We start from the raw sequence: 144,179 nt of genomic DNA, 5'->3' as shown, positions 1-144,179 counted from the left end.
ACCTACATCGGATGCCTGAGAACGGTACCTGTTGCGGTGGAGGGGGCTGCATGTAGCCTTGTGGGGGCGGTGGAGCCTGCATTACAGACTGCGATGGGGGGGGTGGTGGAGGTGGAGGATGAGGGTGTCCAGTTGCAGGCTGGTACCCAGACGGAGGCTGCATTGGCTGGCCTGTGGTTGCCATGATGTAGCCGGTCTGTGGAGGGGGGTGCTGGGACAGCACCGTGGGAGCAGCCTGATACATAGTTTGAGGCTCAGGGTTCTCACTGGACCCCTGCCGACTCAGCGTCATCTGGGTGAACTGGGGCGCCAGCTCTTCTCCCTGGGAGGAATGGGAACTATGTCATTAGTGGTCATTTCCAGTTGGTGGCTCTATATAAGTAACTCTAAGGTGTAACTGAGGGCTGAATGATCAAGAGTGATTACTTGCATAGAACATTAACAACAGAGACATGAGATGGGTTTTTTTTTCTTTACATTCGACCGTGGGCACAGAAAGGTAGAACATTCCCCAACATATTTGAGAGTTCCTGTAAAGTTTGGTTCTATACTAACACCGCTGATGTCAGAAAATGGTTGTTTGGCTGATTAGGATAAAAATCCATTATTTTATGGATTAGTGTAAGAATTTCACAATTTAGCGATAGACTGCGACACTTAATGTGCAATTTTAAGTCTTCTCTGCCACAGAATGTGCTCTCATGCTGGTGGGGATTGATTGCCAAGAGCTTTAGCCATCAATGTGCTTAAAAGAAAAGAGGTTTTAATACGCCCTCTAATCTGTGATACTTCAGGGCAGACTGGACACTACAATGACTCACTATCGGAAAGTGACAAGACGGGCTGGCCACTGGTTAGCATCACAAATTCAGTAGAACAAAAGAAGTTATACAAGTTTTTTTTATGGAATAAGATACATGCAAATATTGACAATCATTATGGTCCTGAATATGAACAAAAGGCTTTCTTGCTCTGACTTTAGTCTCTTAGCCTGCAGGCAGACAGGAAGTAATACTGGATTGGTTGGAATGCAAAGAGCCAGGTGAGACGAGTGCAAGGGTCTTTAGCAGAATACAGCATTAGTTAAGTGTGACAGTGTCAGTAATGCAGAGTTTAACTGAATTAATACAAAGAGATGAAGCTACAAGGTGTCAGTACCATTGTGTACTGCTGGGGAGGAGAAACTGGCAGGAGAACCTGGGGGCAGGAAGGGCTGGAGTAGGAGACGGGCTGAGAGGGCTGCAGAGATGCCACCGCCTGTGCATGCCACCAGGAAGAGGAAGGGAATTAAAAAGGTATAAAGAGAAATGAGCAAGCCAGCAAGAAGGAGTAGAAGGAAAGAAGGGAATAAAGAGAAATGTAGACGGTGGAAAGGAAGGAAAGGTGTGGGTTAGAACACAGAGGAAAAGTTGTTAATGAACAGATGGACAGTAATGGAAATAAAATGTAGAGTCTGACTATTAAATAAAAGCAGTAAAATAATGAATATAAAATCTAGAATACTCCGCTTTCGGCAATAATTTAAGTCTTAATTTAACAACTATTAAAGGATGAATGTGGTCAGAGGACCAAGAAGTCTGTTGAACTGACACCACGTAAGTCAACACATCATCTACATTTTAACATATTTTAACCCTAACCCTAATATCACTGGGCTAAAAACAGCTAGTGGAGGTAATTACCTGAGCGATCATGTGGTTTCCCATGGGGTGTTGCTGTGGGGTGGGCAGCAGGGCAGTCTGAGGCTGGACCTGGGGCTGTGGCTGTTGTGATGGGCAGGGAAGCAGGCTACGACTGGACTGGGAGGCTGCGGGTGGGGGACACACATCAGGACTGACTAGGGACAGGCCTAGTGATGCAAGAAAAAATATGATGGATACAGAATATAATTGTGGCATTAATGTCTGCGCTGGGCAAAATGATGAACCTAAAACCCCTCCCCATAAAAACTATTTTAATAATTTATGTGCATGCAAGTATCCCTGTATTCTCGATCTTATGTATAACAGACCACTAGAGGGCAAACTCAAACTAAAATCCCAGCAGACGAAAAGTCTGTCTCTTGTTTAAATGTGTTGGGCCACATGTTAATAATAGATACCAATGATCCTGATTGTTATAACTTGCAGGAAATGTTAAATAAGTTAAATATAACATTTTTCCATTTCTATGTGAAATATGAAAAAGTTGGGGTTGCATAATATTTGAGGTTGTATTAAACCTCAATGTATTTTGCTGCCAGAGTGGAAATAAATTACTAATGAGTGACAAAGACAAAAGTGACTCTGAATATCTCTTCAGCAGAAAATACAAGAACTCTCTCATCATGTCATGCACCCAAGAGTTACCAGTTTCACAGCATTCCATTAAGACGGAAAGAAATCGAACAGCTTGAGAAAATAATTCTGGGCACTTCTGAGAGCCTGGCAGAGGAAAGTGTGAGTATTTGACTGACAATAAAGCTCGTCAAATGTTCTATTTAGATTCTTCTTTTCTTGGAGGGTATGAATGGTAAAAATGTTTGTCTCAGTAACAAGTTACCTGACACTCAATCTATGTGATTATTGGCTCTGCTCTAAAGACGAAATAGCCTTTGGGTGTAGACAGCGATATCTAGGCCAAGGCTCTGTCCTCCGTTTGGTCGTACACCGTTTACATTCCGACCAGTTTCTTTTATCACACAAGTTAAATCTTTATCCACACAAAACCCAAACAACAATACTTTTTGCCAGTGTTCTAGGTCCATCTGGCATTGACTACTAACAGCAATCTGCAGATGAATGCAGACAGATTTAAAGGAAATAGCTGATGCACTTCGGTTAAGGTGATTATTTTCCTCTCCAAGCAGATCTTTTATTTCCGGTGGTCGAACAAATCCTGCTCGAACCTGATTAGTCAAACTAGAAACAGATTCTGCATATTAACATGAAGAATCTGTTCAGAGGGTAAAAGCTAACACTAGGCTCAATGACATTCATTACAGAGATTTAGACATTTCCCCTTCTTCCTCAACTCGTCTCGACAGTCCTCACCAGATCGTGAGCCTTTGCAGCTTCCCTGTGAGCCTTTGTTGCTGCCGAGGCTATCCCCTCTGGTGAGGATGGATATGCCGGAGAAGCTGCTGGCCTTAGTGACGGGTGGCCGGAGGGTGCGGTTGGAGCTGTCTGAGTCAGTGCTGCTCCAGGGCCGTGGCTCCAGGCATTTCATGTCACTGTCTGTGCTGCTTTGACGACTGCTAGATGCCCGGCTGGAGCTCTCACGATTCCCTCTGAGAGAAGACAGAGGAGGGAGAGAGACAAATAGATGAAATGATGGGGGGTAAAATGGGTAGATGCAGGAAAAGGGAAGAAAAAGAAAAAGAAAGGTGAGATAATTGGAGTGTTGAAGTGAAGAGAGTTAGGAGATAGGTGAGAGATGTGCGAGAATTACAGAGAGAAGAGTTGAAAAATAAGAAGTCAGAGGTGGAGAAAAAGAAAAATGTGTAAAGGTAGGAAGAGAAATATATCAGTAGCAGGGAGGATGTGCACACAGAAGGAGAAAGGAATGTAGGTTGGGGCGGAACCAAAAAAGACAGTTAGACAGAGAGGGATAAAGGGGGGGAAGAAGCAGAAGAGCGAAAGAGGGTCATCAACAAGTAAAGGAAACACAAAGTTCCACGGGCTGTAGGGTGGGGCATTCAACACAGATGCATATTGTCTAGTTTCATGAAACCACGTTACAAAAGTCAGGCAACAAACCACCATACAATATTGTGTTCAAATCTTTAACATACAACCACACACGCATTCACACACACACAAACAAACAAACCCATCCACAAAGAAAAACACACATGCAGGGAGGAAAGATGCCACACTGAGGTGTAAGAGGGTCTTACAGTGACACCAGATGAGACAAACTTCCATGAGTTCAACGCACAGAGGACTGAAGACAACAATCACGTGAAGGGAGATCCAGAATGAGCACTTGCATACAAACGAGTACATGTTGAATACAGATAAACAGTAACACATGCACATATTGTATTTAAGACAAGGAATGATGTACAAGACACACACACACACACCTGTAAATTAATATCAGATGTACACAAACACCCAGACATTAAGAAGAGATGTACATCAACACTCAGACTCACACACACTATCTACAAAATAACCACTTGCTACCACTGGTTCACCACCATGAGTCTTTAAACTATATTGCTGTATACACACTCTTTGTTGTGATGCTGTCACCCTGGATAAGGGTAGCTGCCAAGAAAACCAATGATCACACTGTAAGCGTAACCACCACTGTGGGGGAAACCCCTCCATCACAAGTGGATGGTTGGGTCTGCCATTGAAATGTCAGCATTTAGAATATTATGAATCCACTTGAAGGTGTCTTAGAGTGCATGTGCTTGAATATAACAAATTCAAATAAAGATGGAAATCAATACAAATAGGTCAGCTGTGCTAATTAAAGTATTTCAGGTATTCAATTTGATCTAGACAGACCCACAACTCTGCCCTAGAGACAGCAGAGGGGAAAAACACCAAGGCAGCTGTAAGTACTTCATTTTTTCATCCACTCAGGACTAGAAGAGGGACATGAACAGAGTCTGTCTGTGTAGAGAGAACAAGGGTAAAATGAATTCAAAACACGTACGGCTGACTGTGGGAATCTCCATGACAAGAACAGGGATGTGGTAAGGGTTGTAAAACCCTAGCGATAGTGAGTGGCTGTGGCTGATAAATATTTCAAAGAGACTGTAATTAATGGAGGATCTATTTTGAGTCATCTCTCAGCACAGCCTATTTTAAGGAAGGCTGGGTTCTCTGCCATTCTCTGTACAGGCAGAAACCCACTTGTTCGCTTCGCTCTGCAGACAAAGATGAGAGCGGGATGGAGGGTAGAAGGAAGAGGAGGGATTCAACTGTTCATCACATGATGTTTCATCTCCCCTCTCTCCTCATGACTGCATTGCCAATCACATGCACAAACAGGAGAAACAGGGAAGCTAGGCTGTTGTTAACATGTGGTTCCATCAAAGTCAGGCTTTTAATAGATGCTGAATCAACCCTTGTTTCACTTGAGAGCTTCTTGTTTTGGTTAATTTCAGAGAATTGTGTGATTTTACAGTGTTCATTGTTTAGCAGCATGTATGCTGTAAAAGGTGAACACCTGATATACCTATGAATGTAATGCTGGGCTTGGGTTATTAAGGTAAGTTTTAGTTTAAATGCAAATAGACTAAAATAAGCATAAACAAATATACATACATCATTAATGCCAATTTAGATTAAAAGTCAACCTCTGATAAAAAAAATCTGCAAGCAGCAAACATTTAAATGATAATGTAGCAGGGAACAAATTCGATATATTGTTGTACTCCAGTACAGTCTGATCAAACAACTGATTAATATTAGTAATTCAATATTAAATTAATTTAGAGAAGAGGGGAAAAAAACAATAGTGGTATCATCTAAAAATGTTTATCATTGGCCATTTTTCTTTGTTATTTACGAAAAAAAAATCACAAAGTCTATGAGATTTTATTTAAAAAAAGGAAAGAATAAACGAGAGTTGCCATTCTGGATGGATTGGGATGGGCTTTTCATTTTTTCTAATATGTTTACAGTCTAAATGATTGATCACTTAATTGATAAAATTATAAGAAGATTCATAAAAATGCAACTAACTTTTGTAAACATGACGACCACAGTCATTAATGTCTCTTTTCTACTTCAAGGTTCTTCTGCCGACAAATATTTCTGTGGTACTATGCAACAGGTGACATGTTAACAAAAACTACAAGACTAAGTCAACCACAAAACAAACAGGTTACTGTGAAAGCAATGCAGTTACTTTATATAAATAATGTAGTTGACAGTAGATGGGTAAGTAGGTCAATCAGTCCCCGGTGAAACCACAAAGCAGCCATGCATGGACTATGGGAAGCCCCAGGGTGCAGAGCTGGAATAGCCATCAATCAGCCGACTACGCCAAGCAAAGATATAAAAACCACCACAAGTCACCACTATCATCACCAAATCACTCTCAGAAATGGGCATGGCAACACACAAGTCAAAGTCAACAGCACCCCAATACCTAAAGATCTGCCTCCTCTTTTGAGAGCTAGAGCAGTAGCCCTCAGTGGAAAGTCTGTTGGGGTTAACATTGGGAGAAAATGCTGGGGTTACAGGACTGGATTGGAGAACAGCAGAGGGTTTAAGGGAGGGTGAGTTAAGGAAGGGTGGGAGGTAGAGGTGGGCACAGTAGTGTAGAACTTTTACCCCTGAGAAAAAAAAAGAAATAGAAAAGGCACACTAGGCAGAAACTGTCTGTTGAAAAGCCCACGCTTCCTCTTTCTCTCTCAGCATATTGTGTACTAAACTTTCAACCTTAATGGCAAGGGTGCCGAGGGATGGAGGCTGGCTGTTACTGCTGTGCGAGGTAACTGGAAGAAAAAAATCCACCACCTGAAAATCTTTCTCAAAGACCATGTGTCCTTTATAGCCAGATTGAGCCTAAAGCAACCATTTCTTTAATGTAGATGTAAAAATCTGGCATAAGAGAGAACATTTGCATATGAATACTGATCATTTTCTTGAAAATAAGAATAAAAGCTTTCCGATAAATATGTTGCTTTTAGGAATTCAGCAAATTTTACACAAAGTGACTTTGCCACACATTTGTAAACTCAAGTAGCCAGAGTCAACATTTTATGTTTATGTGTCTGTAGCCTTCCACCTCTTCTATCTAAAACCTAACAAGGAAACTGTAGCTGTAAGGGGATAGGTGCAGAGGATGGAGTCTTGTGTAGTGGAAACACTAGAGTCTCTAATAGGATGCATCATCTTACCTGCTGTCGTTGATGTATCCATTTTGAGAAGACTGTAAAAAATAGGACACCTGCACATTATGAAATGCTTCATTCAACCAGGAGCACTTTAAACCAACATTTTTGGCAAGTGAACCTATCAGAAGTTTACAAGTTTGACATTGGGCATTTTAGGATTAGAGGTTTCCAATCGGGGGATGGGGGCAGAGAATCGCAAGATTAAAATATGACCGGAAGACTATTACTAACAAGGAAAATTTGTGGTTGAAAGATGTTTTACTTTTTGAAACTTTTCTGGAATGGTTGTTCTTGCCATTGCTACGTTTGATAAGGAATCAAAAGTAAAGACTACGTTAATTAACAAGGACAAAACAATGGGAACCAAGTACAATTACTACACCAGTCATTAAACAATTAGTTTGATTATTTTCTAATCAAGACAGACAGACCTCTCCATACACAAGAGAACACAGGCAATTATAGGCAATTGACTTATATTTACAGTTAATTTGTTCTTGCCAGTGTTTGTTACTCTGCCCAGGTTCAAAACTTACTTCTCGGGCAAAGATCCTGTCCCGTACTCGCTGATACTCCTCTTCTCGCTCTTCAATTGACTTGCTACGCCGCCCGTCCTGCAGCGGCACACGGATCTAACATTTGGGGAAACAGTTATATGAAAAAAAGGTTAAAATTGAATACAGTGAAAGTAAAAAGTAAACGTAGCGCTTTTGAATGCTGTCCATTTATGTATAAATTAGTCTTAACCATTGTCAGGGGTGGAAGTTACCAGGGTAAGAACGTGATTGGGAGACAGGTGGGTAAGATGATTGAGTCGGGGATGAAGGCCCTATGTTTGCACACTTTTAAACTTTTTCATGGACTGACGAAACTAGGGTTCATTTGTTTTGGAAGAACATATTGTGCTAGGTATCAAATAAAAAGGGAGGAAGGTGAAGTAGGTGAAAGGAAAAATCATGATTTTGAGCTGATTTGCTGGTGTCTGGGTCTGTTAGGTTAAACATTGTCAAGGGTAAAAATAATTTCATGAAGGTATCTTACTCCTTTCCATTGCCACAGCATGCATGGCTTGTTAAGACAGTGATTACTCTCTCATATCAAACTTGGCAGTTATCCCATGAACTAAAATGGCTAGTTGGTCAGTATTTGTCTGTTCTTTCATCATGGGCCACAGAGATGACACACTGATGGAAATTGGCCTTTTTCCACCACACCCAGCACATCTCAAAGACGTTGGTACACTGGCTCTCCATTTTCTTATGATAAAAACTATCTTTTGTCCATTTCTCGTGGGGAATGAGACATTCCCCATTTTCTTTTCTTGACAGTCACCACAATACTCATCAGCAATAATAAGTTGACCATGACCTGACAGGCATATAGTCAGAAGAGACTAACCCGAAGGACATGTCAATCTATAATCTAATGCAATTTTTATTTTATAAATGTTTTTCTTTCATTAGAGTTTTTGGACTTCTGACTTGTTTTTTGGGGTATTTATGAATCGTGGCTGGATTGCTTCATGGGTCCCCGAAGGCCGGAGGTTCCCCACCCCTGTCTCACAGGATAATGTCAAGGTAGCTATCCACCAGCCGAAGTTGGCTGATGCAATAGGACTATGACTTTGAACATCAAAGTAAATCTACTAAAGAATCACTTCAAACACGGAAATCCACCTTTTGAAGTGGCCCAATTTCAGCCCAGACTTTAATCCAGTAGAGATGCTGCTGAATGACCTCCAGGAAGTAATTCACACTCGACATTGGAAGAATAGGGGGAAGCTGAAGTAGTTCTGTGAGGAAGAATTGTCTAAAACCTGGTAGAGTTCTAATCTGTGACTACAGAAAATGCTTGTTTAAGGTTTTTGCTGCCAATAATGGTTTTACCCAGTTACGAAATCCCAGGATTCACTTTTTCTCCCACCAGCAGTGTGAATGTTTCAGGGTTGTATGCAATAAAGACAAAAAATACTCAAGCTCATTGGGTTTGACTTAACTTCTCATATTTTAGGTGATATAACCGGGGACACACACTTTTTTTTTCCACTTTAAGCAGCAGTAAATAAATATTAATTTCATCTCCAACAATGAAAAAGACACAAAATTGATAGAAAATATGATATAGTTAAAAAATAATACATGGTATCCAGTGCAGTCTACCTGATTATCATCCTTGTCCATGCTAGCATCATCTCTCTTCAGGATGAATTTCTTCTGAAAGTCCACATTACGCTCATCCTTGATGTGTTCAGAGAACCTTTGCTCAGGGCTGTAGAAATAAGAAATTAAGAACAAAAGCATGTTTTTTAATATAAAACCAAACTAGACAAAAATTACCCTTTGACTACATTAGATAAAAAAATAAGGTTAAAAAGCGTTACAGCTAAAATGGAGTTTAAAAGCAGTAGACATGGCTTCTGCTAAACCAGTAAATGCCTTAACAACGCAAGTACTCTCTGTCTTCTCTCAAAAAAATTACTTTTCAAATTTAAGCTGTAGGTTACTTCTACACACCCACTGTGTAAATGCCACTGACTGAGGTTAGCCTCTGCTGTTAAGTACACTGATGACTTTTAATATTTTACGCATTTGGAAACATGCATTTATTACGACTACTTTTCCACTGTAACTTATTCCCATCAAGGAAACATTGTTTGTATGCATGCATGCACACACACACCATTTACTGTTATACAGGCTGGTTGCTCTGTGAACAACAGCTTTTTATTTACTGATAATTATTTTACATTGATTTATGAACACATTGTATGGCTGCTGGATTATTCTGTTCGTCTGTTGCATGCTGAGTTTCTAGTGAAGTTAAATCTATGAGGGTTTGTTATTGTGTGTTGTTTATATTATTCACATAGCTGCCTTAATTGCATTTTCACATCAGTTATAATACACATTACTACCACTAGAATTGTAACATCTGGACTGGAGAAAACTATTTATACACAATACTGTGTATCTTCAATGTTTGAGTAATTACAGTACATTCTTTTCATGGAGGTTGTATATGAGGATTAGAAAGCATTAATCCACAGCAGTTTATCAAAGGTTTATGGCTGTAGCTGCTGAAGTGTGGACTTCATTTAGGAGCGTCACTCACATGCGTGTGTTGCCCGTCTTGTTGATGATGACAGCCTTGCCAGTCTGATCCACATTGTGGTCCATGCCGAAGTAGGCAGCCACACGGTGCAGCAGCATACGGTGATAAGAAGTCATCTGTGGAAACTTCTTATACTGGTTACTGCAGGGGAAACCGAAGACAAAGCTGTTAGTATCATATGCTAAACACTGCACTGTTATGAACGTCATGTGTTCATTTCTTCGAACCCTTTAAGTAATATAAGAGAGGATTGTGCGTCTTGTCTTTACACAAGGACCAGCATTTTAAGGGATTCTGTGAACAATTCATGGCTGTTTGAATAAAGAACCATTAACATACAAAACAGTTTTCTAGATATTTTCCAGAACAGTAAAAAGAGGCTAGTTTATTTTTTCAACCCCTAAAATATCTCCTGTTGTCTTGTTCCCCCACAATAATTATAAGAAAAGATATTTTTATTTTTTCAGAATTTTGAGGTGTATGACAAGCAGTTTGTCAAACTTAAGGAACTACTTACACATGTATTGTGCTGAGGATGATATACTGCTTTCAGACAAGTTTCTAATTATAACATTGAGTCTAGTAATACTATTCTGGTTACAAGGTAACACAGAGGCCGACTGTGAAATACTAACCTAAACTTGCCCCATAATATCAACTACATGTTGCCATACTTATCTCATTACCAAAGCATTCTATAAATATGAAGGGATGGATTTAGAGCAGCTAATTTTAAATACAAGCTACTGGTTATGAAGAACGTGGCTTACTTGTCGTCATTAATGAACTCCAGGATATCTTGTTCTAGTTTGAGCAGCATCATTCGATCCCTGCTTGGCCAGAGGGGGAAAGAGAGAGAGAGAGAGAGAGAGAGAGGGGGCGGATCAGTGACTTGAGTGTTGTGAGCATACCAACCAAAGATCAAAGGGTGGAATATAAAGCAATAAATGCTTCTTATAATGGTTGCATCACTTCTATTATGATGGAGGAAAGTTTCTATCCTTTTCACTCTGACTGTCTTTTTATCTGACCTTCTTACAATAACCTGTTTTCATGTGAACATGAGACACTACACAAATGATTTATCTTTTAATCCTATATATAATATTATTAGACCACAGAAAAATTCAAGGGTCCTCGCCTATTGACTGCTAATGGAATATACAATTATATATAACAGTTGGATAAACGTAATGTTGAAAATGACGCAGAGTTAATGTTTCCTCCTAAACACTGCACTATCTGGTGCTTTTTTTGATTAATTAGGTGTTTCCATAATAGGGCAGTTATGTCCTCGTCAGATGCGCGGCAATCAATAAAACTAAAAGGTTACCAGACTGCAGGCCAGTGAAAAAGATGTTGTAGATTTTGTAGACATTTCATTTATCTTTTAACGTTATAGGCAACTTAATCAAGGGACAACAAAATGTACTACTTAATTACATAACTTTGTGATAAACTGTTTAATGCATCTCAGCAGCAGCTAGAGCAAAAGTGATTTTGTGAAAGACATTAAACCACCAGTGTTTGTCACTTTCCTAATGTGCTATTGTTTTTACAGCTATGCATGTGGTATATCAGACCTGGGGTTGTTTTTCAGTGTGTTGACCAGAAACTCGTGAACATCAATGCCCGTGGAATCGGTGTATTCCTGACTGGAGTCTAACAAGAGAGAACAACAAAGTTAATAAGCAGGCAGGCAGGAAGAAAGGGTCAAGACACTGAGTGGGAAAAGAGAGCAGGTGACTCCTCTGTAAAGTGCAAGTGAGAAAGAAAGTGCAAAGTCAGATTGTTACTAAGCATAGCTTTGCCCCTCAACACTGCAGCAAAAAACATTCCAGGTTGCTTGGGAAGGATAAACATAAGAAGTGGATGAGATGCCAGCTAGCTGTTCTGTTCTTTTACACATACACACACAAGCACACACTTCAGGAGATCATTTTCCAGTATTTTCCACTACACTAGACAGTTGGGCTAGACATTGTATCTCTGTTGCTCTTAGAGTCTAATGATGCCTCTGCAGAGAGAGGGAGTGAGGCAGGTAATTAAAAAAAGAAGAGGGGGGTTCCAATTATCTTCCAGAGAAATTAGCTTGACATATTGGTCTGGTTCCTCTAGGTATTAACAATGGACATTATACACAACAGTCGTGCCACGACAAAACCTTTTGTAATTTTCTTGTGCAGGAGGTTTTAACTGAGACTGTTGTTCATTTATTGTATTTTTTAGGGAGGTTAACAAAAAAAAAAGGAATAAATACAAATTTTTTATCTGGTCTTGTGTAAGATTGCACCATAAGTGTGGTTAAAAACACAACAGCAGGCTACAACAAAAATTTAACTTGCCACGTGAGAGCATCTTTCGTGGAGTCTTGTCCTTCTTCTCCTTCTCATCATTTTCATATTCATCCTTTGATGACTTCTCCTCCTCCTTGTCTGATGGACAGCTGATGTGAAGCTGGATGATATCCTGGAAAACCACATTCAACTGCTATGACAAAGTACAGTACAATTTTGGATCTTAATTTTGTTATTTTTAGTCTATTGAGTGTTGTTAATCCTACACAAACTGCATTTACACACTACTTAGTTTTACTGCGGTGAATGAACTAAGGTTAGAAGTTAAGGGATGAAGTCAGAAACAGGAACAGTACCGATTCTGGAGTTCCATCATTGGAGAATGGACCAGACTCCTCACACACTGCCAGACTCCGTACCAGCTTCAGTTTGGCATTAGACTGAAACACAATCACAAGTTTATTATTTTAAAAGCGACTTGTTTTTCGTGTTTTGGCATCTTCACTGAGCATTTAGATATGACACCAAAGGCTCACATTGCAAGTTGCAAGTGAAAAGATATAAATCTGACTGCACTATGATTTTTAAATATTGATATTTATTTAATATTGGCCAGAAAAAAGTTTTTGCGGAACATTAAAATATCAGAATGGCCTTTGATTTCGATACGAAATGCCGAATTGAACATTTTCTAAAAATGCCCTCAAGCCATTACAGATAAATTACATTTACGAAAATAGATTACATGTATATGGACAGATGGATTGATGGACAGGGGGGGGTCCTAAAGTCTGAAACCACTTTACAGTCTTTTAGACTATACGTACATACAGATGGGCAAGGCTCAAGACAGACATTTGTATGTATTATTATGTTTTCAAATTATGTTATAACAGTCAAGTTGGCTTCAAATTTCAACTGCATTATTAAATGCAAAGTTGCTTTAAATGTGTTCAAAGCTGATGGCAACACTTTAATGCATATTTAAATTATTGCATATCCAAATTGTTGACTGACTAGGAATGTACTCAGACCAGTGCGCAGAAGATCTGGATTCAAAACAGGACAAGTGGAGCTCAGAGAATATAGTGTGTACAGTTTGTATTTGCTGATTTTCATACAGTCACTTGAGGAATTCTTCCATCTGCACAGTTGTCAGAAGACATCGGCTCTTCTCTTTAACAGCCTCAGTGAGATCACCATGACATGCCTACATTAAAGCATCTCATGGGAGTTAAGATTGTAAGCCAATGAGCAGAGGGGAGTCCACTTTAGTTGAGAGGATTAAAACGTTAATAATGAGAGGTCAAAAATAACCATACAAACCACCAGGGGGGTTATTTCGGGGAGCAGGATTATTGGAAGTTAGATGGGTTACTTGCACAAAGATGATTACCTTCAAAACGGAAACCCAAACAAACATGCAACTTATTTACCTTGGGCCTTTTCCTGCCATGGCTATGGTTAGAACCTCGTTTCTGCAAAAGATAGTGGTTCTTTCAGTAATATTAATTATAAGGTGCATATTAAATACAGATAATTCTCTACTTTTGTGTTTAGAGCCTGGCTGATATAAGCCCATCACAGATTTACAAATATTGGTTCATATGTTGTCCAATATGTGCCAATATTAATTATCTTAACAGAAAGTAATGGAACAACTTTGAAAATAAATAAACAGAGTAGTCTTTAAAAAGGTGAAAATAAGCTTTGTGCTAAAGTTTTTAAAGAATGCATTTTCATTAAACTGATTTCAGAAGGGGTGTTACGGTACATGTATACAAACCAAAAATTGTAATTACTAATTAGAGGTACAACATTAGCGAAGGACCGAATGTGCTGTAGGCTCGTGTTCATAGCTTCCGCAGACAAACAGGAGTGTGACCCTCAAGACCCTCCCTCATAATTTAAGTCTGTGTGGGAACACTTCAGCGTCTTCATCACTATAATGACGACAGACAAGACAAGTTGATCGTACAAAAGCCGACATTGCTCAACTGCTGCGGATTTGTAGCTGGTGGCAGATTGAACATGCTGACTCGTTTGAAAGGACATTACCAGAGTGATGCCCCACTAACATTGGGAAAGAAAAAAACGAGTTCAGGGCAATCCCAGCTCCTAGCGCCTTTAAAGCTGCCGCTTGCAAATAATTCAGGCCGTGTCAAAGCAATAACGAGCGTCATAGGGGTTTTTATAGCAGCGGACATGCGACCGTTCTGTTGTTGAGAACGCAGGGTTCAAACACGCGCTGAAAGTAATCGAGCCCGGTTACGAAGTTCCCTCTCATCCGCATTTCAGCCAGCGAGTCACACCTGCCCTTTATAAACCTGTTCTACACAGGGGAGACATTGTTAGTACCAGGAAAACCACCCTCTGTGCAAACAATGTGGTGGTAGTTAATTATATTGAAGGGAAAAAAAGAACACATATTTAACAATACATTACAATAACAGTACAATAGCAGTTTAAGGACAGTTAATTTACAACGTGCTGCACCATAATCGATATATATGTTGTAATTTTCCTTTTGCAAAAGTTACTTAGGTAAGAAAGAGGCAGCAATAGATAACCAGTTTTATGTTTTCTGTTCCTTGTTTCTACAGTACCGTATCAAAAACGTACCGAGCCGTGACCTCAAAACCTAGGAACGGACTGAACCGCGATTGTTGTGTACCGTTACACCCCGAGATTTTAGGTTGTGAAAGTATCAATAACACAGAAAATAATCATCTGGCAAAAAAAAAGAAATAAGTCTTAAAAGAGTTTCTAGCTAAGACGTTATGTAAATAAGAAAATAAGTATGTCCATAGCCACCTGTGCATCCTGTAAGGAGCTATCCTCGGGCTCCAGGCCCTCCCCTGTCCCCTCCTTAGTGCCCTGTGGTTGAGGGGAGGTCTTGCCTCGACTGCAGGGCTCGATGAGAAGCCCACTCTCTCCCTCCTGCTCGATGTCTGTTGTCGGGCTCACCGACATCTTCTTAGGGGAGGGGGGAGGGTGGGAGTAGGGGAGGGGGTTGGGTGGAGGACCCAGGAGTGGCTGACAGAAAAGAGGCAAGAAAAAAAGAATTACACACCAAACATCTGTGCCATTTTGAAAATGAGAAAGCAGAGAGAGCACATGCAGTATATGTGTGTGAGAGTGTGCTACTATACTATCTACCTGTAGGTGGTACCAGATCTGTGCTGGACTCTGTACAGTGAGTCTGGATGGGAACCACACACAGGAAGAAGAGGGGAACCCACTAAGGTAGGGCACTGGTCAGGGCTGCAGCAGGGGGCAAAGCAACGTCCATAGCAAGCCTGAGCCCTCGGGGTGGAGCTGTAAGAAACACACAGAAGAAAAAAAGACATGTTAAATCTCTTCATATAAAAATGACAAATTTACTTACAATATTGCTCATTACAGTGTGTTAAAATAATAAGTTGCCTGATTTGGTTGAAATTGTCAGAGAAAATCTCTCAGATAAATCTCTGGCGTAGTGGTTTCAGTGCATTCAATTTTACTAATGTGGACAGGAACTTGCTCCAAAACACAAATATTAGGGTTAACAGGATATTACAGGAAAACAACATGCACATGTGAAAAAAAGGATTAATATTTACACCAATAGGGTGAACTGAAAAGACAGCCGTCAGATAAGGAGGAGGGGCACAAAAACTGGCCAGCCACCACGTCAGCGGTCCTCTAAGGGCTCTCTCTTTCCTCTCCCTCCGGCTCAGTGCAGCAGCATGGTCTGTCCTCCCGTCAGGAGCCCTGGACACCAAAAGCAGAAGAGGAAGACACGGATGACGTCATGTTTCACTCACTGAGTGACTCATCACTGCTGCTGCCACTGCTGCTCATTCTGGCAGGGAGGGGGGCAAAGAGCTGAAAGCTCAGAGCCCACTGGAAAACAGGGTTTGCCCATCAGCACATTGGATCAGGTTTAACCTCCCCAATTGCTAACTTGCTTGTTATTTGACGACTTAAATGTTTCTACAGTGATAGCATCACTCTTTGTGGATGGGGAATTTATTTTTATCTGACAAACGATGAGCTATAAGGGTGTTTTTTCACTATAACTCATCAGGCAGAAAAATAAGTCCATTCAACAAAACTGGAGACAGTGCAGAGCTGCACTATTAGAACCTAACTGCAAGGAATAGCGATGCACCAATTTAAAACAGATATCAGAAATGAGTCCATTAGAATTCTATCTTCTTACTAAATAATCACTCTAATAATCTAATATGGTTCCCTGGGTATTTCATCACTCCCCTAACCTAATGAGTCCGATTCGGTTCAACATACAACATATATATCACCTGCAAGCTTGTCTTGATTTAACTGCCATCAAATCACAACAGCATGTTTTTCTCATCAACAAGCTACAAATTACAGCAACAACTACAATCATCATATACTTATTATTACTATGTATTCTTTCTTTTCCCAAATCCTTCATCCTCCATTAAACCTATTTTCCCACATGTAAACAAAGCAGCAACTATTAGGTCTTAGGCCCTATAGCCATTCCCACACAGAGACAGACAACACAGATGAACAACAATCCATGGGTCTGATGATCCTATATTATCTAGTATAAACAGTAGGATGAAACCCCATACACATGTATAAGTGCATGTCACAGCTGGATGAAAAGTAAATGTGCATAAATCTAGGCATCAGAAGCATGATTGTCAGTTTGAATGCATGCAGCATGGATCAGAGCCATTCATGCTTGTCCCCGCCTGTGCGGCAGTGCTCTGCTGTGCCGTGCTGCGGGATAGATAAGAGATGAGTGAACAAATGAGGCAGGGATTCCCACTGTGGGGAAGACCCAGGCAATGCAGCAGCAACGCGTCATCAGCAGCTTTCCACCACATCACTGACCAGGACACCCACATGCCCCAACCCCCACTCTAACACAGGCCTACCATACAGCAGCAGAGCGCAGAACCACACTATCGACTGTGGGCAGACACAAAAATGTCTGATTCGGTCACTTCAAAATAATCTCTTTTTTTCTTGCTCACACATATTCAATGCGTTTTCTTGGACAAAAAGAATGAATGGGTTTGGATTGGAGAGCAAAGATAGTCATTCATTTCAAGTGCCATTCTCATGTTTGAGCAGACTAATGTCTGTGAAACCTCACTCTAAAGCCAAGGGTTAACCCTAAAAAGCAGTCTCTACCTGTTCAGGCATCAATTTCTGTCCCCATGTCGAGTCGGTTAGTGTGTATTCAGGTTGAAGTCCCCCACTGAAGAATAAAAACACTCCACGCACAGGCCCACAGCGTTGCCAAGGAGATGGTAACGTCATTCGCAACTGCTGCCATATTTGTGTTGAGCAAGTACCAGCGCGAAGGGCAGAGAGAAGAGAGATATTGCACAGTGCACAGACTGCAAGGGATGGAAAACAGAAGCAGAGAGAGGAGGGCAAGACAAAAACAGAAACTACGTGCCATTTCTTCTACTTTCAGGCAATCAAAGCCTGTGGTGCAAACAACAATGTGGATTCCCAGTCATCCAGGTCATGGGATATCAAGTGGGACAAAGTCCAATTAGAGCAGCTGAACTGATATATCCTCTCAAATGAGGAATGAAGCCTCTTCAAACCCTTTACAATGAATCGTGTTAACTCCCTGTCATTAGGCAAAGAATACAAATATACGTCAAATGAGACAAAAAAATGAAAATGTAAGTTCTGGCATTAGGACTGATCTTAAAAACAAACAAACATCCACAGTCTCAGCAGTAGCAGCAGCAGCACTGAGTGTCCCAGTTCAGTCACTGTGTTGGTGGTCCTGATGTTGACCTCTCTCTGCCAACCTGTCTACATCCAGACATGCAGGGAAGATGATTCACTGAGGACTCAAGCCAGTTACATCATAGCAAAAGGTGTCATAAAACCACATTGACAAGTTGGTTTAACACAGCAGAAGAGAGATGCTTTGATCAGGCATTTAAGACCAAATAACCAATTTTATGTTTAGGGCTGGAGATAAACATAAACCACATGTGTGTGGAAAGTACAGCTGTGATAAGGACTTGCACAGCAGAAGCTATCAATGAGTCAGGATACACGAGGCAGCCATTACACGCAAATGAATGTGTACTGAAAAGTACTTAAGAATAATCCAAAACGCACTAATTGGATTTTTTTTTCAAGCATGTTACTGCAGCACATTTACATTTAGTCCTATATACTACAGGTTGTTGATTGCAGGAGGTAATTTTTTGGGGGAGCCAAAATTCTCTCCGACATGCATTCTGTTGTCTGTCTCCAAAAATCCGCGTGCATCCTTCTTAACATATTTATATTCAAACAAAATTAAGACTTTAGATATATAGAGTAGTTTTTTTGACTTATGCTTGGGGGAAAATGGTTTCACAACAGAAATTTCACAAAAAAACACCCCACAGGTAAGAAAACAGATGGGCCACAATATCACCATCATCCCCATCAGCTGTCTTAATGCTATGCAGGGCACCCTGACCCATTTCACACACACACACACACACACACATTACTGGCCTTGCAGACTACATAGACCCTCCTGATGACAGGCAACCAGCTGAGACACTCAGGTCATACAATGCGCTGCCCTCTGTGTGAGTGAGACTGTGTGTGTGTACGTGTGAATGGGCCAGAGAGTGAAAGAGTTAACCGTCTGGTCAAAACAAATGTGTGTGTTTGGGTTAAGACACGCGGAATATATACGACAGACTTCAGATATATACACTATATACATATATACTATATACACTTCAGATAGTAGGTTAGCTGAACTAAATATTTCATTCAGGTATGACATCACTTTCAAAATTAGCTGCTCCAGGTCAAGCTGTGTCAAGGTCCCAGCAATAGTTAGCAGCGGGGCAAGCCCGAGAAATGGCAAGAATTCTACTGCATGCTAAGTGGTGAGAGCAGAGAGCTTGTGTATATCAAGCACTGGTTCCCATTAATTACCAAGACTATGGCAGCCCCGCCACAGGTTGATTTGTCCTGCCACAAAATCATCCAAAACGTTTTAACAATTCGCATAACCATCGATCTGTTTGTTGCTATTTCTTTTATTCACTTTATATGATATTTTATTTAGATCTGCACCAAATGGCACACACGTTTAAATATCAGTCCTCTGATCATGCCAGACTTTTGAAAATAAAATGCATGCATTAATCTACGAAATAAAGTTTCACAATTTTTTAATAATGAGAGTAAAATAAAAATCCTGGATCAACCACCTGATCCAGAACTGCTCCACAATTTAATGGCTTCTTCCTTGGGTCATGCCCCAACCCTCGAATTTCATGGAAATCGGCTCAGCAGTTTTTTGTAATCCTTTTTACAAACATACAAACCAACGAAAAAGGGTAAAAAAATTTTTTAAAAAGAACCTCCCTTTTTAAGCAAAAAAATCGACAATATAATTTCCTCATCTTTCATTGTGAGGCTCTGCATTTTTTCTCTATCATACAATAATTAAAAAGGGAAGACCTTTGATTTTGTAACTTTCATTGTGAAAAGAGCCGATTGATAACGATATGAATATCATTGAGATTAAAATATAATTGCAGTAAGGTAAGCACACAAAAGAGAACAACAAAGATAATCAGTCGTGAGGGCATGCAGTTCCTCCAGTAAACAAAGGTTACAGCAAAGATACAATGCAGATGGACGGAGGATTTCTCATTGCATTCACACGCTTGTTTTTTTCCTACCCAGTTATTTCTCGTTATTGACAGCCCAAACGCAAGCAAACAGAATGAGCACTTTGTATTTTGTGTGGGTAATGATTGAAATCTGCTACTATTACTTTATTTCATTCACCTCATTTCAAATTCCATAATGGAGAAGCAAGCGTAGCAGAGCTGTCGCTCCATTTTCTCTGCAGAGCCTGAATGAAAGATGAAGGTGAATGGAAGCACACGACTGTGCAAACCAGAGTGAGCAAGCGTACAAATCCACTTCCATTGCCACAGACAGCAATGGAAGAGACATACACAGGCAGCTCGACCCAATTCAGCTCCTCTGCTTTCAGCCACGCGCCTTGCCCATTTGACGTCAGAGAGAACCCATTTCACAAAAGGCAGCAAGGTTGTGTCTTCGCAGGGTGGAGGCTGACGTGTGTAGTAATGGTAGAGTTTGTGCAAGTTCAGTGGCTCCACATATTATAGATCAGCAGCGCTTGCAGTACGTAGGTACCAGTGTTTGTCTGTGTCAGAGAGGATTCCCCTTTGCGTCGATTACACAATCTCAAAAAAAAAAGGAGTGCGAGGGGGCTGCCACAGCACTGGGGACTGTAGGGGAACAGTGCAGGCACATTCACACACGAAAACAGAACCAGTAGTTGACATATGTATACATGCATCAATGTCCAGCAGACACAAATACACTCTGGAATACTGTGCATATTTTATGCCATGAGCCATGTAAAAATGATTAGGATTAGTCCATGGCTGAGAGCACAGGCAGGAAACCTGATGACGAAAGGAAAACCAAACACAGATGAAGAGGACATGAATGGTCAAATGAAGCGGAAGACAGGGTTTCTCTTTTTCCATCTATGTCTCTCTATGTCCTTATCCTTGCCACCCCACCCTCTCTTTCTCAGTGAGGATACCCCTTCCTGCCTTCCGCCCCTCCACATCAATATCTCTTTCTCCATCCACCCACCTCGAAGTGTTAGCTCTCTGTCTCTCTCTCCCCCTCTCTCTTTTTTTCTTCCTCTTTTAATGTGTCTTCTTAAATTGTCAGGCCTGCTGCTGACGCCATCCTCCTCCACTCAGCCTACCCACTCAGTCCTGTGGGACGAGCTATGACTCATTCTCTCCCTCCTTCCCTTCCTCCCTAGTTACCTAGCTCTACCTTTCTCTAGCTCTCTCCAAGTCTCCCCGTCTTTCTCTGTTGCTCTCACTCGTTACAACCTATGTATAGTTCTCTGCTGCGTGGTGTAGAAACATACAGAAGCTGCATGAACAGAACAAATCTGAATAAAAACTGCACGAACATGAGGAGAAGTGGGTGAATGAGAGAAAGTGTGTTGGCCAAGTGAATGACAGTTTCCTGTCTGCACAATGAACGAATGTCAGTGGAGAGAGGGGATCCTGATCTTGAGGGTATTATTGATGAATGTGAGAGTGCTGGAAATATGGATGAGGTAGCGAAATATGGAATTCCACATGGGCAAAAATGAATAGACAAGAAATACGATTTCTGAAATACTCACAATAATCTAGGGCTGGGCAATTAACTGAAAATAAATCGTAACAGACATTTTATAACCTCTAACCAACTTAATCTTGCTGCGGTTAACACTTTCTCTAATGAGTGCATACCAGATCTGTCGTGTTTCCGCTAACTTCACTTTGAAGCAGTGGCCCAGGTACCTTGTAACGTGTTGTATTACCATACAGCAAATCCTCCCTCCTCCCTCCCCCGCTGACCTGCGCTCACTTTACACATTTACAATAAACCCTAACACTAATTAGTAGATATTAGGACACGTACAGTACTGAAGTTTACTTTGTGTTTGTTTGATTTGCTCGAGAGTTTATGAGACACGTATTTAAAAACATTGAAAGCCAGGATATCAGGGTTAAAGCAACCAGAACGATACGGATTCAAGATCCGACACCAATCCAGTGAAAAGTATGAGCAGTTTGCGCATCACAGCTTATCAGTCAACCTTGCACATCAAAGAATGTGACGATAACGTGTCTAACTTGGAAATCCCTGCTTCTTAAAGCAGTTCTATTTTGGTCTCATCAGTTATTTTACCATACATATATTAAAATATTTTTCAGAGTAATGTTATTAAATTAATATATTAATTTGCCCTGACCAACGTGCACAGCACACACACATGCACAGACACCACTGCGACTGGCTGGCTGTTATGTGTTAGTGCCCCACCGATACTGTAATGGAGCTGAGATCATAGACAAACACAACATGTCAGTTTCTTAGCCGGCTGGCTTTTCATTTCTAGAGGTTGTAAATAAGAGCTACAAGCCATTAACAGCTGTTTCTATGTGCCTCCCCCGGCTCTGACAGAGTGTCAAGTTCTGTTAATTTGCTTGTATTAGACTGCAATAGTTTATGTTAGCTGTGTATATGTGCAAATATATGATATATATGTAGATAAATAAATGAATGTGGGATAGTGGCGCTGCCTTTCCTTTTCAAGGACTGAGGTAATCTGTGAAAGATTCAGCCTCCTTAACTTGAACTGCTGAAATAAAATAAAAAACTGTGTCAAAATGAACCTTGTGCACTCATCAACCTTGTGTAATTTATCGGCTCCTTTTGTTGTGAGATGGGGAGCAGTAGAGGAGAGAGCAAGAGAAGGTAGGAGAGGGAAAAAAGAGAACTGAGAAAGATGGAGGAGCAAGGGGTGGATAGTGAGACAGGAAAAAAACTTCTCAATGATGAAACAATCTGTGCTGTTAAGCGATTGGACCAGACCTCCACCAATGGGAGGACCAGCTCCATGGCAACAGGCTCTGTCACCAAGAGAAAAGCAGCCATATCCCTGAACACCCCCATATTTCTCTCTTCTTTTCTCTCTCACGATCCCCCTCCTTCCCCCAATAACAAGGCCAAGTGTATTTACCACTTGGTACTCACATTTAACACACATGTAACAGCACGCATATACACACAAAACACACAGCAGTATCATGTGTCAATCCCACAGACACAACAAACACACACACATGTGACCAAACAAGGCTTACAGATGTACACACAGGCAAACAGACTTAATGGGGCTTACAAAGTGATTAAAATGTGAGACATTCTCACAGTTATTTAAATGTGGTGATGACTCCCCTCACACACTGGTTGACTGCAGACAGTTCTGGTCCTCTCCATCCTGATGAGAGCAGTGACTAACTATCAGGTCTGAAGCTGATCCTTGAACTAAACAGATTGAGCTCACAGACACAAGAACAGACCTCCAGAATAAGAAAGTGGGCCCCGGCAGAGAGAGAGGCTGTTTGTCCCTTACAGTCACAGACATACATATGCACAAGGTGAACTCAGTATGCACCAGGCAGTCCTGGGTACCAACAGAGCCTTACTGGACTGTACTAGCTTTGCAGGCTATTGCTAACTGATATGGAGTGTTAAATCACAGGACACAGTCTTAACGTTTGACTTTGACACTAAAACTTTACTGGAAGCATAATAATAATAGACTAGTCCTTCCCTACTGCCACATTAAATCAACTGTCGATGCTATGCTGGCAGTGCATGATGAGGTGAAGCCTCCCAGAAGCAGTTGGACATGGTCAGGTAGGCTAAAACCTGAATTTGTTGGCTAATGCATGGCAGACGAATACTGCAGGGAAAATAGTCTGCACAGAGGCAGGTCTATATTGAGTGGGCTAAATAAGGGTTATATTTTTTAAAACATGCGACAATTACAATGAGATAATGATTAAATGAAATTACAATATTGATTCTATCCATATTGCCATCTACTAATTAACTGTGTGTTGATGTTTGCCATGAAAAATCCATTTCATTTCAACGCAGGAAATTATATTCTAACATCTTATAAGAGTATGAATCTGTACTCATTTTACATTAAGATCATTAACATACTGACATTTTTGAGTATTTTCCTAATTGTTTTTATTTGTCAGTAAACACTGTGGAATGGTAGACTTTTTAATGACCGGTAATCTTGAGCTACCCACAACCTGAACTCTTATGAACTTCTTTTTTCATTTCAACTACATTTAGCACAACAAAAAGTACTGAATACAAGAGATTAAAACTTGGGACAAGGGGAAAAAGGTCAGAATTTTTATCTCCTCCCATTTGGGTTTTGACATCTTAATCATTACTCTGCAATTATCTCCCTTGATAATGTTGGCATTCATCAAATAAAACTACTCACAAAGAAGGACACCAAAATCCCATAAAGAATCACTAAGACACTTTGTTAATTTTAAAGTCTTCAGTGATGTGGACTGTGGATTAATACAGACTCAATGAGCAGTTGCTCTGGCACAATCAAGTGTGATCGATGACCTACTGGACACTATTTTTGGAAAAGGAAATAAAATGAGGACAGCACTCGAGAAACAGACTAATGGCAATATCTTCATCTTTAGAGGGTGAGGTCAGTGGACTCAGGTGCAATGGCACACATCCAAGGACTTATCTGTAAACTGTAATAAACGTTCCACTATAGTGATAGAGGAAGCGTAACCTAGGGCTGTGCATGTGCTCACATGCACAAGAGCACGCAATTTGCTCTCATGCACAGCAAGTCCAAGTGACAGGTACACAAAGAGTGCAGGTGTTAAACCTTCCTGCTAAAAACGGCATGCCCCTGACGGGCAAGTGCACAGCTACAGTTGAGACTATGACAAGTTCTTCTTGCCTGCCAAGACAGTAAAAACTTAACGGATGTTTTGATGGCCAATCAACGCAGTGGGAATTCTTCCAGTGCTATCGATGGAGAGAGGGAAGGGTTGAAAAAGAGAGGGAGAAAGAACCAGAGCAAGACAAAGGGCACTGCAAACAGCTCTACAATGAACCAATGGAGCAAGATACAAAGTTAGACACCTTAGCCTAAAAATGCAACATTTTATGAGAAAAGCTTGCTCTGATGCAACTTCTTCAAATTTCCTTTGTGTTTAACAATGACTAATATCCCAGAAAAAATGTATAAAGTAAACTGCAGAGATTTTTTGAGTGGCCTTCAAATTGATAGATATATTAGTCAAACTGGACTTCCTGGATCATGAGTCATCTTCCACCAGTGTCTGTAGGAAAATACTTAAGGCAATGCAGCCCTGTGAAATTATTTTTTAACGCAGCCCTATTTTTGGTCTGAACCTTCCCTAAGTGACTCAGAGAAACTTCTATATAGGTGATGAAAAAGATGCTTTTAGCTAAAGAATGAGTTTTTTAAATAATGCACTGGCAAACTGTTAAATATGTCCAGATTAGGGCTGGGCAATATGAGCTGCATGCACACAAAATGTTGGACTTTTTTTTCAATGTTCTCATATACGTATGTCTTAAACTTTAGAGAGAATCAAATAAAGACAAAGTAAACTTCAAGTACTGTAGACTACTTACTACTGCTAGCCCGTGTAATGGGAGCGCAGGTCAGCGAAAGAGTGAGGAGGGAGGACATACAGCAGGGTCATACAGACAAGGCGGAAACCAGACATGAATGTGGGGTTTGGGCAAAATATTAACCGAATTAACTGACATGAGCAAAATTAGGAAGGTTAGAGTTTATGATTATCGGTTTCAATATATTTTCGGTTAATTGCCCAGCACTAGTCCAGAGGGTGACCAGTGTCCTCTATGATCTGCACAAACACCTCAATTTGCCTCAGCCACACTAAATAACAGCTGGCTGGCTGGACTGCCAAAACAGTGATAGACGCTTGAGTGCCAGCTGAACCCGGAAGTTAGGCATCCAGCCAGTCCACCAGCAAGGCTGTCTCTGCTGGGCCAGCAGAAAGTGTGGTCTCTTACAATGTGGCTTGTGCACTCCAGAACAGCCAGCAGGAAGGCAACATGCCAGTCATTCAGACATCCATCCAGCCAACATCCAGCCAACCAACACACAGCTCTACCACCCAGCATCCCACTTCATCTCATCTTCGGCGTTTCTCTATATATGGGGAGGACTCTAATAGCCCTACAAAGTTCTGTGTTTAATTTATTTCAAAGTAGGCCGACACTTGCCTGTGTATTTTGTTTGTTTGTTATTTTGTTGCTTGTCTGTTTGAGTAGCTAGCTGAAAGCAAAGTAGTAGTAGGCTTACCTTTTATTGGTAACCTAACTGTTATGGTTCATTGTTTCTGAAATAAGAGGCCTGACGGCTATGTTCACAGCAAACTTGACATTATTTTTAATATTAAGCCATGGTTTAACTGCACTTTAGGCTGAGTCCTTGTTTACCTGACATGTGCACTTTATCATTTTATTATGTACCGCCCTGTTTGGCAATGTTGTTTTTCAATAAAATAAAACATTTGCATAAAGCAACCAATCCACTTTTCCATGTTGATAAGAGCATTAAAACGAAAAAAAAATGATGGAAAAAAAATAAATGAAGGGACATTTATAAGATAAAAATTTGCTATTAATTGCGATTAATCGCGAGTTAACTATGACATAAATGCGATTAATCGCGATTAAATATTGTAATCGTTTGACAGCACTAGTTAATAAGTATTGTTAATAAATGTCTTACAATAACACATAATTGTCATAATTTAAAAATTCCTTTCAATTTTTAATTTTTTTTTTTTTTTTACAAAAACACATTTTTTTGTCGGCTTCTCTAGCAGCCCTACCACCAGGCTTAGCAAGTTTTCTGGGGGAAACCCTGCATAGGGATATAGCCATCTAATTATAGTTGCTTCAAATCCTGTAGGCCAAAGAACCACAGGTCAGGGTCTGAACCAAACGCATGTCCGAAACAGGATCTCTCCCTCTATCACAGACCAGATGAGATCTGTGGAAGTTGCCAATTACAGCAGAAAAAGTCGCCATCATAAAATTAAGTTTGAACCATTAGAGACAAAAAACATGGCCTCTGCCCTTTATGTATTACCACTACACCAAGCAGGAGGTGACTGCAATGTTCCAATACTGACGACAGTGTGCTAAAATAGAAAAATAGGGGGATGATGAAAGGTCTGCTATTGGATGTATGAGCTGTGGACAAAAAATGACATGCATGCACAACTAAGTATGGCTAAGACTATATTTGAATACAGCTGTGTACATCTTTATCCTTATCTGTCCTTATCTCCTACTGCTTAAACACATGCATATTTGACAAGAGTCCATAAGTCCTCAAATTGTATGAAGATTCACCGTCAGCAAATGACAACATGTCATATGCATGGCAAATTAATAAAATGTCGCTAATTTCATTTAAATTAATTTATTAGATGCTTGGCTCTCTACTCACCCATTTTATCTGTGAGACGGTGTCTGTACATGTCACTGGTGCAACCCCAGCACAGATTAGGAGGAGTGTTAATTAGAGAAACTGCACATGGCAACGAGTCTCTACATCACGTAGCTGACCTGACAGCAGTGGCAGGTCAGTGTCGTGCAGCACTACTCCATCTGTTTGCCTAGAGAAGCCAACCACACCCAATACCTCCACCTGCCTAAGGATAGCAATTCATCTATCCCCACCTTCTTCTAGTTTTTCCTGCCTCTCTGTCCCTTGAGCTCCTCATTCATCATCACAACCTTCTAATTATGTCAACAGCAACAACTAAACTTGTTCTAGTTAAGCATGTCCTCCATCCTCCTCTCCTCTCTCAACTCTTCCAATGTTTCCTATTAAATGGCTAGACATTGTTAGTCATGATAACATAATAAAAATCGCATACAATATTTTGCATCATTGCTTTGAAGAGCTGTGTACAGAGCTCTTCATAGGTATCTCACTGGCCGACTACTCATTGAAGAAGAGAGGCAGAACTTAAAGGAAGGCTCGTATTAGAGAATAGCCTGTATTTCTAATTCACTGTGTTTGAAAAGTATAATTAACCACATTTCAAATTCTAATGCCAGTTTTCCCTCTATTGCCCAGGGCAGCGCTAAAGTGTATGCTCCACAAACGAAAGCATAAGTACACGTACACATGCACTTTACCAGTTAAGCAGGTAAAGCCAAGGATAAGCACTTTATCAAACCACCTGTTCAAGAGGTACTTGACAGTTTCGTCCATACTCTCCGAGCATGTTTTACACAACCACAGAGCGCTACTTAAATGACTAGTGAATTGTTAAGATGCTACAATTAAGGCTGCCTGTACTGTCTGTCAATGAAATAAGATTGAACTCATTTGAAGTACTAAACAAACGACAAAATCAATATGTGGTGGTCAATGCTGATATTGTGGCGTTGGCCACAAATAAATCAATGTATGGAAAACACAGTGAGAAGTTTAAAAATATATTCAATTCATTATGAAAGGGCAGCAGGTCAGTGAGTGTCAGCTGAGCAGGTAAACTTTCAGCTGAGGATGTGGCCACATGTGTCTATTCGATGAGATCAGAAGTGCATCTTCATTGTGTTCGCAACTGCACTTATATTAAGTGCAGTTAATGATAGTGACTGATGTCTGCGTCCTAAATTCTGTTCGAGGTTCCCTTAGTTATTTGTCACTGGAGACAAATCTAAAATGTCAGTAAAATAAATTATATTCCTGACCTCAAAATACTGACTTCATAGTCACTTTGCTGATATCAACATTACTGTTTCTTCTCTTTATGTCAGTTGCTCTAAATAATCATGGTTTAGAAATAGAATTGAATAGAATATAATGGAACGGCCACTCCACTGAATGCTCATCCTTAATGTTCAATTACCGTTAAATTTGGGATTTTATGGCCAAATATTCACCCCCCCAAGGAGGAAAATGACCCCAAAATAAACCTACCTTCTGCTGTGTGCCCTCTACAGCCATTACCACTGCAGTTCTCTTCAGAATGTGCAGAACTAAACTTATATAATTACTTGTACAAAATAAAAGCCGGGGGATACACCAAAACATTCATCAAATCAACGTTAACAACAATCTGCTAGTTGGAAGCAAGGCAGTGAAAAATTCAACTGAAAAGAGACACAGAGTGGGAAGAGACAATGAGAAAGGGTAGGGGGGGGTTAGGTGGTACTCTCTGTCTGAAGTTATCGCGGTTTCCGAGTATTCCGTCACTATTTCTTCTTCTGTGGTTATTAATCCAAACAAAAAATGTGTATGGATTTTTTCCTAAAACAGCTCTGCGCAAGAAAGTGTGAACCTTTTGACTTAAAGGCAATTAGAGCAGAAGTGACTCCAGGGGGTTGCTATTGATTTTTTTCCCCACCTCTCCACTCCCTCTCATGCTTGCTTCTCTATTGTACTAGTCCTTTTCCCACGCACTGGTAATTAGAATGCAGGAGTGAGGCTGCAGGATCACCAACTACCTGAGGAGCCTAACTCCAAAGTCACACAACAAACGTGATAGTCATGTGCACACACAACCTCTTCACGCGAGGGGATAGACTGCACAATGTCCGGCAGGGTTAAGCAGCTTCAGCAATCTCATCTAACCATGTACGTTCGTATTCTAAAAGGTAGAATAGCAGACATCAGGAAGAAAACCGCATTAGCTCCGGCAACCTGATACCAAATGGGCTTCTATCTAATTTGTGGGTTGCTGTGGTTGTCGTTTCTCTCTTTTGTATTTCCAATTGACAAGAGAGTAGAATCATGGGATCATCGTTATTTTATGAGCCGACAACAAGCTAGTTGAATTAGGGTGTGTTCCTCAGGACAGTGATGCATCTTGATTTATTGTAATGCTGAAGGATGCACACCCATGTACACAAACAGCCAGTCATTACATAAACAGCCCATATTCAACACAAGACGTATCTGGGCCGAGGGAACAAAAGAGAAAATAAAAAGGAAGTGATGAGGATTAAGAGTGTGATTTTGCAAGGCTCGAACCATCAAATCACATGTGAGGGATCCCTCACATGTGGCTCTCTCTGAGGTTTCTACGTTCTTTTTACCCTGTTAAAAGGATGTCACATCATGTTATGCCCTATGAGACAAATTGTGATTTGTGAATATGGGCTATACAAATACAATTTGATTGATTGAAATAAGAGGAAGAGGAAAAGCCAGGTCTTCTAAGCCTGAAACAGTGCTGAAGCCATGAGGAAGGCTTGCTATTTATAGCAACAGATTTTTTATTCAAGAGGGCTCTGCTGTTGTGCTTTCTCTCAGGCTTGCGCTGCCTCTCTATTACCTCCACTCTATTCTCTATGTTCCTGCACATTGTTTGCAACCAACCGAGGTAAAAAAAAACAGGTGTTTAATGTCTTTAGAGATCAAAAGACAACTCTGACATGTGATTAATTCTTTAATTGTCATCACCATATTCCATCATATTGCATCTTCAAGCCGAGAGGATCGTTGAGGATAAACGTCAGGGTCTCTTAACACAGGACTTCCCATATGCCTTATGTAAGCCCAAAGGGTGTCCTTTTTTCTTTTTTAACTATACACCTCCCTCCTTCCCTCCTCAGTATGACAGTGTTGCAGAGCAACGCCTACTTCCGAGTGACACTCCACCCACACCAGGCCACCTCCTCCCCTCCCTCTTCGCACACAAGGACACAGTGGAAGGGAATTCCTTATTACCTCAGCATTTGCCTCACGAAACATTAAACCATCCCAAATCAGATACCATCTCTCAGCCTGTGTAAGTGTAAAATCCATCTACGCAACACATATCCAGGTTCTCCTTCCAGCTGATAAAATATGTTGCAGTTATACAAGTAGAAACTGTAATGAATGAATGAAATAAGATCTCAGCAAGCCCTGTGATCAGACTTTCAGCACAGTTATTAGGGTATCGTTACATAAATGACAGGAGTTAAACAAAGGGCTACGATAAGAAGCAGATACTAAAGCAGCAATGTTTTCACATTAAACCAAATCTCCAGAGCTGTGAAAGGCATAACCACAGGCTACATCTCACCTACACACTAACACACAGACACACACACAACACATGCTTACTGTATTTAGAGCTCAGCTCCGTGGATATCCAGCCAAGTCGGATCAGGTGTCTCACAGAAAAAAGCACATTATCGCAGGAGAAGCAGCAGCAGGACCCGAAGCAGCTCTGGACCAAGACAACGCTGTCATTAGTTTTATCTTGCTAGGTAGTACAGATGAATGAATTCCATTTCCTCAACCATGTAAACAACTGAGATTCAGGAGTGTTTCACTCTATCACTTTCTTCAGCTCATTCTACTCTCTCCATTGTCACACTTGCTCCGTTTCCTTCCTGTCTGTCGTTATCAAAGGCTCTGTCTGTGTTGATGGGTTTCATGTAGAAATGGTGAGGAGCACTATTTTGACTGCCCCCTTTCTTTTTCTGAATGAAGCACAAGCGGTAGAGGGAAACAGTAAGCCTCGTTGCTTGCTGGCTGGCTCCCTCTCTCTCCTGCTCTCATGCTATCATGCGCACAGTTCGCACCGCTCCCTTCTCCTCCAACCCTCCCTTCTCTGTGGATTCTCTCCCTCTCTCTCCCTCTCTTACATATCTTGTTTGCTCTCTGCTTCTCTGTAACAATATAATTGCAATGACAGCCAACCCAGGGCTTGCAAGAAGCCCAGCTGTTTAAAGGGCTGCTTGGATCAGCCAGTATGTCACTTGACGCAACAGCAGGATACTTTTAAGAGAGACTACCGTTAATAGATGTATTCTTCCACGACCATAATTTCAAATTTTGTATGGTTAAAAAAAGAACTATCCATCTGCAAACGGACAGAATAGTCCAGGTCACCATTCATCCGTCTATTTCATGTGAATGTATGAGGACATTATCTATAGACAGTGTCAGGACACACTGAGCTTAAAGTAGTGACAGCTGAAACCGAGCACTGCTACAATGGTGAAAGTGTAAAAAAATCTTAACATCAGGGTTTTGAAGGGAAGCTGGAGGGGGAATATAATAAAACCACCTCATTAGCTAGGAAAAACCCTTATCCCACAAGATGATGTATTTGCATCTTCTGCCTGTAGCCCCCTCACTGCAAACGTCAGCTGAAAAATGCAGTGGAGGCAGTCAAAAGTTCAGAATCAAAGGAAATGTCAGTAGGGAACTCTACATGAGGTGGCTGAAGTCCAGGGATGTCTGCCTCATACATAGCTGACTTTTTGAGATTTCAACGTGTGACCAGGCTTTATTCGGCACTTAGCAAAACATTAAAATGCCACAGTCAGTCTGCCAATTATGTTAAATGGAGCAAATCTTAGATTTGGCTCTTTACAATAAATGAGACAATGTTCACGAAACAGCCTTTTTAAAAGGTGCAACGTAAATAAAGATATTTTGTGGTTAGCATTGTCATCTCACAGCAAGATTGTTATTTGTGAATCCTGCACAGAATATAGCAGGTACAGAATATAGATCGATTGACTGACAGACGGAAACATTAGCGGAAAACTATTTTCTCTGGTCGTTCCATTCTATCCTTAAGGCTAATTTATGCTTCGCTTGACAGAAACAGACTGCGCCTCCTGACCTAATCGCCGTTCATTTTGGCCATATTTGTGCAAGTCTTCTGAAAGTGTATGGACAGAGATGAAAGGCAAAACAGAGCAGTACCTCCAGAAATCGTTTAGGCACTGGAGCCAATAGTTTAAGCGAGGCGACAATAGAACACAAGGAAGAAATTCCAACAATGGCAGAACTTTTTAGGGAGAGACTTTGTGAGCAGGTAAAAAAACTGCATGCAGTACTTTGCCTTGGCAAATGGACAAACTAGCCGCCTTTGCCCTTTTCTTGAGAGGTACATAATCATAACTTCCTGCACTTTTGCCACGTTTGTCGTCAGAAATTCTCAACGCTGCTCTTCCCTCTACTTTTGACATTACTTAACCACCATGACAACGCATGACGCACGGAAGTATGTGGGTAGTGATGGTAACATCATTTGAAATGGAAAAATCTCTCTGTATAAAAATACCTAGCCATGTTAAATGAAAAAACAATGACTGCAATTGTAGCATGGCCTGTTAGTCTCACACTGACCACATGATTGGAATAAATGGGAAAGCAAACACTAATGGCACCTAATGCCTCAATCCATGTCCAACAGCTTCTGCATCTGGGCAGCCATGTAGTCTCTTACAGGACAGTAAGAGAAGACATTAAAGGGCTTAGTAGAAAGGCAGCGAACAGGGATGAGCTGAGCAAGGATCAGTGGCCAGAGATATCACAGATAAACCGTTCGTGAGCACAGTTACCTGACAAGGTGCTTCAGTCACTACACGCATCATATAACTGAGTTAGAGCTATTAGGAAACACTGGGAAATAGTTCTTACCTCCACGAAGGAGGTAACGTTTTCACCCCTGTCCGTTTGTTCCTTGGTTTGTTTGTAATGCATGGTTTTCCCCAAAACTTGGTGAAAGGATGGGGTTTGGATCAGGAAACAACCTATTCAATTTTGGTGCAGATCCCAATCAGGGGGTGGATGAGGGACTTTTATTTTATTTTTTTACTTTCTTTAACGTCTCGGGCCTTTTTTTAACATATTCACAATTTTTCCAGGGAATAATTCATTGATCTTGTGTTTAAAAATCTGGCACATTTAGGGAACTGATATTTATGCATTTGTAAAATGTTCAGGTGGTTTAAATTTAAGGGGACTGTTGGGCCTTGGCAGAGGTATGTGCTCTAATGAGTGCCATTCTAGTTTACATGGAATATGTTAAAACAGGCCCAAAAAAGTCATTACTAAATAAGATTTTTTGGAAGTAACTAGTTTCTTAATGGACTGTGGATCAGGCATAGGTTAAATGAAGCCTGGTTTGGCCCAAACTTTTTAATAAAATAGGCTTTTTGTAATACAAGTAATAAATCTATACCTCAAAACAAAACAGATGCTTTGTCATCCCCTGCTGGAATCCTGTGATCCAATGCTGAAATTCAATATGTGACAATTTTTTTCTGTTTTCTCTTCCTTTGAACAGTCGTGCGAAAACCCTGCAGGTTTGCAGCAATGAGTCCGAAGTCACTCACGCACCTATATCCAATCTGAGGCCAGACTTACTGCCAAGCAACCAGTCCCCTCCCTCCCTCCTGCTCTGATCAATAATTTACATCAAAAGCTAGCATGAACGATAGATATGGAAGCAGAAGATTGAAAAGCGGTGAAAACATTAAGAGAATAGAAGCTCGGAAAAAAAGGAGAAAATGGAAAGGAGAGGGACAAATGAAGATAGAGACACGGAGATACAGGAGTGGTTAAGAGAAGAGAGAGATAGGAGCAGCAGCAACAGCACAGTGCTTGGTGCTCTGGCAGAGATCTATAAATAGCTCTTCAAATCTCTCTAGAAAAAGCCACTCTTCTGCTTCTGCAGCTGCAAACAGAGATTCAGAGACAGAGGCAGATATGGATACCTGGCTAACAAATAAACGCACTGATCATGTCTTTCTGGATAATCGCTGACTATTTCAATTTTATCTGCATGTAAAATATAGTAATAGAACCACTGTCACCATTTTGGCTTGTATGAATACTTAATCATATGATATAGAGTCAACGCAAGTAGATTAACTCCAACATATAAAATCACACGTTCTACAGGTGTATGGAGCATGAAGAAAGTTGTTCATGCATCCTGCAAAAAAAACGAATTCCTAATAACTATTAAATATCAAACGTTAGACTTCAACTATTTGGGTTAAAAAACTAAAAAATTACAATTTGATAATGTTAAGATGGAAAGATACAGGAAATGAAGGAGAAACAGCTCGTATACTACTTCTTTCTCATTGCTGCCCTTAGCAACAGCACACTGTTGATTCAATGACTCACCTCCAAGAGATCGTACTATAGATGAGCCTTTTCTCAATGATACTTCCTAACACCAGTAACTGGACTTAGTAGGGTCACATTTTTTATATAAAGATGACGTATACCATTCCTTTAATTCTGAAAATGTTCAGTAGGGGTAGCCACTTAACCTATCCTTGGTCTCACTGAGAACAGTCAACAAAAGTATCAGTCAAATATGTTATGATAGTTTCATGAAAATCTCATCATCAAACGTGACTATGTTGACAGTCCATGCCTGCCATTTATGCCAATTTGTTTAACATCTCATGCATGTGACTATTTAAGTTTTCAGACACACATGCAGTTTTCCCAGAGCAGATGTTTGAATCGCGGCCCTGACAGTCTTCGCTGTGATCCCACCTTGTTTCACTCAACGGCCTTACTGTCTATTTTCGGCCCAAGTGTCAAAAAGAAGCGCTAAAGCCAAGAAGGAGCGCTGACCATCCATTCCATATTGTTAGACAAATCCTATTTTGAATGCGAGTCCTCTTCGGCTGAGCTTTCAGAAACTATGGATTAGAATACAGAGCGAGTAAGAGGTGTGTTTCTCCTTCATGTTGATAGATTATGGAACAATTTAGCCTCACAGAGGGAACAAGACAGATATTACCTCAGTTTGGAGGGGGGGGGCAAAGGAAGGTTTTCAATGTATTAAAACACAATGCGGCCTCAATTTTAATTGAACAGTGCAATAAACGAAGCCTAGGAGTGTAGTGTAATTATTTTTTTGGACTAATTTTACAAATCAGCTCACTTAGATTCAGCCTCACAACCCACGACATTCAATCAATATTACAAAATACAGACCCGTGGGATCTATAAGGTCCAGCTATTGGTTATTACATCCACACTTTGCTGTACAAACACACACGTCTTCTAACACCTTGTTGTCACCAGCTGAATGAAGAGGGGGGTTGCTGTAAGAACGATTGCAATGGCCAGCAACAAACAATTTCCAATCACTCCATTCAGATTCAACCCATATAATCAATTAATCCCCGATCACCAGAGGCAGGCATTCCTTTCCCCGAGTTCCCTTCGTACCGTCTCGGTTATGATCAGAAGGATAAACATGGTACCATGGCCATTCTCGAGTCAGGCATGGAGATCGCGGACTTTAAAGATGGTGCTTAACGTTACGTTTACATTCCAACTAAAACAGATCTCGGATCATGGATTTCACATCGTCTCCAAGTCACCGTGGAGGTTCAGCTCACCGTGTCGCCGGCCGTGGGTCTCGGTGTCCGGGTGGAAAAGATCCCGTCAAGGTCTATCTGCAGGGGAACATATGGAAGTGTGGTCAGAGCCGAGGCTGAGCAGTTGACTGACAAATATTAGCCTTGCCTACACGCTAACAATAGCTAGCTCAAGGCTTTAGCTCGCTTCCCCCGGCGAGTATAATTAGCCACCTCCAGCACCTAGCCTGGCTAATGTTAACCCGCTAGCCTAGCGCTTTCCTTCCAGGCTGTGCTAGCTCACTAGCGCCAACACAAAAACCCGGAATTCGCCACACAACTAGCGAGTCAACAAAGCGGCGTACGTTCACAGGGAAGCGAACCTTGTTGTGAATCCCCCCCCGACGCTGTCAGGTCCCGACATGTAGCAGGTGCTAGCTAGTGGGAGTAGGCTAGCTCCGCGAATGACTTACCGATGCTAACGTGCTAGCTTGGCTCGGTTCACTGCGACCCCGACTGTCAAAATAGCGCCGCGTGAGGGGAGAGCGCTGAAGAGCCGTGGAGCGAGTCTGTCAGGGAGAGTGTGTCTGTCCCTGTGTGTGTGTGTGTCTGTCCCTGTGTGTGTCTGTCTCTGTGTGTGTGTGTGAGGCGGTAACACAGCTGAGGGACAACAACCGAGCAGGACAAACAATAAGCCTACACAACTGAAAGGAAAAAAAAGAAACAAAACGCTTCTCGCCTCCGACTTGTGTGAGTGAGTATCGCGGTGTACACCCCCCCCCCCCCTCCTTTACCGACACTTTACGTCAGCGACGTACTTCTCAGGCGCAAGGAGACGTCCAGGATTCCTGTTTACACGCCGTCAAACTATCACTGACGAGACGAAGGTGTGTCACCGAGATGCCAAAGATATAATGTCTGTGTGTCTCCACTTTGTAGGGTGCTTCTACTCCACTGCACTTCAGAGGACGATCACCACTTTGAGTGGCTACAAGTGACTGTGACTTTTCTGATAAAACATGTGGTCGCTTCATTAAATATGACAGATGCAGTATCATAGATTCGACCTATGATACTGCAATGTTACTCTGAGATTACCATGAAGTCACACTGTGCTAATTACTATAATTAAAGATCCAGTATGTAAGATTTATGTGAAAGGGATCTAGCAGAGGTTACATTTCCCTCCTTGCATGAGTGTGCTTGTGCATGTCTCTGCATGTGTTTGGGACAAATAAATGTATCTTAATCTGAATCTTAATCTTGGCAGAAACTGAATATACAACAATCCCAGTTGTTGTTTTCTTTACCCCACGAATCTCTGCTTGTGTGACTGACATTTCTCAGTGGATGTCCGCACACCACTTCAAAAATCAACCTGGACAGGACCAAGCTTCTTTTCCTACCAGGGAAGGGCTCTTCCACCCAGGACCTGACTATCACCATTGACAACTAAGTGTTAGCCCACACCCAGGTCACAAGGAACCTGGGTGTGACACTCAACAGGCAACTCTCCCTTACCGGCACGATGCTGCAAGAACCTGATCGTCTAGATACATGCTGCACAACGTCCGGAGAATACGTTCCCTTCTCTCTCAGAAGGTGCTAGAGGTTCTGGTCCAGGCTCCTTGTCCAGATCCTACACCCTAGCCCGTCCATTCCGCACTGCATTGGCCAATCATTTTGTAGCTCCCTCACCCCAAGGAACACTTAGCAACTTGACAAAATCATGACTGTTTGCTGTCCTGGACCCAAATGGTTGAACGAGCTCCCATTGACATCAGGACAGCAGAAAGGCTGCTACATCTCTGACGACTAAACCTGGGCACAGAAGAAGTCAAATTGCACCTATATGTTGCACTTACATGTAGAACTTTGTTGTTTGGCCTTTTTTGACGCTAATGTACTTACAGGATTCTTGCTGTTGTGGTCGCTTTGGATAAAAGTGTCAGCTATGCGATATTTAATGTAATGTAATGTAAAAATCCTATGTCTGCATCGGGAGAGGATCCTCTCTACGGAGGCCGCCATGTTTTTTACAGTAGACCACACTGGATAAACTGAACACCTTTTGAGTTTATATGACAACTGAAGGTTACCACAGGTTCTCTTTTAGTTTTTTTTAGGTTAAGGTGAGGTGAGGGGAACTCAGCTGCTCCATGCAACTTCACCTTTAGATGTCACTAAATTCTACACCCTGAACCTTTAAACTGTTACTTAACCTTTTGAGGAGGATTTTTAACATGTCCACTGATTATCAGACTGATATCAATGAGTGTGGGAAATTTGCTGCAGGTTGAGTGAATGTACTCTACTAAGTGCTGTTCTAGTTTACATTGCAATCATTCACACCGGCCAGAACAAGTCTTTACTAAATATGATTTAGTTTGAAAGCCTAAGTCCAATTTATGCCACTTTATAGTCCACTTCTAAGAACAAAGATAAATCACTTAATTTAACTGACAACTGTAGTTTCTAGTTACTGTGATTTGTCATAAAAAATAGGACCAGTTGATAAAAATATTGTGCATTATTACAGATTAAACCTCAAAGTGGAGTTGTGCAAAGTTATGCTGTGATTAAAATGAGCCACACTGTGTTAATAACTATAATTAAACTGCAACCTTGCTAGGTAGAGTTCTCTCCATTTTCACAGTTCTCCCAGGGAATAATTGATGGAAAAAAATCTGAGTTTGTGAAATCAGGTGCAGCTTGATTGAACGTTCTCTCATAATTGCCGTTCTAAAATGGTCATGTTTGAAGGCCTATTTCCAATTTATGCCACTTTATTGGCCACTTCTTAAAACAAAGGACAATGACTTCATTTTGTTGTTACTAGTGACTGTGATGTTACATACAAAACATGTGATCAGTTCATAAAATATGATGTATTATTGTCGATAATAAAACCTCAGGGTGGCGTTTTGCAAAGTAATGTTGTAATGCGGTCAACCTATACTGATAACAATAATTAAAATGTAACTAAACTTAGAGGGCAGCTTCTAAGGCCTTCAAAAAAATTATGTTTTGGTATCTTATGTACTTCTACTTGTGCAAAATGTAACTTTACTTATTGCTGCTTTTACTCAAGTAAAGGATCTGAGTAATTCTTCCACAGATCTATCACTGACTTATCTCCCATACACCAGGTTAAACCTATCTAATAAGTGAAAGACAGTCTATGTTGATGATGGATTGGATGCTGATGATTGGAATAAAAACGTCACCTTTCATGTGTGCATCTGTGTATGTAGTTGTTGTAGTTCTTACCTTTCCCCACTAGTCGGCAGGCAAGTTCTTCAGTGATGTGATAAGGCCTGAACGTTCATCGTCTCAGTACAAAGCTTGAATATCAGAGGAGGGAAATAAACGTATCTCACGGATGTGACTTAAATATTTTGAAGATAAACTTACACATGATTTGATTGTTCACTGTGTGTTCATGGAGGCAACATATCAAACCCTGCATGTTATTGAAGGGTTTGACTTTCAAAAGAAGTTGCTCCCTTTCCATGGCTGCACAGGGTTCATTACTGAATTTGTAACGCAACTTACTAGCAACCTTTTAACTCCCTTATGGGCTTTATCGTGCAGGTCCATTCCACTGATGGCATTTGTTACACACACTTTATCCAAACTTCTTTGAGATTCAAGAATCAAAACTTTATTGTCCAATAATGCAGGCAGTTATGGAAATGTATCTTTCACTTGTGTATGACACACCAGAGTATTCAACTCGGCACATCAGAAGACAATACATTATCTGGATTAAAATGTCCTGAAATATACAAAATGCTGCAAAGAAACAGGAGTAAAAACTCAAAATGAAGTAAAGGTTGACCTGTGGCAGTAACTAAATATGAATATCTAACTGGCCTATTTGTCTACAGAACTTTGTAAAATATTTGTATTCTACAGCATATGTGTAGGTCCGGGTCACATATCAAGGTCAAGAAGTCACAAAACAACAGAATCACAAAACAAATCCCTGTAGTCTCTCGTGGCTAAAACATTTTGTTAATTTCCAAAAACACAATACTTTGCTGCATGAGCATATAAAACTGACTGTCTTTTGTTCTTCTCCTCTTCCCCCCCCCCCTCCCACAAACACACGCACACACACACACACGCACACACACACACACACACACACACACACACACACACACACACACACACACACACACACACACACACACACACACACACACACACACACAAGAGGCACCATCATTTTGCAACACACTGTGCCACCGTGGAGGGAACATGACAGAGCTTGCTTCAAATACCGCCTCGGAGCCTCGAGCACTTTCCCACATTTGGAAATACAATTCACTTGTAGGTGACTACGAGGTGAACTCATCCTATAACTGGGTGAAAGGGCACCGGATTCCTGCTTCCACCTGGCAGGAGTGATGCAAGGTTGCGTTTAGGGCTCAGTGGCACCGCAGCGCGCAACGTGGCACAGGGACTTTACCTGTTGGGGTGAAGGAGGAACCACTTTCCTAATCATGTACGGGAATCAGTCACTTTTAAGATCAGTGTAACCTAAAGGTGTGGCGTGTTACCAGAAGTTAGGTGCTACCACACGTCGGTGATTGTGAGTCAGGAGCGGACGTGTGCGCGCGTTGTGAGAGCGCACGACAGACACACACTTTGCCAGTGATTTGCTGGGTGCCCCCGATGCGCTCATTGGTGCGTCCCTCCAACGTGTCACCAGTTTTTGTGGATTACCCCAGATATCTTCACCTGCTGGAGGCTGAACCACCACTCCTGTCTCTCAGCTGCTCTCCTCACGGTGTCCAGCTGCAGAAAGAACCTCTGACAAAACTTGTCTCGTTCACAGAACAACTCAGGGAAGATTTGAAGACTTATTTTGATTTGGTCTTTTTACGCACGACGAACACAGAGATGCATTTATTGGCTTTAGGGTCAAGCATGAAGGCTTTCTCTTTCCCATTATCTCTCTTTATGGCACCTTTGCTGCTGAGCGCTCTGCGGGCCAGTGGCTCCCCGTCCCCGGGCTGCGCGTCGTGTGGCTTGCCTTCCATGGAGAGAGACGCAGAGGAGAGGCTGATGACAGAAATCGCCAAGCAGCAGATTTTGGAGAAGCTGCACCTGAAAGAGAGACCCAACATAACTCACACGGTTCCCCGGGCTGCGCTCCTCACTGCGCTGCGCAAGCTGCACTCGGGGCGCGTCAGACAGGATGGCACTCTTGAGCTACAAAACGAAATACCAACCAGAAATCCTGGCTATGAAATAGTGAGCTTTGCAGATATAAGTAAGTTAGATATTTACCTTTTTATTATGTAAAAATGTTTTTTCCCCCCCTCATGTCACAGAAAGGTCACGTTTCATGTGTGCAATATGCACAGAAATGAGGTCAGACTTTCTACTTGCTTTGTTAATTAGGCTACTTAATGTTGTTTTTATGTTCCTTGCGATATAGAGACAGTTAGTACTTACAGTATCTGTCATCAATGTATAGATTTTAATAGCTAGAATATGCTGCTTTAAGTTATAAGCATTGTTTTAAATAATGTTCAATCTCCAGTGTCAAAATATTAACAGTCTGTGTTATTTTCAAATTGATCCGTAGGTAAGATGGACAGTGGTGAGGGGGCCAGCCTCAGCCTCAACTTCCAGTTTCAGCAGGAACGAGGGCAGAGTATCCAGGTACTCGAGTCCTCTCTGTGGATCTATGCCCGCTCTTCTGAGGACCCTCACAGGGACTCACGACTCTTTGCCAGAGTCTTCCTTTCTGCAGCTGGAGAGGTGTCTGGTAGCAACCGCACCCTGGTGATAGAGAAGATGCTGGAGGTCCAGGACAATAACTGGCACACCTTCCCTATCACCCGCACCCTGCAGTCATTCCTCGACGGTGGCCAACGCCGCCTACAGCTGGAGGTGAGCTGCGATGAAGATGGGAAGAATCTTTGCTCCTTTGATGACACAGCTAATCCCGCGCACCAGCCCTTCCTGGTGGCCAAGGTGCGTCTCCTGGAGGACCGCTCCAAACGCGTACTCAGGAAGCGTTCCTTGCGTTGCGGGAATGTTGTGAGCGTGTGCTGCAAGAGAGAATTCTACATCAAATTCAAGGATATCCAGTGGGACGAGTGGATCATTGCACCTGAAGGCTACCACATGAACTACTGCATAGGTCAGTGCCCCCAACATCTGGCTGGTTCCCCTGGAATCGCATCATCTTTCCATGCCACGGTCTTCAGCCAACTGAAAATCAACGGCATCAACACAGCCACATCTTCATGTTGTGTTCCCACCGAGCGCCGGCCACTCTCCATGGTCTTCTTTGACTCTCAGCACAGCATTGTCAAAATGGACGTTCCTGACATGATAGTGGAATCCTGCGGATGCACATAGAGGAGACAATATGAGAGACATGGTACTTAACATAGATTTGTTTTGTGTGTTAATTGTAGACAGAGACTCACAGAGTGATACAAACACTAATCAACAGAGCAGTTGACCAAACTCAACACGCTTACTCAGGTAACATCTGACTAATTTGACTTCAAAATGATAACTGCCATATAAAGATTATTAAGTTTTAAGGTCTTGTATTATGCAGTATGTAAGTAACTTGTTTCAATATCTAATATCAGGCAAGTCATTCTAATTTATGCACAATTTGTGAATGCAGAAACATTTCATTCATATATCAGAGGCATAAATTAAAGAGAGGAAATACACTAAGCAACATTAACACCTGTTAAACTGAACATCAGGGTGTGATATCAATGTAAAACATTTGGCAGGAATGCAAACTAGTTCAGACTAGTTCGATGTCACACAGATTGCAGATGTGGTTTACATTAAGAGAATAATGTGGTGCCTTCAAGTGAATCCTTTCTAATTTTTGTCATATTTTGTTTATTTATTTAGTTTTCCAAAATTGCTGCTGGGATTCAGTTCAAAGATGCAGTAAACTGTTTTATGGATCTTAGGAAATTGTGAACAGAAGGGACATGACTTTCAAGGCAAAATACATAATGTAAGATATTATATTTCCTGTATGTTTCATATGGTCACAATGTCCACATTCTTTATATAGAATCTAAGAGATCCTAGATATAAATTGTGCCTTCTTTAAGTCGTGATGACTAAGTGGACTTACTCTTCGAGTATTGGGAAATTATAACTCACCTGAACTTTACTCAGTAATGTAAATGGCTGGTAATAAAAGCATTTGAGCATCATTCTCAGTACAACAAGTTAAAATGGCAGTTAAATTGAGTTTGAGTCTAAACTCACTCGAACTAAAGCACAAAGTTTATATTTGCTCTTGCTGCTTTTGAACCTTTTAAAAAACTTGAAAAATCCTCATTTGGTTTTTAAAAAGTTTGAGAGCACTGAGAGCAAGCATTGGACTGGGGTCATTTGGGGAAACAGAACTGTACAACTGGAAGCATAATGAAACAAAATTGGGCCAAGAATATTTCCTTGAGGAAGACCATTTTCATATGGGTCTCTCATGTGCAAGAAAATATTTTTTAGGTTGACATGTCACACAATTCTACTGCTATTCTGATGATTTTACTCTGTTTTACATCTACGAAAAAATGTAGTTATATGACAAAGTTATGATAAGGAGCAGTTGTTTTTTTACAGTGCAAGAGAAGACTGAAATTGAACTGAATCAGTTAAAAACTTCGAAAATCTGCCCTAAGCTCACTCTGATTGGAGTTGATGCCGCATGCAGGTTGAGATATGCTTAATCAGCATCTCCACTGTATTATTTACACAAGTATGGTGATCAGTTGGGTAACTGTGACTTTGACAGAATATGACCCCAGGGTTATTTTTCTGCAGCGTGCTCAAACATTTAGCTATTGCTTCAGTGTCAGGTAATGTGAAGGTCTGTGAAGCAGTGGGATCAATGACCATGGCGCCTTTAAATGATTCACTTGTATTTACGCTTTTGAGTTCAAACTTTAAAATAATATTTTTAATACTGGAGACTATCTTTGCAGTTCATAAATTGATCTTCTAAGCACTTCCTGTCACAAGGTTCATTGTGACATTGAGGTGCCATTGTACCATAACTTACTATGCACTTTATCATCCTACTGTATTTTTATAGCAAATTTTAGAGGCCTTCAAAGAGCACAATGTCAATTCGCAATATATTTTAAGCTCTAAGTTGTGCTTAAATGTGTGGTATTGTATATAATTGCAGATGACAGATGATGCAACAATTTCTTTATAATGTAACTGATGGGAATGGAGCCAGGATTTGACTTATAATTATTGACTTTTTATTGAATTTTTTTTATTTCATACTATATTTAATGTATAACAAATTCTTTGTTTTGCAAATAAATGATAATATTTGCAATAAAATTTGTCTGAATGTGCTGAAATGAAATGATTATTGTTAAAGTTTATTTTAGTAACAAAATATTATCAATGAGCCGAGATATTCCCATTGTATTTTTTAATAAATGTAGACTTTCACCTTGGAACAAAAAGATTAACAATTATTGAAAAAAATGTATTACATTAATTGACCCCACAGAAAAATGTATGTATTTATAAACACAAATCCTTTTTTTCTTAATCCTCTTATAATGTTTAACTGTGACGAACAGCAATAATATTTCCCGAGAGCTTGTGCATTTTTAACCACCCCAAAGTAGTCCAATCAGATATGTATACATAAACACAAGCTTTAGTTTAATTAAAATTCACTTAATATATAGATAAATTAAGTTTTCACCCATCACAGACCAGGTTTACACATCATGTATGTAAGATGTACTGATAAATTGTAATGTATTAATATATATGCTTACACATTTGACAATGGCTAAAACAATGAAACACGCTTAAAATGTTGTCAGTGAAACACCACATGGCTTTGTTTCAAATGCAAATTCGTAATTCAATATAAATTTATATTTTTTGTGAATTTCTTTTCATAAATTTCTCAATTGTATCCATCATGACAAAACAAGGTACGTGCCATGTAATCACATTGGCCCTGTCTGTAAGGCAAAGGTCGTATTTGCTCATACAAATAGTAGAAGTGGCTTTATGGACTGTCTGTGTTTGGTCAGTAAACAGGTGTCACATTCTCTTGGCATGAAATCCTTTTCACATCATGCATCTGTATTTGCAGTTGGTTGCTCTCCTGTTGGATGCCACAAACCTGGTGAGAATGTATGTCACAAATACAGTTTGGGGACTTCTGGCTGGACGACAGGAGGTCAGTTAACTGGGCTAAGACAGAAATTATTACATTTTCCTATTTTGTTATTATAGAAGCACATCATGATATGGGACACCACCATGGCACACTGGCGTGAAAGGTGTCTATGCTTTATTCTTATATTTCAACCACTCCTATGATATTAAATTCTCCTATACAAGATCTACTCAAATCGAATCTCATAAATCCTCTGTTGCCAAATATCCTGACTTGCACTGCCAAAACCTGTCAACTCCCCCTGTACAGCCAACAGAAATGCTGATATTACACCATCCAAACTGGACTATAACCAGTGTCTAAGGGGAGTGCACTAAAATGTGTTTGAAATCATTTTAAGTAAAGTTGTTTATACGTACACCTTGTACACAATGTCGACTTTATGCAAAATAATTCAGAAGTTATTTTCTTAGTTCTAAAATATTTGTGGCCTAGTGCATACAATAACTAACAACATGAATACAACTATACAGACTCCCAGGCTGCAAACCACTGGGACTGGCACATGGATTCAATAAAAACTCAAGAAAAATATAATTCAACACCTAATATGGTTTCACCTCAATCTGCACAGAACAATCCTGAGCACCAGTTACTTACTAGTTTTTTCCTGATCCTGCTTGTGTCATCTGTGCTTTCATATTTCTTCCAGGAGATTTTATTTGCAGGAACAGCTCAGTGGATACTAAGCATTTTCACAGGATTGGCGTCCTTTAACCCTCTACATCAGCAGATCTGAAGAGCATCTAAATGATGAACTGTCAATTGATGGTGTGGCTGAACAATTGGCAGCACGTGTTATGGTTGTAGAGCATGATCCTGAGAACAGTTAAGAGTTAACATGAGTGGCTGAGTACTCTTTGACACAAGGAAGTCATTCCACTGGCCTCGCTCATGGAAAGCAGATAGCTGACCTACTCTGAGAAAAAATAAAAGCCTACTGACTCACTGATATACTGACACACTGACCTACAGACCGACTGTGTGTTGTGTGCCGCTAAAACCCTAATCCTCCACTCCACTCACAATCCCACAAATCCCCTGGGGAGGGTAAAGGCATCGGTCAGACTTGTCCCATGCGATGTCATGACAGGACGACCTGTGAAAAGCTGCTTTCACACTCGCCTTTCCCTCAACAGTCTCCAGGTTAACAGTAAACAACAGATTGGCTGTTCAGTGTAGTGCACACACTTTTTAATGTACTTGTGATCATTTGCAACATACATACTCCGAGAAAAATCGTCAGGGATCTGCACTATCCACGTGTACAACATATTCCAGAAATGCTTAAAAAAGTGAGTAGGAATTAGAGGTACCATCAGACTCACTGTTGACACCCAAACTAACTCCCCAAGTAGAGGACAGATCAATTATTCAATTTAAGATGTAGGCTAGCCAACGTAGTGAACTGGTGCCATTTCGTGTACCCAAACCAACCTGACGTACAGCTTACTGCTGAAGTATTTACACTGAGATATCTCTAGCCTCACCTATAGTGATATTGAATCTCACTATACGTGTTTCATGTTAGAATATTCAACGATGATGGTAAAATTGTACTTAAATCAGTCAGCGATTGGGTCTCTGCAGGAATCTGGCCCTATGAAAGCAAAGAATACGATGCATATTATGACTTCTTGCTGCCGTGTATGCGGCACTTAAAATAACTTAATAATAAAATAAATAATAAATAAAATCCGCATGATGATCCCATTACACAGACCCAGTTACCTGTTATGTCTCTGTGTTTTACATCAGAGGTGCTTGTTACCGCACAGTATCCTGCATCCTCCATGTTAACTCAGATGGAGCTTTACTTTAGACTTTGTGTGCACTATAAACGAGGTCAGCTAGCTGTCTAATGGAGATAAATTAAGTGATTTAAGTAAAATCAGATCATGAACCATATTTTACACCTACCTCAAGATCCCAAAACAAACCTGGCTGTTTCAAAAATAATAGTTTTGCATAAAATACACGGTATTTAATGATCAATAAATATGTTGTTAAAATCTAGTGTAGAAATAACAAGTATATAATTTCACTTGTAATATCTTAAAATCTCCTTTCTGTCACAATTTGACAGCGTTTTACTACAAACCAGTCAGTGTTGAGGCTTCTAACTAATCGTGGTGTCAATTTGCTATTTACTAAATATAAAGATTAAATATCAAGTTATTGCCAAATGCCAAAAATATTATTGATATTTTCCTTCTTTTTTAACTTGTCGTGGCTTGTCTACCAAGACAGTACATTTCCTTATATACACAAAATTGAACTTCTTCCTTTTTGCCACCTGGTGGCCGGTAACAGTAATCAGCCCGAAGGTTAATCATTCAGATTTACTACAAGGAACAAAACAATTAAACCAACTCCTGCTTTATTGGGTTCATGTTGTTTACTCTGTCACGTTTACCTCCAACAACAACCAAGATTGTCAACTACTTGAGACCAGCAAGGCAAATATTTGAGTTGAGGGACTGACAGACTGTGAAGTAAAGAAACATATATTTATCTCTATCGGTCTCTATCTTGTCTGATCTTTTAAATCTTGCATTTCTAGATTCAACTATTTGAATTTGATTGAACTCTTTAGATCACCTTCAGTCACAAGCCTGGACACTACTGCTACGTTTTACAGGTAGTCTACTCTCTTGCTGAGCATAAATAAAACTGATGTTTGAGAACACTGATCAGTGCAAGTAACAACAAAGTTTAATAACACTTGCCCAAGGGACTCTCTAAATCAGAATGTGTTCTATTTTGGCTCTGTCTTATATAGATTGGGAGGGGTTAAAAAGGTAGAAAAATGTTTGATCAAGTCGAAACTCAAGACATTGTGATGGTGTCAACACACTACTGTCCTGTACTCCTCTTGTAAAAATAGCCATTGCCCAGACTTGACTGGTAAGGTAGCTGACTTTTGGAACAGGATAGGTATAAACGATGATACAAAGAAGTGTTGAAGTATGTGCCCACAAGTAGGCTACTTTGTTATATCGAAAACCCAGGTTTAAGACTAATGGTGCAGTATCTCACTAAAACATTAATTTTACTTAATCAGAAAGCTCCCAATCATCCAGTTCCCAATTTTAGCTGTTTGATCAAACAGTTGGATTGCTACGGGTGAGAAGATTTTGAGATACCTGTTAGGATTCATGAGCAAAGCCCTCAACCTGAGGCAAGTCATAGTTGGCAGAGCTTGCGGTAAACATATCATAACATGCACATTTTCAATGCCCTACAGCAATGTCATATTGCATTATTTTCTATATCACAGCCAACTTTCTCGCAGCTGACAGATCTTTTGTAATAGTTTTGACTGCTGAAGGACACATACTGTAATTTTAAAAGACACTCCCATACTGAAGATTGCCTTTGGCACCATATGGGTGTAAGAATAATGATACCAGAGACATTGCTGAAAGCATTAGGACAATGAAAAGAGGATCTCTTTGGAGATGATGATTGTTCCATCAAACCAGTTGTGGCATAGCTTAATCTGAAAAACCAAAATGTAAAATAAGAATTGACTTGGAAGTGTTGTGAAATTGGACAGGAAGATTTCAGGGAGAAGACAGACCAAGCTTTTTGCCATTCATAACAGGCCGGTCCTTCTTATTCTATATTTGGACTTTATCCAAAGTGCTTAAATTGCTTGAGAGGAATTATCACTCGATTAGCACACAGATTTACAGCTCTGTTCCCAAAGGAATACATGGCTGCCTCTTGCAGGCACAATTTGATAAGGATTATGGTTGAATAAGATATCTACGGAATTGGGAATTGGGTATGTCTGATGACTTGAACATACAGTATATACCAGCAGAAAACCAATGATCATACTAGGTACTAACTTCTCCTGGTTTTCCTGATGCTCCTGGTACATTTGCTATTTTCAAATCATAGCAAAGATTACACCCATTAATACAGTAAGCTTTGACGCAAGCTAGAACTTGCTCAGAAGGTAGTAGACTTTGCCTTTGTTGTTTTTTTGTGTCTCTGTGGTTACGGAGTGGCTATGAATCTTGGGTATGTTGACTGGGCATCAGATTTTGGTCAGATAGTTTTTCTGACATACGTGTACTTTAGTTGAGTATCCATCCAAGAAAATCCTTGTCTCGCCATCATTTAAGCAACTGGCCTGGATGTACCCGTTGACCAAACCTTGCAAAAGAGCTCCAGAGTTTCCTGGCAACAGTCTAAACAAAGAAGGAAATGAACAGGTTATCAGCTGTGCCCAACAACCCATTGCCAAACTGACATGGTCCAACAAGGCTAATGACTGACCTTTCTGAATTGTCCCAGGTTAGCTGCTCTAATTCTCCGTTTCAACACTGGCCCAAACCTAGTCCGAGTGCAGGAAAGGTGTCAGAATTGCACAAGCCCAACCCCACCCCAAGTTGAGAACTTTGCATTCGGTACATGTTCGGTACGCCATCTTGTCTAAAGCCTGGTACTCCTGACATTGACGAATTACAAGCATAGCTTATCCGTACTTTCCGTAAACGTTTTGGGTTTAACCTCGAAGTCATTCCAAGCTAAAACATTCCCAGTCTGACTTTTCACCACTGCTCTTCCTTATTTGTTTTATCCTGGAACTAAGTGACCAACAGCAGAGTAGAAATCTGCTTCCTGTTTTTATCATCAGGTGCATGCATCAGGTGTCATGAATAGTCATGTGATAGGTTTTCGGGTGTGTTAGTATGGATGCAGGTCAGGGATGAATGGTGCAGAGCAAAAATGCTCATCTGCACGAAGATAATTTTTAAACGCTATTTAAAAAATATTTTGGATGTAGTACTTGTCTTTGCTAGTACTGCCACCCAGTGGAGATTCAGAAAAGAACATACATTTCAACTCCTCAATCACTTTACGCTGGAGACACATTTCAACAGTGGGACATTCTAATACCATTTTTTCTACATTTCCCTGTACCATGCAAAATATCATATACGATTAGGAAATAGGATTAAACACTGTGGGCTTTGGACGTTTTTGGATAATCAGGTGGTTTATACGCAAGTGTTTTAATGAGGACAGGGGCTGCTGGATTTAAATAGTTCATGATCCAGCAGGAGCTTGCATCAGCACAGCTCAGGGAATCAATGTCAGAGTCCTGTCTGTTCCACCTGAACCCTCACTCAGGTCTTACCACACACAATTTCCTGTGCGGACCTGATTCTGTCAAAGTGGACTCAACACAATCCATCCAATCAGGTAATTGTATGCCAGCATCTAATGTGACTGTGTACAAATGTCACAGCCAAGCTGTACTGCAGGGTTTTGAGTGTATCCTTGATCAAATATAAAAAGCTAAATACTCACTTAAATTTTTCTTTAGATACAGCAGTGAAATTGCTTTATCCTGTGTGGCCTTATTATCACCACTGGTTATAAATTAGACAAATAGGTCATAGAATTCTCTCACTTTTATTTTTGAGTTTAAAAAGTAGGCTGCATGATGCAATGGTTCATCAGCTTCTACCCAATGGTAAAAAATAGAGAATATAATGTTTTCCAAATCAACATTTGGACAAAGTAGGCCCTCTTTAGGAAAAAACAGGGTTTGACATTTGATCAGGATTGACATTCTGCTGATAATTTGTGCAGTCACACGTGTCATTTTATTGCAAACATACCTGGTACATAAGACACGATCTGCTTAGATGATGTGAAGTCTGTCCAGCTGCTGACAGAGAGACAGGACTACAATGAACGAAATACCCTAAGTAAAAAAACATTTAAAAGAAAACAAAATTACAACTAATAGGTGCAAAAGATTAAACAAACATTTGCGCTTGTAATGCTATAATGATGGAGATCCAAGTGGTGTGTATAAAAATTTGAAGGAATTCATAATTTTGGCCACTTTCTGTATGAGTGGTGCTTTTGGAGCTTATATTTGTGGTTCTCTAATATCCTGTAATGCAATCTACCTCTGAGGACGTCATTGTTTTCAGGGTGTTTTGGTTTTCCCTCTTCTCAGGCTTGCACTATGCTGCCCTCTGGTGACAGTGGATTGAACTAACAATAAACATATAAATAAACTATAACATATAATACCCCCTATATAACATGAATCAGGAAGCAAAATAAAAGGTTTATATGACCAGCTGCAAAGAAAAACAAAACACTGTGTCATTACATGTATTATCAATTATATATACATATGTAGTAATATTTTAAAATAAAATGTATTTTTTTAGCAAATTTGATTATGACTCAAACATTGAAAGAACATTAAGACATTTGCACTGTTTTAATATATCATGATACAATAAATAAAAATAATACTCTTTATAGTAAAATGCCCTTACTGTCCACTGTCTAATAGTAAAATGCCTTGCTCGTGAATAAATTGTCTCAGAGTCTGGAGTTTATAATCCATTCAAAACAGTACCCTGGATTACAATGACTCCAGTCTGCTCAGTAATAGTACTACGATCAGATAATGCTGTAAAACAAACTACTGGATACTAGCTTTACATTTATAGAGGTACATTTTAAGTAAATTAAGTATTCCACCAAATTTAACTTTACTTGGAGGAAAATGTTATGTCTAAACAGTATTGTTTTTTTCCTGGATGAAAAGGTCCCTGTAATCTACGTGATAACCAATCAAGGCCATATGTTTTCATTACAACAAAGATATTTTTCATTGAATGTCAGGTAAATGGATATTTGTGAGAGTAATTTGAGTTCACTTTGGGAATTCCAAAAAACAAAGCTGCATGTCAAAAATTAAAGAATATATCAAAGGATCTAAATGTGTTTATTTGCATGAAGTATCAGTATTGACAAATACTCTAAACTACAGGCCATATAAATGATTTAAATGATTTATCATCATTCATCATTATTGTAACATTCCCCCCTTGTCTAGAAAATTTGATACAGGGATGGAAAACAAGGATTTTCTAATTAAATCCATGCAATTTTCAATAAATTAGCATTATACAGTTAGATTCTCGTGATTACTTCCCGACATTTTCTAACTCTGGGGTATTTCCACCAAGCAAACATTAGCAATAAAAATGTCTTTCTGAGTAGACATAATGCATTTTTGATTACTTTGGTGCATAGCTCTACAGACGTATTTTATTGCATATTAAATACATCCATTTAATTTCTTTCATGCCTCTTTAACTGTGGTTAGATGTCCTCAGCCTTCAAGTATTTCTGTTATGCAAAATATGATTATTTACAGCTGCCTGCTTTCTGTTGATACCAACTAATGTGTTGAATGAATAAACTATTGACCTTTTCTATAACTCACAATTCAACTGCATGCTAGAGATACTATAACATAATGCACCATATACTCCATTGCAACCACTGCCTCATACAGTGTACATTATAAATACAATATGCAAATATAAAGCATCCCTGCAAAATATATACTTTTTTACTCACATGTCAAATCTGTGCAGCTCCTGTGCACCAGCAGAGACTGAAGATATACAACATCCATGCAGACATGCTCCTCCTTGTGCATTGTTCATCCCCTGCAGACTCTCCTCTTACTCTCTGATCAGTGTGTGTAAGGGCCTGAGGTGAAGCTACAGAGAGCCCATATGTGTAATACCTGCAGAGTTACAGCACTCTCAGACCCTGCTCCAATGGAAAGAAAGTGCATGTGCAAAGGACCATCTGCAACGGAAAAACAAATCCTGTAAAAGATTTTGTGGATGTTGCAGCACGGGGGAATGGTGTCCAGCTGCCCTGAGAACCTCTTAGTGACAGATGCTTTCTCTCCTTCTCATTTGGCTAACATGCATGTTCCTGTGTATCCTCCAGTGGCCTTAAACACTCTGAGCCTAGACGCTCCTTCACCCTGCAGCCATGCAACACTTTCTTTTGACTGTTGAATAAAGACATTGGATATATATAATGATACAGAAATGTATATCTAATCAGAAATCACCAGCACCACCCGATGGTTTCTGATGATTCATTGAAAGGTTTTGTTATACTTTGATAAGGCAACAGAGCCGAGCAACATCTCATTTACAGCTTTCACCTTCACTTTGCTGAAAGCGTTTGCTCTGATTTACAGTCCTGACCCTGTCTGTAATCTACTAAACTGTAATCTGTAACTTTGAATTCTGTCCCATTCACTTTTTCTCCCCATGCCTCGCTGAGAGATGCATACACGTTTTTCGGTAAGGAAGCATTGTTTAGTTTGATTTTTGTTTCCACATTCCCTTAATTTCTGAGAGCTTTTGTATTCCGCAACCTTTTCTTTCTCTCTGACCTGATTTTTATGAGTTTTTTTTTTTTTTCTCCTGTTAAATTTGTTAGAGGGGGAGGGAGTTTTTAACACCCTGTACAGATTGTTAAAGTCTAAATCAGGCGACCTGTGATTTGTGAAGACAAAAACAATTCTTTTAGGTTTTAGAATTGTTTTTGTTATTTTGATTGTGAATGTCTTTTATTATACTGAACCATGTAATGTATTTTGGTAGATGTTACCAAACATCCTGTTTAGAAAGGGTCACACATAGATAGTTATGATTTTAGTAGAATAAAAAAGATAAAACAATTCAAAAAGGTAAAGGTGAGAAAAGGATAAATGTGCATCAAATTTTTAAAATAGAAAAAGATTAAAAAGGGAAAAAAACAAAACAACATTTATACGTTTAGATAAAAATGGTGCATTGTATAAATGACATAATTGTAATTCTAACAAGAGAATAACAGTTTCAGAAATTCCCATAATAGAAAAACAATTCACAGTTTTGGCAAAAAGCAAAAGCAAATTTCTTACAAAATCTAGTAAATCCGTCCATACATAGACTCTGTGTGATTTGCTGCTTCACCTGTGTAATCCCTCCACATTAATAATCTGGAGTGATGCCTGTGTTGGATTCTCTGTGCAATCAGATGAAGCATATGGCTCCAGCATCTGTGCACTGATTTACATCCAGGACTCTCCTGCTTTACTCCTGCAGCAGCTATACTGGGACTAAAGCCCACGACTTTCATTGACAAAATCTGGTTTAACCACTGGCCGTATGTTCTCAATGGACTCCAGCCGCGGTTCAGGTCACCAACTGTTCAGACTTTGACTCATGGCTAATTTAAACTGGAACCCCTTCATGCCCGTAGATTTATTACCTGATTCTAACTGAGCTGTTTGGCTGAAAGACATTCACTCGTCATTTGTTCTGCTTGTGGAGGCTACATTACTGCTTTTATCACCTCAACCACATCTCTTCGTGACACCTTTACATTTTACTTTGAAGATTTCCTGGGAACATTCATGTTACGGGCCAATATTAAAACTTAAACAGCAGCTTAGTGCAAACACAACAAAACAGAGAATGAGTGATAAATAACTTAGACAGTGGTAATAACACTGGAGCCTGCTAATGTCTCAAACCACAACCAACCTCAGCCTGGAGAAGAATCACACGCGGGCCTGAAAACTGGGGATGAGCTATTGCATTTCACAACACACCATAAAGTATATAACCTCACCTTGGGACGAGCTTGAATTCGAGTCAAGCGACCACAAGCAATTAGTCATTGAGGCAGTGCAAAACAAGCAAGAGGGCGATAATTCACTGATCTATTAACTTACAGTGGGGCAACAACAGAGCGTGGCATGAACCATCATTTGGACTGTAGCTCCGACACAACACACACAACACCAAACAGCAGGAGGGAAAACGATATCAGACCTCGGCTGTTATTGATCTCCACCGTTGGCAGAGTAAATGAAACAAGGCTTTTTTCAGAGCAGACATTTAGACTCTAAATGTTACTTATAGCATTAACATCTGTCTCTATTCAAGTCATAACAATAGACCCATTTACACAAATGCCAATATTCTGATATGCAGCCCCTTAAGACAATAGTCTGAATGAGACACTGATATGTCATCAGCAGTTTTTGATCACCTTAACCTGAATAAGGTCATGCTTGGAATAAGCAGTTTTAGAATTTAAAACATGTGGAGTATAGTAGCGTCATGTAGACATATAGACATCTTAGTCTATTATAATGTCCTATAGTTTTCACAGCATTTTGTAGTATCGACACGCAGCAGTTGCCTTGACGATGCATGCACTGGGTTAGTGTGCAAACAATAAAAAGCGGTTTCAACTTTGGCAAAATTAGAAAGGACACACTTAAAAGTGTATGTGGAAGTGTCGTGCATTAAACTTTTTCTATTTGTGTTTTTTTTAATTCTTGTGGGAATGTCAGACATCTGACTCAGTGGAAGTGATGCAGACATAAGTATTCATCAGAAAAAGAAAATCAGAAAATGTCAACAGGAATATGACTGAAATATTCTATTAGTGAATGAAGAAACACTTTGTACTGTTGTTTTTTATACTTGCACACATTCTCTGGCCTGTGATATCCTAATGAAGAGCATGCAGTACTGTTGTTGTGTGTACTTGTACGTGTTCTCTGTCCTGTGATATCCTCATGAAGAACACACAGTACTGATGTTGTGTGTACTTGTACGTGTTCTCTGGCCTGTGATATCCTCATGAAGAACACACAGTACTGATGTTGTGTGTACTTGTACGTGTTCTCTGGCCTGTGATATCCTCATGAAGAACACACAGTACTGTGTTGGACCCTCCTGAGCCTGAGATCCGGTCCAGGTTTTGTGGAGGACCGAGGCGCAGCAATCTGCAGCATCCACACACAAACACACACGCGCGCGCACACACACACACACACACACACACCGAGCTGCTGCTGCCACACACGCTGTCCCACAGGCTGCTATGAAGTTACACCATTCAAGTAAACAAAAACATTTATAGATACATTATCCCAATGACTAGATAACGGCGATCTTTATATATAGTCCCAGCCGTGTCCCTACGAGTGTTTTATACACACATGCATAATCTTTAAATAACTAATCCGTGGCGCAACAAATGTTCTCACAATTACGCACAAAGAGAAACACGTCAGAAAACCTATCACTCCGAGGGGAGAACGTGGGGCGTGTTGGGGTTTTGAGGGGAAAACTGCAGCAGCATGGAGCTCCTTCTCAAGAAAAACAAAAAGTGAACTTCCTGTTTCGGGGTGGTCCACAGACTGTGGAGAAAGGGAGGGAGGGGGAGGGAGGGAGGAGAAGGGGGTGCGCATTCCCGCATTGGCTGTGCAGCCGAACTCCAGGGCGGTTTGCGGGACTCCACGGCCGAACATGGGGTTCAGGTTTGTCACCGTCCGTCTGCGTGCAGTGAATGTGAGGGGAACCGCCATGGAGAAGCCATTCTGAAACAGGATAACAGCGCCTGCGAGGAAGAAGCCGGTCCATCTCCATCCGAGTGCGTGTGCCAGAAAGAAAAGAGGGGAGAGAAAGAGAGAGGGGAGAGAGAGAGGGGAGGCTTTACTGGAAACCCAGTCTCTCCCAGTCCTGGGACCCGCTGAGCTCCTCCAGCCCGGGACTGAGTGTGTGTTTGTGGGACCACGTCTCCAAGTTTCATGCTGAAGATCCGCGCGTCAACCTGAGGTAAGAAGCGCTGCTGATGATTTGTGTTCGCTCCTGAAATCACGACCGATCCCCGAGAAACTAACGAGTCTCCAGCCTGTTTTGTTAAGCTGTGTGTCAATGCTCGGGTTTCCATGAATTACTTGTCTACTTTCTGAAGCAGAGAAAACTTTCTAATGTGTTCTGGAAGTTCTCCGTTGGCTGCATCTCCTCAGGTGATGGTGCGTAACTTTTTACGCATTGACTAATTGGGCTTTTCATTTCCTCCAAACACTCCAAAATCCACTCATTCTGTAGCAAATCATTTCCACTAACTTCAGCCTTTCTGATTTTGAGGACTCATTTGATTCCTCCTCAGTGCAAATCGTCCTCTTATTTCTGTCCACGTGGAAGTTAAGTTAATCAGACTTTACAGCTCATAAAATGAAAGTCTGTCCACCTCTACCTCCTCCATGTCTTCAGGTTTGAGTCTTTCATTTTGGGGGTCTGACTTCCAGCACATTTTAAAAGCCTCTGGCACACATAATGGTGGCAAGGCCGCCCCAAGAACAGCTGTTTCTTGTAACCTGGAATGCCTGAGGTGCCAATATCTTTTCCAAATGTGAGTTTCTGTCAGGACACCCACCAAACAACAACAACAGCACCACAGAGGACTGTGGGGTCGAGGCTCCAGGGGTGAAAAGCTCCTGTAAATAACCCACAAACTGCACGATCAATGTTTGAGCTTATTGAAAGGTTTTGGCTTATTATTTCTGCTTTATATCAAAGCCTTTCTTTCCATAATCTAGCTCTAATCTGCGACAGATTATTGGGTCTAAATGTCTGAGTAAGAGGTGACTGTAGCTGTTAATGTGCAAAGATTAGGCTGCTGCAGGCTTCATGTAGTGGCCCTGGACTGAAGAGCGTCAACACTGGATTCAATGGAGAAGCCAAACACTTATTTATTCCAAAGTGACATTGAGAAGTGCTAAGCACACAGACCTACAACTTTCCTAAACAGTATTTGCACAGACGTGTGCACACACACACACACACACACACACACACACACACACACACACACACACACACATAGAAAGAGTGTAATTACAAGGGTCTTAAGTAGATCTCCAAAAAACATGAGAGGGAAAGACAACATTGTGATTAAACTATCACATTATTTGAAATCTTAGGAATTTAATGCATCAGAAGTTGAAGAAATAAATTAAGTTGGAGGTGTTGCTATTTTGTGAAAGTTGGTTATAGCTCGTTTATGTCACTTAACTTGGTAAGTTATGCATCAAGAATCAGAATCAGAATTCTTTTAATTGCCTTGTACATTTGCACATACAGGAAATTGCCTTGGTGTGGTTGGTGCACTGTACATAAATAAGAATCAGACATTAAACAACAATACAAAACAAAACAAAACAATATATACAGTAAGAGAGTTAAGAATGACTTTATGTGAATCTGAAAACCAGTTTGAAACATTTTGTCCTGTTATATAATTAATCTAAAATTTAAAGTGCTGAATAGATTTGGCTTTTTGAATGGAATCATTGCAGAGAGACTCCTCTCCTCAAGGTGAATGCATGTGGGGCAGAACATGCACTTGTCCTCTGGCCACACGTGAAAGGCTCTGCAGGGGAGCTTCCTCGCCCTCCCTGCTCTTTATCACGTGTGTTAAGGCCAAAAGGCTCCTTAATGGGAATGCTCTTAAACAAATAGACCATACAGGAAGCGACTGTCCCTCTTCACAGCCAGTCACAAGAGAGCACTGATCTGCCTTATCACGGCCATATCAGAGCAGTGATAAGTCCCTATCAGGCCGAATACAGTTCAACTCGGTGGGATGGGTCCCTCCGTCTTTGAGGTCGGTAAAAACAATTGACAATTTGGATTGTGTGTCTAATTGGTGCTCTTCTGTTAATCCGATGAGAGTCGTTAGTTGAATGCATGAATGTGGACACATCTGAACACGGACTCCTCCTCACAGGCGTCTCTGGCATTAATTATCTGGACGGCGTGTTTAATTTTCTGTGCTGGCACCGCCGCCCGTCGGTCACGTGACACACACTCACTCACAGGCAGGCAGCAACAAGTGGTGTGTTTTTGTCCAGATTCCATTTTGGTCGGCTCAGCAAGAAACACACGCGTCACGTGATAGCCTGCAAACCCCCCCACCCACAAAAACACTCCTCCCCCTCCTCCTAAACACCCTCCTCCCACCTTCCAGAAAGAGGGAGGCTAAGGGGGGGAGGGAGAGGAGAGAGAAAGACCACCCTCACTGGGATCACAGCCCCTCAATCAGGCCCTTTCACACCCTGTGAACCTGAAACAATCAGGGTTTAATAGCAGCTGTCTGTCTGTGCCGGCCCCGGCTCAAACCACGTAGGCTCCCAGCGCCGGGCCGGTCGGCAGCTCCAGCCGCAGAGAGGAGGCCTGGGGATGCTCCAAAGGACACATGAGCGAAGACACACACACACAGACACACTCACTTCTTCTCTTCCTTTATCTCCCAGTTCCCCCCCACCCCGTGCTTCAAGGCACACGGAGAGACCTCATCTTGCTCATGTCAGGGTCTCTGGTATTTGAAGGTTATTTTGGTTCAGCGACTGAGTTTGCGTTTCAGCAAAGCTTTATTCACTTTGTGTGTGTGTGTGTGTTGTCGTTCATTGACATGGGGATTGTTGTTCCCGGGGACCAGAGTGAATTGATTGTGGTCACGGTTGTTTTGGTTATTACCGAGCCAAACTTCATCCCATTGGAGTCGTCTGAATGTCACCACGAGAAGCCACGATCGACATGTATGCAAAATAGTCTTTGTTCAGTGTTCGGTCCCACCACCACACTGAGGATTTCACGCGATCCCATGTGGAGGAACCCATCTCCATTGAACTACATTTAAAACATGAAATGATGCTGAAGTGAAGCAGAGGAATTGAGGAAAGGGGCGTTATTAAGAAGTGCCCTGACACGACAGGCCAAAGGCATTAGACACTTGAATTGAATTAGCCAAAGGGCACACATAATAGAAAAGGCTAATGTTGTAGTCATGGGAAATATGATTGTTCGTGGTCACTTGGCGTTTTCCCACCAGTTGCATCAGACACATTTCTGCAACAGGTTTCTATTTCCACCGTTTCGCTATTTTCCATCAGAGCAAACGCTGGATCGATGAATCAATTTGCAAGTTGCAGCTGTTATCTAATTTTAGAAATGCACGTGTCTCAGTAAGTTGTATTTTCATTGTGCCGCAGAGTCTCTCAGCTGTTCCCTCATTAGAACGTGTAAAGTTTATTAGGTCGGCTGCCAACTTGAAGTTCCTCCATCCGAGGACGTCTCACTTTACCACAGTGTGAGTCTGGCCTTGATGCGATGAGACGGAGGGTTGACTTCAATCAGGACATGGCACCTTACCACTGTACTGGAAAATGCATGCAAATGGAAATGCATGGTGTAGTTTGGTGGAATTCAGGAGGACAACTCTCCCCACCTCTCTGGACCAAGACTCCACAAAGCTCCTGAGTTCATGGCTGGAGCTGCATCCACACTTCTACAATTTAGATTTAAAACACATAAGTGTTGCTCCTGGAGTCCACACTCATCTGGGGTTTTTGAACGGCAAAAACTGAGAAGTTTGGCAAACTTTGGAAAACTCCAGGGCTGCGTTAAAGTATGGACTGGACAAAGCCTTCTTTGCTCTCTGATTGGTTCACCAGCGGCAAATGCAACATGTCTCTAACAATACGTTTACACCAGTAACAGTTCCACCTTGTCGTCAGTCCGGTGTGTCCCTATATGGATGGAGATAATTTCAGATATGAACTTAAAACACCCGTCTGGATGGAGATATTTTTACTGTTAATATGCCGTTTAAACCTAAAACATATACAGGCTACTGTATGGATGCCTGGGTGTAAAGCCTGAGCCCACAGTGGTTCAACCCCCTGCAATAACACCAGATGAGAAGGTCGTGTGTGGCACAACAGGCAGCACAAAGGGAGCTGGAGGTTGTGTTTGACAGTAAATGCAGTGTTTCAGTGTTAGCCTCTGCCTGAGGGAACATGTGTGTGTGTGTGTGATGTAGGTTTAAGCACGTCGCTGACAGTGAGAGGCATAAAAGGCAGAGCTGATCCGTTACCCATTGTCCCTCCTTCTTCTTTGAATGAGGGTGGCAGTTTTTGATACATCGATACAGCGATCGTTTCATGTGGTTGACATTAGAAATCAGACTGGTGCTAATAGGAACCAGGTGATCCCGTGAGCAGTGTTCTTATTCGCAAACAACCCACACTGTTACTTTTTCATTTTCCACCGTTACTCGACAACGTAACAACAGCCTGTCTCATCTTATATTGTGGCAGTTTGGTGTTTATCTGTAGCTTAATCCTTCTTTAATGGGACTCAAAACTTATCTAAATGTTTTATTAAAGATGTTGATCAGCTGTACGATCAGGGCGAAACATTACTAGCAGAAAACAGATGAACGTGGATCTGGAAATTCAGATATCAAGTTGAAAAGATGACTGCTGCAGTTCTAATATGGGCGTGAATGTTGACTGAATCCATTTGTTGTATAGGTTTGAAATCCCCTGCTGACTGAATAGTTGATTTATTTGCAATTGTGCCTTTGTGTGTGTTTATGCCTGCAGGTTAATTCACTGAGTATTTATATTATTGCAAGTTTCTATTAGTTGTATGTATGGAGGTACATGTGTGCAGGAGTGAGTGTGTGTGTGTGTGTGTGTGTGTGTGTGTTTGGCCATGTGTTTGTTTCAATGTGTGTGTTCTCAGCCACTGGTGAGTCACGGCGTGCCGTCCTGGCGGGCAGAAAGCGAAGAGGAGGCGGTGTTTATTATTTCACCAGGTTGCCATAGCCACGCTGCCATCATCGGTGGAGTTAAAACACGGTGTCTGGACGTCTCCCTCCTCACCGCCTGCGTTTCTGTAACGTCTACCTGGTGGACGTCACCAGAGGAAGAAAACTAGAAGCTGTCGGTCTCAGGTTTCTCTGATGCTGAGCAGAGGAAGATCATTGTGACAGGTGATATAATGTGGGTGTGATGCAATGAGATTTTGCAACACACAAAAGAGAATAAAACATCTGGGTGAAACGTTGCTCCAGATTAAATAACTCCTTCTTCTCTCTTCCCTCTCCAACAACACTGCAATCTCTTATTTTAATTTCCGCCTGTGAAGAAGCAAGTGTACGCCTCTTTAGCAGTTTGCACGTCAGTCACAAAATTTCCGGCACCATTTTATGTAATAAGCCATTACATCTTCCTGCTGGAATGATGATTTCTGACGTCCATGGAGCGAGAGAGAGGGAGAGAGAGACAGAGGGAGAGTTAAGAGGCATTTTCATGTTGCGTGTGTTTATGATGAGGCTTCTGGACAACAACGCTCTTATCTGAGATGAGATAGCAGCCTGAAAATCTTGGCTTGGCAGATGTTCACTGGCTACTTTCAGCTTCACATACCACACTCTCCTTAATATATATACAGGCAGAATAGATATTTATCAGTATGATATTTATGAACACATCATGCAGCAGTAATCAACATGTAACTGCACATGAAGGCGCATAGCAGGAGTTTTGGTATCAATCCAGCTTTACCAAAATCGGTTTCAGACCTGTCTCCAGCAAATGAGTTTATCTATCACATATGAAGAACTACTTTGCCTGCGTCTTCTAATCCTCTGAGTAAATGGCTCCTCTTTCATCCTGAGATATTTGAATTCCTCCAGTTGCGTATCTGTTGCGTATCGGAAACATCATCAACCTGCCTACTTGCTCGCTGTAAATTCTCCAGAAATGTGCTGAGTCTGAAAAGGTCTGGAGCAATATTTGTGTTCTCACATGCTGCTGGAAAATGTCAGGAAATTGTGCAGAGTTCAGTGCATGTCCGAAAGCAGCATTACTTTGCCCTGTATTAACTAGTTGAACCCTTTTTTCTTCCTGTTTTAACAATAGATAATAAATAACTTTAGCTGAACAAAATCTATTTTTAACAATATAAGTTACATTTGGATCAGAAAATATCTGGTCAAAGAAAAGGTGACTTTGTCCAAGCATTTTAGCCCAAGTTTGGATGTCTGACAATTTTCACTCTTCAAAGTTACTGACACATTTCACACAGAACTCAAAAGGTTTTGAGTTTTTAAACCCAGACTTAGTACATGACTGAATTAATTGTAACACTGTGACCTGGTTGAGATCTAGTCAAGGTCAAAACGAGTAAAAGGGCACAGGCAAATTCTCACAATCATAAACTCTGTAAAAACTAATTAGGACTAGAAAAGGGAGTAAACGGAGTTAAACTCATCTCAACCATAGATGTTTTAATGTAGGAGTGAGGACGTCAATGTGTTACAAAAACAACATTTTAAACAGAGGATGACCCAAACCACAGTTGTATTGTTGCTTCATTCTGTATATTTATGAAAACGGATCTGTGTTTTCTTCTAGACCCACAAAGAAAGATGAAATTTATTTCTCTTTGTCTCCCGCGCCTCCTTTTGTAACTTCTCTTCCAGGTCTCTATAAATATCCCTCCTTCGTTTTCTCTCAGCTCTGTCATTCTTTCTCCTCCCGCTCTTCCTCTGCGTCTTCCTTCTATTCTGGTTTCCCCTGCTCTGTGAGTTAAGGGACAGTGGTGAGAAGCTGCCTTGCTGGCTGGCTGGTGCCACGTTAACCAGATCAGATGCTCCGACAGGAAGTCGGTCCGCATGCATGGACGTAGCGGCGTGGCATGACTTACTACGGCTGCAGGCCAAATGCAGGCCGAGCCGTCACCGATACACTGACATCAATCTGCTGTGGGTCAAAGGTAACGGCGCCCTCAGTCATATTTACTACAGCGGAACTGACATGACGTTCAGTCCACACGCCGCTTTCATCAGACCCGTCACGGACTCGCTGGTGATTCAGAGAAAACTGCACCTTTGTCTGTTGAGTTTCTCTCCGAGCAGAAACAAACAAATAAATCCTCAACTCAAAAAACCAAACTCTACAGGACGTGATTAACAGAAGTGATGAGGTTTGCTTGTTTAGTCGGTTTTTGTGATCGCCCAAAACTGAAGTGGAGCAACTGGACGTTTTTCTTCTGAAGCATCAAATATTGTTTACAGCTCTGCTCCCGGTGGTCCGCTGCCATAAAACAGACATGGAAACTAGCAAGTCGTCTTTGTATCGAAGTTGTTATCGAGAAAATAATTCCCCTCGGCAAACTATTGGAAGATGTAAGATATAATTAACTTTGCCTCGACAAAGCTGTGCTGCCTGATTTACGGCGGCGGGGAACGGGGAATCCTTTATGAACAGAACTGCACAGTTCCACAGAAAAAGTACAGTTCCACTGCATTTGCTGCATATTCGCAAACTTAATTAAGCTGTTCGAAAAATAACATTGCTGGCAGAGTATGAGAAAGAACTTTCCATTTTCATTAACAGTGGAATTTGGTGGAAAGTCAAACGGAGCAAAAGAGAGTAAAAGGGTGAATGAGAGCAACATTTCATAGTGTATGTGGAGGAGTGAGTAAGAGAGAGAGAGAGTTAGAGAGAGGGAGGGAGGGAGAGAGAGATGCAGATTGTTTTAAATCCGCAGCGAGTCAGGCTCTCAAATTTATGCCCATGGGCTGCTTCTTGGGTGGGCTGCAGGGAGGGCGGTGCGCTAGCTGGAGCAGGGGAAAGTTGCCGACTCCAGACTGCTCGCCTCGCTGTGCAGCTTGGCTTTTCCTGCTGGAACACATTTACAACTCCAGCCGTCCTGACTGCCTGCCCCTGGCCTGGCTGGCTGAACCTCGCTTGTTGAGCAACCTCGGCGCACTCGTGTTAGATAGTGTTTCTCATTTTAATGACGCCTTTCTTGTTTTTTAAGCACTGGAATGTGGCTGGAAGCTGCAACACACAGAAGTTCTCATAAGCAAAGAAATTATCATGGTATTTTCCAGTTTCTTTTTTTTCTCCTCCAAATATGACACTTTATATTAAGTTTGATGAAATTCCAGGGTTAAACTGATTTCCTCTCAGAAGTAGTTTGTACTTGAGGAGCGACAAAGCCAATTCACGTCTCAACCCAAAAGCTTGGATCAGATAAGACGTAATTCTGGCTCCTCTGTATTTCGTGCCAGCAATGACTGTTTGTTTTGCTCAGCATGAGAAAGATCCGGGCCCACATCTAGCTTTCGAATAGATTCCCTGATGTTTAGGATGAAGGAGAGCAGCTCACTCAACAAGCAGCCATCGAGACCTGTTTTTCCACGGCGGAGATTCAGACCTCGATATATAAGCTGCTTATGGTGGAGAGGACCAGCAAGTGTAAAAAATCCTCTTCAGGATTTAGTATCGTTTGGGTTTTTATCGATATCAGTGCTAAATTGATGCTTTCATCATGGTGCCAGAACCTTTTCTTTAAAAAAAAGGTACGAAACAATGGTTGATGATAAGAATGTCTTTTTTATTGATGCAAGTTGAAATTGAACAAACTAACTGTTAATAGTTGAAAGTATACATAAGTATAAAAATATAAATACACGCAAAACTCACGCAAAAATTTACGCAACAAAATAGTATAACATTCAGACATATGCAGCTTGTCCCGGTGTCTGAATCCTTTCACTTGACACGGCCACATTGTCGAGGCATTTTGTTGTTGTGTCGACTTGAGTTTGAGGTTGCTACTAACTTACTGCAGGCTAACATTACGTGCTGCCTGAGCCATGTATGAATGTGTAAACTAGACACGTAGGGGATGTTTGTGTTGCCTGTAAGCAGGACAACTATTTCAGTACATAGCTCAGGAACTAAAATCATTGCGATTGAGTCCAGTAGATACCGGCTGAGTAGGAACCAGTGTTCGGTTGGCAGCAGATTTTGGCTCCTAACCCCAATCTTCTTCCTTCTTCGACTGTTCTTACATAAAGTAGTCTTGTAAAAATTGAATTCACCTTGTTTAATTAAACCATTTACATCTGTTGGAGTTCTTCCTCCTGTCGGGTCCTGCTGCACTGAAGGACCTGTGTAGTGTTGAGTTTCTCAAACTTCCGAAGACAGGGAGATTTTTCTGCCTCAGCAGCGGCAGCACAGGCCCGACTGCACAGAGAGCGATGACATCAGCAGCATGTAAATCAGCTTTCAGCAGAGCAGTAATCTTAACGTGAAATTTAGAGGCTGGTTCACCATGATTATGTGCTGACACATCCACACACACACAAACAGACACACACACACACACACACACACACACACACACACACACACACACACACCACATACACTACAACAAGAAGAGGGAAGTAAACAAGTAATTGCATGAAAACGGCTTAGATCACAAGAAATGTGTATCTTTAAAAAAAACTCAAGACAAAAAAATCCTCTACTTATGTAAAGAAGAGAAAAGCATGTGGGTGTGTTGCTTCTTTTTCTTCTTCTTCTTCTTCTTCTTCTTCTTCTTCTTCTTCTTCTTCTTCTTCTTCTTCTTCTTCTTCTTCTTCTGCTTCTTCTTCTTCTTCCCAGCAGTCTCGGTTCCTTCCAGCCCGTGTGTCTGGCAGCTCTGAGAGCTAATTCACTCTGAAGGTATTACGGTTATTGGAAGGCTTGTAAACCATTAAGTCTTTATTTACAAGAGAAAGAAAAGAGGGTCTGGGTAACAGTGTGGGGGCGAGTCGGGTCTTGGTACGGGCGCTGACCCCACTGTAAGTGATCAGGACGACGGAGGTCCTCCACTGGCAGGCCTCGTGGGACATCTGGACCTATTTGCAGCGAACTGCAGACCACTCGTCAATTACATAATTGTGCCCATTAATTACACGAGGAGGGGCGACATTTCCTCTTCGCCAATAACGAACAAAAAGAGAGCCAGTAAAAGAAGGACTCTGAGACACACATGATTATAGCGTGTAGGGTGAAACATGAAGCATGGCCTCCTGTGTATAGGAGAGGACCAAGGTGAAAAAGCCACATAGTGAATTGTATTTCCACAAACGTGTGATTGTCCTTTAAGTAAATGTTCTTCTCTAAGTGACGTGGCACAGCAGCTGTCAGTCAAACACTGAGGACAGTTTGTTGTCACGTCACTTTTCAGCATTGCCCCTGTTTGTGGCCACACACAAAGCTCCCTGCAGGTCATTTCCCCAGGAGAGAGGAGCAGGAGCTGGGCTCACCTACGTGTTGTGACTGGACGGCTGCAGGTGCGATGGCCGTGGCCAGTTTCACACCACTGGGGCTCTGCTGAGGGGAGCTTCTGTTCCTGTGGAATGTGTGGTCACCACTGGGTTCCAGCACCATAAGAGAGAAAGTAAACACATTTAAAATGCCTATTAGCCAAACTGGATATATACCAAATGATCGGATCGCAGATTTTTTATCCGTAGAGTTCAGATAGGTTCACGTTTACTGAAGTTGCTTCCAGACATGCACGGAACTCCTAATATTATGCTAAAACTATCAAGTATTGGACCTTGGCTAAGAATAAAAATATTAAATATGGAAAAGCCGTGACTAGTCAACTTGGAAAGACAAGAGAATTCAGTGTTAAGAGCTGACACTGGTGTAAACATGTCAAACATATGACTTCTGCGGCTGAATATGCATCATGTCCATCCGCCTGCCTGCTCACCGAGTCTCCAACCCTCACCTCTACTCTCTGGAGATTTCTTCTTAAGTGAAGTCTAGAGAACGTCAAGACCCAAATGTGTGGAACAGTGTTGGAGATACACCAATCTGAAATCAAGTTGATGTGATTGTGAGTGTGTTGAGGGAACAAATACCCCAAATAGTGAAATACGCCATTTGTCATAATTTTCCATAGTGACACCTTCAAATCTCTTTCTGTCTAACCAACAGTCCAAAGATATTCAGTTTACAAACATTTAACTCATTTATCAATCATTACATTTAAGAGGCTGAAAGAAGCTGGAAAAAAGTGAAACCATGATTCGATTATTGTAATGGCCACTGCTTATCTTTCTGCACGCTGACGCTGTTGAATAATCTAATAATAGTTGCAGCTCGGCAAAATAAACACTCCTCTGAATAACATTTTACTCATCCTGAACGTTGTGGATGCAATCTAGTGCGAGCGTGGATGCAAAACGGGATTAGTTCTGCGGTTCCCATGCCGTGAACTGACCTGCTGCTGCACTCAGCATGAAACAAATGCTGGAATGACAATGCGGCTGTCGCAGCTGTTGTTTTTTCAGGTCCGGAGTTGTTGTCCTCCTCCTCCTCCTCCTCCTGTACTTCTTTCTTCTGATGCTCCTCTTGTCCATGTCGCTGTCTTCAGCTCCGACAGTAGTGCACCTGCTCACAGAAGTTTGGGCAGAGCGTGAGACAGCGGAAGAGTAAGTGGCGGGGGAGAGACAGTGTGTTTCTGCGGGTGAGAGAGGCCAGGGTACAGTGAAAGGAGTGAGGCTGTGAGAGGGAGCCGCTCGCTCTTTGGACCACGGGGAGCATGGAGGTACCACGCTGGGCATTTATGCCAGGCTTATGGGACCAGACTCAGCTGAATACACAGAGGGTCAACAGGGATCCACGCTCACTCTTCTTTTCACACAGAGCCGCCAACGCTGTGTGTTCGCTCTGTGATGGACTGGCGACCTATGCAGGGTGGTTCCCTGCCTTTTGCCACAGTGCATCATGGGAAAAGCCCCGGTTCCACCACAAGAAAAGGGAAACTCTGCCAGGGTGTATAGTACTTTCTTTACTACCTCCGCCAAAGAGGGTACGTTTTTGTCTGCGTTTTTAATTGTCAGTTAGCAGTGTGACGCAAAAACTACCCAGGCAATGTTGTGTAGGAGCCAAAGGAAGAACCCATGAAGATCCTTCATTTTTTTCTTTCCCCTCGATTTCTCAGAAAATATTTAGGGGACTAATATTTATTGAGTGTTTGCAATTTGGTGTAGATACAATTTCATATCAGATCTTGTGAATATTCATGTGGTCTCATAAGGGGACCTATGAACTCTACTGAGTGCCATAGTAGTTCATACTTGTTTTATCACGATCTCTATACATCACACAAACTGGGTAATTATACTTCTATATGGTCTATAAACCCCTTTAAAATTTACAAGGATTAATGCACACATTAAAAGAGTCTTTATAAAGTGTTCGTAGGCCTCGCTCCAGTGGGTCCCCAGATAAAACGTCCGGAATTAAGTGATTAATGCAAATGTTTGTTGTAAAAGCACAAAAACCAATTCACACCAGTTCACGTACAATGCAGTATCTTACCTCTACATTTTTAAGAATATGATAATTTTATGATGATAATTGATGTGCTTTAAGGCAGAAGATGTGGAAATGACAATGACACCTGTTAAGTGATAAAGTTGTTAACGTTATTTTACCAGGACAAAACTTCAAGAGTATTTGCAGTACAGTTGATTTACATTGTAGTACAAATTATACATGAAACGTTCAATATACTTTTATACAAATATTGACCGCCACTCTGAATTTTCAGCTTTCTGTTGCATATGGTCACATATTGTTTACAGTGGGTTAAGATTAGGTTATAATTTTTGTTTAATTTTATCAGTAGATTTAAGTTTAAATTAATGTTTAAATACAATTTAATGGCAAATATGTAACTCTTGAGTTTTTGCATCTGGCACCATTTATGCTCTAATCAAAAGAAATAGTCGAACCTTGTTCAATGTTCTCAGCCATTGATCAAAGCCCGATCCTCAATGTGAGTCTTTCCATGAACACAAAACCCCCCCGTCTCCCGATGTGACGACTCTGCAGCAGGTTGTGACTTTGTTGGACTTTCCCGGCGGCTGATTATTTCCCCAGCAGTTCCACCTTCTCTTGTCCATCACTCTGTTCTTGCTATTCCCATTCAGGCCGGGACAGGCAGTTGTTCTGCACCTCTTTATTGGCCCTTAGTAGCTGGCACCTGTAGTCCATTAAAGAGCCCTGGTGTGCTGAGCTGACAGGTGGACAGATTCGTACTGTCTCTGAGTCCTCGGTGTGGTCAGAGCAGCACTTCATTTTGGAAAAGAAGGGAAATTTGTTATGCTGCGGAGAACAATCGCTGGATGTTCAAAGTTTCAAACTCTGGAAACCCACAGGATCCCAGAGGAGTTATTTATCGATGCTTGTCTTCTCGAGCAGCTGTAGAGCAGAAATGTGGTGAGCACTTGTGCGTTTAGTGCATGTCAATGTGTCCGTGTGAATGTTAAGTGTTGTGTGCATGTGCTCGGGCTTGCAGTGGGCGAACGGCCCCAGATGGGGAGGTTGAGCAAGGAAGTAAGTTGTTGATGATAACCAAAAGTTTTAGGTCCCTTGTTTTGCTGCATGTGTCAGGTTCTGTGATGTGATTGGTATAAATGGGAATTGTTGGGCTTGAAGAAGTTTGAGCAAGTTCATTGAGCCGTTCTGGAACAGAAGCCCCTCTGGCCAAAAAATGACTAAGAAGGGGACTCGGAGAGCGCCAAAAATCCTGCCAAAATTCAGCATTCCTTCGTTTATACTTACAAAGAATTTCATGAAACTCAATCAAGTAGTTTTTGAGTAATCCTGCTGACAGACAAACAAATAGCAAAGGTTTAATTTCATTAACTCTACCAAGGAGGTTCATTTTCATCCAAGATTACACAAAAACTACTCTGAAAAATTATTGACGGATAAAATATCAGGGAAGAATCCATTACATTTTGGTGCGATTCCGAAACAGGGGACGGTTCTTGATGAAAAATGGCTTATTTAGAGAACCAATATATATATGAGGGTGTGCTATTTCGTGCTGATCCAAGTAAAAATGTGGATCTATTAGATGCTTAATTTTCAAGACCAAGAATTTATTCTTTCAATCGTTAGATGCACGTCTCAATGTGATTTGGCCCTTGGGGGAAACGTCAGGAATCTATTGGTTTTCAGATTATATAAGATTCAAGGTTAACGATTTTCAGTCGAGAAAAATTAAAAAAAGTGTAGATAGTTCCACCTCATGTTGTTATGACAGGGATCTTTATGTGTGACCTACAAGTCAGTTGCCCGTCTCATGCATTTTTTGCACATCTATTTCTTATAATCAGCAGTAAAGTAACTCGAAAATACCAGCGTAACAGTTACAGCTGATGGCGAGCCGAGTCCTTGTGCATCCCTCCACCCCCCGACCCCCTCCCACCAGCCCCACCATGTCTTGTGTGTCCCAGCTCACACCCCAGCTTCCTGTGGGATAGAGCCAAGCCTCGGGGCACAGGGATGTCTGCTTCCAACCAATGAGCTCTGTCACACATGTTCCGGCTTGTCAGACTGAGTTTGCTGCGAGGGTGACTGGGTGTCAGAGTGAGTGCACGCATGTAAGGGCCTATGTGTCTATTGGTTGTCTTCCTGTGTGTGTGTGTGTGTGTGTGTGTGTGTGTGTGTGTGTGTATGTGTGTGTTAAGATGTGCGGAGATACAAGTGCTTTCTCTCTGTGGGTGGAGGTAACTGTCTAGGACGTGGTGAAAAAATTCAATTAGCAGAAGTTCACCGCCGACCAGGTTCACCTCAGGTTGCCTAAACACAACTTTGCCTCGGAGCTTTATCTCAGGGATGGCAGAGGAAAGTCTCCGAAATGTAAAAGGCTGCAAAACATTCACTATCTCTTGTTGCAAAGGACAAATAAACAGTACGTAAACGCGATACTTGCACATCACCGGTGCTATTTATTAGTGTCAAACTGTTCATTCAGCTAGAGATAAACACAGGAAAAGAAGACAACAGCTCACAGATGGTGTTTTTTGGAGACAAAGAGGAAATGAAAATGTGGATTTTATATTGCTAAGACTTAACATTATAAAGAGGTAGTTTTCCCATCAGATAATATTTATTAGAGTTGTTTTCTCTCGGTGCATTCACGTGCTCCTCGGAATGTCCGATTCACAGAGTTATAAATTCATTGTTCTGCCTTTGATGTGTTCATGTGCTTTGAACTCGTAATGTGGAAAAACATGGACCTTGTTAACACAATGCGTTAAATGCATGTGTTGAGATCGTTTAAACGACATCATGACACGTCTTTGATCAAAATAAAGAGCTAAAAAAAGGATCCGGTGTAACAGGCATATAAATGATTAAAAAAATATGTACATGAATCATAAACATGTCTATTGGCAAAAAAAAATTGTTTGTTAGAGATGGACAAACGATATTTAGAGCTGATAGTAAAATGGTGGTGGTTGGTTTCTAAGTGACGTTACTTTACTTAATCTGCCAATTCCTGATAAACTAATAAATGTTAAAAATGTACTTTGGCTGTTCACATGTTTGTTCCACAGTTTGTGGTATAAAAACATGATCTGTGTGTTTTTCCGTGTGTCTTCACTGTGAAGTGTGTACACATACAGCGGCTCACTTTCACCTGAGCACGTCTTCCCCTGCTGGTCGGCCATCAGAGCAGACTGGTGGTGTGTCTGAGGTGTGTGGTCTACCACCATGTCGATGCTCGGAGGCCTCTCGGTGTCTGTTGTCACCGTGTGCACACACACACACATGTTGTGTTTCTCCGATTGAACGTTTGCTGTATTTAACATTTATTTTACACCTGCTAGAAGCATTTTAACAGATTTTCATGAGATTTCATAATTCATGGGATAAAGAGATATGGCAGAAGGTGATTTTCCTTGACAACCGAAAATAAAACATTGTTTATAAATCGTCCTATTCCTATTTTTCTGAAAAAATAAACGTTTATAACAAATACATTTATTACAGCTCTTTTAATATGACTTAAACATTTAATTGTCCCCGTTGTGCTAATCTGATAGCAATCTTGTGTTGTCTTAGGCCGTAGATATATTTTATGCTATTAGATAACACGTTAGCATAGACGACCTGATATGACGTAAGCGCAGTTGTTCACATACTTGTTTTGTACTACGTGTGTCTGAGTATTCCACTAGAGGGCACACCACAGAACTAAAACCATCTAGAAATGCCTCTCCACTGCCCCTACTGTTCATGTGCGTACTGCAACTTGCTAACAAACATTTTCCTTCTTTCCTTAAGTCTTGTATTTTTATAATCTTATATCTGCATATGCCACATAACTATTCTGGACGGTTCCTGATTGACTGATCAAACACGCAGTGAACTTTTGAAGTGAGTGTGGAAACATTTTTGTCAGCTGTCTGGCTCACGAATCAAAGTCCGAGGTCTGAATCAAGTTTTGGATTTTTGAACTGTTACGCCCTCAATACGAACACATGCATATACTTTCACACGCTCACCTTTCCTTACACAAACTGTAATACACCCTCAGGTCAACAAGAGAGTTGGTTTAACCTCAGCCAAGTGGAGTTTGGAAGCTGGGGGGGAAGTCAAATTAGCAAGTGGAAGATAATTCACTGGTTTCTCCTCTCCTCTTCCTCTCCCTCTCCTTTCAGTAAACATGCTGAAGAGCAAACGTTTTTAACTTGGAGTGTTAGCGCCAGAGCTCTTCTGCTAAATGACCCGGGGCTCTGAAGAGCTGCACATAACAGGCGCCCACATTGGCTTTTGTGTGCAAGAGGGTCTTTACATAACCCGCGTAACCAAGCACATTGTCTAGCAACCGGCCGGCCACTGAAGGGCCTTGTAAATGGAGGAGGGGGTCCGCTCGAGTCGAGACCAGTAGCTGGGTTGAGAGGCTGGTGGAGCTAAGCTATAGGTGACTGAGGGTGAGTTGCTCTGAGGATACTGATGCCATGAGCTCCTTGGAAATGAAACTGCAAATGCTTTTATGCTATTAACTTTATTAGAAACAAAAATGGCAGTCAGAGAACGCAAGACCCAACAGTCCCCTGGTGAAACCACGTATAAAAATCACTAGACCCAGATTAGAATGTGGCTCTGCACCATAAATATCGTATAATAAAAAAATGTATATAAATATCTCCTTAATGTGTCCGTTTTTTTCATCAAGACCCATTAATGATTCTCTGAAAAATCAATTAAAATGTAAAAAAACAGCTCTATCTGTCAAAGAACATCCATATTGAAAGTTAAAGTTTTGCAGTAATCCGTCCAGTAGTTTTTGCATAATCCTGCTAAATAACAGACAAACACACCTAAACACAACCCAATTTGCAGGGGAAAAAATGCCTTCCCATATAAAATTTGAATTCCTACGGTATCCTGACAGCTTGATGTAAATGAAAAACGGACTTTATTCACAAACCGGCCACATCTGCCAATGTAAAACATTTTTTTGGTTACCTAACACCCATCACTATGCACCGTACACTATTGCTCCACAAAGTCCGGCCTTCTTCAACCGTTTCCTAGTTGTTGGTTCTGAGCCAGAATTCCCTGGGAGCTGCCCAGGATGTTGAGGTATATTTTTCCTCCCCACTCCCAGTGATTCCTTTTTTTTTTAAAGATGTTTTTTGGCAGAAGAGAAATGTTTGCATGTCTCTGTCATTGCACGGCCCAGATCACACCCAGAACACTCAAAGAACTCTAATAAGTACCGTCAGCGATAATTTATTTTAATGTTTTAGTAGCAGATTTTGTAATAGTAAGGAAGTCACCTAAATTATGATTATTATTTTACAGTCTTCATTACTTTCTAAATATTTAGCCTTGTAGAAGTTGAGCCTGAAGCTGTTTTTCTTGTATTTACTTCCATGATCCGGGTATTTTGTAGTGAGAAACACCTTTAGCTCGGAGGCAGCTTCACTTTGACTAACACCAATTGTCCTCGGGCACTTGCCAAAGTCATTCGAGAGGCAGAACAACAGGCTGGCAACTGTGATTTTGACACAGACACTCATTATCAGCTCCACACTTCACCTTAGATCAGATGATAATGACCCATTTATCACCGACACTTGATGCCCCTGTCATTCTTAGCAGCTCCCTGCCAGGACAGAGGAAGCTTTTACTACTGTTCCTGAAATGTTGCCATTGTCTTCCAATACACAAAGACAAGGTGTCCTGATGGCCCCTGATGGCCCCTGCCTGAGTCCCCGGATGGCCCCTGGTTGCACCACGGAGAGTTTTCTCGCTATTGTCACCCAGCTGCAATCACGCTGCCCGGCCAGAGTATCGGGGCAGGGGGAGGAGGATGTGGCTTGTGTGGGTGCTTTGAAAAGATGTGTGAAATAGGAGTATGGGTATTAGGGGTCTTGGCTCAGCTGGAGGTCTATTGTGCTGAAGGCTGAGCCCCCTACTGGCATCCATGATCTCCTCCATTGACAGAGAGGTTCTGCTCCGCTCCCGTTTTTTTAATTCTCTCTCCCTCTCTCTCTTTCTGTCGCTGTCTTGCACCCTGTGTCTCTTCATCTCCCCCTTTCAGCTCTATTTTCGCTCTGAGGCCCCGGTCATACCTGACATTAACATGCGTCCGGGGTGAGCCGATCTCAAGCTCTGAGTATGTCAGTTCACACCTGGCAGCAGAATGTGTCTCCACATGTGCTCAGAGTGACCGATGGAACCGGATCTCACGTCCCTGCTCGGTGTGCAAATAAACACGTACATCGTCTCCGCTGGCAAAGAGCAAATGTGTTTTTAACCGGCGGGAGGCAGCACTGCACTTCCTGTGCCCGGGTCTGCTGGAAATTAAAACACAAAGAAGAGAAAATCAGAACTCTACAGACGATGAGACTATGTCGAAACTTATTTGTTGCGTAGCTGCTTCTGCAACTAACAACCAACTGCTGTCTACTTCCTGTGTACACTGGCTCCAGCATATCCAGTGTACACAAGTGGTCACATGAATATCTGTGTTTTCAGGCATGTTAGTATGGGGGGGGGGGGGGGGGGGGGGCAGGGATTAAAGCTGATATGGAGCCAGAACGCTGCTGTGGTATGGAGATTGTTTTCATTTTCAAAAGAAAACATAGAAGTGTGGATGTAGCTTGTGATTCAGGCGTCATCGCCCAAAGTCAGTGTTCAACCTCACCGATGCTTTTATAGTTAATTGCTACAAAATCTCTGCAGTGCAATTCCATTATTCGGATCTAAGTCCAACCAGACACGTGTAGTTTTATGTGGCAGCCTAACAACACCTCTGGTTTTGTACTTTTTTGTTTAACTGTAGCTTTTACATCTATTTGCATTCATACAAGGAGAATAATTCTCTTTCTAACCCTCTGCCCCCCCCCCCACACAGTGTGCACGGGGTGAATCGGACGCAGGTTGTGAGCGTGTTTCGGACAGACTGTGAATGTGTGCGTGTGTACATACACCTATTTGCACAGCGTTATCCAGCTTGTGTGAGGCCAACAGGAGTCGCGCAATTGTCAATAGTAGAAGTCTATAAAAACCCGTCATTGACAAAGAGAGAACAAACAGCTGCGGTTTGTTCAGGATTTCCTAACAAACACTCCACAAGGAGGGCTGCGGATAGTGAGGAGGGGAGAGAGGGAGGCAGAGAGGATTCGACTCTCACTGCGTAACAACAGAGGAAAGTGTGTGTGTGTGTGTGTGTGTGTGTGTGTGTGTGTGTGTGTGTGTCTGGTGCTTATCACTCTCCAGGTTATGCTACACAGAGGTGAACAGATATCTGTGTCTGGATATGTAAGTGCAAATTAAACACACAAAACACACGGCGTGACAGAAGTATTCCCGAGACTTGATTTGAGAATCAGCAGCAGTGAGTTACCACAATGGAGTATTTATAAAAGATCTATAATTAAAAATGTTCTATAAATAAAAGTTCAGCTTTTTAAAATTCCAAGTGTATTATCAGCAAAATAGAAATAAAAGCACACATTATGTCAAATTGCCTTTCCAAATTTCCCCTTTATTGTGTTATAATGATTGGTTTATCAGATTAGCGGTCTCGGAGTGCTTTAATCCTAAAAAATGCAATATATTAGGAGATGTTCTTTAAATGATTTATTTACAGATCTGCAGAACACACTGTATCCTCACTTAACCTTAAAGAACAGGCAGAGGTCAAACGGATATCTGGATGGCTTTAACACATACCACATGGGAACAAATGCCTGGAACAGCTTCTTCTTGTTTCCAGTCCCGGGCTGGTGGAGCCGTTCATCCCCCCATAGCTGTAGTCCTGTCAAATAAAAGCAGAAAATGTTAGAAAAAGTACAGAGAGTAGAAAATAAAATGGACTAATCTTATTCAGACTTGAAAATGACATATCAGAAAATAGTTTGATTTAATTTAGTTTAAAGAAGTTTTTTTATTAGCAGAGAATGACAAACAGCTAAAATTGTCAACAAATATCGACTATTATATAAGGATAATTATTGATGAATTAAAAAACCGCCTTCTGAAATGTAGTGGAGTAGAAGTATAAAAAATGGAGGCAGCGTGAAATGGAAATCCGTGCCTCGAATTTGTAAATGACTTAAGTTGCTTTTACCCCTCTGCAAACACTGTACATGAAATCATGCCACAGGGGTCACGAGTCGACCGTGTGTGTGTTAATGAACTTGTTCCATAATTTATTGCGCCTACATAGCCTGGCATCACCATAAAGAACTGAGGACTCGTTGGAGCCTCTCGTGTCTGTTGTAAATCTTTTCAGCTGGTACGAGCAGTAAGCCCGGGACAAATGTTCCTGCTGACCGCTTGTGGTCTGCGGAGAGGAAATGAGGAAGGACTGTGGGACCTTGTAAAAAAATAAAAATATCATTAAGTGTCCTCGTCTGGCTGCTCAGGAAACCTTTGTGCTTCTGGCTTTTAGCTTCTGTGACTATTCTTTTACCTGCTAACCTCAGTCGATATTAAACTCGCTCCTCTCGTGATCATTTCCATTTACTCTCACTTAGGTTTGTATTAATGCATCTCTTTCCTTGTTAAGGGCACTTGCTAATTAGTAAATGTGTGAAATGTGAATGACAACAGTGTCCCTGGCTCACACTGTCCCTCGGGATAAGTCGCCACAATAGGAGCACCACACTCGAGCCCTTGTGCAAACAAAGTGTTCTCAAATGAAGGAGGCATTTAAAAATGATCGCTCTCCACAAACAGAATGCAACCCTTCTCTCTTTGTCCCGCCACGTCCCCTCTCCCTCCCTAAAACTCCCTCTTTTTGTCATTCTCGCCATCTCTCTCTCCTCCTCTCTCTCTCGCCTGCGCCTGTCCCCGTTAAAAGACATTTGGCCCGTGCTAAACCTGGAGTGACAAATATCCCTTCCTCTCGTCATCAAAGGGCTATATCTGGTTTTCAGGGGCTGATCGGCGGAGGAGTGGTAAGGAGAGATGGAGGGATGTATACACGTTGGAAACAGGGAACCAGTGGCCAGACTGGGGGAAAGACCGAGGGGGGGAACTGGGATCGGAGGTAGAGAGCGGAGTGATTAAAATTCATCCCACGGTGCAAACAAAAGGAGGAATGAAAAAGGAGGAGAATGCAGGAGAGGAGCGAGGGCGAGTGTTGGAGGGGGTGAGGGGAGGGGAGGGGAGTGTAAGAAAGATTTGGGGTGAAAGGAAGATTGTAAGCCTCAGCAGATCCCTGAACAGCCTGCCCCCCCCCCAGCCCAAAACGACTGCCTTTGACTCACGGCACAATTATCCCGAGAGACAACGGAGAAGAAGGGAAGGTAAAGGGAGGGTTGTAAAGAGAAGTAGAAGATGGATAGATGAAGAGGGAGAGAAGGAGAGAGGACATTCATTATTCGGCCTGGCCTTTCCCTCCCCGAGTTTTGCCGAGGCCGACAGAACAGGGGTCAACAATTGACTCAATTACAAGACAAACTCTCCAAGGGCCCTACACCCCCACTCACCGTGGACCCGGCTGCTCTCGGGCAGGCTGTTGATTTTTTTTCCCTCTCCCTCTCTTTTCTTTGCCTGTAAATGTTTGCCCCTCTTCAGGTGCCCCCGGCAGGCGCAGGAGCTTCAGGCCCCGGCTAGACTTTAACCTTTTCAGCCACTGAATGATTCCCCTTGCTCTGTTCTCTGTGAAGAGTCGGAGGGGAGAGAGGGAGCGAGGGAGTGAAGAGGCAGATGAAGGGCGAGAAGCCTTCTCTTTGTCGGGCTTTATAGCTGGTAATGAATAAAAAACGTCTGGTGACCCGAGAAGAGGGTTTTTCTTTCTCTCCGTCGCACAGGTGGACTTTTTTGTTTTTCTAGTCGAGTCGGCCTGGAGGATAAATCTTTTACAGTGTATGAAGGAATGATAACAAATTCAGGGTTTGGTGTTACTGTATGAACAGAGATTTGACTGTTTCTATTCTCACGATTGAATTCCGGTGGTTTTTCACCTGTGATGTCACTGTTTCATGACATTTTCATGATTTCGTAATTTGGTAATACTTTTATTGTATTAATCACTAAACTCTACGAGGTTAAACTGATCAATGATTTATATTATGTTTGAAGTAGCAAAAGTTGTATAGTTTAAATTCCAACCAAATATATAATATACAATATAATAATATATTATTCGATAATCAATCGATGACATTTCATTTGGAAAGCCCATATTCAAAAAATCACAATTTGTCTCATGGGCACAAGGTGCAACATCCTCTTTTCTTAACCTTCAACCAGAGAGCTCCAATTCCAAAAGTTATCAAATTAAGATAAAAGAAAAGAAAGTTTTAATGAACCCCATGAAAAAAGTGGCTAAAATATGTGACAAAGTGGGGACTAAACAATAAATAATGTTTGTTTATATTTGAGCGCAGAGGTTATCGTACTTCTTTATGACTCCTGTGTTCACACCTGTGTTTTCTGTTCAGCATTGTTCCGGACGACCCTGAATTGATAAGGTCGGCCGGTACAGTGAGGAATGGGATCTCAACAATGGCTCCCAATCCTTCTCTTGTCAGTCAAAAGGACTGCTCAAGCATAGTACCGCTCAGCTCTCTCTCTCTCCCTCTCTCTCTCTCTCTCTCTCTCTCTCTCTCTCTCTCTCTCTCTCTCTCTCTCTCTCTCTCTCTCTCTCTCTCTCTCTCTCCTCTTTTTTCTGGTCCTCCTCTTCCATCAACTCTCTTCTTGTTCTTCCGTTGTTCCTCTTTGTCACCCTCATTTTCTCCACCTCTCCGTCCCCGTCTTTCTCTCTTTCTTTCTATCCCGTCTCATTCCCCCCACTCCTCCTTTGTAAAAGAGAAAGGAGGGCATGAATACCACACACAGACTCTGAGTCACTCGCTGCACAGCAACATTACTGCCGCCAGATTTTTTCCATCTCAACTGAATCACTTTACCTCTTTTTCTCTCTCTCTCTCTCGCTCTCTCTCTACAGGAAACGCTGGTAAACGTGTGTTCTCTACTTTTTTTTGTCTTTAATTTCCCCGACGTCTGTTCCAAAAGTTCAGTTTTTTTTAAGAGTTGATAAAGTTTATAGAGAGTTTTCATTAATTGAGAGAGACAGGGTCTATGTGTGTGTATATCTTCAAAATAACATATTGTGCATCCACCTGAGAACAGTGTAATGACCTATTTTTAATTACAATAATTATCAAAGGTAAAGATGTATTCTAAATGTGAAACAAGTAATTCTGAATGAGAAGAAGCATAGGACATTTAAAATGGCATATAGTCTCTAATTGTTAACTAAACACATAATTTGGTAAAGGAGTCTACTTCTGAGGAAGCTTCCGTTTACCATGACACATTTACTTAAACCTCAAGTTTTTCATTTTGAGATGAAAAGTAATTTAAATTGGACTATACGCGTTTCATTCAGTCTCCTGGAAGAGGAAATAGTTGGAGGTCCGATGGTCTCACAGAAATGTTCAGGCTCAGTGCAACACATCCCACGTCAGAAATATATGGACGGAGAGGGATTCTGAATGGAATCATCGGACAAGACGTTCTGAAAAAGCATATTTGCAGCTACTTTTGTGACGATTTGGATATTAAAGTGAACAGTATTTACAACTTGTAAAGTAGTGATGTAGGTAACTCAGACTCAGGAATGAATGCAGTTATGTAATCGTATATGCAGATGTCATTAAAGTCAGGGGAGAATGTACTGCTCGACCAGAGTGGCCAATGTTCACTTTAAGTCCTTAGTAGTTGTAGTTCCAAAACTATCGCAGCCGTCTAAAGGAAGAATCCTCCACCAATGCAGACACAAGGCGTGTGTGTGTCTGAATGTGTGTGTGTGTGTCTGTGTGTGTGTGAGTGTCTTTAGTGAGTCATTCACTAGCTGGTGACAAAAACTGTGCCTTTTCTTTTTGTGTTTGTCACATCAGGTCCTCTGGGTCATCAGGGCCGTCATCCGCCCTCTCTATTCCCTGTGTGTCTGTTTTTGCTTGTGTCTGTGTGTGTGTGTGTGTGTGTGTGTGTGTGTCTGTGTGTGTGTGTTTGTCATTTAATTGGCTACATCACTGGTCAGTGCATATATGACAGTTCACATGTAAATAAGTGCAAACTGTGTACAACATCCCTTTATATGCTTTAGTCTATTTTATAGAAAAAGTAAGTGTTTATTTTTGAGTGTGTGAGGAGTGTGTGTGTGTGTGTGTGTGTGTGTGTGTGTGTGTGTGTGTGTGCCCTCTGCGCATCACTGAGCACTGCATGGAGATACAGAGTGGAATTCGGGGCTGAGACGCAGTGAAAGGGAGCCCCTTCCTCATGCATGAGATGGGATGTTTACATGCACACATGGCAGAAAACCTCTGTGGTTGCAAAACAACTCGTGCAGTTGCTGATGAAAACTGCAGCGTTTGACAGACACTGGAACAACGTTATCAGACTGTGACTGAATGTAAACGAAAATCAGTGATATCGATTAGGACTGATTGTGTGTGGACATTTATCTTGAGTGGGAAGAGTTAGTGGTTTCTGCTTGTTTGTCTATTTTTCTGTAAACAAAGAAATTAATGCAATTCAGAATACAATTAGGATGTGATTCCTTTTCATCAGGATTATATTATTGTTTTCCTTTCAGAGGACGAGATGAGAATAAAGTTTAAAGGCTTGTTTATCAGTCATTTGTAATCATCGTTAGCACCAAACGTATTTAGTCGGTGCTTCTCAGGGAAAGTTCTGCCACCAGCACTACCACTATGAACCAGGACATGCTACAAACATACCTATTTTCCTTAAAAACAGAACTCTACTGATGGATCTCACACACGTGTGTTATAAACATGTTATAAACACCAACATGAAGACGTAGGGATTTTCTTCAGTTAATTTCTCTGCTGCAGTTTTTTGTGTTGCCCGTGGTGTTTATTAAGGTTTTCAGTCGATGTGCTTTGTGTGGGAAGTGTTTGACTGGAAGTTTTTGCTTTTTTTGGTTACTTCCCCTCCATTTACATCACTTATTCCAGAGCTGTGACCAGCAGGTTTATGATGCACAGAAGAAGAACAAAAAAGTCTGATGTGGGAACCATTTCTGGTTCCAGCTGAAAAGAGTATTTTTACAAGTAGATAACTCTGACTTCTGATTTTCACTTTATACGTCACAAAGGATAAACGTATCCGGTGAAGTTTTCATTGTAAACCAACACAGTTATGTTTACGTTGCTGCACATCTCCGTAAGACCTACAAAAACACTTCAAATCCATTTAAAGAAACATTTGCAAAGATTTGTAAAGAGCGTTGAAACCTTATTGTTGACGTCTATTTTGGTTCTTCTTCTCTTGTATTACTGCACTGCTACAACACGTTACTGCCACAGGTTGTCAATGTGCCGTTAATATCAGAAACGTAGCAACCGCCTCTCCTTATGTTTGTGCAATCACAGCAAAATGGCAAATACAACCGGACTAAGTTTTCTATCAACGTGAGGAGGAATCTGGCAAAAATCGGCTAAACGATTTAGCAAAACAACACATTTGTTTACAGTCTCACATTAGAGCGTCCACATGCGACTGCAGATTATTAAACTTTTGAAGGGTTAGGTTTTGGGCGCTCACAGCTCTTGTGGTCTGACTTTATACAGAAAAAGAATTCAGTCACAACATGTACAAACCAAAGCCAACATTTGTTAACCACATTTATGGTCTTTCCCTAATTTAAAGCAAAGTGCTTTTGTTGTCTAAACTTCGGAATCGCAGATGTCCTTGGGTGAAACTTTGGATCATACTTGATAAAAATGACATGTATTATGAATACACACCATATGGATGTATTTACTGGAGGCTCATCGATGGTTCTGGTGTTCGTTCTCATATGGACTCAAGTTGAACACAGGGCTATGTTGCCGTCTCTGTTGTGAAACTGCATTAAACCGTTATTTTCCCTCCTTTTCAAATCGCGTGAGCTTTGACATCTTTGATCAGGAAACAGGCCCATTTGGAAAACACATGTTTCATCTAACATGTGTCCAGGAGCGCGTGGGAGAGCCAGATATGCTGCGATGAACGAATTCTGAAAGCAGTTTGCATTATTCATAACACGCAAATAATCATTTACTTTTCGCATTTTTTCCCGATTCACACTGTTGTGACACAGGCCAGTATAAATCTGAAGCCTTGCAAAGACTGGGAAAGAGAAATATGGCAGCCAAAAAAACATCTTCTCCCTCCTTTTGTTTTTCTGGCGAGTTGTGTGTTCCAAACAAGTGGTGAAGGACTCGCGTGCATTCAACAAGTGGCTGCTCCAAAGAGGAGTCTCAGGGACTGCTACAGGTCAGACTGAAGTCTTGTTATTGGGCCTAATGTGCGGCGCTCACACTTCAGTGACTTACAATAAGTGACAAAACTGGAGGAGAAAGTCTTTGTGCGTGTGTGTGTGTGTGTGTGTGTGTGTGTGTGTGTGTGTGTGTGGTCTCGGGGCTTGGAATGAGAAAATCTGGTGAAATTCCCAAATTAAGGATTTTCACAATCAATTTAAATGAGCCGCAGTTTAGATTGTTGACATTCCTCATGTGTTTTTGATCTCACTACTTTGTGCGTCTGTTTATGTGAGAGCAAAACTGAGGACAATTATAAGCCTTAGTGTGTGTGAGTGTGTGTGTGTGTGTTTTCAGATCCTCACCCCTCCAATTCACTGATTAGCTGATTTGTTGCCTTTTAGTTATGTTAATGCCACTTAATTACAGCCCCAGTGGGAAGATGCACTCTCTCTCTCTCTCTCTCTCTCTCTCTCTCTCTCTCTCTCTCTCTCTCTCTCTCTCTCTCTCTCTCTCTCTCTCTCTCTCTCTCTCTCTCTCTCTCTCTCTCTCTCTCTCTCTCTCACACACGCAAACAATAACCTTGCTTTACTGTGTAGTTTGTGTCCAAGAAATGTAATATAGCAGCTTATCATTGTGTGATTCGTCTTCTTTAGATCCAACCGTCCCTCCCTTTGTTTCACTCTGTCGTTCCCTAACGTGCATCTCTTTATTCCATGCTGTAACAATCTCCTCGGCAGATATCATGGCCGCTGCTCGGTGCAACCCTCCGCAGTGTGTGTCGTCAGTGAGTCCTTGGATCTCTGTGTAGTGTATGTGCATGGGTGTGTGTTGCATTTGTGTAGTTTGTAGAGTCCTCAGGACAGCCATGACTCGCTCAAAGTCTGTCAGAGCTCGGCCAACCTTTTCATTCGTTTTTGGAAACTCTGTCCGTGTGTGTGTGTGTGTGTGTGTGTGTGTGTGTGTGTGTGTGTGTGTGTGTGTGTGTGTGTGTGTGTGCGTGTGTGTGTGTGTGTGTGTGTGTGAGTCTCCCTGAGTCACATGGATCCCAGCCAATTAAGAGCTAACGCAGCCCGGATGCCTTGCCCCTACCAACATCTGGGTATTAAACTAAACGCCTGCGATATATTAGTTATGAAGTCAGCAGCTCCGAGGCGGACCACACAGGAGAATTGCAAATTTCACAGTGTGCCTGAGTGTATATGATCCAAACACACTCTGTAATTTGTTTCGCTGTGCAAATTGATGAGGTTTGTGTAACTGAATGGCAACAGAATGAAAAGGGAGCACATCATTATTCCGTCCCGGCTGTGTTGCATCATCGGATTCGTCGTCAGATCGCAGCCGTCATCAGTTCGGCTGTGAGTTCTAGTTTACTGCAGATTCCTCAGGTGCACAGGGGAGATGAGTTGTGGGCTGAGACCAATTGAAGCATGAACAAAGTCTTGATTTGCATGTTGAAGTTGTTGTAAATACTTTTGTATATACTCAGACAGGACAGACATCAAACTGAAAACTTGAAACAAATGTAAAGAAAAAGGTTATTGTTTGTGTCTGGGGAGAAGAAGAGAGCGAGAGGAAGAGAAAATGGGAACAGAGAGAGAGAGAGAGAGAGAGAGGCTGGAAGAAAGAACGAGCATGGAAGTGATGATATAACACCATGTAGTACGATGACCCTTATCGAGGAGGAACACACAAACACACACACAGGTGTGCACGTTTAGTCCTATAACAGGAAAGTGATGGAGACAAGTCTCCACATGTGTGTTCAGCTGCTCGGACAAATTTAAGTACAGTTTACATGCTGAGGAGAGGAAGAGATAAAAACACACACAGAGACAGAGACTGGTTTGCTTGGCAGAAAAAAACAGATTTGTGTAAAGCTAATGATTTCCACTTGAGTTTCATTTATCAGGATTACAAAATTAAAGACCCTGAATGACCCAGAATGATGGTGACTGCGTTAAAGGTGGTTTCACCAACTCCACGCCTCTAATTGTAAAATATAAGTTTGAAAATAAAATAATCTACAGGTGCAGACTCAGAGCCAGACCTCTCCTCAGCTCGAGGCTTTATTTGCTGCTACTAGACACCACAAACATAAATCTTTAACTGAAGGGGCCAAATTTAAACAAAGGAGACAAATGCATGGATTAAAAGAAGAGAATAAATATCTGCTCCTACAGGTGTTGAGCCTTGCAAAAATTGGTTGAAAGCTCCTTCACTATCTGACGTTGATGTTCCATATTCATAATCCTCTTCATGGCAACAGTTGGAGTTCAGTTTGTGACTTCTCAATTTTTGCACATCATTAGCCACATATGGAAGCTTACATTTTATTCTAGAGGGTTTGGAAATCAATGGATTCAAGAAAAGTGAATAAAGTTTTAAAAAAAAGACCCATGACCCCAGATGAGTTTGAGCCTGATTGCTGTTGTGCTGGAGCTGGTGTTGAGGTTTTGTTTTCGGACGTGATTATTGACCCTCCAGGAGAATCTAAAATATGTAAGAATATTGAAAACAAGCAAAAAGCAAACATCTGTATTGCGTCCTCTTCTTTGAGTCCTTGGTCAGATTTGTCCTCTTTACATTAGGGAACAGACACACACAGGTTTTCTTTGTTGCTTTAGCTCCAATTTCAGTCTTTAAGTAAATCAACATTTACTGTAAGTCTGACATAGTAAGAAAGTTGAGATATTAACCCTCCAACTTAATCTGAACAAACTAAAGATGACAAACATGACATACTTGCATATGTCTGTTGAAATGTTGACTTCTTCTTTGCCTGGACTTTTTTCTACTTGTTCTTTTTACATTTGTAATGACACATGTCCACCTTTCTGACCTTTGACCTTTCCTTTCACATCAGAAACTGCTTTACTTTCCATCCATATCCTTCTCCTCAGTGATCGCCTGCCCTTGAAACAAAAGCACAGTAATGGAAATAAATTCAACATGGCTGCTCTCTTGATCAACCCGACCGGTCTGTGCTCTCTGTTCTGTCTGAGTCATGCTTCTCCTCGGTCCCCTCGGTGAGAGGCTCTCAGAGCTGTGGTCACGGCACTCGTCTGGCGGCCTGGAGGTCGTCTGCAGCTGTCCGTGTCGCCGCGGTTTCTCCCGCTCGCCGAACACAAACACACACAGCGCATCAACACAAACGCAGGCTCGCGCAGTGTACTCTCCACGTCTCTCTCTCTCTCTCTCAGCCTTTCATTGTGTGTCTCACTCTCAGCCACACACGTGCATTGGATGTCCGCCCCCGCACAATCTCTCTCTCTCTCTCCCTCCATCCCTTGGAGCCCCTGTGTCTCTCGTTCCTCTGTCTCTTTTTCCTCATGAGTTTTCCACCTCCTCTCTCTCCTCCCTCGCTTCCAGCTGTGTTATACAGCTAAGGAATATAAGTAGCAGCCGGCCGGCTATAAATATCGCCTGCCCACCCAAGACTGTTAGGATTATTATTTTTCTTATAATCACTGTGGTCTTTCTATAAACCAAACAGATTATTATCTGGTTTTTGTTCACTGCTGCGGGTCCCTTGCTGCTTCACTGTGGATCCGGGAGCTGCAGCGAGTTTCTGCTCAGGAAGTTTTCTTTGTGCTTGTGTCAAGGAGTTGATTGACTGGAGAAGATTTACAAGACCCGGATTTGTACTGTAACTGCCTCGCTGACAGTTCGGCCTCAGAGCCGATGAGCAGAGTGGACAAAAGCCAGGAGAGAGAATGATGTAAAGCTGCTGAGAGGATGAGGAGGAACAGAGCAACAAGCGGCCGGGTGGCGTTCAGGAGCACCGGGGAAGGTCCAGAGGAGCGCTGGGCTGGATTTACGATGACAAAGCTCCGTTCCTTCTTGCTTGAAATGGGGGTTGGGCTCCTTGTTGTTTATGGATGGCGCTGTGCTACATGCTACCTCGGCCTACAGCTGGGAGCCAGCTGTGTGAATCAACCTCTCCTCATCTGCTTTATCCATCCATCCCTCTCTCCCTCCTTTTCTCCCCTCCCCCTTGTTTCCTCCGGCTCTCCTCCTTAAAAGGAGTTCAAAGAAATACTTGTGGTCGGGGCGTTGCGTACATGATACGCTGACATGCAGGAGAAGGGGAAGAAGTCGGGAGACAAGACAAGAGTTTGATGTTACACGCGAGACAGAGGAGAGAGTAAGGTGTGTGGAGGGAGGGGTGGGGGGGGGTTGGAGAGAAGAGAGTTGAGGTAAAGAAAAGAGGAGGGGGGAGAGGAGGGGAGCAGGGTACAGGAAACCACAGGTATGTGCAGGATGGCGGGTGGGTGGCCTGGCGAGAGGACGGAGCAAACGTGGGCGTGTGGAGGAGCGAGGGAACAGCAGGTTATAGGCTGAAGGAAAAGACACTCACATGGGCTGAGAACACACACGTCTGTCCGCCTAAGAGACGAGTCGGTGGAGCTCCTGAAACCTGACAAATGTTAAACGTCCAGCCGCCTCGGAGGAAGCCGCTCGGTGGCTGGCGGCACAACACGGCGCTTGTACAGGCAAATGAAAACACGGAGAGGTGAACCACTCCATATCCTAAAACAAACACTATCAAGTCACCGAGGGATCAGGCCGACAGTTAAAAAGGAGCTAAAACAGTAATCAGGACTCGGCAGTCAACACGTAACAAAAGCAGCATGAGTAAATGAGAGTGCTTTTCTCTTTTAAATAAAAAAAATTGTAACTGCACTTGCTCTCTGCCTCTTAATGGTTGCACAGTTTATTTCCCTGTCGCTCTAAGCGTAAAGTTTCATCGTGCTAAATCAGATTCTGAGTTTCCATTAAATCCCTCAAATTTACAAATCCAAAAACTCACATAAGCTTTAAACTTTGCTGTGTAGCGCGCTCGGTGGAGCTGGACTCCCGGCTCAGTGGAAGGTGCCGCGCTGTCTGTCATCAGTCACTCCGTCCGTGAAGCAACAAGGGATCAACGTTTCATTCTGCCTATTTCGACAAGGTGAGAACCCCCAGCAGTGAGACATCAGCACCACGGCTTCCTCAGCCCACAGTTTACAGAACGGGATATGGGAGGTGTGAATCCGCGGGTTGAAACCAGGGCTGCAGTGTTGACTGTATTAAACCACAGCACCAGGCTAGTAAACATTAGTTCAGGGCTTCAGGGATTCTCCTCTCTCAACACCACTACTGGATTAAAGAAGTTTGTAGTTTTCACTCTTGAACCCAAGATCATTAGCGTCATTGTCATATGAGCGAGGCACTAAGTGTTTAAAAATCACATTTCTTTTTAATTATCTGCTTCATTGATCAACTTTAATTACTGGAAGATTTTGATTTTAAATGTATTAAAGATAGAATGTTTATCCAAAATGTTTCCAACAACAGGGTAGTAGGAGGTTTCATTTTAGTATTTTAATTGCATCATATCTGCTTTACCCATCTCTGCTATAACTTCCAGCACAAATGACGTATCATGAAGGAAAAACAAGCGGCTAGTCAGTTAGCCCTCCCCCCTCTGTTGTACATCAATGTTTGCTGATGTACTCAGTAAGAATTCGGAATTTTCTACATATATGAGACAATATGCATCAGGCAACTGTATTGATATTGTAAAGATTCATACAATTATGCAAAGTCTACATTTAAAATAGGCAAAGTGATGCTCCGTTTCCAGAAAGTGTTAACATCTGTCTTGCTGTAAACCAGGCAGAACTCTTTAAATAAAAAATATCAGTTTAAGTCATAGCAAAAATAATTAATCTTTCTTTTGCAAGATTTAATATTCCAACATATTGTTCGAGATGGTGAGATTTTCCACCTCCTGACAGCTTAGCTAGCTCTGATTTTGAGCGACAAGAGGAAGTGATTTCATGGAAAAAGAAAATCTGAGTTTTTTTTGGGAGAAATTAATATAATTGTGGAATTGGAACAGAGATTTTTGCAGTATCGGAAGCATTTCCAAAGATGTATCTCAGGTGCATTAATCAACAGTAAATTCCTGTTTATACAATACAACATCACTAAATAGTTGCTGTCTGGGAGTTAAAGTATTAAACAACAGATTTCCGTCACTTGTTGTACTTATTCCTGTTCAATACCTCTTGAAAATGTCAGTTTGAGACTTAAGAGAGATTAAAGCGGCTCCGATCAAACTCAAAATGGCTGCTCATAAGTAGATATGACATTAATCTCCGCTGCAGCAGGTCAGTGAATAGGGCTTATTGTATATTACAGTGATGTCTCCGGCCCTGTGGCCTTTCACTGGTCACACCACTGGCCCCCATCACATTACAGCAGCTGTGAGGAATTCACCCAGTGTGGGTAAAAAGGGGTAAAAAACACAGGGGTGGGAGGGAGGGAGGGTGGGGGAGCAAAGCAGGAGAGGAGGGGGAGAGTAGTCTGTGTTGGGTGGGGGGGTTACAAAAGCAAAGGCAGAATTTGAAAACAAAGTTTACCACTGAACGAAAACAACTGGGCTCGAAAAAAAAAAGTCAGTGGGTGAGGAGAGAAAGACAGAAGAAAAAGAAAATGAAGTAGAATCCGGACTGTGGTTGGCTGAGGGCCTGAGCCCCGCCTTCGTCCCCCCCCCCCCCTCCCTCCCTCACTCAGTCTCCAGCCCTAACACAACAGAATCTCCCACAAGCCCAGCCACATCAGGAACGGCTGGCTACATTAGAGCTGCCATTATCGTCTCTCAAGTCATAACAGCCAGAGAACACCCACCTCGACTGCAGCTCCGCCAGCAGGGGGAGGGGCGAGGGAGAGGTCGCAAGAGCTGGAATGAGCTGAGGGAGAGAGAGGGAGAGAGGGAGAGGGGGGGGGAGAAGAGAAGAGAAGAGCGAGCAGAAGACAGTCAGAGATAGTGATAAAGGCAGAGAGAGACTGGAACGAGAGGATGAAAGAAAAGGCATGACGGAGAGGCTGGAGGGGAAAGACACTTTACACAATACTTCCAGATGTGTGTTTACACTACACAAAGTACCCCAAAGCATGCCGGGTTTTGTGTTGAGTGTGTAAAGTTGCACACATGTGCACATTCCGTCCTGAGAGTCCAGGAGAAAAGGCTTTAGAGGAGAAGGGTCGTCGACAGGGTCTTCTTTACGTTGGGCTGGGAGGGGGGGGGGCATGTGTGAGTCCCAGTTTAATGTTACACCCAAGAGTGAAGCAGTGCAGAGGCCGAGTGGAGCCGGGGCCGGATCAGATCAGGCGCTTTTGTCTGTCGAGACCGGTGACCTGTGGAAAAGTCTTCTCCTCTCTGGCGGGAGGGAGGAGGAGGAGGAGGGATGGAGGAGGAGGAGGAGGCCCCAGACTTTATGGGAACGTCACAAAATGGCCAAAGGATGTAAAAACCAAACAATGCGTCTCTTTGTGTATCACACACACAAACTATCACCTGAGATGTGAACTTAGTTGGCAGCAAAGGCCGTCAGGAGGAACGATGCAGTCGGATCAAAGTCACCTAATAAAGAAGAGATGAGATGTATTCAGCAGAAAGATCGGATATACTCACTGAGGCATCCCGGGCAATGTTGATATTATAGGGGAATAGCATGTGTTCCATTCAACACACTCATGGGTTTCGCTCCTATAATCAAAAGCCGTTTTCAGACAAGTTCGGACAAATTGGGGTCCGGTCTTTACCCCCAGTTTGCTTTTCACACATGCACATCACAACAGGAAGTTCTCTGCACAGACGCGTTCACAGCAGCACCAAATCCTCCGCATTATTCGGGAGAGAGGTGGAGGTGGAGCAGCCGGGTGGAGCAGACAGAGGCAGGAAGTGACGTATTAACTCCGCTGCAGAGATCATGTGATTGAATTGACACCACAAACTCTCTGGACATCTTTGTCTGTGTCTTCTACGTCTGTTTCACATGCACCTCCTCCAATATGGAGGATCTGTGGAGTTCATTGCATGTCGGAAAGCAGCTACTTGGTGTAGTAGGGACATGGCAGCTAACGTTAGCTTGAGTCCAAAAACATCGGTATATTTGATTGATTTTGTTGTGTAGCATGTCAGAGACAGTTCACTGACTTTGAGACTCTTTTCTACTTGTGCTAAGACTAAATTACAATTAAGCATCTACAATCGTAAATGATAAATTAGCGATGTAGTGAAACAGTCGCAGGAGTAGAAAAAATGTCCGTTGTTGGCCCTTATCTACTTAAGTTTGCTAGCATTAGCTACCATAAGCTACCAATGAGGTGAACCATTTGGCCTGTCCCACTTTCTGCTGTCCAGCCCCTCTGGAAATTTTCAGGAAAATTCATGTGTGAAAGTCCTACAGTCGGTACATGTCAGTTCAGTCATTATCTACTTTAAGCCACCGTGAGCTCCTGCTCATGCCAGAGCATGTTGGACTGCTCCAGACTGTCTGAGTCTATTAAACCGAGTCAATTTGTGTTTTATTGTTTATGGATTAAACCTTTTTCTTCGAAAGTGGAATGTGAACTATCTTCTTTTAGAGGTTACATAAATCTGTACATGATTGACCCCCTCAGAGAAAAGAGTATTTTGGTTGTAGTTTAGTTTTAGCTTTTGCTGAATGGTGTTTTTTTATTTTTTTACAGCATCAGTAGTTGGCTCTTGACAGGGAATGAGCAACAGTCCATCAGGGATATAAAAAAACATATTTTATTTTTTGGTGGAAAGCTGTGTTGGTTTGGTAACTAGATCAGTATAAACTGGAATGGAAATGTACAATGATAAACCACAGTCAGGACTTAAGCTCGTTTAAAAGTATCCAGTAACTGAGCTCAGCCAATTTCACAATCCATAAATATAAAAAACATAGTACACTTACAGTATATTTAAAAAATCTGAAGTTGTGTTACAATTTTTTTTTTAAATTCCTTTTTCAAAAGTATTTTAACCTTTTTTGTTCTTCAAGTAATCCATAATATATATCAAGCTTAGAAATGAACTTGCAGCGAGCACTTTCCTCACATAGGCCTATAACGACTTTTCTTAAAAAGAATAAATTGATTAATTAAATAGATAAATTAGATGAATTAATTAATTTGGAAATTATTTGTTAGTTCATGCATACAATGTTCAATAAGTCTTCATGTTGTGTGGATCCTGTTCAGCCTGTTCACTCTATTCTCCTGAGTTTTTCCCACTGGATTCCTGTGGACGGTGTCCAGCCTGCATAAGATTAGATGTGTTTAGGTGTGTCTTATTTGTACGGGCTGGTGATGATGTTGTGGGGTTGGTGAAGCTGGAGGTTTTGGTCGTAGAAAGTGGCTGCACTTCCTGTCCTCGGCTCCGGCCCGGCTCGCTGTGCCGCAGCAGAGCACCCTTGTTTAGTTTGCCGTGGGATTTATGGCCTTTGGGCTTTTTAATTTTTATGCTGCCCCATCCCTCTCGAGCCCAGCACCACAAATTACACCAGAGACCAGACTCCCTTCGAGTTTCTCACAAAATATTGACCTAAAATAGCCTGATGCCACAACACCTGTGTCAGCACCACGGATGTATGAAATCATCCATCATGGTGAAGTCATTTTTCCAAACATATACAACATGTTCACATACACAGGCAGTTTTATACCATAGACTTTATACACATTTTACACATTCACACATTTGTTTCATTCGGATGTGCATTAATATGTGTACAACCAATATAAGTTCAAATGGTAAATATGTATATGTGGATGATATCTCCACCCTGTGCTCATGAAATAATAAATATAGACATTTTGCATCAAATATGTTCAATATGATGAAACAGTTAAAAATCTGACAACAAGAAACTACTAAGGCAAAAAATAAATCTTTAAATACCATCAATTGTATCATATTTCTTATTATTTTACTATGTTCTGTTAAATATTTCTGATATTACAAGATTAAGTTGTGTCCTTTTTCGCACTTTACTTCTTGTATTAGTAAGAGAAGTAGGACTTAATGTTGTGTATGTTTGTATCTTGACAGGTGGGATTATGTTTCTCTCTACAAGTTTATTAGCTGGAGAATGAATTTCAAGATGGCAGAGCAGCTCAGGTTTACTGTTGTTGACTTACTCGAGATTGTAAACTGATTACACAACACAGTTGAGTGAGTGTGGACATATAGCTACAACAGCAAGAACACACAAAAACACACAAACACACTCTTGCTGCATCGCTCCCAGGAGACACACGCACGCGTATACGCACAAACATATTTTTCAAAAAATATACTGCTCACATTATTCACTTCTAATCTGAGACACACAACTATTAATCATGTCACAAACAAACAAAAACACACACTCTCACACACACACACACACACACACACACACACACACACACACACACACACACACACACACACACAGTAGCAGATACACATGTTTCCAAATCTCTTTTCTCATACACACCTGCCGTGGGGCTTACCCACTACTAACTGCTTCTTGTATTTTCACCACACACACACACACACACATTCTCTGTCGACTTGGTGGCCACTGGAATATTGTGGCACCCCATGGTGAGACTGACAGGTGTGTAGTGTGTGTGTGTGGTGTGTATGTGTGTGTGTCAGGCTGTCTGGAGTCCTCTCTCTTGGTATTTATTGGTTCTGGACAGCTGAGGTGCTCGTCGAGATCTCTATTTAGCACTTCCGGCTAATTATCATACACACATCTGAAGCTGGTGCTGAATCTGTGCCATTAACCCCGGACCGCCCACGTCATTTAGGCACTGGCTAACTTTGCATGCCAAATCCCTCTGGTGGCTTGGGGGCTTAAATAGGTCCCTACTGCCCTTTTAACACTTGTGTGCTACTACATAACAGGCCTGGCAACCTGTTACCCTGCGACCAGGGAGCTTTCATCCACAGAGGGACGGCGGCTTTCCCAGACAGGGCTCCAACACTTGTCACATGAACAACAGCAATGTGATATTTTGATTCCTCATGCATGACAAGGACTAAAGGCCGATATATGCTTCTCCGTTTTTACTGACACGGACAGATAGGACCGCCCTCTCCGCTGTGGAACGCCCACTCTTCTTCGCTCTTCGTGCACCTCTGATTTTTCGAACTATCCGTGTATATTTATAATATATATATATTTATATAACGACATAATTTCTACGATAAATGTGTGTTAAGCCAGCGGAGTTGTCCGGCTGACGGTGGCTGGTTAGAACACTGACGGCATGTATGCACGGTCACATACGGTAATAACGCCCTGTCATAACGGCGCTAGCGGGCTAGCCACCATGCTAACGGCTGTGGTAACAGCACAACAACCCGCTGTCACGACTTTAATTCCACTTCTATCATGACACTGTTTCTACAATACCGTCAGGTTAGAAGCAAACACTGGGTAGTAGTTAGTATCTGGAGTCCCTGCTGACTGTGTGTGAGGCTGGGGGGAAGTTGCTGCCTCCATGTAGCTTCAAGCTGTGGAATTAGCAACACAGTTCTGAAACAAGACCGGGGAACCGCTGCGCTACGAAACGATAACATCAGCATTTTGACCCGCTGGGTGTCACTTTATTTAGTTCTGTTAGTTGCCATCCTTCACTGTTTGTGAGGAAAGCCGGGAGGACAGGAGAAGTTAAACAACCGTGGACTTCTTCTATGCACCTAGAGGTAGGCTTCTCTAAGCTCGTCTTCCGTTGCGCCACCTACTGTTCTGGTGGTGAATTTTTTCAGAACGTAAAGTTGTCCGAGAAGCATAAATCAAAAAGATTCCGTGGAGCCTTAAAGGGCAGAGCTAAAGAATGTGGCATCAGAGGGAAGATCTGAAACCTTTTTTTTTTTTTTTTTACCTTTAGCAATAAAGATTTGTAAGCGTCTCCGTCTGTGGTTGCTATGACATCATCTTAATTAGCTCTGTTAACACGTACGCGCCTCAGCTCCGACAGTAGTTAGTACCTGCACTGATGTGGTTGGAGGTAATGACCAGGTGCTTGTTAGTGGGATCCCTCAGCTGGAGTTACCTGACACAAGAAGCTGCTCTGTTCTGCTCTCAGTTTTTAATATTGTTGGTTCAAGCATCCCCTCAGCGCTCGCCCTTTAAGCTTCAAGGCGACACCCAGCTTTTTGTGTCCTCTGTCTGTTCAGGATGAGCAGCTGTGGCAGGTTTTTAGTGTCTGTCAGCAGCGTTTGAGCCACTTTGAGAGGACTCAGTTTAAAAGAGAGATTAGAGGGTTTAACCTAAGTATTTTAAAACATGAAAAACTTAACTAAAAGAAGAGAGTGCAAAGAAATGACCCATTTGATGTTTTGTCTAAAGGCTAATTTATGCTCAATGTAAGATTTTTATACAGAAACAAATCCGTACTTTGACTTCTAGTCTTTTGTTTTTTAAGTAAAATTAAATGAATTCAGGTCTTTTAAAAACTATTTGTAATGAATTTAATAAATTACCTCTATTTATATCATGGTACTACATTTTCTTCTTTTTATTAAATAATAGATTAATCAATTTATATCAACTCCGTTTATTTAAAACAAAAAATGACTCAGAAGTTTATTTTTCCCTTGAACTGTTTTGCTTGGTCGGGTTTGTTGTTCTCTATTTTCTTATTTCTTCCCCAACCACAATTGTTTTTGTCTGCTGGGCCGTCCTTCTCTCTGATGCTGTTCGGTTCTGTGTGGTCGGGTTTGTTTGGTTCTAACCGCGTCCTGGTCTCTGTGTCCCAGGTCCAGGGAGTAAGGGGGAGCAGCAGGTCTCAGAGCTCCGATGCCAGTGGACATGCAGCCACACCAGGGGCTGTATCACTACGAGACCTCACCCAGCCAGCCCTCCAGAGGGTAAGACTTACTGTCCTCACTCATTACACTGCATTTTAACAACATTGTTTCTCAGTGAAACTATCTTATAAGAGAAAAATCTATGATTTAAGAGATAAATGAGAGGATTAATAGTTTGCTTGCTGAGGGTTAAGGACAGAGGATGTCACTCCATGTTAAAGTCCTATGAGACGAATTCTGATTTGTGAATATGGGCTATACAAATAAAATTTGATTGATTGATTGATAAGGACGTAATTATTCCAGTTAAGCATAGACTTAAAACAAGGGGAAACAGCCTGGCTCACTCCTGAGTTAGAAAATATGGATCCCTAAACTTGTTGATCAAGAATTGAGAAGAAGATACAAATAGTATGTTTCCTTTTATTTTATTTTATTCATACCTCCGACAAGGCCTTACAGTCTCTTTATGAACCACATTTAAATTAACTAGATCTGGATTTTTATTTGGATCTGCAGCAAATTTCAAATGGCCAGAAATATCAGTCCCCTAAAATGCCAGATTTTTACATCAAGATCCATGAGATATTCTCTGAGAAATCACCAAAAGAAATATCAAATTACAACCTATCTTTCATAGTTAAGAAAATAAATTCCTGGTTCCACCCCCCTTTAATAATCCACATTCCAATTGAATGGGTTCTTATTTTGGTCCCATCATTCCACGGAGTTCTGTTGATCTGTTCAGTTGTTTTTGTTTGATCTTGCTTCAAATCCAGCCAACAAACATACAGAAAGGGCTGATGACATGAAATGTTGCCAAGTTATCTCTAACTTAGTATATTTTTTACTGAGTATTACTTGTATCAGCCGATGTGCAGTGCCAGTATATGAAAAAAAAAGACATGTCTGTGAAAGGTCAAAACTGAAGGCGACTGCAGATTTTAGTGTTGGAGTTATATGTCTTGAGATAGGACAGTATATCCATCCTCCAGCACTTTGCTGTGCAGCATCTCCAGCAATAGCTCAGGTTGCCATGTAGGGTCAGTGAGCCCGTTCAGGTTTTGGTCTGTGCTCAGAATTGAAGGAATCAAACCTGGCAACCACAAATATTTACTGAATTCCATTTAATAATTACGTTTCAGTTCATGCACAAGTGAAGGTGTTTAAAGGTGTTCTTTTTTGTAAACTCAGGACAAAGCCAGTCGAGCCGTTCATGCTCGTTTCCCGTCTTAAACCTAACCAGGATGCTGATCTCCTTAATGCACCTTCCAAAAGAAAGAACTTTCTAAATGACTGAACTCTCTGATCTTATCACTTCTCATCTCAATCTTTCGGCCCACATCAGAGCAGCCCGTCTCGAGGAAGCATAAAATTATATTCACCTTCAGAAAACTGCTCCTATTTTAACACCAGGGGATATTACGAGGGAGCAGGAGCAATTGTTGTGGACACAGGCCTGTAGCTCAGCCCCTCACTCCCCCCCCCACCCTCCCTTCCCTCATGCCACCCAGGTTGCGGGTGGACTCGGCCTCTCTGACAGCTGCTAATTACAGGCTGACCAGGCCCTGTTGCGCTCTGCATGACTGCCCCGCGCCCCACTCAGGTTACCCAGAGAGAGAGAGAGGGAGCAGCGGAGAGAGAAAGGTGCCTGAGCAGGACAGAGAGAGAGAGACAGAAGAGCAGGAGGAGGAGGGAGAGAAGAGGAGGAGAGAGAGAGAGAGAGAGAGAGACAGAGAGAGAGAGAGAGAGAGAGAGAGAGAGAGAGAGAGAGAGAGAGAGAAAGAGAGAGAGAGAGAGAGAGAGAGAGAGAAAGAGAAGAACAGAAGGGATGATTGGGAAAAGAGAAAGGAGGGAGGTAAATTCGGCGGGGGGGAACCGGCACAGTGGATTAGAGAGGGCAGATTAAGCTCCTGTGTGGAATACACGTCGTGGTGACAGCATTAGAGAAGTGAAAGGAGGAGGATGGATGAAGTCTGTCCCTTTTAAAAAAGAGGAGCAGAGAGAGAAAGAGGAGGGGAACAGGGGAGAGCCATTCTGAAACGAAGCAGTGGGAATGAGGAGAGGTCAGAGAATACATTGAGATTCATGAGGAGACTGGAAAGTTCCAATGAGGCTTCACTTCTACTTTGGAGGGGAAAAACCCAGATGAGCAAGTTTCCACAGTGTAGAGCAAGATAAGGGCTATACACCCTCTACTGGTGAGGAGGAGACATCACAACAAAGTCCAGTGAAGATGGAATATTGGTCCCCCCCCCCCCAAGCTCCTCTGGGCTGTGCTGTTTTTCCCAGGTGGTAAACTGCTTCCAAAACCTGTTCCTGCTACTACAAATACTTTAGTAATTAAACTGCTTTTCCAGAAGCTGGTATTGTGTCGCATTTACATATTTCTGCCCTTCACTGTTGTGTGTTAGTTGTTGGGCATTGCTGTGAAAAAGAGTTGTAAAACACAGCTTCACCTCCATCTTTCTAAAGTGATTTTCCACAATGCATAGCAATCAAATCAAATGTTCTTTAAAAATGTCATTGATTTTTTCATTTAACATTTTATTTATCTCACACATATCACACATTCCCCTCTTTATTTCATGTGTCAGCACCATCACTGAATATGCCCTTAACTGATGTTTCTGCCTTTAAGTAACTTTTAACTGCTTTATTTAAACATTCTTCCCTTTTTACATTTAAGTACGAGTACAAAGTTTTGATCCTGAGGTCTGGAGGAATTTAATTTTAAAGAGTCAACAATATTCAGCTACAGGACACAGCCCTGCACCAAATCACCTCAATACTGCAACCTGTTGACCAAACTACTGCAGCAACATCACTAAATTTGCCAAAACTGAGTGCACAAAGTTGCCTAAAATATCCATAAAAATATAAAAAGATTTCCACCCGTTAAAAAGGCTCATCACAAAGAGGTCAGACATGACAAACAAGTCCGAGTTAGCAGCCAGAAAAAGATACATTTATTCCAAAAGAAATAAAAGGAATTAACAAACACAACCAAATTCAACAAAAGGCCTGATGGGCCGGCCACCATGAACAAAAGAAAGGAAAACTCCACAGACCAACCCACAAAGGCTCGTAGGATCCGGGGATCGTCCTCGACCCTAAACCAACATACCAGACCAAAGCTAACAGAAAGAAAGCCTGAACCACCAGACACATCAGAAAAGGAATATGAAAGAAACAGATCACTAGGTCTGCTGCTGCTGCAACCCTGGAGAGAAAGGAGAGAGAATTTATAGAATTATTGAAACATAATTTATATCAATAGCATATATATTCAAAAGCATATATACACCACAAGGCCAATATATATATATATCGATATCCTCATGAATTAACAGGGAGGAGTTCTACCACATAATTGATCTTAAGATTTGTAAAATGTTTTTGTCATTCTCTGCTCATAAAGAAGAGTTTACAACCACAGTGTTAAGTCAGGATCAACGATATGTTTAGCTTAAAGGAATTTCACCAAAAAAAAATTATATGACCGTTACTTTGATGATTATATATATCGACAGATTTGTATTTTCTTTTTTGTCTTTTTTTTTGGAATATTTTATTTTTCCAAATATTTTCACAATGCAAGAGAACATGCAGAGCATACAGAAGAGCACTCTACATTAAACATTACAGAAAATTACATAACAAAATAAAAAAATACACACATAGATGAAATAAAACTAATTAAATAAATAAAGTAAATAATTCCCACCACCCAAAGAGAGAAAAAAAAAGAAAAAAGTTGGTGCATAGGATGAGACATCACAGAGAAATACCGCAATTACACAGTACATAATGTAATTCAGAGCTCCAAATAGTAACAGTCCTATGCTACCGTTGATGGTGTATCCATGTATTCCAAATAAGACTGCCAGATTTTCAAAAATAACTTATATTTCTTTCTGAGAAGTGATAGCGCCACCTACTGGGTGTAATCTTTTCAAGAGGAATACAACTGTTCATTTCCACAGACCATCTGTCTTTGAGAGTCGGGGAATCAGACTTCCAAGTCATCGCTATACTTCTTTTTTATCTTGATGTAATTTTTTGGCCACATTACACGATGGCCATCACAACTTTTTGACGAGGCCATTTCAATCACATTGATTTAAGTGTATTTTTTCAATATGAATACCTTTCTAATATGTGTGTTTTCCTGTGTATTTGCAGCCTTGGCCCCCCCGACCAGTCTCCCTACAGCGATGTGTCTCCGCTCCGCGCTTCCATCCACAACGGCCCTGCCCAGGACTGTCGAGCTATGTATAATCCCATGACTCCCAGTATGACTCATGGATCGGGACCAGCACAGGGGATCGGCCACTGCATGGATCAATACATGAGGCCCCCCCAGGCCCCCCCGCCCCTCAGCGTGATGGGCCACAGGGGCATGCCGCCCACGGAGGGTGAGTCACACTCAGAGTATCTTTTACACCTTGTGAACCTCACAGCTGTTACTGATCTGGACTTAAAGATACCAAACAGATCCAGGGGGGGGGGGGGGGGGGTGAAGAAACTAACTAGTTCTTCTTTCCTGCTCAACCAATAGTCACATGACTGCATGTCAATATGGAGATTTTGAACATGTGCACACTGGCTCTGTCTGTAACTAAGCAACCATTTGTCTTGATGTCTGTTTCCCTCTTGTCCTTAATGCCATACAGGTGGCAACAGCACCCCCTACTGTTCCCAGAACAACATGATGTCCTCTCACCATAACTTCTGCCAGGTTCAGCCTGGCTCTGACCACATTGGATCTGTTGATGGTAAGGAAACGCTCTCTTTAAAATTAAATGTAAAAAGATCTTTTGCATCGAATCAAATTAACTAACGAAGCGTCCTGCTCTTGTCGTCCTGTAGGGTCGAGGTTCAACACACCTCGCTCCATCCTGAAGCTGAGCAAAAAGAGAGCCCTGTCCATCTCTCCCCTGTCCGACGCCAGTGTCGACCTGCAGACGGTGATTCGGACATCACCCAACTCCTTAGTGGCCTTTGTCAACTCGCGCTGCAACCCCAACGGAGCCAGCTCCTACGGTCATCTCTCTGTCAGCGCCATGAGGTCAGACACTTCTCTACTTCTCTGTATGCTAAGTTCAATAATGCATAAAAGTCAGTAAGATATCACTATCGCTTATCCTCTAAATCAGCAACTGCACTTCAGAAGCTCTAGTATTAATGTTATTTGATGCAAAACGAAATCTATGATTTTAATCTAACCTCACAATATGCATTATACGTTTTTTGCTACCTCCTTTCGCCTCATTCAGCCACAATCACACTCTAATATTATATGATGAGAAGTAAATATAAGTAAAGCCATAGCAGATGGAGAAAAAACTGATGCAAAATCGAAATGTCTGTGTCATTCACCACTTCAAACGTGCTTGTCCCAGTCTGAGAGCTGGTAGCTAACTGGCTAAATGCTCAGTAACTATGGTGATGAAAGGTATTTACACACTTAAAACATGTCCCAGGGTAAACTGATTAAATACCAAAGGCAAATAAAGAAACAGCTGGTTTAAGGTTAAATATTAGTTTTAGAAAACAAGAGTTAAATAACCATGTCATGAGAAATGCCCTCATCCATCTACCTACAGCAAACTGGTCACTGTTCAATTTTTGATTTATTTGAATGCCTCCATGGTTCCTTCAGCTTTTGTTAATCTTGTCTTTTTCTGTTTCTCCACAGTCCGTCTCTGGGTTATTCCAGCAACATAAACTGCCAATCCAGGCAACACGGCAGCATGTACGGTGGAGGCGGGGGGACGCACCTGGGGGGACACACACCAGGTCCCTGCCAGGCTTCACGCTTACCTCCGCACAATCCTCGGCTGCACGTCACGCCCAAGCACGGACACGTAAGACAGCTCTCGATCATTCCCTGCACAAAGCAGCCACAGCAGTCCATTGAGTGAGTGAGTTTAAGAAACGGACACAATTTGTGCATAATGTTAAACCACATGATGCGTTTGTTGTTGTGTAGCTGAAAACGGAGCCAGGGCTGGGCAGTGTGATGGATGGCATCAGTTTGAAGAGCCTGGAGGAGAGATCAGAGGGAGATGTAGCCAGTCCGTCTTCCACTGGAACTCAGGTACAGAAACAGTCTCACTCTCATGAAAGAGTTTTCACACATCTTAGCTTTTGTTCTTAGATGAGTCAAATAAGCTGTTTTCCAGAAAATGTGCAGAAAATTGAATCAGGACATTTTCCAGAATTTACCTGTTGCTTTGTAGAACACAGCAGGAGATCAGGTCAGACGCGTTTGTTTTTCACGTGGCTGTAGTTTGAAAATAACCTCTAATGACATCACATCAGCAGTGGATCACACGACTGGCTGATATGAATTATCTAATATAAGGCAAATATGGCCCTGTGTAGAGATTGTTAAACTTTTTATATGTTTGCACAGTACTGTTTTTAACCCTTTTGGTTTGTGCCCATCAGGACCCTCTCATGGGTCTCCTGGACGGCAGAGATGACTTGGACAAAGACGACATGAAACCGGAGCCAGAGGCCGTGTACGAAACTAACTGTCACTGGGAAAGCTGCATCAAGGAATTTGACACACAGGACCAGCTAGTACATGTAAGAAAGACTGAGCTATAGACCCTGCAGGTTGGGGAAATAACAAAGGGAAAAATTGAAAAACTTTGGGGTCAAGGTTACATGTATATCCCTATGATTAATAATGTGTCTCCCTGCGTATCTGTTGACTCTGCAGCACATCAACAATGAGCACATTCATGGCGAGAAGAAGGAGTTTGTGTGTCACTGGCAGGAGTGCAGCCGAGAACAGAGGCCGTTCAAAGCCCAGTACATGCTGGTGGTTCACATGCGCAGGCACACGGGAGAGAAGCCACACAAGTGCACTGTGAGTCAGTCTCTGAGCTTCCATCGAAATATGCATCATATTTTTATGTTCATGACAAGGATGGGATGCAAGAGGGGAATATAATCATCTTTATATAAAACCCTTGCACTATGAGTGTACTGTAGTTCAAACACAATATGGCTGTAGAGTTTTAGGCCTTTTGGTGAAGCTATATAGGTAGTTTACGTTTTATGTTATGGTACTTTTCATTATTGCATCTTGTCTTACAAAACCACTTTTTTGTCATATTAATGTTTTAGTTTGAAGGCTGTAACAAGGCCTACTCTCGCCTGGAAAATCTGAAGACCCACCTGCGCTCTCACACCGGGGAGAAACCATACGTGTGTGAGCATGAAGGCTGCAACAAGGCCTTTTCCAACGCTTCGGACCGCGCCAAGCACCAGAACCGGACTCACTCCAATGAGGTATAGTCGTGTACATCACTGAAAAGTAATCTGGAATCTTAATCTCCATAGCTTGTCTGCTCACATCCGTTATGCCCTGGCGAATAACAAACATGTTTAATGTGAGATTCATGCACAATGTGAGGTTTAACTAAATATCTACAGAAGTAGTAGCTATATTTTTTGATGGGCCAAAACTCTCAGATGCAGTTATACAAATTAGAGTTTTGTGTATTGACTGACACTTCGATGTCTTGCAGAAACCGTACGTATGTAAGATCCCCGGCTGCACTAAGCGGTACACAGATCCGAGCTCTCTACGTAAACACGTGAAGACGGTGCATGGCCCCGAAGCCCACATCACCAAGAAGCATCGGGGAGACACGGGGCCTAGACCCCCTGGCTCAGCTATGACCCCTGGAGGCCAGAACTCTGAACTTCTGCTGGAGAAAGAGGAGACACGCAGGGAGGACTGCAAACTGCTGGCTCCTGAGACTGCTATGGTCAGTGTAATTTTTTATTCATGGCCTGCTGTTTTTTTTTCAAAATGTAAAATTTAAAAAAAACTCAGATCACATATAATTAATATTTCTGCCGTTTTAATAGGGTTTTTTACAGTGTAAATTAACTTATCCTTATGTTACTCCTTTCAGAAATCCCAGCCAAGTCCTGGAGGTCAGTCATCATGCAGTAGTGAACGTTCTCCACTGGGGAGCGCCAACAACAATGACAGCGGGGTGGAGATGAACCTGAATGCAGCCGGCAGCTTGGAGGATCTCACAGCGCTGGAGGACGGAGTGGCAGGTGGAGGAGGGGAGGCAGGAGGTCTGGGAGGAGCGATGGGAATGTCATCGCAGGCTTTGAAGAGGCTGGAGAACCTGAAGATTGACAAGCTGAAGCAGATCCGCAGGCCCACGCCTCCTAGTCGCTGTGCAGGCAACAAGCTACCAACACTTCCTGGTCAGTTTTGTAATATTATCATCATGGGTTTATTATTTAGAATATGTTCTTTGGGTTCATTCATGTTGAAGTGCAAATTGCCCAAAAAAGTTTTTCTTTAAATCTTTTCTCTGGGCAAAAGGTTGTTTTACACTAGGATTGCACTCAGTAAACACATAATTCCCCTAAGGCCCAGCAGTCTCCTGAAATAAAATAAGGCCAAGTTATGTTCTAGCTACACATCAGTAGTTACAGGTTTATATACTTATTTGTTACCTCACAGTGGTTGAAAACATTCTACAACCCTATAAAACCACATTACATTACATTACACACACTCACTGATTGCAACAACCTAAATATGTTCGGATTTTGTGAGATCTCCTCTGATCTGTATTTGCACTAACATTTTATGGATGCATCCCTTACCCACACTGTCTCCTTCCACCAAATTCCGTAGTAACTGTTCCAGTAGTTGTTTGCATAATTCTGCTAGCAAACAAACAAACAAACAAACAAACAAGGCAACCAAACAAATAAACACAGATGAAAACATAACCTCCTTGGTAGAGGTAATAATGGACTGATAAAGGGTTCAGGGATTACTTCAATAGGATCTAATAATTCTACTAAAGTTAAATTAAATTTAAAAAATTGTTTGTATTGATGAACTGTCTCTAAGCTCTTTCCTCTTGTATTTCCATTTCCAGGTCCAGGGGAGAATATAGGGATGTGTGCACCTTCTCCGCTCCTTTCAAATCGACGTGTCATGGAGCTGTCCAACCACGAGTTGGGAGGTGGGACTTCGATCGGCTGCCCCACCAACGACAGGAGAGGAAGCGGCACCAGCAGTCTGAGCTCTGCCTACACCGTCAGCCGTCGCTCCTCCATGGTGTCTCCTTACCTGTCCAGCCGGCGCTCCAGTGAGGTCTCACAGATGGGAGGAACAGGAGGGGGACAGTGTCACCTCTTTGGCCAAGAGCAGAGTGGGGGAGATGCCCTCTCTCCTGAGACCAATCGCAGAGGAGCTCCGTGTCCTGGTGGAGGAGGGGGATTGCCGGGTCTTCCGAATTTAACACCCGCTCAGCAATACAGCCTAAAGGCCAAATACGCTGCAGCGACTGGTGGACCTCCACCCACTCCTTTACCCAACATGGAGCAGCCAGTAACCGCGGGCCGAAGAGGAGGTGTTTTGAGCGAGTACCAGGGTCAGCCTCTGCCCCCGTTCATCCAACAAGCCGGGCCACGTAGGCACAGCGCACTCACAGAGTATGGCACCGGTGTTATCTACCCACACCAGGCTCCAGGAAACAGCAACAGACGAGCCAGTGACCCGGTTCGATCAGTAGCGGATCCACAGGCTCTACCAAAACGCTACAATAGCCTTAATAACGTGGCCATGATGAGCAGAAGGAATGCACTGCAGCACCGTGGCTCTGACACCAGTCTCTCCCGCCACCTGTACTCCCCTCGGCCGCCAAGCATCACCGAGAATGTAATGATGGAGTCTATGGGCATGGAGGCCCACCTCTCCCCTGTTGATGCCAGAGATCGTTCTCTGATGTTGCCCCCTAGAGAAAGAAACTTTATGGGATACCAGCAACAGCATCCAACTCTTGGAGGAGGTGGAGGTGGAGCTGCTCTTTCAAACCAGCTCTCCCCAAGCCATGACTCTCTGGGCTGCCCGGACCAGGCTTACATGCAGGGGCACTATCCGAATCCGGCAGGGGAAGTCACCTCACGGGCTGGCGGAAATCCAATGGGCCAAGCAAGGCCGATTCATTCAGAGGGCATGTCCAATGCACTTCTCCAACAGGCCGAGTACAGTATGAGCACTTGCCAGCTCAGTCCCTCGGGTCCTCATTATCCCAGCATCGGCCAGGGTGGTGACGCTGGAGGCCCTTGGAGTGACGCCCACAGCCAAGTCCAAACTTCCAGCCATCCTCTGCAGAACCAGCGAGGAATACAGTATTCAGACCCCACCCTGCAGCCTCAACAGACACAGGCCCACTTCAATAATCAGACAGGCCTCTATAACAGCCCTGATGGAACCCACAAGCTCACCATCAAGCCCGAGCAGCAGTTCCACCCTGGGATGGGAGGCAGAGATGCGTGTCAAAGTGCGAAGCTCCAACAGCAGCAGATGCTCCTCCAGCAGACTCAGGGTTACCCACAACAGACAGCCCAGGTTATGATGAGGAACTCTAACAATCCAAGTTGTGACTTTCAAGGCCAGGCCCAAAACTCTTACCCTGCTAGAGGGGGCCTGAGTTTGGGTTGCACTGGAACTGCTCTTGCGGAAGGGCAGAGGCCAGAAACCCCCATGATGCAGGTGAAGGAAATGATGGTGAGGAACTATGTACAGTCCCAGCAAGCTCTCATGTGGGAGCAGCAGCAAGAGCAGCAACAACAGCAGCAGCAGCAGCAGCAGCAGCAGCAGCAGCAGAGTGGAATAAAACCTCCTTCACTGTCCGAAAATATGGATATGAGTGGCCAGGCAGTGATGATGCAGCGCAGCCCACAGCACCAAAATCAGAACCTTTATTCGAACCAGACGTATCCTTCCTACCCCAACCAGAACCTGGTCATGAGTCCTCCAGCCCACAGCCGAGGGCCCAGCTCTGTGACACCTAAAGAGCAGCAGCTGACAGGTCTACCAGGCTCCTGCTATGGCCAGGAGATGGTGGTCCCCAGGCCGCCGCAGGTACGGAAATCCCTCAGCCGCCAGAACAGCGTGCCACAGGTAGGAGTGGGCTACCTGGGCAGCCCACCCCACCTCAGCCCTGTCCACTCCACTCCCAGCCCCAGACGAGGGGTCAGACTTCCTCCAGTCCAGCATCCGCAGCACCCGCAAAGCGAAATGTTCTCCCCTTCCAATAACAACAACATCTACTACGCGGGTCAGATCAACATGGATATGGACAAACACATGGACCCCCAGAACGGGCCTTGTATCAACCAGCAGCATAGTATGGCATCCAACCTGGATCCAACAGTTGGCACTAAGTCTGCTCCCTATACTGAGTCCGGCCCCATCTCCAATGCCTTAGAAAACCTGGACCTGGACAATGCTCGCATAGACTTCACCTCCATCATCGATGATGCTGACTCTTCCTCCTTCAGCCCGATCAACAATCCCCTTCAGGGATCTTCCTCTCAGGCCTCATCGCGCCTCAACACCCCTCAGACTTCTGTCAGCTTAGCCCCAGGCTCTGGATTGTCCAACATGGCCGTTGGTGACATGACATCCATGCTTACCTCGCTGGCTGGGGAGAATAAATACCTGAACACTCTGTCTTAGAAGACAACTCCTTGTCAGCGCAGCATATACTCTGACTAACAATCAAACTGAGGCCTTGGTGAGGTCTTCAAGTAGACAGCCGGGAGTGTCACACTCCGAAGTCCTGTCGCTTATAGTGACTTTCTCTTGTATGTTGCAAGAACGGTCAGTTGGGGTGAGACGGACAAACGTTTGGAACATTTCATGTAATGACTCATTAGTCTGGGCTGTTTTATTCGTCCCCATAAGCCTTCATAAATGAACCCAACCGTTAACCCTTCTCCGAGCCAGGGCCCTGAACTGTCAAGGGGTCTGTTGCTACTGGATACCAATGTAACAGGAATAACAATATGCTGTAATGCATGCTGGTCGCAAGTTGTGACCAAGCTAATAATGTGGTCCCATTACAGGTTTCAACATTTTTAAGAATCCCCACCCTAAACCTTAAAACCAAAGGTGCCTGGTCAATTTCGCTCGTTGCTGTATTCTTCCATCACTGCCTTGGTACTTGGTATTTTTTTTTTTATGCCTGATATGAAACTGACGCTGAACTTTTTCCAAACAGGCATTCCAGTCACATAGGGCTGTGGCGAACAGTGGAGCAGAGAATGATACGTGTAAATAGGTTTTATATACATTTATATATGTTGTGTATATGACAATGAGACTTTGGATAAATCCTCCGCTGTCTCCTGATCGACTGCTTGGACTCTGAAGGTCAACGTTCAGACGGGAGTTGTTAAGGAAGCGATTCGGACGGATGAGAGAGATACGCTTTTTTAGTGATTGAGAAATTATTTCTCGGTGCTACTAAATATTAATCCGCATTGCTAGAGATTTCTTCCTCGTCACGAACGTCACACTCACACGCACCAGGGGCGTATCAGTATTCCCACATGTGCACAAATGCAGACAAAGACACACACAGGCCCTGTTCAGACCTGGTATTCACCTCCATCCTGAGGGATCCACTCACAAGGGGACAGCGCAGGTCCCTGAATGCATCACGTGATACACCTCTTTCAATCGCCTCTTTCAATCTTGCTCGCTTAGACACATCTGTAAACTCACACTGGGTAAAAAGTCATAATTTTGTCTTCGTGGGCACAAATAACGTACCTGATAATTTGCGTATAGAGCAGGGAAGTGATCTCACGTGGTCACAGGAGACACATTCAGGACAAATTTATATACCAGTCGTGAACAGATGAACTTAATGTTGTCCACTTGGGGTAAGAGCTCTCAGGGCGGATGTTAGTACCAAGTCTGAACAGGGCCATCGTATTCCCACACATGCACACACACACACACACACACATATCCCTCACACAGACACTCAGGATTCTGAATCTTTAGTGTTCAGATTGTGTTGTAAATTGCCTTTTCCAGACAGAGAGTTTGCACTCCACATGTTTACTGTATGTGTTCCTAAAGCAGCTGTGTACATTTTTCAGTGGTGTTTATGTGACTGAGAAACAGAGTGCCTTGCTCTTTCTAAGGTGCACACATAGGGGTTACTGAGTCAAGCTCAAATGTTATATGTGTGCCACAATCCCCTCTGTGTTACTATATGTCTGATATACTCAAACAGAACTGCCTTCGCTCCACATTAACTAAACCTACGACTCTTACACGACTCAGCTGAGGATGACGGATTATTTTTTTTGGAAATGAAACCCGAGTCAGCTGGTTTTGTATTTGATAAAAGATCACTAATCGATGCCTTTAATTGAGAGCTACAATCGTCGTACAGTGCTGCTGCACCTTGGCTCGAATCCCAAAGAGGAGTTTATTTGGAGAAAAAATCAGCGTCGCGAATTCAGGACAGTGGGATCAAGACGGAGGAATTTAATCAGTTGCTACCACTGTAGTGAAACACATATTTTGATGGCTACGCCGAGGTACTTCTGTGGGACTGTTGAGCTGTATCACATGAATTAAAGGCTGCAGCTCTTGGCAGGAGGACTAATTTTACACTGTGGCTTTGCACTGACTACAGCACTGTGCGGGAAGGTCTCTGTTTCGCATAACTATTCACATGAACCCCATTTCGAGAAGAATAACAAATTGTCATTCGACATCCGAGCACAGCCAGACTCGGTAAGGACACGTAAATACTCTCTTTAAGCGACTTTATCAGAATGAAACAGTAGCGTCCCTTCAAAGTGTTAATGAGCATAAGCAGGAAATGAACATATATTCATGTTGGTACAGTGTACATTCTACCAAAGACACCTTCAAATGCCTGAGAAAACGATGCACAAATAGTCAATGTTAACACAACACTAACACTAGCAATAAGCAACACTGACTGATAGTGCTGTTCTTTAGAATGTATGAGAAGTTTTGTATAAAATTATCTTTTATATTAATGAACTTTATGGATGTCGTCTTCTATGTGTGTGTGTGTGTGCGTGTGTTTTTTTTTATAGGGGTCATCCTACACTCTGACTTTTTTGCTGGCAAAAGAAAATATCAACCTTTAGCGACAGAAAGATATAATAGTAGCATTTACTATAATAGACTAAAGCCAAGTGTTATATTTTGTGTACAATTTTCTACATTTTTATACAAATGTGCTATATTTTACCAGTCTATGAATAAACATGTTCAGTTTGGGATGGATGCAGAATGTTTGTCGATCTTTTTTTTAATTTTTTTTTTTATGTTTTCCGTCACAAAGCAAGTATTGGTCTTTTTGTGTTATTACAGCAGTCACTGCAGATCTGCAAATAGTGAATTTCAAAATTTCTTTTCAATTCAGGTCAGTTTAGTTTTATTTGTATAGCCCCAAATCACAGCACACATTTTCTCACGGCACTTATGGTCGAGACCTTGCAAAATTATAGAGAACCCGAACACTTCCCGTGAGCAAGCATTGGCAACTGTGGAGGATAAAAAAATCCCCTTTAACAGGAAGTAACCTCTAGAATCACTCTCAGTGTTGGCGGCAATCGGCCTCGACCGGCTGAGGTTAGTTGAAAAATATGGGGGAGAGATGGGTGTAAAAAGAGGAGCGACAATAGAGAGAGACAAGGAACAGCTAACTGGAACTGCCATATTTAAGCTTATTAATAATAATAACAATAATCATATTAATGATTGAGTATTGTCAGATCTGGATCCTGTAGCTCTCAGTCTCAGATGGTGTTATTCTAATTTCAGGATGATGTTTATGCTTAAACAAGTTTCCAGGTGAGAACAAGTGTCTGCTCTTCTCCTCTGTTTGTTCTGTAAACAACCAAACAGGAGCTGTCAACTATTTAAAAACGTTTATGTAATGTGAGGTTCAATTGTTTTGTTATTGTGCTGTAATTTGTGGCTGTTTCCATACGGACATGATGGGTTTTGTTATGAAAATGCATATGGGTGACATTTGTTACTGTGCCTGTTGGATTAATGCAGTTACTCCTTCCCTCCAATAGAGAGCAGCACTGCCTGAGAACAAGCACATGTTGCCCACTATTACTGCTTCATTCACTTCAAATGGAGGACCATGGCACGAATGCAGACCTTCCCAGATATCAACCCCTAAGCAGTACTTTCCAATATTATTCAAACTATATAACCTAAGAGAGGGTATTAATCCAAAATGATCACCCGATTTCTCACAGACTGATTGGAAAGCCCCTGGTTATGGGTATGATGTAGAGCTGCCTGTCACGCCAGCCTGTTATGAATCTGCTGAGCTGCTGCAGTAAGTGAGTGGACGAGTGTTAAAAATGGCTGCCGATGGTGGTGACGTCAGCGCCTGGACGGTTTCTCTGTGGTCAGCGGGCACTGGCTCCGTGTGCTGCCCAATGCTGCGAAAAAGAAAAAAGACAAATCTCGCTTGTAAAATCATATCAACATCACGTGTACTCTTTTAAAAGCACAATCGCAGAAGAGGCCGTTGGGAAAACTGGGAGAAGAAACACGAGTAAACAAAGTTCATACCAATGATTTCTCTTTCATGCGATACTTTACACCAGTAGTTCCCAATCGTTCGGGCTTGTGACTCCTTTAAAATGAAGTCATGTCTATTTGTGACACCACATCAGGACATGGTGGTGTGGAAGCAAGTTATGAGTAATGTAACCAAAGAGTGATTTTCCTTCTGATTGAAGGCGAATAAGAGGAACAGCAAAAGAAACAAACACAAATGGAATTCTGATCCCTGTCAGCATCGCTCAGATTTATCTTTGGATTAACTGATACGTGGAAACGATTAGTAAACAAAGAGTAATTAGCACAAACAACGGGAAATATTGTGTTCAAACGTATCCGTCGCAAAAAACAATATTGTTGTCATTATGAAGATTAAAACATCTTTTCAAGCTGTAATATTATTCCTGTGATTAAGACAGTCCATTAAAAGATTCCAAATGTGGGGGAACAAAATGTTTCCTCCCTCCTTCCGCCATTCAAGTGCAATCAAGTGGGGATTTTCCAAAGTTAAAGTTATTATTAGGACACATTTATCTCTTTTAGAATGAATTTCGGCCTGTTTGACTGCTCATGTGAGTGAAACCGCACAGTCACTTCATATGAACTTCGGAATACACTTATTACATTAAAAGAGCATTAAGAGGAGACTTTTTGATGGGCAGTAACAGTCGGAATTGTTGAATCAGGCAAAAGTTCAGCTTTCACATGTGTTATTTTTTTAAAAAGACAGACTTGATCATTGTCAGTGACCACACAGTTCACTTTCAACAGACACAACTAGGTTCAAATCCTAAAATGCAAACTCTTTAACCTCATGAGGATTCAAACACATGATAAGATGCATAACACGACATTCAGAATTCTCCACCTTGTTAATTTTCCCTAATTTTGTAAGTCACCTAACTGTCATTTAATCTGATGGTGAAACCGGATTTGCAGTAACTTTTGTAACATGGCACGACCACCATTACTTTTTACAGTGTTGGCTCATAGTTCAGTTCAGGGGCCCCAGTGTGCTTAGACTATATTGGCATTTTGGATCTGTGGCATGGCACAGTGGACTCAGGGCAGCCACTGCAGCCTGGCGCCGATGTTAAAGGTGACTAATCTGCTCCAAGGCATACAGGGACGTTCTCCTGACGGACTATTGATTTGCAATCTGGAGGATGCAGATTTTTGATTTGATTTGAAAAGAACATTTGAATCTCCATGCGACATGGTCAACGAGAAGGTTTGGAATTTACAGAAGGGCCAGCTGATAAAATAAAGACAATCCCTACATGCTGAAAACAAAACTCCAGCAACATTTGTGGTATAAAGATCAACTTTATTATTTGTTCTATATGCTGCAAATCTATCTGGAGTTTTAACCTCTTTAGATTTATTTTAACTCTTCTCCATGGACCTCGGCAGAAGATAAAGCTGAGCCACAAACCTTGGATGTTGAATACATACATTAAGGGGAATATAAATGCAAGAAACAACAAAAGCTACAGCTACTTAAGATTGATAAACTAAAGATGCACCAACTTGTTACACAAAGTATAAACACATATCAAATGTTGTTGTTTCAAACCCGTAAAATGTCACCTTTGCAACTAGAAGAAATGAGAGGTAGACACATTGTAGAAGGATTGATTGTTGAATATAATTGAAGATCGCTGTGCTTGACTTGGACTTATTCGACACAATGATATAAATCTCAGAGTCAAAGCACAGTGACCTTCGCCGATTGTTTTCCTCAAACCCATTTGGAAACATTGTCTTCTTCTCTCCTGCCTCAGGCCAAACGGGATTGTGATGCAAGGTGACCGTGGTTTCTTTTCACACAGTTTAGAGAGTGAGTGTGTATTTTCTAAACTACGTTCTTGAACGGGTTCAAAGTGAAGAAGTTACACAGCAGCGACGCGATGAGAGTGCTGTCGACGCTCCACAATGTGATCCCCGCTCCTCTGCAGAGTTACAAATGGAAATGCCAAAATAAGAGCGGAGTTTTTCAAATGCAAAGAAGTGGGCAGCATAATGACTTTTCTCTTTTCTTGTCCTGCCATTCAGAGGGAGGCTTTTCTTTTTCCTTTGTCCCTAAGGTTGGCATATAATTAACTCCTGCTTAATATGCCGTTTAAGGGCTCTCCTCCCCATGCAAGAAGCTTTGAACCCATAGACCACAGACAGGGACAAAACCCCAGTGGGACTGCTTCCTCTGCGCTCCTCCGTGTGTGTGTGTGTGTGTGTGTGTGTGTGTGTGTGTGTGTGTGTGTGTGTGTCTAGGTGTTATTGTGAGAAAGAGACAGAATGAGTTGTTATTTCAACAGGACAGTAGAAAATAATCTACAAAGCTGCAGCATTGCTGTGTCCTTGATTCTCTGCACAACTTTTTTTTACCAAAACAAGTATCTTCATGAACATGCAGCGTACCGATCTTTTTAAAGGAAGTGCATCATATGTTGATTAAAGGAATATACTGGGAATGGTTGGTTTATTTGATCAGTGTCTGGTTGAGCCCAAAATGCAATATGACGCTTAAGAGACAACAAAAGCTACAGGTCTAAACTTCATGTGCAAACAAGCTACAATGTACCCATACAAAATTAACAATTTGATTAAAACGGATTAAAAAGAATGGAAACATCTGCTTCATCATCTAAACTGCAGCCGTCTTACAGTGGCCTATATACCAACATGACTCTTTCTTTACAAACCCAGCTCCCAGGACCTTTGCCGAACCCCCTGCACCCATGTGACCCTCATCCGCTGCAAACTTTTATTGCACCCCCCCCCCCCTCATCCTCACCCACCTCCTCTCCTCCCTCTCTCTTTCTCTCCTCCCTCTTCCATCCATCCCACCACAAAGGGCCGTGATGACCCTGCTGTCCCTCTGCTCCCTCCCCACCTTCAGGATGCTTTCTCTTCCACAATCCAATAAAGAGACAAAATACCCCCCTCCCCCCAACCACCTAACAGTCAGGATGGGTTAAGAAATGAATTGGGCAAGGGGGGGGGGTGTTGTGTTTATCACCACAAGCTGTTAATGTATATGGGGAAAAGTATCTTATAGGCTATATGACATGTAAAGTCATGAAAGTGGATAAGGTGGAGGTGGACGGGGTTGAAAAGGAGATATCCTCATAATAAGAAGATGAAAATAATGAAATATTCTGAAAAATATTTGTATCTTATGTGACAAGTCGTATGTCTGCAGCGTGTACATAGAGGGACTATAGTGACCTTGTTACAGTCCTTTATATCTGTGTTAGTGTTGCATGATCACTGTAATTTACAGTTTTTTTATTTCTCTAATCCCCTCCCCTGGGTCAGATCCCTGCTTGTTTGTCCGTTTGCAGGACACGTGATTATCTCACACAGTTGCTAAAGAGGTGTGGAGTGGGGGGAGTGGGGGGGGGTGTTACAGTGTCGAGCCAAGGTGGGGGTCCTGAACGCTGCGTTAGAGGTCTATTTCGGATGTTTTTTTCAGTTGCAAAACAGATTAAGGTCCAGGTCGCAGCACAAAGGCCGGCTGCCCATGCACCACTTCCTACAGCCATCCAGCGGTGAATGGCGCGCAGGACGGGGTCTCTCCACAGGGGGGGGGGGGGGCGAGCGCAGGTGCGACGCGCATAAAACAGTCGCAGGCCATAAAACCCACAGGGGGGGGGGCGAATACCTGCTAGCATTAATTAACCTGCAGTTGGTACAGTGATCCTCCTGAGTCAGTGCGAGGATCCGATCCAGAGACGTGAGAATAGACAGTGTCTGACCTGATGGCATCACAATTACACAAGTGATGAAGAAAAGTCAAAAGCAGGAGGTGACTCCAGAGTGAACGAATCACCATGCGTCCCTCAATCAGTTTTAATCTCCGTCTTGTTGTGATGACACTCATCTCAATTGGAAGTGGATCCAATGAAAGTCCTGGTACAAGTACATCAAAATAAAAATGTGGAATATGACCAAAATGGAAACTAAATGCAAAATAGCAGGCTTCCTGTGGCGTTTTTCCAATTGCAACTGAAGACTTTTTTTGTTTGTCTTGTCATGATACACATGTGTATAGATTTTTGTGAAGATCGGTCAATGTGAACACGTTCCGGGGGTCTCAGGGGGGCACCGTTGAGCCATTGAAAATTCTTCCAGAATACGTAAAGAGTCACCACTTTCTAACTTTCTGCAAATTTTGGTTAGAATTTCAGCAAGTTAAGGCCCTCAAAAAAGCCAATTAATTTGCCTGAATAATAATAATAATAATAATCCTTACAATTTCAATAGGGCCTCACCTGTCAGGTCAGTGCTTGGGCCCTAATGATGATAGAGGCTCACGTTGTGACGCTTCAGAAGCAGAGAAGTTGCACAAAGAGACTTCTCTGGTTTGTTATCGCCTCTAATGACACCTCTAATAAAGGGGATTCAAACAGGACAAGACTCCAGATGTTGTCCTGTTTTTTTATAAATAAGATTCAAGAGTAGATTTAGGGAGCCAACTTCAGCTGGTGAAGAGTGACACAGATGCAGAGATATGCACAATGCAAGTTTCTTATCTGATTGTATCAAAACTGCACAACTAATAAGGGGAAGTAAAGACAGGGCAGGACTCCACCGTGGACTCAGCACTGAGCGTCAAAAAGAAGTTTTAAGAGAAAACTAATGAGTCAGGAACTCCTCGTTTTTCGTGCATGCCATCAATCGACAAATGGAGAAAAGTCAAAAGGAGCGATTAGAAAGTCCAACACGAACACGCAGACTCCTCAAGTCCTGAGAAGAAGAGGAGGAGGCGCAGTGCAAGCGGAGGATCAGAAGTGTGTGTGTAACATGTCGAGGCTGTGCGTGTGTAAATGAGGAAGGTGCGGGTCTGCGATGCCAAGGGCTGACCTCAGGGCCAACCTCTGCTGCTGACATCACTCCTCCTCAGCGCTCCTTCCCTCGGAGGAGTCTCACCCGAGGATCTGACTCGAGTCTCTCTCTCTCTCTCTCTCTCTCTCCCGCTGCGAGCCTCGGAGATGCCTCCTCAACACCATTCATTCTCCAGGAGGCAGCAGGCGCGCAGGACCAACGCACAGCCACGCACCGCACCGCACCGCCGAGCCTGACCATGACGGAGGAGAGCAGAGGCAAGCGGAGGAAGCAGGCGAACCCCAGGAGGAACCGAGGTGAGAGAACCGAGGGGAAGGAGGAGTGGTGGGGTGGGGGGGGGAGACAGAGGAAAGTTCGGGGACTCCGCGGTGCAGGAGCAGATGCTGCGCGCAGGAAGGAGCCCGTCACCTCGGGAGCTTTCTGGGAACACAAATGCAACGTGTTTTGGTTATTGTGCAACTTTGTACAGTTGTGTTTCTGCATTCGTGAGCCTGCAGTGTTAATAAGTGAGGATGCGCAGGGAGGGAGGGTGGCAGCTGGGACTGGAACAGCCGGAGTGAAACATCCCTCACCCCCGCCCCCACCCCTGTACGCGCTCACCGGGATCTACAGAACCTTGTTTGTTTTATTTTCTTTATCCGAAAACAAATTTTTTCCCCAAACTTTTTTTGGAAAGTTTGGAAGATCCACATTGTTTAGAACGTCCTGACGCAGAGCATGGCGTGGTGCTCTTTTGATTTTATATCCAAGAGATGTTTTTTGTCAAATTAAAACGTTTCTGGAGAAAAACGTTTTCCTTAAAAAAAACTTTTTCTTTCTCTCTCATGTCGGCCTGAGGTAAAAAAAAAAAGGGTTGAACCTGTTCCTGAGGTTTCTTTCTAGGATCATGTTTCCTTGTAGTTTATATTTTCTACGGCAAATTAGTTTTTGTTTACTTTAAGGTACTTGAAAGTGTATTGTACCAGAAACAACAACAAAAATGGCTCGTTTTAAATTGATCTTCCAAATAGAAGTTTTTTCTTGAACCCCAGTGTAAATAAATATTTTTTTTGTCAAATCTCTAAATCACTTGCATTTTAGGTAAAAGTGACAAATCGAATTGCTAAAATAATTTGCTTTACCTTAAAAATGTGTAAACACTCATTTTAGTTTTCTAGTTTTCTGCCCAATACAAAGGCTTTCAAATATCCCCCCCGCCCCATGTTCTCCATTAATCCGGCTCCACTGACTCATATTGATCTCTGTGTAATTCTGACCATCGGTGGTCTTATCACAGGTGGTCTCATGTTATCAGTGATCAGTCTGTGTGAATGCACTTCCTCCAGCAGGGCTGCAGGAGAGGAACCTGTTGACAGTGTGCTTAATTTAGGGACTTTGTTGAGACTCTGCATGCAACACACACTGTGCGCTGTTTGCAAGTGTGTGTGTGTGTGTGTGTGTGTGTGTGTGTGTCTTTGCCTCTGAACTCCCTGACTGTTGTGCAGGATAAACACACTCGCACATGGACACCCACGTAAACATTCGGTCTCCTGTTCTTCTGATGAGAACTGGAAATTTATGTTAGAATCAAACGCTGCCTCCCAAACCCCGAAGCCGCAAAAACTCTAAAATTATCCCCAACATTGAACTTTTCTCTGGGCCTAAATTTAACTGCAGGCAACAACCGTTTAATGAGCTCAAATCTATAAAACTAACCTTTAAACCTTATAAGCTTAGTCTAAATCCCTAAAACGTTGTTGGAGTGTGTGTGTGTGTGATGCTGTGTCTTGCTGTTGACTTTGTATTTGATGCAGAGAAAAGCAGGGAAAACCAAAGGATACCTTTTTTTAAACACATAACCTTAAACACAGCCTTTAACCGAATCACCTTTCTGTCCCTGGGAGGATATTTTGTCCCCGGAATCGAACGCACAAACGCACAACTCGTTTTATTCTTAACTCTCGAGGTTCACAAACCAGGCTGGGTGCTTGTTTGTCTCTGAAGTGACAACTCAACGTTGTTTGCTGTCAGGACTCCATTAGAGTTTGCTGTAAGTGTTTCCTCATTTCATTTCGGAGAGGTGTGACGCCCGGCAGAGTGTCACCAGGGTGAGATCCCTCTGCGGCTGCTCGGCGCTAACGGGTGCGGTGCGTACACACATGCACACTCTCACCTTTGACCGTCACTTAGCAGTTTGTCGAGCGGCCGCACGAATCAACAGCATCGCAGTGCTGAGAAAGCAAAAAAAAAGAAATAACAAAGCTGACAAGGACATGTCGCGTATCAGACTGTGGCAGTAAAAGCACAGTTCCTTTAATTCCTGCTGTGACCTCAGAGCAAAGTGTAACCATCACTTCTGGTCAGTTTCAAGCAGCGGTGGAGTTTTCAAGAACCTAGAGCGTCAGAGAAGAGAAATTGGTGGAGTAAAAACAGAAAAAGGACACTGATTACAAATTGAGATTCGGCCGAGAATCTCAAAAGTGTCCTCAAAGTCAAAAATGTTGAAGATCTGTTCTGTAATATCTTCTGTGTCACTTCTGCTCGGGCTGCTCCCTTTCTCCTGTATTTATTGATTCTTGCTCCCCGAGTGGAAGTCGACCCTGGTGCATGTCTGTGGAGATTGCACGCTCATCGGTGTCCTGTGTCACACACACACACACACACACACGCAGCGTTACATGTGGAGAGTCTGCGCGTGCCCTCCTGGCTGCACGTGTGCCAGCGCAGATACGTGTGTGTGTGTTAAAGCCGTGTTTAGGATCTGGAATGCAAGCAGGGAGTTAAAGGTCCTTGATAAACCCAAATGAATCTGGCAGGCCTGACTCATAAGACAGCGATTTTGCGGATCTTGTCCAAACCAGAAGAAAGAGGTGGAAAGAAAAAAAAAACCCATACGCTGACTTTTCTTCTCTCCCCAAGGCGCCTATTGATTATGTCTCTGTCTCCCCCAATAAAAGTGTCAATGTTCACCAATATCAAGCAACGTGAGGAAATGACTACTCTTCATTCCTGGCAGATTGGAAACAGTCCTGTGACTGAGGAAGGAAACACGTCCATTTGAGATGATGACCTTTGTTCTGGCTGTGAGAGAGAGATTTTGGTTTCAAAGAGTGTGAATTAATTAGCGGAGCAGGCACTCCCCCCCCCCCCCTTTCAGGCCTCCATACACACTCACATTTCAATCCATAACGACTATTTTGATAGTGTGATGCTCCATTTTTCATATTGATCGAGAAAATGGTCAAATATCTCGCAAAGTTTTTAATTATAAGGTTTTTTCGAGATTTACACTTTCACTTTCTTTGCATTTGAGGCAAACATCAATAGCTTTACTGCATAATATTGGAATAACGGTGGAGACAACATCTATTTACTTTACTTTATTTCTTTGTTTCAGGACAACTTTAATGAGGCAGCCATTTAGTCTCTATAGCGGATTCAAAGAAGCCACCTAATTGGTGCAGTAACTGGTCTCTGCCCGCTGTTTAGATTCCAGTGTTTTCATTTATTTAAAGCCCGCTGACTGGATTAGAGCCGGGCTTTCCCCTCTAACGTAGCGGGCGCCTGCACCAGAGACACATCCACCCCCCCGATCACGCTCCTCCAGGCCCCGACCCTCGAATCAGACGCGTTTCACGAGCGTCCTCAGAAACATATTTAGCTCTGTCGCCTTGTGCTTTAGGTTTTGTCAGTCCATGAAAAACCCCTCGCTCTGTTGTTGAGTTGATGGGCCTATTTAAGAGAGAGGGAGAGAGAGAGAGAGCTTTCTCTCCCTGTTTCCCTCACTCCCTCGTTCTCGTTTTTCTCCTTTTTTCAAGTGCCAATTTATTTCAACTCCTTTCCCCTTTTCTTCTTTCTCCTTCATTGATTTCCAAACCCCAGTCTTTGTATGCAGCTGGGGCCCAGCTGTGTGTCTGTGACTGTGTATGTGTGTGCATACATGTACGGGTGTGTGTGTGTGTGTGTGTGAGAACTCATGTGTGTTTGTGTGGGTTTTTTCTGGCACAGTGCTGCCACAGTGAGCATAGCACACTGTACACAAAGGACTCAAGCAGCAGAAAAGAGGGGGAAAAGGAGAAAAGAGAGAGAATAGAGGGGGGGGGGAAACACAGCAATGAAAGACTGTCGCGCTTGTACTGTACAAAGCACACAGGGGCTGGGCCTGTTGGACCGGGCCCGGCTGTGAGATGTATCGGCGCTCGGGGATGAGGGGATGAGGGGCGGGCGGGGGTGAGAGAGAGAGCGAGACAGCAATGAAGAGCTCAGGCACCACGGTTTATTACCGGGACTCTTCAAGGGCCTCAGCTCAGGCGTCAGAACCAGCGGGTGGGTGGGACAGAGGAGGGAGAGAGAAGAGGAGGATGACAGAGGTGGGGAACCGATGGGGCAGGATGGGTAGATGCAGAAGAGACGGGCCGGGGCGACAGAATGTGGGATCATCTTAAGTGTTTCCTTATTCGCTCCTCAGCGTTCCCATAGCTCAGAGTGGCACATCTTTTTCCCATCCCAGCTCGGGTGCGTTTGATGCCAGATCAACGCAGCAGTGATGGGGAATCCCTTGATTGAGTCCCTCTGGTATTTGTTCACATGTTTATTCAATTATTGCTTGGATGCAGCCCAAGCAGTCCCATGTCGTACTGTACATTCCTGCTGTGTGGCTGCCACACTGGTGATCCACTCCAGGAGGAATTATTATCTGGAAAGTTTTTCTGGTGCCATTGGAGGATTAATAATACTCGCGCCGGGGGCTTTCCGCCGTATCGGCTCGTGATGGCGATCGTTAGGAGATGTAGGATGGTCTTTTGTTGAGATGTTACATCGACTTTCAATCATCGTGAATATTGCAACGAAATGTAGAAGCGATCTTTTTGAATCCAACTGATCCGCGCAGAGCAATGTGACCTTTGTTCAAACGGTGGCTTCGTCGCTGAAAGTCAAATTCCAGGAAGAGCAGATAAGACTTCATTAGAAACTTGAGAGTTGACTGTTGAGAATCACACTCTTTTAAACTGTAAACAACATGAATAACCACAGTGGCCATGAGGTGTGTGTCCCTGTGTGTGTGTGTGTGAGTCTCAAGGTGCCTCAGGCTGCACTTTTCACACGTTTGACACCAACAATATTTCTTGCGGCCTCTCACTCAAATAAATGCGTGCGATTCTATTTTCACATCGAGGCGTTTTATCTGACAGAAAAAGGGTTTACGTACTTTTTACATTATGATGTTGCAAACTGCTCTCTTTTCCTTTTTGACAGATTCCATTTCCCCGTTTTATTATTACATCCTTTGTCATAGCTCTGGCAACACGCCTCACCTTTGAGTCTACTTGCAGATCTTCCTCTTTCTGCGCAGACAGGCCGGGGGTAGTGTGTGCGTTTGATATGTGCCGCACGGGTTGGACAGGCGAGAGGGGTTAAAACTGTCCAGATACAGGCAGGATCTCTGCACACAATTTATAGATATGTGCCGTTTTTATCACACCTCAAATTAAATTCGGAACCCCGCTTCAGCTGTCATGTATTACAAGGCCCAGATGGGTGGCAGAGCGAGAGAGGGATGGAGGGGGAAAGGAAAAGAGACAGGGAGAGAGGGAGAGAGGGGCCTGGCAGACAGACACCGAGTGTGTCAGTGTTCTGGAAGCAGCTCAACAGGGCAGATATGTGGTAAACGACAGGAGGGGGGGGTTTGTGGAAGATCTTCTTTGATCACCTCACAGGACTGATTCGAGAAACGGAGTGGTTTACAGTTTGACACCTTTCTTTTTAATCACTTCCCATTTCTTTTCTGCCTTGCTCTCTTATTTCCTTATTTTAAACAAAACCTTTCTCTCGTTTTTTACTTGTCTTTCTCGCGTGGATTTTTTTTGTCTACGTAGCAGTTAGCAACCCAACGGGCAACCATGGCAGCACATTGGCAGGACTGGGTTAGTTGGTGTAAAAAAAGATTTCTCTGTTCCTTCCTTCTTTTTTTTTTTTTTTAACATAAAGTTGCTGTCTTGGTCATCGCTCAGTTATGAAATCCTATACCGCACCCCGGAGGGAGTCTCCCCTGCTGGGCTGCTGACAGCGCTGTCAGCTGCTGGTAAATCAGCACAACACCAGCAGTTTCCTCTTTAGCCGAACACGTTCCCGTGATGGACATGCAGTTCTCGGCAGGTAGCAGAACTCAGTACAAAGCTGACCAGCAACTTGAGAGTATCAGAGTGACCTTGATTAACCTGCCTGACCAATCATGAGTAAATCTCAGCTGTCAGTCAACGAATTGAAATTAAACTTATATTTGAAAAACCATAAACGTAATAGAATGACCTAAAATGACAGAAACCTTCTTCAAGAGAAATTACTTTGAGGTGTTTTTTAGTTTGGTCCGTGTCCCGTCTGCTAACATGGAGAGGGTGGAGTTTATGACCTGGAATAAAAAGTAAAGTTTTGACTTCACTTTTTTGAGATGTGGGATCTTTAGTTTTGGTCGCATCTCCTGATGGTGTAATTGTTATTTGGGATTTAGACAATTATCAATAATCACAATTGTTTATGTATTATCTGTCAACAAATTAATCAGCTTATAATTTCAGTTTTAAACAAGATGTCAGTTTGTTGTGACTAATCCAGCAAATGAAACAAGTGATTAAACAGCGACAGTATCACATGAACAAGGTTTCACCACAGACGATGGAGCCATAAATAATTAAGATAAGCTCACATTTACTGATCCCACACTGAGGAAATACCCTTGTTACAGCAGCCTCGTCAAAATAAGGTCAAAAAAGGATGTGAAAGTATATCAAAATAAAATAGGCAATAAATTAAAATGAAAACTTGAAATACAGAGAACATATATATATATATATATTCTCACAGTACAAATGCTAACATATTGAAAGTCAGACTTTCTAACAGTCATGATCTCTGTAGTGCACAAACATAAAGATCATAAAACTCTATCTGCAGCTTGTACTGCATCAGCTGAGGTGTGAGAACTTGGACCATGGGTCAGTCAGCCAACTCCTCCTCCTCCTCCTCCTCCTCCTCCTCCTGTTCCTCTCCTCCTCCTCCTCTCTCGCTCCCTGTACCTGTGATCACCTGGTACCACCTCCGTCTGACCTGCACGTCCCACTCTCTCCCTCTCTCTCTCACACACATTCAGATAATGTACGTGCTCAGTTACCTGGAAGGGAGTAAACACATTCCTCTGGGGAGAGAACACGCTCCGCTGACTTCTGGGCCCACCAGCGAATGCATCAGCTCGGCAGCAAATTTCCATCAGCAGTGATTTTCCACCAAAAATATGCATTCATTCCGCCAGTGAGACATGCAATGCAAACATATAAGTTGTGTTACAAGAGAGTATCTGTGATAACGTGGCCTGCAGCATCACAAATCAACAAAAGAGAGTTTTTGGAAAGGAATTGGACTATTTTTGTAATAAATCCTGCCTCTATATTTAGTCGCTTTCAAGCCCTATCAATAAAAACCTCACAAAAAGAAAAAGATATTGATGTTTCCAATCAGCATGACATATTTAAAGGTTGCAAATGAGTCTTGAGCTCAGGTAATAACAGGATCCAACACAGGCAGCAACACACTCTTCACTGCTCTAATCTCATGTTTTGTGTTGCAAATTTGACAAACTGGCTCTTTGGTTTGAAACGAAACAGGTCAGCCGCTAATAAAAGAAAATGAATAGGCACGGAGAACAAAAACAACAACTTTCTGAAGTCGTACATTTCTTTTTCCTTCTCTGCCGCTGCGGTCGAGCCGGGTACCTCGGGGAAGCAGTGCACTTATGATTACATGGTGCGTGTGTCCAGCTTTGCAGGAGGGATGGAAAGGGAAGTGAAGTTCTGAGGCCGCCTGGCAGCATTTCAGAGCGAGGGAACGTCATCCGAATGATACGAGTCAGAGGAAGGTGTGAATGCGTCCAGGCCCTCGTGTTGGGACGGGCCCCTGGATGTCTGACACACATCGGATTTTCTTTCTCTCTCAAACTTGCACTTTATTCCAGCCGTCATCTGTTGCTTTTTCTCTCTCTTCGCTCACTCGTCTGTGATCTTTTTTTGTTTCTCGCCCACTCCCTCTCCTTTCTTCCCTTTGATTCCTATTTATCTCTCTCTCTCTCTCCTGTATCCCTTTCACTCACTTCCATTTTTATCCACTCCCTCTCCCGCTTTCTTCCCCCTCTCCTTCCATCTATCCATCCTCTGTACCCCACCCTCCCTTCTCCCAGAGCCCTGAACGGTTGCCATCATGCCTCCCCCCCACCCACCCACCCACCCACACTCCCCCCCGAGTGCCTCCCCTGTCCCACTGACACCACACGCTGCTCCCATCCCCCGAAAAACCACTTCAAACAGCCGACGCCATCAAAGCTTGCAGTCAGTCAGCCAGGCAGTCGGCCAGGCAGCCAGCAAGGCAGCCAGTCAGCCAGCCGGCCTTCTGCTTCGACTTAAAATTACTGTCGTCCCAGTCGCGAGGCTGCTTTCCTCTTCTGATACACATCAAAGATCCTCTTAAACTCCCCAAGTTTGCGTTCTAAACCTTTCTTCTTGTTCGGTCTTTTTTTTATATACATTATTTCGACGGTTGAGGTTTTGCCTCTCCCTCCCTTTCTCTCTCTCTTTCTATTTCTCCCTCTCTCTTCATGCCATCACTTCTTTTTTCTCCCCAACATGGGCCAGGTCAGTAATGACATGCACACACACTCTCTCGTGCAGTTCCTGCTGCCTTTGCATTTTTCTCTATGACTTTAATTAGTTTCTTTTTTCAAAGCGCGGGCTCTGGCATCACATTCACACACACACACACACACACACACTGATCGAGTTGAAACAAAAGCACGTACGAGTGTGTGTAAATTAATATGCAATGTGACTCATACATCTTCCTAATCAAAACTCCATAACCACAAAAAGAACAGTGTGTGAACAATTGGTGTGTGTGTTTCTTTTTTCCTCGCCTGTATTTCTTTATGTGTGCGTGCAGAAAAAGTGATGAAAGAAGGGAGAGCGCACTCAGAGGCCGAGACGGAGAGAGAGTGTGTGTGTGTGTGTGTGTGTGTGTGTGTGTGTGTGTGTGCAGGCGCGTGGGGAACGACTGAGAGAAAGACAAAGAACACGAGCAGAGCGCCACATTAGAGAGGCGTCTTTTCTATGTTTCAAAGCCTCCAAGGTCACTTGTGGTCACTGGAAACACTCTGGTGTGTTATCATCTCATTTCAGGGATGTAATGTCTGCACTGGCCAGAGGATGGCGCCCCGTCTGTACCTTACAAACAGGATCTGTGTGTTGGAACTCATCTGCAGGCCGACCGTACATTTATCATTGTAAAGAAACATACTATTATTATACTGATGCTTCTGCATTTTATCCTTTCTTATTTTACTGGTTGATTCTTAAATGAAGCAGCAGTAGATTAATGTCTCTTCTTTTTTAATGACTATTTGTGGTCTTTGTTTTTTGCCTTTAATTGGTCAAAGTGCAGAGAAATAACAAGGCACTTTTATTTATTTGCAGTAGCTGTAACGAGTTGATTTGGCTTTTTTTAACCACTTGTGTCGTGAATACCTTCACATGTGCGCTCTGAACTTTTATATCTCATTGTGGGTTCCTCCGAGTTCTTGTATCTTGTGTTTCAAATCTGCTTTGAGTGGCTATATTAAAACATTTTAGGGCTTCAATGCAGAAAACACCTCAGAGTGATCGTATATAAAGACGTTTGAAGTCGCCATAAGTCTGTGGGATACCAGGCATATTTGTTTCGCCCTCAAAACAAATCTCCTGTCGTGGTCATATAGCCGAAAGTTGCAGTTCGAGTCGAACTAACCAAATCCCACATTGTGTAGCTGTTAAACTCAAAAGAGAAGTTTTATTTAGCGTGCACCCCTATTAAAAAAACTTCAGAACCTTTGTGCTCCGTCAGAGAATGTTTTAATATTCAAAAGGAGCCACTATTGTGTGGTTTCTTGCGCCCAACGTACAAAATAAAGAGCCACATCAGACGGCTGGAAACGGTCCCCGAGCATTTTCATGTGTCGAGAAAGAGAAGAGGGAAAACAAATTTGGCGTGGGGTGGAGGGGGGGGAAAGAGACGAGGGGGTATTTATAGAGAGTGGTGTGAGAGTCTCTGCAATGACAAGGGTCTAATGAAGTGGAGCTTTGGCTTTTTGATTCACAGTGTGGTGAGTGCGTGGGTCCTTCTGTGACCGGCGCTGCATTCCAGCACCGGCTCCTCGCTACACGGAAAGCAGCGAAGGGCCACAGGAGGAGGAGGCGGGGGGGGGGGCCAACTTCCAAAATAACGTGCTCCTCAAACCGAGCGAAACCTTTTCTCAAGAGGAGCGCAGGCCCGCGTGCTCCCAGTGCACGGTGGGTACTGGCACTCGGCCTCAAACATGGCGGGAGGAGAAACACACAAGAGCTGAATTAGTTTGTCACTGCTGGTGAGTCACTGACACGGTGAATTACCCAATATACACCATTCAGCAGCAGGATGATGCGAGCGCTGTTTCCTGTGTTAACGTGGTGTGGTGGGTCAGTGGAAATTGTTTTCTGCGACAGAGCTTATGACAGACGTGTGATGAGGGAAAAGCAAGAAAGAGAGACAGTGCATTTAAAAGCAGAGGCTGTAAGTCATTAGGGTTGTTATAGGTTCTGGATGTTAAATCGCTTGACAGAACAACTCTATAAAATCCCTGTAAATTCTCAAAACACTTGTACATTTCTACGGGTTAGAGAATCCAGTGGGGAAAAACAGAAAAAATCAATTGCTGCAATTAAGATTAAGATACATTTATTTGTCCCAAACACAAGCACACTCATGCAAGGAGGGAAATTTAACCTCTGCTTTTAACCCGTCTGGTGCAGGACACACAGAGCAGTGGGCAGCCATGTACGGGGCCCGGGGAGCAGATGTTGGGGGAGTAAGGTGCCTTGCTCTGGGGCACTAGACAGGGTAGGGAGAATCCTCTTGGATTTTTGGACAGATCAATCCAGGTTCGTCTTTTTGTTGTTTCTCCGTGGAGTCGAACCAGAGACCTCTTCTGCCCATAGTCCAAGTTTCTGCCACTAGTCTCTCTAGCCTCTCCATTAAAGCCACAGTAATGCTCGTCTATTTTTCACTACCAACTTCTTTTATATTTTCCAAGACATTTCATAAACTTAATGTGTTCCCAGGTAAACCAGTGAAACTAGTTTACCAGTTAACCAGATACTGAGTCCTTCAGGAGAGAAGACAAACGTTCTTTTCTGAGCAGATGAAGGTTCAATGATACTTGCATCTAGTGTGTTACTGCTTCGTGCCGCTCGCAGGCTTTTAGAAAGTGTGCCGTCGCTTTGAAGGTAACGGCCGGTGAGAAAAGGAGGTGACTCTTTCTTTTGATAAATGTCGCTGTGGTGGTCTGGAGGACAGGTAAACATGGTGGCAAACACGCAAGCAGCAGCAGCACACAGGAAACCTCGGGAGGAAGAGCAGGCGACCACAGAGGCTCGCTGCGCACCTCCTCACTCACACCTTGCGCCGCTTCAATGCAAAGAGAAAAACTGATTGCTGCATTTCCCCCCCCCCCTTGTTTCGCTTTCATCTCACTTGCACCCATGAGATAAATAGTCAAAGTTAAGTGATCTCAATTATTTTAACTTTCCTTCCTTCCTCTTATCTGTTTTTGTGACAAATGATGTAAAAGCAGATAAGGGGATGAACTCATAGATAAGGAGACTGTGCTGCTTTAACCCGACTGTGGTTTGTTTGCACGTCCTATTGCTGAAACTCTGAACACACCATCCCCTATATATATATATACAAGGAGGCTGTCACTGTGATGATACACTGAATGACAAGCTCTACCTGTGGAAAATGGGAACATATTCATTTGGACTTCGCTGTGGAAGTTACCATCATTATAGGGTTTGCAAAAATACACCGTGGATTTCTATAGATGACTCACCACATGATCTAAGAATATACATAGCTGGGAATCTACAGGACGGGCAAAAGTACACGTCTGTGAGTGTGTTTCTCCTTCACACCCCCCCCCCCCCCCCCTTACAGCTCTGTCAACACCTTTGTGGTGTGATCACTGTTTAGGCTTGAAGCTATTTGGGACCCTCTTCCTGTCTCACTGCTCCACTTTCTATTGTTTCTCACACGGTAGCTCAGAGAATGATGGTTTAGGAGGCTACAGGTTTAGCATAAGATTTACTCCATCATGGCAACACAGTGCAAAAACACAGGGCCTTAATCAGAAGCATTTTGATCTCTCTTTATATAAAATAATATATAATACATGTGGTTGCGAACACCTACTGTCACAAATACAAACAATTTAAAGTTTGTCCTGTGACCTCACACATGTTGTGCAGTATATATAGTGTAACCTTCTTTTCTTAGTTGTTTTTCTTCGCTCTGGGCAATAAGCAGGCTACAAGTTGTCTTTAAAGCACCGGGGTTTATTCTTCTTCTATCTTTATTTGCTTTACACCAACACGGCAAAACCGAACATAACTCTCGGACTTCCAAACAGGCCAACGCCACTGTCCTACGTGAAACAACGGCAGGTAGGAACCAATGAGCTCCTTGGGAAGGGGACGTGCAGCAGCAGCTTAAATGTTACAAGTGAAATATAAATTATTTTAAAGACCTTTAAATGATACTGAAACAATGAGAATAAGAAATAAGAAACACAAAATTGGCACATAAGTGTTTAAAATAGCCCAAAATATAACATGTACCATATTTGGAGTCACAAAAGAACGTCTAGAACGGCACTTTGTCGGATTGTTAAAGAAAGTTAAAACAAATTCCTGGATTAACCCAACACCAAAATGTAATAGTTTCTTTCCTGACCCGTACCGCATCCTTCCACAAAGTCACATAGAAATCCATTTATTTGTTTTTTGGGTAATGCTGCTCACACACAAACGAACAGGGGTGAAAACATAACCTCCTTTGTGGATGTAACAAAGCCAAGTTAAGTGTGCATCATGGTAAACAGGAAGAGATTCACTAAGTCTATCAGACGTGAAGAGAATGTTCCTTTGAAGGTGAAGAAGATCACAGACATTTTATTTTGATGTAGATTGATCTTGCGCTGCAGCACATGTACACACGGTACAGTAACTTACGGCTTTCGTAACTATATTTAACTTTTAGCAACTTGTTTGCCGTTAGTCAAATGTTTTCGGTCTGTGTGAAGCCACACAAGAACAGGTTTTCCACTGCGCACATGTGGTTCACTGTCGGGGGTGCAGTGCAGTGATGTGACGTGTAGATAGAGAATAACAGATCAGTAATACTGTGAAATCAATAGATTCTCAGATGCCAGGGCCCTTCTCAGAGCGGGGGGGGCGGGCATGGCAGCAGTACACAACACCACAGAGCGGCACAGCCTCTGTCTCGGGGCTGTGCTTTGATTCGCCCGTGCAATGCAGGCTCCTCTGAAATCGCACTGAGCGCTCACATGTGAATAATGAAACTAACACCAGCGCACACTCAGACCAAGAGCACTCGCTCGTTGACAAATCAGCCCTGTGTGTGGTATCAGCGAATGGCTCGGCGGCTTTGAAGCTAATAAAATGCCAAAAGGGAGATTCTGTTTTTGTGTCACCAGGGCCCTAATTGAGGAGCATCATTAAAAGCCACAGTGAACAAAGGGGCCAAATAGTTTCAATACGGCGTTTGTTGTCAAGCTAAAGTGAGCAGAGTGGCGCTGCTGTTGTCCGCACTTCTGCTTTTTTTTCGCAGGGCTTGAATCAATACGAGGAAATTAGCTGGGTGTTTATTTCTCGAGCTGAATGCTGTGCGACGCCGCGGCCGCTGCATCTTTTCAAAGTGCAGATGTCGCCCCTGGGCTGCGGTGCTGCTGTTAGTACTCTGACAGGGTGGTGTCTCCTAATGAGGGGGACATCTGACGGCACAGAGCTGGGACCCGGCTGCTGCGGCGCCGCATGGGCCTCGGTTCTGCTATCTGCGACTGAAGTACAGATAATGTTGGAGGACGTGCAGCCACACAACACACACACACAAACACACACAGACACACACACACAGTCATGTCTCCATCTAAGTCTGACCTTAAACTAAACCTTACTGACCCTCAAACATGTCTTCACATTCAAATTTAAATCATTTACGTTACGCGGACTTGGTTTTTGTCCACACAAAGACGACAAGTCGACGTAATGTGACAAAAGGTTTAGGTCCCCACAACATGAGTAATAACTGGACTACACACACACAGACACACACACACACACACATGGAATATTGTTTTTTTGATGACTCTTGTTCTCCTCCGCATCACATTGGTCTAGTTCTCCATCCTTCCCACTGCATCAGCTTTGTTTGTTTGTTTTCCTGTATTACTCAATACCCTAGTTTTGTGTAGGTGTGTGTGCGTTGAGGGAATTTCCCTCTGTTGTGTGTTTTTCACAGTTCATCATCAGTTGGAGGATTTGTGCCCAGGACGGTTTGACGCTGTTGCTCTCAGTCTTTTTTTGTCCCTTTCCTCTCAGATCCTTTGTTCCGTTGCTCTTCTCTTATCTCTCTTTCTCCACCACTTCTCTGCGTAGTTTTGTCACTCTTTCTCACTCACACACACTAATGTTTGTACTTCACTCTCAGTGAGCACACTCATTGACATAATGCATTGCCCAGCTTACCCTAACCATCCAAATGTAATGCCAAACCCTAAAACCAAGTTTTAACCCTGAAACGGCCCTTTTGAGAAAGTGTGGACTTTTCAAAATGTCCTCACTCTGTAGGGTCTATGCTTAAAATGGTCCTTACAAATATGCCATTACAGGAACACACACACAGACACACACACAGTGCAAAAGCTCACAATCACACTCTGCAACACGCTGCACATTTTAGCATCTCTTCCTCCACACTAATATGACCTTTACAATCTCCATCTCAGTCTCAGCAGCCATTTGCAGACTTTGTAGAAGTCTGCAAACGGAGCCCAATCTCGACCGTGTGACTTTGGTATCAGTGCGTTTGCGGGTTTATTTTCTCCATCATTAGACAAGAATGTTTGCACTTCCTCTTCGCTGGCCACAAACGTGCAATAAACACGCAGCAAAACATCCCATTACCACAATTCCTATCGGTTACCGTGTCATTTAGAGCACTTAATCCTCAATTTGCTGTCAGCGTATAATCTGAGAAGCATTCGGATGAATTGAAATCAAAACTTGCATTCCAGACTGAGGCGAAGAAATTTCAGTGCGAGGTTTTCTGTGAATTAAAGTCTCTCACTTTGGCAAATTATAGAAATCATACACTCCTGTGAGCTTATGGATTGAGGGGTGATATCTTCTTCTTTCAAATAAAAGATTTGGTTTTAATTCTGCTGAACAAATCATTAATAACCGGTTGTCAGGATTGAGAGAGAGTGTGAGTGAGAGAGTGTGAGTTGCTGCTAACATGAGGAGGATCGGGGGGGAGGCGTCTGCTTGTGGCTGTGGTCCTCCCCTGACTCATTGTGCGAATGTGACACAGCAGGTATGAACAAGAAAGCAGCCACATTGACAAATGACAGGTTTGAATCCTGCGATATGCTCTGGAGATGAATATGGATCCCTGGTGTCTCTGAACTGCTCTTATAGGTATAGTAAAATGACAATAAACACACATCTTCCTGTGCTCGGCTGTTTGTTTGGCACGTGGGCGTCCATGCACCCCCATGTGGTAATTTATCTAGTTCAAAATAGCAAGTGCTGAGTTTCTTTTGACGCGAGTGAAACTGTCGTGGAAGAAGCACTGTCTCACTTCTGAGAAGCAAATAATGATAGAATGGTGTTTGAAAATGTAATTAAGTGAAATCTACAGGAGCTCTGTTGGAAATATGGGGAATCAGTGAGTTTTTATTCATGGGCTGTGTTCATTTCACTGGTTTGACAGTTTTACCGCCTACATTTTGTACTTCATGAAATGTAACAGATGTTACATTTACGTGATATTTGCACCACATGATTGTCCTATTTACACTCGTGCATTAGCTCATATGAAGAGCAACGTAGATCTCATATCTTACAGGTAGCTAGATAATATTTGATTAATATAAAACTTTTAAATCTCCAAGAGACGATAAACACTGTTGAAAAGTTGTTGGCCTAAAAAACACATTTACAGCGAAACTCAGATCTTGTAAAATATGTATTTGATTTTTATTTCCTATTATTACTTAATTTTACTAGTACACAAATGATGTGTGTGTTATCCTTTTTTTGGTATATAACAAAGCCTTATTATATATGTTATCATTTATTTTTTGTTTGGTGTTTGTCAATTGTATATCTGACCGCCGCCAAAATATCTCAAACTAATTTGTGAAAAAGATTTTAAATTTTATTTGGATGTTATTTAAATGTGTAGTATACAATAATATATTAAATTACATTGATAATATTGTATTACTGTTATTCTGGCTTTGTTTTAACATCGAGTGTAAAGTGCGTAAAAATCAACAGAATGGTAATAAATTCATTGTGTGGTAAATTGGGCTTGGCCCTGTTTGTTGCCCTTTAAAACCAAGAGAAACAAACAAGGTAATTTTTAGGTAATTACTGCGTGCTTACCATTTAGCCACGTAATTACTAAGTCAATACCAGATCACAAATGTGAATTGTAAAATAAACTGCAGCTGAGTGTCTGTACAGTCGATGGCCTCAGGGATATAAACAGAGGAGGGTTCGCGTGGACGGGACTGAAACTATCTCTCTGCTGAGCCAGTGCAGCAGAAACGCAGACCTTTAACTGTGGCTTGGGAAAATTTCTGTCTCACAAAAATATGTGCTTATGAATTTATAATTATTATTCATGTCTGCCTGACCCAATGAATGTAAATAAGCAAATTAATAGTGTAGTTCAGAGTTTCCCAAACGTTTTAGTTAGTGACCCACAAAATAAGGCTCTTACTTTAGGACCCACATTATCCAAGAGGATATAGATTTGAACTAAAGTTGTAATGTATCATATGGTGCGACTAATTAACCTGCTGCAATTGATGCTATGACTATTCTTTGATAAACAGCTCAGTGATCATGTGGGGACAAAGAGAATTATAAGGTTGATGAAATACTTGTCAATATTTAACATTTAATATAATTATTTATCTTAAATTTAAAAATTATCTTTTTGTGTGTTTTCTTGTATTGCATTAATTGTTAAATTATGGTTTATTTAATTGGTTTGAATTTAATTTGATCAATGACGCCCTCTTGTCTGGAGTCCCGACAAATTGTTATGGAACCACGACTGTAGGTGATTATTTTTTAGGCTGCATAGGAAACTCAAGATGGATTAATAAAATAAACACATTTGAAAAGAGCGGAAATTTGTTTTCTCTGAGTGCAATTCTGCATTTCTAACGATACGTGTCCGAGCTGGAGAATGTGACCCTCTGTCTAACAGGCAGAGACCGTCAATCTTCCACTTCAGCCTCCGTCAGCGAGTGGAGAGGCAGCAACAGGCAGATTAAAATAGCGTTGCAGTGTGTGATCTGAACACAAGCGTTGTTGTCAAGCCATCAGAAACAGTCCCCAGACGACCGAGTGATCAACATTGTCAGGCATGATGCAGCACAGTTCGGTTAGCACTCTCTGGATATGAGTCACAATCTTCCCACGCACGATAATGTGCATGCACAACAGCAGTGTACTGGTGTGTGTGCTAGTTTGTGTTACTCTTTAATTCATTTTGTACCTTGACACACAATCCGTTCATGGCGGCGATCCCAAGCCTCCTGCAGAGTTCAAAGATTGTGTTGCTCCGACACAGACACACACACACACGCAAAACGAATCTATTTGACGCCGTCTCTATCCAAATAAATAAATCAACGGGCCTGATAATGAAAGCCATCCCTGTGTGGTGCCGCTTTAATGACAGGACATATAGACTCAGTGTCACTCACTGTCATGGGAGAGACAATTACAGCCAATTTGATGCTAATCAGGACCAGACTGTCCCCCCCCCCTTCTTTTTGGGCCCTGGCGGTGTATGTCCTATCATCCCGAGGGAACTCCTGCAGGACCGATAGAGCAACTTCATCAACTTCATAACCACCCGCTGTAGTGGAGCATGTTTGATGAAGAATTTCACCCCCCTAAAGAGCAAGTCCCCCCCCCCCCCCCCCATGTTAGTTGATCAGCTCTGTGGGAGGCTTGCAATCTGAGTTTTTGCATGAGCCCAGGTTTGAACAGGGGTGAAGTGAAGCCGGGGGAAGGACGTACAACATGCTGATACAAACAGAGACACGTGTAGGTGTTACATCTTTATACACTCATCTGGAGAATATGTGTAAATTGTTCAAGTGACTTAGATGTGATTGTGGGTCGCCCCCTTCGGCTCTCTCAGTAGCAGAGTGACTGTGCGTGTGTGTGTTATCAGTGCAAGCTCATGTCTCTCGGTTGTGAAGGTGTCATGGTTACCAGGTTCTAAAGTTCCTCCGAGTGTACGGGCACAGCCGTGGGTCGTGTGACACGTTCGAGGGAGCTGAAGGCAAACGATACGACGAGCACTGTCCACAGGCGAGTGAGCGAGGTCGCAGTCGCAGAGATTCAAAGAAAGAAAAAAATGAAAATCTTTCAGAGGGAGTGAGTGCGAGTGTGTTTTGACAGCGCAATGAATAAACCTTGTTTGTGTTTTGTGACATTTAATGAGCTGTGAAACTGTACGTTTCTCTCTGATCTCTCTCGGAGCCAAAAAGGAAAATTCATTTACGGCTAATAGGAAGCATGACAACGTTGTAGTGCGGCCGTCATCGAACGCTGATCAGAAATGTTATTTTTCAGAACACAAAGGGGGGGAAGAAGAACTGGAAGCTCTGTCTGTTGGCTCAGGCCGCGCTCTCCCCTCGACAACGGTTTGGCTTTCTCTGATGCTGCATTTCAAACGCACTGGCAAGCAGTCCACTTTGTGTTCTTAAACGGTCATTACTTGGTTGTGATTAGATATTGCCAATCAGCGAGAGGGAAACAGAGAGTCCTCAAAGAAAGCCTTGGAAATAAGAGCCTACAGCTGAAATCCCAGGCATGTGTTTGTAATTGTCATTTATTGTCTTCGCCATGGGAAAAAAGTTAACGCGCCCCTTCCACTTTGCTCTGCAGCCCGGGCACCGAGGGTACACTTTTAAAATGACAATATGTTATTTGTCTTCTCTTCTTACTGCTCCACTGCCTCACGGTCATGTACTGTGCACATCACGGATCACGGATGAAAATATAGAGTGAAACATAAAAGTGTACGATATTCTTCAGTCACAAATTGTTCTTTAAAAACAAATACACATGAACTCAAAGTAACAAAGACGTATATGTTGCAAGTAACTGGGATTTAAAGTGACATTAAAACAAGCTGCATTTTCTTGGCATGAAGTTTAAACATCACAATGAAACATTAACAGCAGACTCCGTTAAATACATATATTCTCTTTTCTTAAATATCTCTATTGTCGTTTTTCAAAGGCTTTTTGGGTAAATTTGTATACAACTGAAAGCCTTGTACTGATCTTCCCTTTAAAATGGATCAGAAATTAGTATTATAATATATTATTATATTTTATATTTCTGTCTGAAGTGTTGAGAATTATACATCTTTCCTCAGTTATGTATGTTGCATGCTGAGCTTGTCTGTTTGCATTGATCATTATCCACACATCCACAACGCGAAATGTCTCTTGATCAAAACCACATTGAACAACATGAAAGAAACCTCATCCTCTTACTGACAGTGAAATATTGAAATAATAAAAACTTCGCATTTAGAAAATATTTTTTAATTCCTGATTGTGTTTTTCCTCAGTTTGGTTCCTTACATATTTGTTTTAACCCATGGGTTATTGTGTCTGGTTTTCAGTGGTCACAACCTACAGCTCAAATAACTAAACACCATCTCAAATAACAAGAGACATGTCCATTTCATTATGAACCATGTTTTTAAAAAGTAATTATAGGTTTGGACACCACAACAAAATAATTGGTGTGTCATTTAGCCCAGATTAAAGACATGTGTTGGTGTTATTTGATTTTTAACGTACTGAAAACACAATATAGCATTGCAAAAATCAAACATCCCCTAATGAGCTCACTGAACATTTGATGCATGGCATTTAAATAGAACTCAGAGCCCCCCCCTAAAACTTCCCTTTGTTACTTTCCCTCTCACAGTGGATGCTGAGCAAGCAACTTCACTGGGCTCGGAGGGGGAGGATGAGGTGGGCCTGTGGAGCCTGGAGCCGCAGGACTGCCAGGAGAGCCTGGACAAGACGAGCCTGACGCCCAGCGAGGGGACCGAGGAGCCGGGCAGCCCCCCCCGCTCCACCCGCCCGCACAGCCTCAGCCCCGGCGCCAGGAACTACTGGGCGCAGGTGGAGCCGGACGCCGAAGCGGCAGAGGACGGCATCACTGCATCCACCACTCACCAGGATGGAGAGCATGAAACATTGAGGATGTACTGTAAGTGATGAACTGAAGTGTGGTGTTCCTCATGTAGGAAAAGTCTGAATCAAGCCCCTGTTACCTCCACCCAGGAGGTGTGGTTGCATCTGAGTTAGAATCAGACATATGTAGGGGACTGATATTTATGAGTGTGTGCAAAAAAATCTTGAAGGTTGTGCTCATTTGTTTCATTGAGGGAGTTCTCGAGTCTGGTCTCATGTACAGCTGACTTCTCCTGCAGTGATTGTAACTGCTAGTTGACTTGGCCATAGTATACTGACGAATTTTTTATACCTTGTATTACTCTAAGGGGTTGCAAAATTCTGGGAATATTCAAATCTGGAAACTTTCCATGGGAATTAACGTGAATTAACAGGAATATACAGGAATTAACAGGAATAAACGGGAATTAACAGGAATAAACTGGAAATGTTGTGGGTAATTTATACTAACTGTATTTACCTTGTCATATACAGACATAAATATAAACATTTTGTTTTGTCATAGGCTGATTTGAGCCCTGAGGAAACTTTGGACACTTGACTTTACGCCTCTGCATCTTTGTGTCATTCTTAACAAAGGCCTTTGCACAGTTTTTGCAAATGTACACAGCCTTTCCTTCTACATTGGATGGGGTGAAATGTCTCCACACATGAGGCATTGTTCTGTAGATATGAGAAAAAAGTTTGTAAAAAAACACTAATGCAATGCCAGAGATATATAGTGTTAGCCAAACAATTGGAATCGTCTGTAAACATATTTTATAATTGATGGATAAATGTATGGAAATAGGCTAGATGAACAGATGAACAATTCAACGTATTAACTCTTCAATGTATCAACTCTTTATTGTACCCTCGGCACCATTGTAAATGAGGGTCTTATCCCTCAATGTGTTTTCGGAGGCTTAAATAAATATTCAATCAATTTGGTGCCGATTCAGATGAAGATCCAGATCTAGCGATTTGAACTTACTTAACTGGCTCCGTGAAGAAAGTACGAGTGTAAAAATGTAAGGGATACTGTATGAGACTGCTGTGAACTCTACAGTAAGTGTAAACAAGTTTTCCAGCTGGGTTTCTTTTTCTGATGCAAGACAGTGCCAGCCTCACGATGCTGCTCAAAGCCCCGTAGATACACCTTGGTATCAGCTCCTTGTGTAACCATGCCTTCCCTGAAAGCTGTTTCTTCTTTTCGCTCTTCTCTTTGAAAAGGCAGCCTTCTGAAAGCATGACAAAAGAACTCATCCCACACAATGTCACAATATTTCCATGCATCAAAGAGGTGACGTTACGGTACTGAAATCAGCACTGTGCGACGTGAGGCTTTCCCTTTTATTTAGCGGAGATCAAAGGCTTGCGCGGCTCGCCTACTAACAATCACTTAGCTGCCTCGCCTCGTGTGATTCGGCCTCGCCTGATGAAGGCAGAGCTGAGTTTTTACAACACTCCACCGCACAGGCTCTTCCCTTCACCACATAAAAAAACAGCTCAAAATATGCCAACATCTGCAAACATTTGAAAAATCTTCCTCAAAGTCGCTGTGAGCAGAGTTGAGTGGCCCGAGATAGGAGACTCCCTCTCCACTTCACATTGAGTACATCTGTGGCTGTCTCCCTCTCGCTCAGCCTGTCACTGCAACTCCAAGACACAACCGAGAAAGAATTCTTCAAATCACGTGTCGCTTCTGGCCGATACCTGGATTTATTGTTTTATCTTTCAGTCTTTTTAAGTAAACAGTTTAATCCCATTATATTCAGTTGCACGGTGTCACAAAGACTGAGAAAACATCTTTGAAAAGGTTTTTCAATATAACAGAGATGCCTGCAATCATAATTATATGACTGTAAAGTACGTGTGGATGAAATTAACTTAAAAAGGATTTGACTAAGAAATGTGATTTCTTGAAGAGATGATTATGTAATATATTGAATCTTTGATTATCTTTTGTTTGACCCGTTTTCACTCAAATTAAATAAATTGGTTAAAAAATAAAAGGTTTTCCAATAACCCAGATCCAGCAAAAGTCTTTTATCACTACGAAAATATTAGAATCTTGTTTTGGTCAAAAAAGCTAAAATAATTATGATAGTCTCTTTTGTTTAATAAGGATTACTGTAAAATGAAGGTTAAATGTAGGTAAGGAAAACTTGTCTTAAACGGGTTTGTTTAAAAAAGTTTCTCCTTGACACTTGTAGTAGAATCTGTCTCATAGTTATGTTTACCTTAACTGCTTCAAATTTAACATATTTCTAGTTGTACATATTTCAGTGTCTTTTTATCTGTTCCCCAGGTAAGAGCTCAGATTCCCAGAATGCCTTTGAGGACCTGGCTCACTATGAATTCTTGGCCCAGTTGAAGAGGGCCTCTACCTCCGCCAGTCTCTTGGACCATCTGAGCCACAATGGCACGGCTGCAGCGTACCACCAGGGCAGCCGGCACGACGACCTGCCGCCCGCTATCTGGTCACCAGGAGCTCAGCACAGCTCACCTGAGGGAGCAGGTACGTGAATGACAATGATAAATACATTGAAAATGAACACATGTGAAATGCCTGTTATTAGTTCTAATAACCAACTCAACTGCAGGATGTCGTTAAAGAATGATACTCTTGTATAATGATGTACATATTAATTAATTCTGGGAAAAATAGGAAGAAAAGGCAGAATTGTAATTTTTATGTCACAATGCAAATATGTAAAATAATTTCACTTGACAAAACAAAAACATTAGGGAGACATGTGGGTATGTGACATGATTAAGATATTCTTGTTTCTATCTATAAATATTAGTGAACAATATAAAATTATCATGTTGAGTTTATTACTCTCAGATCTGTGAGAACACATTTCATTCTGTAGCTTATACCACAGACACACAAGAAAATGTGTCGTAAGATTCCATCTTCCTATTTCAACATTCAACCTGTGTGACGACACACACAAAGGTCAAATTGACATTTAGAGTCTACTATTTCTAACTAAGTTCAAAATAATAAATTTGGAATATTTTCTTTTAAATGGCACAGCTTACTCTGGCTGTATTTATGTATAAGGCCGGTTGGTGACCTATACCAGGACAGGCTTCTGCCCCCAGGCCTGAAAACAGTAAATGTGATAAATGCATGAAGGTTTTCACGCTCTGTTTGAATCGTCTCTTCTCTCTGGGCTTCAGATGCAGCGCGGAACCAGCAGGTTTGTCCGTTCTGCCACAGGATGTATCAGCGAGGAGCCACTTTGAGGGAACACCTCAAGTACTGTCAGGAGAGGGAGGGGGGGCACATGGTGTGTCCACTCTGTGGATACACTGCCCCCCATAGGGCACAGATGGAGCAGCACCTGGCTCTTCACAATCAAATGCAGGACAAGGTGAGACTCAGAGCAGCATAAACCTTCCCGGCTGCAATTAGGGCAAAATGCCACAGCATGGTTCTATATAGTTTTAATTATTTAGCAGTGATATATTTTTAACTTTGTGTTATACACAAATAACCTTTGGATGGCTGTGGCTAAGGAGGTGGAGCGGGTTGTCCGCTAACCACAAGGTTTGTGGTTTGATCTCCAGCTCTTCCAGTCGGCATGGAAAGACACAGAACCCCAAATTGCCCCTGACTGTGTCGGAATGATGTGTGATGGGGAAAATGCTGCACAAAGATTATAGCACATAGCAATGTGTGAATGTGTGTGTGAATGTGTGAATGGCAAAACTGTAGTGTCAAGTGCTTTGAGTGGTCATCAAGTGTGTATGTATGCATATAAATACAGACCATTCACCATAATCATACTTCTACCAACCCTGAAATTGCTCCCTTAACGTCTTCCAGGGTAAAACTAATAACAGCATTCCGTCTTCCTAGAGTCCCATCATGCTTGATCAAGGCATGGAGACCAGGAAGTTCAAATGTATGCAGTGTGGCAAAGCGTTCAAGTACAAACACCACCTCAAAGAGCATCTCCGCATCCACAGTGGTGAGACAAAATAACATCAAAACACTTGTACTCGCCCGTTAATTTGCTATTGTATCACTAACCCTTACTTATGTCACTTGTGAAATGACATACCCAGTTCATGCGCTGACAGAAAAACGATTATGAAGAATGCAAAATGATGACACCCTGGTAAAAAGTATTTTCAGCCCACTCGACATCTTTTGACAACTGCGTTCTTTCTGTGTTGTGTCCCTTAGGTGAGAAACCGTACGAGTGCTCCAACTGCAAGAAACGTTTCTCTCATTCTGGCTCATACAGCTCTCACTTAAGCAGCAAAAAGTGCCACAGCGGTGGAGGGAACGGAGGGGGACATACAGGAGGAGCCAGCGGGGCTTTTAATGGACACAACCAAAGCCCCTACCACCCCTCATATCTCCAGTCTCCCTCTGCAGGCAGGGGGAGAAACAGCAGCGACAACAGCTCCCCTTTGTCCTCACAGAGCCAAGACAATTCCAGGTCTCTGGGCCGAGTACCAGAAGATCCTCATCAGCTTTTGCTGCAAGACCTTAACCAGAACCCTGCAGCCTTCGCCAAAGCTTTGGATCTGGCTCGGTTCTGGGACCCCTCGGCAGAGCTGCCCCTGAGGGCCAGTATCCTCAAAGGGACCACCCTATTGCCTTATCCCTACTCTGGGACCAAATTTGAGGAGATGCTGCAGGAGGTGCTTCACAGGGACGGGAAGAACAATGAGGAGATGGAAAGAGAAGGAGGCGCCGCAGCAGAGGAAAGGAGGGTGACTCACAATGGAGGAGGGATTGAGAGTCAGATGTCCCCTGATCGAAGGAGGGAGTCAGGTGAAGGTGAGAGATGCGTGCTCGGGGTGACGTGTCGCTGGTGCTCCCAGCTGTTCCCCAATGTGGCCGTGCTCCTGCAGCACGAGCGCTACCTCTGCAAGATGAACCCTGAGGCCATGGAGGTGCCCGAGGGTCTTCGCGTTAAAGGCCACTCCTCGCCACCTTTGTTTTTCCCCAGATCTGCTCTCAAACTAGAAAACAGCAAACCAGGAGAGGTCCCCAATGGTCTCTGTGGACACAAGTCACCGTTGCACAAGCCCAGCTGGCACTCGGTACCGCAGCAGCTTTTGGTCGCGATGCACTCTCCCACATCGTCCCACCACGATACCCTGTCCGCGCGGGCGTTTTGGTCCAGCCAGGAAAAGGGAAGCCCGAGTCTACAGAGCAACCACTCCCCAGATCTGTCTTCACCCAGAGCCAGAAGAAGAGTTCCCTCGTCAGGATTCAGTTCTCCTGTCTGCCTCGACCTCACCAACTTCCCTCCTGAAATCTCCTCACCTCAGATCCAGACTGGAAGCCCCTGGTCGGCACAGAACGAACCTCTGGACCTCTCCCTGCCCAAGCAGCTCTCAGGCCAAGAGGGGAGAAACAGAACTGTTAACGGCAGCTCAGCCAGAGGCGAGAAGAGAGAGCTTGGGGCCCAGCAGCAGCTGAAGAGACTTATGTCCAACCTAAGTCCGACTTCACATCTACCCTTACACTACCACCACCCGGTTTACAGTGGGGCCAGAACTCCTGTGTTTCCAGGGTCCTTATACAATGGTTTTCCTCTCATCAACCAGTCTGGTTTGGGACTCTCAGGACATGATGGCATCACACAGATTCCATTCAGTCAGCCAGCTAATAGCGCCGGGTTCCTCTCTCCTATGGCCTACATGATGGAGGCGGATGCAGAGGCCACGCTGAAAAAGATCCACCAGGAGAGACAAGCTCTGATGGTGAGTAAGGCTTCTCTTTAAGATTTAGATTTCTCTGCCTCTACTCAATTTGTAAATTCTCTAACGACAAGTTAAGTAATTACTTTAAAAAGTGCATAGAATTACAGTAGTAACCCATGCAAACTACTGCATAGTCATAACGTTCATGATTTCCTTACAGGGTGAGGTGTTAAGCCGCGGAGCACTGGACTATCTCTCTCTAATGGATGAAAGTATGGAGGGAGAGGGTGGACCCGGGAGGAAGAGGCTGAAGAAGACAGAGGAGGGGATGTATGCTTGTGACATTTGTGAAAAAACATTCCAGAAGAGCAGCTCGCTGCTTCGACACAAATATGAGCACACAGGTCAGTAGCTTGTGCGCAATCTGCAAGAACATTTGGTATATCATTTTGTTTATTGGCTGCCATCATATCTGTTCAAAAAATTGTTATTCATGAACATTAGAGATGCTGGTCGGCATATTTTTTTAACTTCGTATACCATCTGCTTTAGTTACGATATACCATTTTAAAATAATCTTTAGAAAATCTTGACAATTAACCTAAAAAAAACAATTTGAAGTGATTTCAGTACATTTTCTAAATATTTTGTTCATAATTTCTCTGTCGTCATTACAGGCAAACGTCCTCACGAGTGCAAGATCTGCAACAAGGCCTTCAAGCACAAGCACCATCTGATCGAGCACAGCCGGCTGCACTCTGGAGAGAAACCATACCAATGTGACAAATGCGGAAAGCGCTTCTCTCACTCCGGCTCTTACTCCCAGCACATGAACCACCGCTACGCCTACTGCAGCAAAGACCAGGATCCAGACCAAGACCCCGAGGAGATGCCTTTCGGCCCGGGGGCGGGCGGCATGCTCGCGGGTCGGCTGGCTGACGACAACCCTTTGTCCCTGGAGGACACACAAACTCCGCACTCTTTCCTCAGCGACTCCAGTCTGGACGGGGCTACAGAGGGACTCAAAGAGGAGGAGGAGGAGGAGGAAGAGAGAGAGGCAGGGGTTAGCGATGGTCATGTGGAAGAGGCACATGAGAGTGTGTCAGGAGAGCGTTTGGAAGGTCGAGTCGTCCAGGATTCACCAGCGAGGGAGCACGGAGAGCAAGATGAGAGAAGCGGCTGCGATGGGGAGAACATCACAGAGAGTCACACGTGGGAACGGGTCACTGAGGACCAGAGAGGAGACTTGGACAAATATGAACTCAACCTGGATATAACAGATTTACCCAGGATAAAGACTTAAGGTGACTTCAACAAGCCAAAAAAATGCATATACTGTATATATAAAATACTTTTGATAATTTTTTTTTATCTATCATATAAATATATATAACAGCTCCTCTGATTTCTTTAATTTCATATCATGATAAAATGCACAAACGTACGCGTACGTGGCCTTAAAGAGGATCAAGCCATACAAACAAAATACATGTGCCAACATTTTAACATGTAAAACAGACTTGATGTACCTTGTTGTATTTTATACTTTTATTTTATCGTATTTTTCCGGGACAGCAACATTTTTTACTTATCGGCGGTTGTGTCACGTATCCAGATGTGGTTTTGCGGATTTCTAACTTTTCATTTGCTTGCTGCTGCTGCTGAATGCTGCACAACCCCTAAACCAGAAGCTTTTGTTTTTGACTTTGTTCGAAACATTCCAACTGTTCACATTGTAGATGCATTCCAGTGAGTGGGGCCCTGAAGGAATTGTCTATGTGATTGATTGCAGGATGGAGGGACATCTATTATCATGTTAAAATGCCATCGAGGTAAGAGGTCAAAGGTTATAGATGAAGCCAAATCAACATAATCACCTGATGCCTAGTTAGTATATTTATTCCTCCTCATAAGTCCAAAAAGAAGATCACATTTGATTATCCTGTGGTGTATTTCATTCTAAATCTACACCTGTATTTTAAGAAATAGCAATAACTGTAATGCTTTTCATTTTGTCCTAAAACCAGTGAGCGCTTTACAGTTTACAATTTACCATTATTGTTGCAAGGACTTATGCCATTAATGCTGTGAAATCAAAAAAGGTCAAACCAACTCATCTCTTCAGGGTAACTATGGATTCTCAGTGGCTTTAATTAAACAGCAATATATTAAGTGCTTAGTTTGAGCAGTAAAAACA

At 42.5% G+C, this 144,179-nt stretch overlaps 4 protein-coding genes and 1 long non-coding RNA gene across 9 annotated transcripts in view; 3 read left to right on the top strand and 2 right to left on the bottom strand.

Moving 5' to 3' along the window:
* LOC133000251 (R3H domain-containing protein 2) overlaps positions 1 to 15,228 on the bottom strand; it is a 25,521-nt gene extending 10,293 nt beyond the window's left edge. The window contains exons 1-14 of one of the 5 annotated variants that reach the window (XM_061070135.1): positions 15,067 to 15,228; positions 13,689 to 13,730; positions 12,609 to 12,692; positions 12,301 to 12,424; positions 11,539 to 11,617; positions 10,726 to 10,785; positions 9,956 to 10,096; positions 9,004 to 9,112; positions 7,381 to 7,476; positions 6,848 to 6,897; positions 3,033 to 3,268; positions 1,683 to 1,849; positions 1,159 to 1,257; positions 29 to 322 (exon numbers count right to left, since the gene is read on the bottom strand). In XM_061070135.1, the coding sequence (XP_060926118.1) occupies positions 29 to 322; positions 1,159 to 1,257; positions 1,683 to 1,849; positions 3,033 to 3,268; positions 6,848 to 6,897; positions 7,381 to 7,476; positions 9,004 to 9,112; positions 9,956 to 10,096; positions 10,726 to 10,785; positions 11,539 to 11,617; positions 12,301 to 12,424; positions 12,609 to 12,692; positions 13,689 to 13,730; positions 15,067 to 15,225 (1,740 nt within the window). In that variant the 5' untranslated portion in view covers positions 15,226 to 15,228. The remainder of the gene's footprint in view (positions 1 to 28; positions 323 to 1,158; positions 1,258 to 1,682; positions 1,850 to 3,032; positions 3,269 to 6,847; positions 6,898 to 7,380; positions 7,477 to 9,003; positions 9,113 to 9,955; positions 10,097 to 10,725; positions 10,786 to 11,538; positions 11,618 to 12,300; positions 12,425 to 12,608; positions 12,693 to 13,688; positions 13,731 to 15,066) is intronic. The other 4 variants (XM_061070137.1, XM_061070136.1, XM_061070138.1 and 1 more) reach the window with 4 other exon arrangements.
* A 26-nt stretch (positions 15,229 to 15,254) lies between these two features.
* LOC133000250 (uncharacterized) lies at positions 15,255 to 36,560 on the bottom strand. Its single transcript, XR_009678180.1, has 5 exons — positions 36,306 to 36,560; positions 35,875 to 35,931; positions 15,855 to 16,005; positions 15,412 to 15,570; positions 15,255 to 15,288 (listed from the first exon to the last, which is right to left on the bottom strand). It is a non-coding gene; the product is annotated as an uncharacterized LOC133000250 (long non-coding RNA).
* A 3,737-nt stretch (positions 36,561 to 40,297) lies between these two features.
* Positions 40,298 to 44,221, top strand: LOC132999386 (inhibin beta B chain). The gene is made up of 2 exons (XM_061069046.1): positions 40,298 to 41,116; positions 41,435 to 44,221. The coding sequence occupies exons 1-2, from the start codon at positions 40,516 to 40,518 to the stop codon at positions 42,214 to 42,216; spliced, it is 1,383 nt and encodes a 460-aa protein (XP_060925029.1). The 5' UTR covers positions 40,298 to 40,515; the 3' UTR covers positions 42,217 to 44,221.
* A 12,134-nt stretch (positions 44,222 to 56,355) lies between these two features.
* gli1 (GLI family zinc finger 1) lies at positions 56,356 to 109,506 on the top strand. Its single transcript, XM_061069943.1, has 13 exons — positions 56,356 to 56,547; positions 95,574 to 95,684; positions 99,810 to 100,042; positions 100,301 to 100,402; positions 100,497 to 100,695; positions 101,326 to 101,494; positions 101,620 to 101,727; positions 102,081 to 102,221; positions 102,358 to 102,507; positions 102,768 to 102,932; positions 103,172 to 103,414; positions 103,565 to 103,871; positions 104,561 to 109,506. Exons 2-13 carry the CDS (start codon positions 95,614 to 95,616, stop codon positions 107,149 to 107,151), a joined length of 4,479 nt encoding a protein of 1,492 aa, XP_060925926.1. The 5' UTR covers positions 56,356 to 56,547; positions 95,574 to 95,613; the 3' UTR covers positions 107,152 to 109,506.
* A 6,637-nt stretch (positions 109,507 to 116,143) lies between these two features.
* On the top strand, positions 116,144 to 143,285 carry LOC133000670 (zinc finger E-box-binding homeobox 2-like). Its single transcript, XM_061070623.1, has 8 exons — positions 116,144 to 116,201; positions 136,053 to 136,340; positions 138,615 to 138,824; positions 139,496 to 139,689; positions 140,178 to 140,289; positions 140,508 to 142,042; positions 142,203 to 142,386; positions 142,660 to 143,285. Exons 1-8 carry the CDS (start codon positions 116,144 to 116,146, stop codon positions 143,283 to 143,285), a joined length of 3,207 nt encoding a protein of 1,068 aa, XP_060926606.1.
* The last annotated feature ends 894 nt before the right edge of the window (positions 143,286 to 144,179 follow it).

The sequence above is a fragment of the Limanda limanda genome, chromosome 4 (assembly GCF_963576545.1).
Source record: "Limanda limanda chromosome 4, fLimLim1.1, whole genome shotgun sequence".
In the NCBI taxonomy this organism is placed as follows: Eukaryota; Metazoa; Chordata; class Actinopteri; order Pleuronectiformes; family Pleuronectidae; genus Limanda; species Limanda limanda.
The sequence above is the reverse complement of the archived record's forward strand: the minus strand, read 5'-3'. Positions and strand labels throughout refer to the sequence as shown.

Bases quoted from the DNA above. Each gene is read 5' to 3' on its own strand.
- LOC132999386 (XM_061069046.1), top strand. From the start codon at position 40,516: ATGCGCTCATTGGTGCGTCCCTCCAACGTGTCACCAGTTTTTGTGGAT. The intron at 41,117-41,434 runs GTAAGTTAGATA...ATTGATCCGTAG, and splicing joins AGTGAGCTTTGCAGATATAA to GTAAGATGGACAGTGGTGAG.
- gli1 (XM_061069943.1), top strand. From the start codon at position 95,614: ATGCCAGTGGACATGCAGCCACACCAGGGGCTGTATCACTACGAGACC. The intron at 100,696-101,325 runs GTCAGACACTTC...GTTTCTCCACAG, and splicing joins CTCTCTGTCAGCGCCATGAG to TCCGTCTCTGGGTTATTCCA. The intron at 102,508-102,767 runs GTGAGTCAGTCT...TTAATGTTTTAG, and splicing joins AGAAGCCACACAAGTGCACT to TTTGAAGGCTGTAACAAGGC.
- LOC133000670 (XM_061070623.1), top strand. From the start codon at position 116,144: ATGACGGAGGAGAGCAGAGGCAAGCGGAGGAAGCAGGCGAACCCCAGG. The intron at 136,341-138,614 runs GTAAGTGATGAA...TCTGTTCCCCAG, and splicing joins TGAAACATTGAGGATGTACT to GTAAGAGCTCAGATTCCCAG. The intron at 142,387-142,659 runs GTCAGTAGCTTG...TCGTCATTACAG, and splicing joins ACACAAATATGAGCACACAG to GCAAACGTCCTCACGAGTGC.